Source organism: Haliotis rufescens, unplaced genomic scaffold (assembly GCF_023055435.1).
Source record: "Haliotis rufescens isolate VD_foot unplaced genomic scaffold, xgHalRufe1.0.p SCAF_24, whole genome shotgun sequence".
NCBI lineage: Eukaryota > Metazoa > Mollusca > Gastropoda > Lepetellida > Haliotidae > Haliotis > Haliotis rufescens.
Genome location: NW_025963935.1, coordinates 10,446,386 through 10,590,564, shown reverse-complemented (window position 1 = coordinate 10,590,564; position 144,179 = coordinate 10,446,386). Strand labels below are relative to the sequence as shown.

The window sequence follows — 144,179 nt, the reverse complement described above, 5'->3', positions numbered from 1 at the left end:
ATTATCCTGTAAACCCGCTTATTAGCGTGACTGGCTCGTGTCTGCCTTCGACGCAGTCGCAAAGAACAAAGACACCGTGTTGGTGGCGTCTGTCTGGACTTGCAGGTGTGATCAGTGACCCCGGCAGTGACAATTCACAGGATGTAATTAGTGTTTGAATGACATTTTTTATATACTTGTTACAAGTGCTGCTCAATGAACAGTGATATATTGTATGATGACAAAAATTATCTAGAACTCTATGGTTACACTACAAGTTACTAATCTTCGCATTTCTTTCTGACTATGCACCCATTCCTTCTGATTTTTCATATTTTTTTAATAAAGATATTACTTAATTCAACTTCAGTGTATGAATGACCAGATTGTTTAATATGTGTATCTAAATACGTTTTACCAGGGCAATGCTAAAAATGTTCCCAATCAGACATTCTAAGACATCTCCTGAGACCTACAGTGGGACCCGGGTAGGGTCGGGTAACAGGGGGGTGGGTACCCGGGTAGGGTCGGGTAATAGGGGGGTGGGTACCCAGGTAGGGTCGGGTAACAGGGGGGTGGGTACCCGGGTAGGGTCGGGTAATAGGGGGGTGGGTACCCAGGTAGGGTCGGGTAACAGGGGGGTGGGTACCTGGGTAGGGTCGGGTAACAGGGGGCTGGGTACCTGGGTAGGGTCGGGTAATAGGAGGGTGGGTACCTGGGTAGGGTCGGGTAACAGGGGGCTGGGTACCTGGGTAGGGTCGGGTAACAGGGGGGTGGGTACCTGGGTAGGGTCGGGTAACAGGGGGGTGGGTACCTGGGTAGGGCCGGGTAATAGGGGGGTGGGTACCTGGGTAGGGCCGGGTAATAGGGGGGTGGGTACCCGGGTAGGGTCGGGTAACAGGGGGGTGGGTACCTGGGTAGGGCCGGGTAATAGGGGGTGGGTACCTGGGTAGGGCTGGGTAATAGGGGGGTGGGTACCTGGGTAGGGTTGGGTAATAGGAGGGTGGGTACCTGGGTAGGGCCGGGTAATAGGGGGGTGGGTACCCGCGGGTAGGGTCGGGTAACAGTGGGGTGGGTACCCAGGTAGTAAATTTGGACTCTTCCAGCCCTAGTATCACACATGGCAATAATCACTGCTAATTACCTGAGATATGTCTATCTTTAAAAAGGTATGCTGAAACGTATGTGCCTAAAGCAATGATATTACTAACCTGCAATGTTTAACTGTCATCAGGACAGATAATTGTAGCGCCAATCCAACAGAGAAATATAACAAGGAGATACGATTCAATGTTACACACATGGATTGTTGATACGGACTAGTACCTGGCACAGTTGAAAAGTCATTCCCATTCCATAAACGACCACATACAATCTTATATTCTTAGCTACTAACTTCTGGAAGCAATGGTCATTGGCCCTTTCGATGAAACAAGTGTTTTCATTAGCTAATTCATCATGATTGACAGAAGGAGGAATGAACAATACCTGGGCCCACGTGCACAAAGCGATCTTAGCGCTACGACTATTGTAAGCCTATGTTAAAGTATGGGCATTACAATCATCTTAGCGCTAAGATCGCTTTGTGCAAGTGGGCCCAGATCAGTGACCGTAAAACCCTGGTACCGAGGATTGCATAATGTTGCATCCTACATACATCAACCGGTAACTTCTCAGTCTGCCAACATCTCAATCCGCCTACACTTTTTTTTGTAGGCAGACTGAGTATAAATTAGTAAAAAGTGTAGGCAGACTGAGAGTACATTCGTCACCACTCGCCCCTTTCCGTAACCTGCAAGAAGACTCGTCCCTCTATCGATGAAGGTTATGTGCGAAAATACGACAAACCAATCAGAATGCGCGTTTGATTTCAAGTTCTCCATCAAAGAATCCCTCAGAAATAAGTTTTGATTTTACATATGTCTTGCATCTAAAAATATAAATGTTAAATGTGTTCAATCATACTGTATAATTCCGCATGTCCAGATGTGCTTTAAATTGCATCTGAAATATATATAATATATGGGGAAATGTATGTGAACCATTACGCAACGAGTTGACAATTGTTTTAGGTATGCCCGTTTGCGTTAAGACGGAACCCGGTCGCAAAAATACCCATGAGAGGGGCACGAGTCGCCTTTCGGCTTGTCCCTGAATAACACGAGTTGGTCACGAATGACTGAGAGAAGTGAAATGCTATCTTACCTGGTGAAAAATGGAATGGTCCACAATGTAACAGTGAGGGAAAAGGAAGATGTTGCTTTACATACATGTGTCAAGAGTAGATTAAAAAACAACATCGGCCGCACGACCTTTCAGACACAAAATAATTTAAAGGTTAATGTGAGACATCCCAATGTTTCTTTTTTTGTTTTGGTTAGTTATCAAAACACTTTATTAAGTTTCAATGCCTTCTCAGTTAGAAGGATTAACCAATTAACTCAAAGATCAAACACTTACTGAAAAGAAGACGAAGAAGTCCTCGGCAGTTATTCAGACCATTTAATGGCAGTTTGTTCATCCTCATAGTCATAGGCAAGGCATGGCAGTTTGTCAACACACGCACACGGACAGCACGTGGTTTCATAAAAAAGTATGAACCGGGTGCATACAACTGTCGAACCGGAACGGAATGGCAGACAAACGAAATCACATCCGTCGACATGTACACAGCATCAGCAATAGACAAACAGCTTTACTGTTCTTACTTTTATCAACAGCATTCATTCATTACTTTATGACACTTACCATCCAAATTTGAACTATTGATAGATCTGGGCCCAATTTCTCAACACAAAGTTTTTGCTATTAAATAACATGAAATATTACACATTTTTTTTTTTTTTTTTTGTCTAAGAGTCTGGACACTGTTATTATAGAAATAGGGGTGTTCTCACTGTGCCTACACTTTAATGTACAGTGTAGGCAGACTGAGAGTGAGCCTATCATGCCAGCTCCCTGTATTAATGAGATCAATAGCATGTTGTGTATTGAATGGAAGAACACATTGCCCCTATGTTTGTTTCGTTGTTTGTTTTACACCGCACTCAGCAATATTCCAGCTATATGACGGCGGTCTGTAAATAATCGAGTCTGGACCAGATAATCCAGTGATTGATATCATGAGCATCGATCCACGCAATTGAGATCGATGACATGCATCAACCAAGTCAGTGAGCCTGACCACCTGATCCCGTTGGTCGCCTTTTACGACAAGCGTAGTCGCCTTTTACGGCAAGCATGGGTTGCTGAAGACCTATTCTACCCCGGAATCTTCACCCCTATGTGAGAGCACCATACAAACATAAAGGGGTGGAAATATACAGGTATCTGTGGGAGAGGGAGGTAGAGGACCTGCATTATCAACCTTAGTGATGGGTAATTTATAATGGGGGAGCGTGGGATTGAGGTTAGGACCATATTTAGATGACCCCCGCACCCCACCCTCCCACCCACACTTTAAGTACATTTATTATGTCCCCACTAAATACAGAATGCATTTTCAATGACATGCCATAACTTATAACAAATGAAATTTATAACCTTTTTATTCAAAATAATACAGAACCATGTCATTTATCTTGTACCCACTCTCCAAAATATATTTGTGATAAATTTTGGTGACCCCCAACATGTTGTCATTGATCATGCCCCTCCCCCACCCCATCCTTATTTGCTGTGTAATTTCTTCATGATCACCCCCCTATAATAAATTACCAGTCCTTTATTATGATATTCTACAATGGCGTGCAAGATATAAAGTTGTGTTTTTAATTCCATTTTGAAATCTAAATATGTTTGAACCAAGTCTAATGTCAGGATTGGACAAAATAGGTATGTAGTGAAAAGGAAGTAACACTTTCATATGTCATATTCATAAATGCATTTATAATGGTATTTATTTATTTTTTTCAAATTTAAAGTTTATTTCTATTTATACATTTACCCTGTAGTTTTGAATATAAGAATTTAGAGACGCCAAATGAAATAAGGCATAATATATTCATGTGAGTGAGTGAGTGTGTATGGTTTTACGCCGCTTTTAGCAATATTCCAGCAATATCATGGTAGGGGACACCAGAAATGGGCTTCACACATTGTACCCATGTCGGGAAACGAACCCGGGTCTTCAGCGTGACGATCGAACGCTCTAACCGCTAGGCTACCCAACGGCCCCCCTTTCAAAACATGGTAAAGATAAAAAGATACGTTCCACAATAATTAACAGGAAAAAGTTATTCCCTAATTCCTAGGTCTGAGAGAGTGGTTAGCATGTAATGTTCTAAGGTTAACTGCCTCACAATTAAGTTCTCAATTAGGAAGTCATTCTTGGTGCAGGAACTTAGCATACTACTACACCATGTTTTTCACCCAATACTGACAGAACATCACAGGGGCGGTCGGGTAGCCTAGTGGTTAAAGAGTTCGCTCATCACGCTGAGGACCCGGGTTCGATTCCCAACATGGGTACAATATGTGAAGCCCATTTCTGGTGTCCCCCGCCGTGATATTGCTGGAATATTGCTGAAAGCGGCAAAAAAACATACTCAGTCAGTCAGTCAGTCAGTCAGTCAGTCAGTCATACTCAGTCAGTCAGTCAGTCAGTCATACTCAGTCAGTCAGTCAGTCAGTCAGTCAGTCAGTCATACTCAGTCAGTCAGTCAGTCATACTCAGTCAGTCAGTCAGTCCGTCAGTCAGTCAGTCAGTCAGTCAGTCATACTCAGTCAGTCAGTCAGTCAGTCATACTCAGTCAGTCAGTCAGTCTTCACACACTGGACTTCAGTCATGCCTACACTGTTTAAACAGATTCACTGACCATCCTTTATATGTTTTAACAGTTGCATCTCAAGTGTTTTCACGATCATTCCGGACCTGGTTTGAGAAGCAAGGGTTGAAAGAATTTTTGTTTTACTTACTTCAAGGGGCACGAGTGGCCCAGTCGTCTAAGGTGCCACGATTCGCTGTGCAGAGTTGTGTCCCTTGGGCATGCCAGAAACCTATGATTGTGGGTTTGAATCCCTTCGCCTCAATTATGTTTCTAGGTTTGTCAGTACCATAACAGTGCTCGTGGGTTTCACCGAAGTGGTAAACGTCTGAGACCTGCATCACTTCGGGCTTTCCTCCCACATTAGCTGACACGCTATTATAACTGTAATACTGTTAAAAGCGGTGTTAAACCCAACTCACTCACTCACTCACTTACTTCAGTCAAAGTTAAGAAGGTAATGAAAAGCTTTATAGAAAATTTATATCATGGACAATTCAAAGAAGGTTATTGAGTGAGTTGTGTTTAACGCCGCTTTTAACATTATTCCAGTTATATCGCGGCGGGTCAGTTTAATGTGGGAGGAAAGCCCGAAGTGATGCAGGTCCCCATAAAAACCATAAAGTTCCAAATAACCCAAATATATTTTTACAGTTTGTTTTAAAAAAATTAACTTATTTAACTTAAGTACCACAAGAACAGAATGTCACTTAAATCAATGATTTAACATTAGAATGTGAAGATCTCCCCAAACTAGTTACGTTGTATAAAAGATATATATAATACCACAATAACACTTGGCTACAATGGAATTCTTACATTAACCCTTTAATTTTGCAAGTTGTAATAGCTTTTTTGCAATGACCATATTTTTTTGTTCTATGTGCTTATAAAGGAATAATGACTCAGCAGAACATCTTCACTTGTTTATGATCATTGTGGAGTATAAAATTAATGATAAAGTACGAAAGAATGAAAATATAAAAACTCTGCAATATTTTTCACCAAACTACATGCATAAAAGATGTATTCGACGCAATAAGCGCCCAGGGCGCTCTCAAAATTAGAAATAAGGGGCTCTTATTAGAATATTATTTTGGTGAAAAATAAGTTCAAAGATCGTAAAATTCGTGATTTATGCTGACAGCCTGAAATGTTTATATACGACAGATATATTTTTCCAGAATTTAATTGCCCATTATTAAGGGTGTATATAACACACGAGTGCGTATTAAACATGAATAAATAAGTCTTGTGTACATTGATCAATCGGAAGTGGTGCTGATTGGGATTGTTCACTACCAATATTTTAGCAAATATCGCTGTGGGCGCATATTAGAGCGGGGCACTTAATACGTCGAATACGGTACATGCACAATTCATAAAAAAATCAATCTGTCGGAGAAATTGGGACATAAGTCCAAGTTACTAAGTGAACAAAGAAACATCATACACAAGAGAAATGAACCCCCCTCTGTCTAAACATTCTAATATGTGTTGATGTCAGCATCTGCTACAAACCATCAAGTTGACACTAAATAAACATACAATTTTGATATTGATTTATATTTAAATTTTAATTAATTCAATTAATTTAATATTAATTAATTAAGTCATTTTTACTGAAAAGGTTCCTGTAGGAGCCCTTAAAACTGCTGAAGGTCTTAAGTCCTTTAAAGAAAGACAGAGAAGCTTGAGGAAAATTATTATTGCTGAAATGGGAGAGAGAGAGAGTCAGTTCCTATAGCAGCCCTTAAACCTGCTGGGGTACCTCCAGGAAGGGGCCACCCCATCATTGTAGACTTAAGACCTTCAGTAGGTTTAAGGGTTCCTATAGCAGTCTCAAGTCTACACAAGTCCTTTTAACAAAGACAGAGAGAAAAAGAAGGTGGACTTGATTTTTTACCAGTACCCTAGGGTGCAAGGGTCTGTTTGAAGCTCACCTGGCAGAACCTCTGAGGTGTACACTGACTGTCGCCTTGATGCGCTGAGGAAGCCGCCCATTTTTGCTGAAATGGGAGAGAGAGTGAATGAAATTTGTTTTCAGTTAAAAAATGGGGTTGTGCATGGTCAAAGGGATCAGGTGGGGCCTATGCACCAGCCCAGGGTTCCTATATCAGTCCTTTAACCTACTGAAGGTCTTAAGTCTACACAAGTCCTTTAAACAAAGACAGAGAGAAAAAGAAGGTGGATTTGATTTTGACCAGTCCCCTAGGGTGCTTGGGGCTGTTTGAAGCTCACCTGGCAAACTGGCAGAACCTCTGAGGTGTACCCTGACTGTCATCTTGACGCGCAGAGGAAGCTGCCCATTTTTGCTGAAATGGGAGAGAGAGTGAATGAAAAAATTTCAGTCTAGATGGGGTTGTGCATGGTCAAAGGGATCAGGAGGGGCCTTTGCACCAGCCCATGACTGCCTGGGGGGTACAGGAAGGGGCCACTCCATCATTGTAGACTTAAGACCTTCTGTAGCTTTAAGGGTTCCCTTTGACATGCCGAGGAAGCCGCCAACGTTTGTTGAAATGGGGGAGAGAGTGTCATAATCACAACTCAGATGGAAAAATTGCACCTTTACAAGAAATAGTAATCTTGACTGGGACCAAATTTATGTCTACAGGTTCTACTACACCAAATCAGAACCAGTTTGGACAGTGCGGTTTTCGTAGGGAGCCTTCAGTGTAGATTGAGAGATATCTGCAGGCTGTGATTGGAGGATATTCTGTAAGATTTTTATGTCTTTTAAATGTACATCCATCCAATTATTAAAACTGACCATGTTTTTCTATATTAAGTACTGTCTTTTTCAACATGATGACTTATGCTGAATGTGACCACAGCTATTTTCAAGTAGGTGACATTTGGTGCGAAACTGGGGACGGTGTGTTTAGCTTCCTGTACTCGGAAAAGGAGCTGGCTAAGCTAGTCATTTTTTATGTTTTTATTGCTGCTCTAAGGCCAAACTGTGCACACACGTACAGGTAATAGCTGTTGAATGCTTAGTTATTTTTAAAAAAAATATAACGTTACTATAGAAGTCTATGGAAGTTTTATTTCTGATGAAAATGTCAGGACATGATCATTGCAGTTTATGTCTTGTTATGAATTGCACATACCTGAAACCTCTCTCAGAAAACATAAGAATAAATGGAGAAAGGAAGCCAACTCAAGTCTAGAATTGCCTGAGCCCTGGGCCTGATTACTAAACATTGTTCTAGGTGCTATTTGGATTATATTTTACATATTTATGTTACAAGCATGATAACTCTTTTTCTGGGACAACATGTTAAACTATTCCCTGGAATCTTATCAGCGTTTCTGAAATAAAAAAAAGGGATTGCTTTGCTCTTGCATACAACAAGTAGAGAAAGATGTATTGTATAAGTATGGATCTTGGTGACAAGAGGTTTTTACTGTGTTGTGAGTGAGAGTAATATACGGAAGCCTTTTAGGGCCATTTGGTTTTTTTAATTTTTTTCGATACTATGTTGAAATTTCAAGATACTAAGTTGAAATTTCAAGATACTACCTTAAAATTTCAAGATACAAAGTTGAAATTTCAAGATACTATCTTCAAATTTCAAGATACAGAAGTTGATACTACATGTATCTTGAAATTACAACATAGTATCTTTAGTATCTTGAAATTTCAACTTATCATTTTGAAATTTCAACTTATTATCTTGAATTTTCAACTTTATATCTTGAAATTTCAACTTCTGTATCTTGAAATTTCAACTTCTGTATCTAGAAATTGCAACTTAGTATCTTGAAATTTCAAGATAGTATATAGAAATTTCAACTTAGTTTCTTGAAAATTCAAGATAGTATCTTGAAATTTCAACTTAGTATATTGAAATTTCAAGATAGTATCGAAAAAAATAAAAAAAACAAATGGCCCTAAAAGGCTTCCGTAGTAATAGCAAAGACATGTCAATGGTTCGAGCAGGGCTACTGTGCAACACTGAATGTTTCGCAGAGAGGCGAGTTGGGTTGACTCTTTCGATCTGTCCGAAGTCGAGGCTCTCAAATACAGTACAGCACAAACGTCAAAGACACATAAACTACATGTTATATACCTGATGTGCAGATTGTGAGGGAAACATCGTATCATGCAATGACAGCCGAGACAGCGATGCGATCGTTAGACATCAACTAGCTTTGCGGGAGATAGTGTCACGTGCATACATAAGCCACGCCCACTCATGAATATTGTAGACTTAAGTGTATTGTGCCCTTAAACCTACAATCCAGCATGCACAGGTTTCAAATCAGTCACGCTTGTCTCAAATCACACACGATGTGCATCAAAGTTGTTGTCCGAATTAAACTGTAACGCCGGTTCTGTTGTCATTTCCAGTTTCGGCTGTCTCATATCTGGGTCAAGTCGGGTCATTCATTCCGACACTGTGACAGCAATCGTACTTTTCAGTCAGTCAGTCAGTGAGTTGGGTTTAACGCTGCCTTTAACAGTATTCCAGTTATATCGCGGCGTGTCAGCTTAATGTGGGAGGAAAGCCCGAAGTGATGCAGGTCTCAGACGTTTACCACTTCGGTGAAACCCACAAGCACGACCGCGGGTATGGTACTGACAAACCAAGAAACGTAATCGAGGCGAACCGGGATTCGAACCCACAATCATAGGTTTCAGGCGTGCCAAAGGGACGCAACTCTGCACAGCGAATCGCGGCGCCTTAGACGACAGGGCCACCCGTGCCCCCTCGTATTTTCAAAGTTTACCCACTTTTCGTTACTTATCTATAACAAGCCTTCTGTACATTTCGTCTATGTTGTTGTTAAAGGTTTTGGCATTTTTTCTCAAATGACATAAAAAAAATTGACAGGTTTTCCGTGTTTTCTCTTCTCAATGTGAAATGCATGTATCTGCCGATACACGACGGGGGCTGTCTGTCAGCGACGAGATCTTGTCAATACACGCCTTGATGAAAAAAACTGATGAACATTTTTGGAAACTTGTCTTCTTTACCAATGGTAGAGAGTGTAGGCTGTGTAACTGAGACAGATATAACTGCAATAATTTTTTCACGCGTAACAACACGTTAAGTGAGTTATGCGACTGGAGTGAGTGGACAGTGGGTTTTTTACACGCGGATGGATAAAAAAATAGCTGATTCTTGATCGGCGACAGGTTTTTCTCCCTTGAAACGTCTTTAATATGATTATGGGTAATCGGTAGAATAACCCACGAGGTACGAGTGATGAGGGAAATATGTCACTCGTGAAATTAATGTTCTAAGTTCCTCGCTAAAGTTCGGAACTAAAAACATTTATTTCACTCGTGACATATTTCCCGTAATCCCTCGTACCTCGTGGATTATTCTATAAGTGTCTTATTTGTAAAAAGAACTGCTAACAACTTCAGTAGCAGAGCCATTAGTGATGCCATTTGATGATGACGTCATGGGAACAATGACGTCACAATGATCTGCAAAGCATTGTGATGCAATTTCATTGCAGCGATATATACATGTAGAATACTAAACGAGCTCCCGTGTAATACCAATTTTATAAAACGAGTGAATAGTTCTGGTATCTGACGAGCGAAAGCGAGAACTATTCACGAGTTGCATTATATTAGTAATACACGGGGGCGAGTTTAGTATTTTATTTTATTTATTACTTGCCGTTTAAAACTTCTTTTTAGAATTTCAATGTCGCGCGTGAATATAGGCAGACATCTACGTGATCAACAGCAAAATCCAGTTGAGTTTTACAAAACAATACTTCAAACGCGTCCAAAGTTGACACGGGGCGGTCGGGTAGCCTAGTGGTTAAAGCGTTCGCTCGTCAGATATTGCTGGAATACTGCTAAAACCGGCGTAAAACCATACTCACTCACTCATAAGTAGTCACGCATTAATTTAATACCATCCAACGGCCCACCTTCCAGAAACTTGTCGTGCAGTTCGTTGTCTATGGTCGAAATGACAGGATTTGTAGGCCACACCGAACGCTGTCTGCAGATCAGTATATTCTTACCCCCACACACACACACACACTTAGGAAATTTTAAAAGTAGTTGGTTTGGTTGGTTGGTTTGTTGTTTAACGCCGCACTCAGCAATATTCCAGCTATATGACGGCGGTCTGTAAAATAATCCAGTGATTGACATCATGAGCATCGATCCACGCAATTGGGATCGATAACATGCATCAACCAAGTCCGCGAGCCTGACCACCCGATCCCGTTAGTCGCCTTTTACGACAAGCATTAGTCGCCTTTTACGGCAAGCATGGGTTGCTGATGACCTATTCTACCCCGGAATCTTAAACGGGTCTCAATTTTAAAAGTAAAGTACGGGGGGTAAATCGCTTTCATGGACGCATATGAATATTCATACATTCATAATTGTACGCCTTTTAACTCCGAAGTATCGTGTTCTTTGTTTGTTTATTAATGCAAAAATCAGTAATATTCAATATACGTTTAATTGCTGTATATATACAGTTTATACCCTCCCACATACACATTGTTATGATTGTATACTCCTGTGTATTTTACTCCTGAATATCAGAATATTTCTCTGTAATCTATAAACATGCAAACGACATATATCTTACTTTTATTAACTCTCGCAAAAAGCTAGACTAACATCTAGTCTCTGAAATGAACATATCGTACAGAAAAAAACAGTTGTTCAGTTATCTTAATAAAAATATAATAAGAGGGAGCCCAGTGACTCTCTTCATTTTCAGATACTGCAGTAATCTAGACTTGCCAAACATTATATACTTGCATGGGCCATATTTGATATATATTTGTATCAGCAAAAGCATAACATAAACATCCTAAGCTTGTATATAGACTATACGAATCTTTACGAATTAATACAATATATCCCCTTCCAGAAGTGGCATAACATTTTTAAGAAGTATTGGTTAGAGAATAATTTGATTTCCTTTATTTCTTGCTATTTTTTACAGAAGATTTACTTTATCAAAACATGTACCACTGTGTCCAGAAGTGGCTAAGAGAAAAGTTTCAATATTATGTACACATATCACATCCTCTATATCGCCAGGGATCTCATGTCAGGATACACGTATACCGAACTGCGAGCGCTGGATATCTCGAGGAGACATATATCACCACCTCGTGCATTTTTGACAGGTTTTCCAGAATATCGTGTAACAGCTTTATAGTTAAACTAGAAACTGTTCCCATATGCTGCTATATATTGTATGTCATTCACATATTATATATTTTCTTCTTCTATTTCATGGGAGGGCACGGGAAGCCCAGTCGTCAAAGACGCCGCAATTCGCTGAGCAAAGTAGCGTCCCTTTGGCACACCAGCGTTGCAGGACTCAGACGTTTACCACTTTGGTGAAACCCACGAGTATGGAGTTGACAAACCAAGGAACATAATCGGGGCGAACCGAGATTTGAACACACGATAATAGGTTTCTAGGTACCCAATTGACGCAATTGCGGCGCCTAAGATTTGTTTGTTTGTTGGGTTTTTTCCGCACTCAGCAATATTCCAGCTATATGACGGCGGTCGGTAAATGATCGAGTCTGGACCAGACAATCCAGTGATTGACATCATGAGCATCGATCCACGCAATTGGGATCGATGACATGCATCAACCAAGTCAGCGAGCCTGACCACCCGATCCCGTTAGTCGCCTCCTACGACAAGCACAGTCGCCTTTTACGTCAATTCAAGGGCTGTACCCATATGGGAATCGAACCCGGGCATTCGGCGTGACGACCAAACAAACGACCCTACCCTAGTCTTCATCGAACCAATATATTTTTACACAAAATTATTCAGTCACAGATTACTTTTCACAAACTGTTGCAGGAATGCGTGATGGTTAAAAAGACATAATCAAATTTAACAACAGTTCTTTCAATAATTTTCCATTACATAAAAAAATCAAACACGGTATACTCTCCTTTGACCGTCAGCTAATACGTTTGTGCTCGTGTGATAATTCTTTATTTTTATAATCATCATTATGATTGAAATAGGGGCGGTCGGGTAGCCTTGTGGTTAAAGCGTTCGCTCGTCACGCCGAAGACCCGGGTTCGATTCATGGGTACAATGTGTGAAGCCCATTACTGGTGTCCAGCGCCGTGATATTGCTGGAATATTGCTAAAAGCGGCGTAAAACCATACTCACTCACTCACTCACTATGATTGAAATGCATGAAGATGTTAAGGCGCTTAGCAACTCATGGTCGACCGTCCACTGTATTACAACTCCATTCTATTATGATGAATACCGCTAAGAAATACCATTTATTATTTCAAAATTACGAAATTTGGAACAAAATGCAAGCCATATTACGGAGAGAGGCATCAAAATCGGCTCTATATGGTGTACCAAATTGGTGAATTGTTGCGATAAAACTGGAAACTGGGCGCTATAATAACCTTCCGGTCAGTGAGAGAGTATGTTTTAATTGTACAGATTGTGTGGAAGATGAGCTGCGTGTTCTACTTCAATGTCCAGTTTATAATGATGTCCGTAAAGAGCTTTTAACAAAATGTATTGATGTGTGTAATCTTCAAAATGATTATGTTGAATTGTGTTTTATTCTCGCCAGTCCTATTGTTGTATATGTTGCTGCCAAAACCTGCAAGGCTATTTTAAACATACGGAAAGATATTTGATATACTGTATAGTGTGTTTAACTTTTGTGTGTACATTTACCTTTTATTTATTTGTATTTTAGTAAACTTTATTTGTATATTTTAACGTTTTCGTCTCTCATAACTCCAATAGGAGTGTCTCTTTTAAATATTATATATATATAAAAAATATATATATATTTATTTTTTTCATGTAATATTTGAGGTGAGACGTAAATAAAATATCTGTCTGTCTGTCTGTCTGTCTGTCTGTCTGTGAGGAGTCAACGCTTTAACCTCGCTAGACAAACCCTACCGCCAGTGGCTTTGTCGGTTAAGATTATCTATATAAACAAATGTCAAATCAGGTTTGAAGTGTTGTATATTTCATGCAGGTGTTCACCAGAATAGTCACGTGATGTCATGGTGACGAGTTTAGCCAATCGGGAAACACTTCCGTTGCAGCGCGTGATCCAGACTCTCTTGATCGAAGCAGACGACGCTTACTTTATCAAATGCACCGGTGCGCGTTAAATTAATTTAAATAAGCTGTTTAGAATTCATTTAAAATCGAGATTACAATGGGCTTAGACCTCTATTTCTCATGTTTATATTATTCACGCGCTACTTTGAACGCTGCGTTTAAAACTTTGGTGTGTCATGTGCATTTTGAAGACTTTTCACGAAGAAAGATTTTTCAGCTTGATTTCCTGCCCTGCCGTATGTTTTCACTCTGGAAAGAACGTTGAACAAAACGTCAAGGTAAGTGCAGCAATATGTAATTAAACAATCTGTTGGTGAACATATAATTATGTAAACGAATAATCGCTGTGGCTGTAACGATTCGCATATGATGTGATGTTATATTCGATACAAAACAGCACCAGGGCACCAGCCGGCAAGAGCGTTTCTCTGTCACTTTGTGTACGTGCGTGTGTAGGGGGGTAGCGTGTACAGCATGTATTCAAAACATATTGATTCTAAATTCTGTTTATGTTCTTACACCTATGTCGTTGGTGTTTTCAACTTGACCAATTACAAAATTATAATTATATTTAAACCGCATTACGACGGGAAGACCAAGGATGGTATTTGGGTACAAGACCCGGATTTTCGTCAGAGGAGCGAACGTTGAATGAATGAGTATAATTTTTCACGCCGCTTTTAGCAATAGTCGAGCAATATCACGGCGAGGGACACCAGAAATCAGCTTCAGACATTGTACCCATGTCGGGATTTGAACCCGCGCATGCACACTATACAAACACCGAATTATTTTTTTCAATAAATTTTCACAAGGAGACTTTGTCCAATGCCTCCACACATTGGCCAACAACATATGAACACATACAGAGTAATTGCTGCGAAATGACCGTTTTAACCATTCATTGCAGCTCTATCTTGTCCAGCTCCGCCATTAAAGGTGTAGTAACATCAATACATGTTGTTTTCTTTGTAAAACCTGCAAACTGTTGGGTTAATATATAAAAAAAACTTAATTGCAATGAAAACAAGTTTAGCTTCGTCGATTCAGCAGTCTTAGTCCGACGAGGGTAGTTGTTTGGTCCTCTGTGAGCAACCGCAAACCTAGTACCAGTGTCTAAATAGGAAGAGGTGAGGTTAGGTGTCACGTTTCCTTCGGATTTTTTATCAACAAATCTTCACAAGGTGAGATTTTGCTAAACCCCTGCACCCATTGACCGACATCTACATGCATACAAAGATTAAAAACCGAATTTAGATTCAATATAAATGGCAATTGGTTTGTTTGGAATTTTGTTTTGTCAAAGATTAATCTAAAATATTTGCTGTATATTATAATGAGATTTGAAATTGCCGAAAATACTGTTGATGCATTAAATGGCCTGAAGAGTAATGCTAGATTGTTTTTTTATATTTTGGTGTATAGAGCTCGAACAGAAGTTTGTTACTGATCGTGATATAAAGATCAGTTGTCAAGGTCATCAGTTGTCAAGGTCATCGGTTGTTTTGCATTTTGTGCATTGATCACTGTGGTGTTTAGTTGCAGGGTTTAGATCTGTAATGGACCTGTGAATTCTTGAACTTATTTTGTTTAAATGGGTCGAGTAAGAAAAAAATGTGCCATTTAGTAATATTTTTATTGTGAAGTAATTTATGTCCATATTGATTTACAATTTGGAATATAAATTTTGAAATTAGATTTTATGAGTTTTAGAGTTGGCGGGGGTAGATAATAGTTCAGATAATGTAAGTAATGTGTTGAGGGAGGTTCCAGTTCTTGCCCCCAGGGCTACCTTCACGGATTACTTAAGAATGGACTTTCACTTTGTCATTGAAGAATGAACCTTCATAGAGTGTGGTCAAAACTGAATGAACGTCGGGGCTCGACTGGTTCCAGCAATTGCGACGGTTATGGAGGATACGCTCACCTTTTCGCGAACACCTGGTATCATCACTATTTTCGAGTGATTCATAAACACATGCTCATGACATAGTCGGAAGCTTACAATCGACTCTGCTTTTAGCAGAAATTTCTTTTGAAGGTGGTAAGGGTATTGTCGCTTTTATCTGTTTGAAGAATAATTGGGGCCGGACTTTGTTGGATTGTGGTAGGTTCGGAAGCTTTAGATGGAGACTTTAGTGGTGGAGCTTGAAAGCTGTTGACGAGTCGGACGTTGTGCATGATGTTGATGACGGGATGTTGCTGTCACTGTCGCTGATAGTACTTGCTACGGCCGATTATACTATGAAATAATGTGAATGAATGAATGAATGAATCATAATGAGTGCGTCTTTTAATCTTTTGGTTCCAGCTCAGATGCGTGTAACCCTATCATGATCAGTTCGTCTCGTATGTTTTAGCTTCAGTTGTGATATCCCATTTCCTACAATACCGAGTTAGTTCCATTTAAGACACGCCACTTCCTATTAAAATGAGTTATACTTTAATGTTTTAGCTCAAGTTGAGATCCATCTTGATCTATGCGGATACAGACATTATCGTTTTCAATTTTATGGTTATTGAAATGACTTGGTCTTTTAATGTGTCAGTATCAGTTGAGTTGTTATTAAGATGAATGTTTCTTTTTTAGCTCCAGCTAAAACGCATTTCTTCTATAATAATGAGCTAGATATTTTTGCGAAACGATCGTAGCCCCAAAATTATCGTAAAAGTGTCGTAAGGAAATAGAAGGCTATCGTAGCCTATTTTCGAAACTACCGAAGCCCTCAGATATCGTTAGATTGTCATAAATCTAAGATAGCCCCATACCTGTCGTTAGTTTATGTTACCTTCATTCAAGATGACAGCATACTTTGCTAAAGATATATTTCAAATGTTCAAACAAATAATCTGCTTTACGTTCAAAGATTGACATTTCATTTTGTTTAAATGTGTGATTCAAATTGACACTTCGAAAAAACACAAAGAACGCATCGAATATATCACGTTAGAAATGTTCTTAATCGCGACAGCGATCCACATAACTATGGAGTCGATAGCTTACAATATATTTCTATCCGAGTCAATGCTGAAGAAGTGTGAAACAACATACCTTTTCGATAATTTGGGAAAGATTTAAACGGAAGGTGTCGGCAGGCTCTATAGTAATGACCGTGACGTTATTGGTAACTCAGGGGCAGCTAATCTTATTTTTTTTTAATGAAATATATGCGTATAGTATATTTGTATAAAGAGTATATTTAATGTTTTTTCTAGCAAAAGTAGTTGTGTCTGGTTTCGTTTTCAAAACAACACCTCGGTTATCTATATTACTGAAAGACAAATACTTGACAAGTGATTAAATATTGTCTATTGAATAATTGCATTCTTTAAAAACAGGTTATTAATGACATTGTTTTCCATTAAATAAAGCAATTTATTGATGTTTTGAGAGCAAAATTTAAGCACATATTTTCGTATTGTATTTTCGAGAATGACGATTTGAAAAATCAAGTAGAAAAATGGGTTCCCATGCTCGTTTGGGTTTAAAATGTCGTAAAGAAGTAACACATTTTTAACATTGTCAGAAATTCACTTTCCAATATATTTTTGCAGAAAATGTTCTATGAATGAAATTTACTGATCAATATGAAATAGACATTTGCACCACAATAATCTGTGAATTTTACATTCAAAGGATCGATTTTAACATAATTGAGGTTGGTCTTTTTAAAATTAAGGTGTACATTTACCCGTTTTATATTCACAAAATATAGATACTTGAGACCATTCAAACAATAATATCATTCTAAAGGATAGGGTCACCGGACAAATACTATTAACTGACCCTCAGCAATGCTGTCAGACAAGCCAAGCGTCATCGAACTACGTTCTGGAATAGATTTTACAAATTGTAAATATTTAGCTCCTCAGCCAGATTTAAATCAAATCAGACATATCAGTTTTTTAGCTCTATTTAATTTAAAAGAATAGAAAAGGACTACATTATATGTGTGTTTACGTTAACTTGTGGCGGAATCAACTTGACCATTCCTAAATCATCACCCTTTGTGAACGAAAGTGTCACTTTCAAATTTTGAAAAGAATTATGGATCTAGATAGGTTTTTTTAAAAATACATCATCTAAATACAAATAGCTTGATATTGTATTTGAGTCCTTGGTTTATTCGTGAAATATATTGGATATGTAAATAACAAAATAAACTTACATTGTCATTGTAACTCGCTCGTGGGTGCGCTGCTTCTTGAACAATTTCTGTTCTGAGTGTTTCCAGGTATAATGGAAGTGATTTCTCTATAAACTTGACTTTTGACATAAACACAAATACAAGCAGTATTGTGAAACTGACCCAGCATACATCACGTTACATCAGACCTGAACACGCATCTTAAATGCTGAACGCCTGCTATTCGATCATAGGTCTCGTCATCGTCATTTAGAATAGCGCCCCTTAATGACTTTCGTCCTTGACTTTGTACGTGATGTGTTTACATTAAGCTCTGCTCTCTCGCGAGAGGATCATTAGGAGGGAAAATAGTGAAGTATCTTCTTTGCACATTATTTCAATTCTAACAAGGGTTTACCCCCCGCCCCTTTTGTAGAATTTATGACATAATTAAATCTAAACAAACCCTAACCTTATTTTACCGAGGTGGAACTTGTCATGGAAATTGTAAAAAAAGAAGAGTTTGGAACGTAAGTCCATCTTGTTGCCATGGAAACGTAAAAAATAAAATTTCTAAATAGCAAAAGGCACCAGTTCAGCATGTACCTGACAAGCCTGCAAAATTTCATGAAAAAATATAGAACGGTTTATGAATTATGCTCCGGAAACGAAACGTGACGTACGAATGTACAGACGGAGCCCGTTTCTTTATCCCCCACAAACTTTTTTGGGCGGGGGATAATAATTATTATGTGGTAACACTACACTTATTGATTATAACATTTATTGGGTTTGAAAAATGCCTTTGCATAGCACAGCTTTCGCTCGTCACGCCGAAGACCCGGGTTCGATTCACGACATGGGTACAATGTGTGACGCCCATTTCTGGTGTTCCCTCCGTTACATTGCTGGAATATTGCTAAAAGCGGCGTAAAACTATACTCACTCATGTAAATGTATCTGATCTTAAACTTGAGTTACAATCATAATATATTTAAAAACTGTGTGACTCTGTAATACTTTAACACCCTTTATAATACGCAACAAACACAGGTATAACACGTGTATATAACACGTGGCCTTGTTGTGAAACAACCTCTTTCGCTTGTTATCGTCTTTGTTTTGTTTATCAAGTGACGTCATATAGTATGTTACGTCATTTCAAAGACACTCACTTCGCCATCTTATAACTGCTACGGTAGACGATTATACTTTCATAATAATTAGGCCTAGTAGTCAGTCGTAGATCAGTACTAGATCTAACAAAGTAACAATGCCAACAAAAAGGAAAGCATCGTCAGCTCAAAAGTTAGTTAGACAGCTGCTGCAGCCAAGAAAACCGCAACGGCAGCGACAACGGCAGCGGGGGAAAATGCAGCAGTAGCTTCAACAAATAACAACTCGGTATGGGTATGTTGTCGATAGGAGCAGGTGTAGATGCAACAGACTTACTTGTATCAAGCTAACCACCAATCAACCGGTACGCAGCCTACTTCAGATAATGAGGTACAGCGCGCGTTAGCTGTTTTGTCACAGTTCGCGGCTCGCATTCAAGGAGCAATCAACACCAAATCCCTTAGCGCCTTGTTCCTTGCTTACTCACAGCACTTCTGCACAATTTGACAATAGCCCACTGCAATCAGCGCATAATGCAGTTTTGGTGCAGCCACCGCGCGACCCGCTCGGTCTCACAACGTTGTAGAGTCTCATGGTGCCTGGCGACCCGTGAAGATTCCGGGGTAGAATAGGTCTTCAGCAACCCATGCTTGCCGTAAAAGGCGACTATGCTTGTCGTAAAAGGCGACTAACGGGATCGGGTGGTCAGGCTCGCTGACTTGGTTGATACATGTCATCGATCCCAATTGCACGGATCGATGCTCATGATATCAATGACTGGATTGTCTTGTCCAGACTCGATTATTTACAGACCGCCGTCATATAGCTGGAATATTGCTGAGTGCGGCGTTAAACAACAAACCAACCAACCAACCAACTCATGGTGCCTGGCAAGATATCAGTAATTCCATAATAAATGTGAAAACGGCTTGCCATACGGCCAGGCACCATCCTCGTCTCAGCATGTATTTCGAACTTGGCTGCCTCACTAAGACCTTTGCTCAAAATAAACTTGGTGGTCAGTCCTTGATATACAACTTTTTCTTTCATATTGTTTTATAAATACGACTTTAGAAGTGTATTTTACACCTAGGTATGTACATGCACATTCAAAGACATTCGTGATAGTTTATTTCCAGTACAGTTTTCCATTTCATCCCATTCTACAAAAGGACAAGTTTGAAATAGATAATGATCGTTGGTGACTGAAAGTAATGGAATTATTTGTCATATATTCTTGGTATTGAACTTCGAAAATATAACTAACACAATGTTTAATATTAATGTTTTTCAGTTATTATGTCTTTCCTGTTTTCTTTTGGCCTAGCTAAACTTCAGCTGGGAGGGAACATATACAATTTAACATTGTGACAAAAGAACCAAAAGAAGGCATTCATTTTGCTCTTAGACAAGATTTTTCTTTTACAAATTCTCTCTCTTACTAAGAATTCCAAACAAAGTAATTATTACTAAATACGTATGTCACTGATCGAAGTATTAGATAATGTATATAACGCACAGTGAAAAAACAAAATGAAAACTATTTAAAACATCAAAACGAAATCACTGTTAGTCTACACTGAAATAATTTTGTCATTCAGAAATCGATTATGAATTTACCTATATATTGCGTGTAGATCTTATGTTATATTAACTGTTTATGTTATAAATTAAACCATGCAGGATTCTAATATATGCGGCTAAAAAATTAAAAAGCTTTGTTTAATAGTGGGTCAATTTTGACAGCTTTCTCACTGTAAAAGATTCCATTCCCTTACTCAACAAAATGCACATTATTTTCTTGGAATATCAAACCTTTAAACAGCTATAAAAGCACACTCGTCGACATACCAAAAAAAGAAAACGGCCCCAAATATTCTAACATTGTTATCTAGTGATAAACTGTCTCATTCACTCGTCCGTCGCCGTGGTAATCTTCCCATTCGTGATGTATTAGTGTACTTTCTAGTTCTGTCAAAGAGAATATATTATTATTTGGAAACTGAAACCACGTGTACTACGACCACAACATTAGACGTGACGTCATCCACCTCACAACACGCGACGTCAAATCACGTGCACCTGTCCAGACGACAAAATGACAGCAGCGGGAAATCTCCGACCGTCTATTTAGCCTACACAAGTAAAATTGAAGACTGTAACGTCATTGAACGAAAAAAAAATGAAGCGAATACTCACTGCTGACTTTTCAGATAACATATCAATAAGAGTTTAAGACTTGCAATAGATTATCAAACGTTAATCGAGAGTACAGTCTACATCAATAATTTGTAAATTTAATATTAATTGGATCTAATATCCATGGCAGAATGTTGGAAATACGAGCAGTCGTCCTATGATAATATATTCCATTTTCTGAGGAGATTTATAATGTGTATTTGATGATGTATATACATACATAATTGATTATCAATTATCTTGTACAATCAGAGTATGTACCATGACTCGCGGAAAATTCTATTTCAGCAAACCAATCATAGCGCCATTGTCACAGTTTCAATAAAAGGAAAACAAATCGAACCTTACAGCACATCGTATCCAAATGCAAAAAAAGGAATTGCTGTAATCATTTTAGAACCCGTGAACATCTGGGGTAGAATAGGTCTTCAGCAACCCCTGCTTGCCGTAAAAGGTAACTATGCTTGTCGTAAGAGGAAACTGACGGGATCGGGTGGTCAGGATCGCTGACTTGGTTGAAGCCTGTCATCAATCCCAATTTTGTGGATCGATGCTCATGATATTAATCACTGGATTGTCTGGTCCAGACTCGATTATTTACAGACCACGGTCAAACAGCTGGAATTTTGCTAAGTGCGGCGTTAAACAACAAAAAAACTAAGAAAAAATCAGTTGGTCTCCAATGTTTCAGCTCCAGTTGTGAGCACCACTTCATATTAGTTGGTCTCCAATGTTTCAGCTCCAGTTGAGACGCACCACTTCATGTTAGTTGGTCTCTAATGTTTCAGGTCCAGTTATGAGCACCATTTCATATTATTTGGTCTCCAATGTTTCAGCTCCAGTTGTGACGCACAACTTCATATAATGAGTTGGTCTCCAATGTTTCAGCTCCAGTTGTGATGCGCCACTTCATATCAGTTGGGCTCCAATGTTTCAGCTCCAGTTGTGACGCACCACTTCATATAATGAGTTGGTCTCTAATGTTTCAGCTCCATTTGTGAGCACCACTTCATATTAGTTGGTCTCCAATGTTTCAGCTCCAGTTGTGACGCACCACTTCATATAATGAGTTGGTCTCTAATGTTTCAGATCCAGTTGTGACGCACCACTTCATATAATGAGTTGGTCTCCAATTTTTCAGCTCCAGTTGTGTTACGCCACTTCATATCAGTTGGTCTCCAATGTTTCAGCTCCAGTTGTGACGCACCACTTCATATAATGAGTTGGTCTCCAATGTTTCAGCTCCAGTTGTGATGCGCCACTTCATATCAGTTGGTCTCCAATGTTTCAGCTCCAGTTGTGACGCACCACTTCATATAATGAGTTGGTCTCCAATGTTTCAGCTCCAGTTGTGACGCACTTTTATGTATGAAAGAATGAGTTGGTCTCTAGTAATGTAGCTGCAGTTTTGACGAACCATTTCATATTATTAGTTGGTCTCTACCTTTTCAGCTCCAGTTGTGATGCGCCACTTCCTACTAGTATGAGCTGATTTTTTATGATTCATATCCAGCTGAGACGTATCACATAGCAGACTATTTTTCCAGACAGAATATTTTTTTCAATGTTATGGTGTAAACTCGGCGCTACGTTAACTCCAAATAGTTTCTATAGTCACAGTGAATTTTACTGAATGTAAGCTTGTCCTTCTACAATTGTACATTATACCTAGACGACCAAGGTGCCTGGACATGGGTTTCACATTACAACTGTCCGTGGTCATGTGGGCTCCATTCTGAGAAAGCCATGCTATGCTGGACTTTCCCTGTGAAGAATGTGGTCAGTAGATATAGGGGTGTATTTTGCTGGTCCGAATGTTCCGAGTAGTAGGGAAAGTATAACCTTCCGCATTCATGGTGAAGTGTAAGAATGAGTTGCGGGTGCTGTCCACACCCAATGATACCCCAGTTACCGTAGAAAGGCAGTTGTAGTGTCAGCTGAGGTCGTCTGGAAGTCTGATCTCTAGAGCACACATACTGATAGATATTAAAAAGCTCTAAGCTTCAGGTTAAAATGAATAGATACGCTGTCTCCATTTGACCAATAATTTATCACAATAGTCAGTGCAAAGATTTGGAGTTTTGCACATCTGTGGTGTGTACCCGTTCCGGCAAGTAACTTTTGTAGAGGTTTATAACGATTTGCGTATCACTACCAAAGGCTCATTGTGAAAACAAAATCAAGACTCTATAGCCTATATTGAAATTTAGTCTTTTAATGTTTTAGATCCACTTCAGACATGCAAAATCCTATTTTAATGAGTTGGTCTTTCAATGTTTCAGATCAGTTTGAGAAGCGCCACTTCTTGGAAAATGAGTTGTCTCTTATGTTTCAACTCCAGTTGTGACGCGCCACTTCATATGATGACTTGTTGTCATATTTCAGCTCCAGTTGTGACGAGCCACTTCATATAATGACTTGTTGTCATATTTCAGCTCTGGTTGTGACGCGCCACTTCATATAATGACTTGTTGACATATTTCAGCTCCAGTTGTGACGCGCCACTTCATATAATGACTTGTCATATTTCAGCTCCTGTTGTGACACGCCTCATATAATGACTTGTTGTCATATTTCAGCTCCAGTTGTGACACGCCACTTCATATAATGACTTGTTGTCATATTTCAGCTCCAGTTGTGATGCACCACTTCATATAATGGCTTGTTGTTGTCATATTTCAGCTCAAGTTGTGATGCACCACTTCATATAATGACTTGTTGTCATATTTCAGCTCCAGTTGTGACACGCCACTTTATATAATGACTTGTTGTCATATTTTAGCTCCAGTTTTGATGCACCACTTCATATAATGACTTGTTGTCATATTTCAGCTCCAGTTGTGATGCACCACTTCATATAATGGCTTGTTGTTGTCATATTTCAGCTCAAGTTGTGATGCACCACTTCATATAATGATTTGTTGTCATGTTTCAGCTCCGGTTGTGACGCGCCACTTCATATAATGATTTGGTCTCTTGTTGTGCAGCTGCAGTTGTGATGCACCACTTCATTTAATTAGTTGCTCTCTAATGTTTCATCTCAAGTTGTGAAGATCCGGGGTAGAATAGGTCTTCAGCAACCCATACTTGCCGTAAAAGGCGACTATGCTTGCAGTAAGAGGCGACTAACGAAATCTAGTGGTTGATGCATGTCATCGTATCCCATTTGCGTGGATCGATGCTCATGATGTCAATCACCGTATTGTCTGGTCCAGACTCGATTATTTACAGATCGCCGTCATATAGCTGGAAATTTGGAGCAAGTGGACAGTGTTGACACAAAATAGCTGATTCCTGATCGGCGAGAGGTTTTGTCCCCTTGAAACACGTCTTTAATTTGAATATGGGTAATAAATAGAATAACCCACTCGGTACGAGTGATAACGGAAAAATGTCAATCGTGAAATGAATGTTTTAAGTTCCTCGTTAAAGCAACATTAATTTCACCTCGTGCGTTATTCTATAAGTTTTTCATTTCTCCATAGGGTCGATGGGGTAGCCCAGTGGTTAAAACGTTTGCTCGTCACGCTGAAGGCCCGGGTTCGATTCCTTACATGGACACATGGACATGTCATTTTCTTGTTGTTTTTTTATTGTGCAAATGTAGCAGCAATCCAAGGGCGAACATGTAGCTTCCGGGCGACATCGCATCTAGCAAGTAGCTGTCGCGGTTCACATCTCAGTCTAATGGTTTCTTCAACTGCCGAATTACTGTATCAATTGCACTTTTAGATGTATTGCTCATTCCCAAGTGATCTTGTGTCATTAACAGGTGTTTCTGCTGGTGTATAGTATTCATTTCAGGAAGTGACTCATGTTCCATTTCCTTGTCACAGGTAAACCTAGGAACTGCAACACAGTGAGTGTCACTAACCAAAGGATGACTGTCACTATAATCCATCGGGCGTTTTGTTTACCAAAACCAGTACTTTGTCTGCTGCTATGTTCATTTTCAGTATCATACTCATCTAGTACCTTCCATCTTGCATCAGAAATAGCCATCTCCGTTTTTATGTCCAGCTCTTCTTCCTCCATTTTCAACCTCACTTTTTCCACCTCTAACTCACGCTTCTTTTTTAATGCAGCAGCTTTGACAAATAACGCAGCCTTCTTCTGCTCTTCTTTCAGGGGTACAGAAGACACATGTGAAATGGAAGATGATGATCTGCGAGATCTGATACTACCCTTTGACAATTCCTATGCAAAGTCATCCATTTTTTATTGCTGTCATCGTTCAAGTTCTTTATTCTCCATCCATCCAGAAATATTTATCCTAAAATTCTGAAAACCATCAATTTCAGAGTCAAGCATAGACAAGTCATCGAAATATTCCTGTGGAACATCCAAACGTGGCAGTACAGGTGCAGAATAACTATCTCTTTCTGTCAGAATATCCTCAAAAATAGTTAACCAGTTCTCATAAGTCTTGCGAACCATTTCACATGCAACCGGTTCATCTGATTTCAAGATGCTGTCAACAGTGTTTCCAACTACAAACAACTGTTTGCACAGAGAACGAATTAATTTCTTCTTAATGTCTAGTGAATACATAAATCCTTTCGATGTTATTGTTATTTTCCGTTTTTCTGCCTCAGTTTTCAAATGCCATTCTGAATCTGTTTGTGCGAAATCTGACAAGTCCAAACGATCAACGGAGTTTTGTCAGTCTGTACATTCAGCTGATCGCGCGAGATGCACGTTGTCTGCTTATGGCGGGCGTGGCGAGGTCGAACTATAGATAACCACATGGGTAGAACGTCAATTTGTGTGGGTCTCGAGAATTGAGGACGTCAAATCATTCTTCAGCTTCATCATTTATTCTAATTCGTAGTTTCATATTCTAATAGATTCGTGTTCTAGTTGCCACAAAATACTGAGGTAGCGCTGTCGGCTTGACTGACTGCAATATAATGCAGAAACGTCCATAAATATACTAATATTTAGAAACAAATAATGGTTTTGTATTTAATTGCATAATTGCCGTTTTATAACCTCTACGGTCCCCCGCTCACAACACTTGCACATAGTGATACAAACAACAAACATGAGTTACTTCCCTTTACAACTTAAATGAAGCCCGCTTAACTATAAAATTAACCCAAACAATTAATCAGAATCCAACATTTATTGTAGATAAGAAAAGCAAATTTTGGGCGACATATATATATTAAATAAGCAACCATTGAAATACACAAACACACAAACATGTATATATAATGTATCAGAAAAGCAACCTTGGGGCGACAGGAGCCTAATGGTCTAAAGGTATGGTTGTTTATTGATTGTTTATAACTGTAAACAACAGTGTGGTTATGTGTGCTTGTAATTTATGGTAATGTCGCCCAAAGGTAGCATTATACCACAGTGTTGCCCAACGGTAGCATTTGTCCCGTTTGATTTAATATGACGCCTTTTGACAGTATTAAAAACGTGCTTCAATTTTTTCTCTGACTTTACTGCATCAATACATTTAATAATTTGGCATCAATAAACTTGGTAATTTTATGACTTCATACAGACTTGAGGTTAACATATAATCATACACAGCATGTTAAGACTGATGCTATCCCTTTATCTTTTTCACTTAGTTTTCTTTAAAAGCTCTTCTTTTTTTTATCCCTGAAACAAACTCAATGCATGTAATTTAACCACAGTTCACAATGTTCTCACAAGTGACACTACATGATGTGGAGTGGGTGAGTGAGTTGGGTTTAACGCCGCTTTTAACAGTATTCCAGTTATATCACGGCGTGTCAGCTTAATGTGGGAGGAAAGCCCGAAGTGATGCAGGTCTCAGACGTTTACCACTTCGGTGAAACCCACGAGCACGGGTATGGTGCTGACAAACCTAGAAATATAATCGGGGCGAACCGGGATTCAAACTCACAATCATAGGTTTTTGGCGTGCCCAAGGGACGAAACTCTGCACAGCGAATCGCGGCGCCTTAGACGACTTGGCCACCCGTGCCCCCTCAATGCATGCAATTTAACCACAGTTCACAATGTTGTCACAAGTGACACTACATGTTGTGGAGATAATGCTAATTGTTGTACATAGCGGTAATGATTAGATTGTTTGAAATATTCATCGACCTGAACATACAAGTCTGAGGGACGGTCGGGTAGCCTAGTGGTTAAAGCGTTCGCTCGTCACGCCGAAGACCCGGGTTCGATTCCCGACATGGGTACAATGTGTGAAGCCCATTTCTGATATTGCTGGAATATTGCTAAAAGCGGCGTAAAACCATACTCACTCACTCACTTTAACATAGGCTTGTGATAGTCTTAGCGCTAAGATCGCTTTGTGCAAGTGGGCCCGGCATGACCAAAGATGGCTTCTAGGCCATGGCGCCGAGCCTGCTATTAAAGGAGATCTAGATTATGAATGTCGGCATGTCATGCCATCTCCAAACACTGTAACTGATTACAGTGAAGTACGGTTATAACGAACTCAAAGGGACTACTAATTTTAGTTCGTTATAACCGTAGTTCGTTATAAGCATATATACAGCATAACTAACACAAATAGTCGGGACCAAAAAAGTAAGTTCGTTATATCCGTAAGTTCGTTATAAGCGTGTTCGTTATAACCGTAGTTTACTGTACTGTATTAAAAGAGATACATGATGCCTGGATGTCTTACTGACTACAACGCTACAGACCAGACATGGCACCAGACGATCGAGCAATATTTCTTTTTAACCACAAGCATGTGCAGGGGTGTGAATTTGTCCCTCGTAATTTCCCAACCTCACCCGTCTGTGGGAACTGTAGAGGAATCGGACTGATTGATTCAGGTGTCGGGACGAGGAGTTATACCCAGTGTTCGAAATACCTGCCTGCCCGACCGTCCGAGACGGGTTGATTTCAACTCGGGCTGCCAGATTTTCAAATCCCCCTGCCCGACGGTCGGGTTATATTTCATATGTGAAAATATTCAAAATATTTCCCGATGATAAGCATTAATTCACATGTAAAGATGAATGATAAAATGTAACCAAAAAGAAACCCCGTTAGCTTATCCTGAGAAACATATGATTATAGTGGGCAGGCAGGTTTTGGTCAGGGCTGGCAAGTATTTCAGCCAGCCAGTCCTGTGGTCTGGCTGAAATGTTTGGGAGTTTCATACCCTGTTATACCTGGATTTCACACAAGAACCAAAATTTACTCGAGCAGTGTGCATTGTCCATCTTCGCCTGTGGCCTTTGCAAGTGTACACATCCGTCATACTTTGTCCTGAAGTTGCTGTCTACCTGCGATGCTTCATGGATGTAGGTGGATCCGTCGACCCAGGTGGACGAGGAGGTGGACCCAGCGGTGATTTCCATACCAATCCAAAGGTCTTCAAAAGTCACAGATGAACGTGCTGTACACACGGGGCTGACCAGGTGCTATTTTTGGCAGGGCTGTTGTGGGGATAGGTGTTGGGTAGGGTGCGGGTGGATGTGGTGCTGATGGTGGAACTTGTGGTTTGGTCGTGCTGGTAGTTATGCAGGGCTTGGGGTTGTTGAGGTACTTGTAGTTGGTGAGTTGTATGGTTGTGGGCGGGGGCGGGAGTTGTGGTGGATCTTGTGGCTGGGTGGTGGGAGTTGTGGTGGATCTTGTGGGCGGGTGGTGGGAGTTGTGGTGGATCTTGTGGTTGGGTGGATGGAAGTTGTGGTGGATCTTGTGGGCGGGGCGGGAGTTGTGGTGGATCTTGACGCTGGGTGGTGGGAGTAGTGGTGGATCTTGTGGCTGGGTGGTGGGAGTTGTGGTGGATCTTGTGGCTGGGTGGTGGGAGTTGTGATAGATCTTGTGGTTGGGTGGTGGGTGGGGTCAGAGTTGAAGTGGATCTTGTTGTTGGGTGGTGGGAGTTGTGGTGGATCTTGTTGTTGGGTGGTTGGCGGGGGTGACAAAGAGACGAACAAAATATGTCTATGACTTGAAGCTGTGACCGAATTGAATATTCTGCCTCTAAACCAAATCCCAGATCCCCGCAATAATATTAAATGGTCGTTCCCTTCATGTGCGTGTAACAAAAGGTTCACTTAGTCGGAGATATAGCGAATTGTTGGTGATTAAATGTTGTTTAACGTCGAAGTAAGAATAATTGCCGCTACATAAGGATAACCTTTTCATAACTGAATCTGGACATGACAAACCAGAGACTAAAAACAGAAGCAAAGAATCTCAATGTATAGCATTCATTGTGTCGTGGCGCGGTCCAATTGTATAAATGTACCACGTGTAGAGTCGTACTGGGGTCAGATGAAGACGTAACATGAGTTGAGTCGTACCGGGGTCAGGTGTATACATGTACCACGTGTAGAGTCGTACCGAGGTCAGTTGTATACATGTACCACATGCAGAGGCGTACCAGGAGACAGGTGTATACATGTACCACGTGTAGAGTCGTACCGGGGTACAGTTGTATACATGTACCACGTGTAGAGTCGTACCGAGGTCAGTTGTATACATGTACCACATGCAGAGTCGTACCAGGAGACAGGTGTATACATGTACCACGTGTAGAGTCGTACCGGGGTACAGTTGTATACATGTACCACGTGTAGAGTCGTACCGGGGTCAGTTGTGTACATGTACCACGTGTAAAATCGTACCAGGAGACAGGTGTATACATGTACCACGTGTAGTGTCGTACCGGGAACAGATGTATACATGTACCACGTGTAGAGTCGTACCGGGGTCAGGTGTATACATGTACCACGTGTAGAGTCGTACCAGGAGACAGGTGTATACATGTACCACGTGTAGAGTCGTACCGTGGTCAGGTGTATACATGTAACACGTGTAGAGTCGTACCGGGGTCAGATGTATACATCTACCGCGTGTAGAGTCGTACCAGGAGACAGGTGTATACATGTACCACGTGTAGAGTCGTACCAGGGGGCATGTGTATACATGTACCACGTGTAGAGTCGTACTGAGGTCAGGTGTATACATGTACCACGTGTAGAGTCGTACTGGGGTCAGGTGTATATATGTACCACGTGTAGAGTCGTACTGAGGTCAGGTGTATACATGTACCACGTGTAGAGTCGTACTGAGGTCAGGTGTATACATGTACCACGTGTAGAGTCGTACTGAGGTCAGGTGTATACATGTACCACGTGTAGAGTCGTACTGAGGTCAGGTGTATATATGTACCACGTGTAGAGTCGTACTGGGGTCAGGTGTATACATGTACCATGAGTAGAGTCGTACTGAGGTCAGGTGTATACATGTACCACGTGTAGAGTCGTACTGAGGTCAGGTGTATACATGTACCACGTGTAGAGTCGTACTGGGGTCAGGTGTATACATGTACCATGAGTAGAGTCGTACTGAGGTCAGGTGTATACATGTACCACGTGTAGAGTCGTACCAGGGTCAGTTGTATACATGTACCACGTGTAGAGTCGTACCGGGGTCAGGTGTATACATGTACCACGTGTAGAGTCGTATCGGGGGACAGTCGTATACATGTACCACGTGTAGAGTCGTACCGGGGTCAGCTGTATACATGTACCACGTGTAGAGTAGTACCGGCGGACAGTTGTATCCATGTGTCACATGTAGAGTCGTACCGGGGTCAGTTTTATACATGTACCACGTGTAGAATCGTACAAGGGACACTTGTATATACATGTATCACGAGTAGAGTCGTATCGAGGTCAGGTGTATACATGTACCACGTGTAGAGTTGTACAGGTGTCAGGTGTATACATGTACCACGTGTAGAGTCGTATCGGGGGACAGTCGTATACATGTACCACGTGTAGAGTCGTACCGGGGTCAGCTGTATACATGTACCACGTGTAGAGTAGTACCGGCGGACAGTTGTATCCATGTGTCACATGTAGAGTCGTACCGGGGTCAGTTGTATACATGTACCACGTGTAGAATCGTACCAGGGACACTTGTATATATGTACCACGTGTAGAGTCGTACCGGGGTCAGTTGTATACATGTACCACGTATAGAGTCGTACCGAGGTCAGGTGTATACATGTACCACGTGTAGAGTCGTACTTGGGTCAGTTGTACACATGTACCACGTATAGAGTCGTACCGGGGTCAGTTGTATACATGTACCACGTGTAGAGTCGTACTGAGGTCAGGTGTATACATGTACCACGTGTAGAGTCGTACTTGGGTCAGTTGTACACATGTACCACGTGTAGAGTCGTACCGGGGTCAGCTGTATACATGTACCCCTCGTAGAGTAGTACCGGCGGACAGTTGTATCCATGTATCACATGTAGAGTCGTACCGGGGTCAGTTGTATACATGTACCACGTGTAGAGTCGTACCGGGGTCTGGTGTTTACATGTACCACGTGTAGAGTCGTATCGGGGGACAGTCGTATATATGTACCACGTGTAGAGTCGTACCGGGGTCAGCTGTATACATGTACCACGTGTAGAGTAGTACCGGCGGACAGTTGTATCCATGTGTCACATGTAGAGTCGTACCGGGGTCAGTTGTATACATGTACCACATGTAGAGTCGTACCGGGGTCAGTTGTATACATGTACCACGTGTAGAGTCGTATCGGGGGACAGTCGTATATATGTACCACGTGTAGAGTCGTACCGGGGTCAGCTGTATACATGTACCACGTGTAGAGTAGTACCGGCGGACAGTTGTATCCATGTGTCACATGTAGAGTCGTACCGGGGTCAGCTGTATACATGTACCACGTGTAGAGTCGTACTAGGATCGGTTGTATACATGGACCATGTGTAGAGTCGTACCGAGGTCAGGTGTATACATGTACCACGTGTAGAGTCGTACCGAGGTCAGGTGTATACATGTACCACGTGTAGAGTCGTACCGAGGTCAGGTGTATACATGTACCACGTGTAGAGTCGTACCGGGGTCAGATGTATACATGTACCACGTGTAGAGTCGTACCGGGGTCAGTTGTATACATGTATCACGTGTAGAGTCGTACTGGGGTCAGTTGTATCCATGTGTCACATGTAGAGTCGTACCGGGGTCAGTTGTATACATGTACCACGTGTAGAGTCGTACCGGGGTCTGGTGTTTACATGTACCACGTGTAGAGTCGTATCGGGGGACAGTCGTATATATTTACCACGTGTAGAGTCGTACCGGGGTCAGCTGTATACATGTACCACGTGTAGAGTAGTACCGGCGGACAGTTGTATCCATGTGTCACATGTAGAGTCGTACCGGGGTCAGCTGTATACATGTACCACGTGTAGAGTCGTATTAGGATCGGTTGTATACATGGACCATGTGTAGAGTCGTACCGAGGTCAGGTGTATACATGTACCACGTGTAGAGTCGTACCGAGGTCAGGTGTATACATGTACCACGTATAGAGTCGTACCGAGGTCAGGTGTATACATGTACCACGTGTAGAGTCGTACCGGGGTCAGATGTATACATGTACCACGTGTAGAGTCGTACCGGGGTCAGTTGTATACATGTATCACGTGTAGAGTCGTACTGGGGTCAGTTGTATACATGTACCACGTGTAGAGTCGTACCGAGGTCAGGTGTATACATGTACTACGTGTAGAGTCGTACCGAGGTCAGGTGTATACATGTACCACGTGTAGAGTCGTACCGAGGTCAGGTGTAAACATGTACTACGTGTAGAGTCGTACCGGGGTCAGTTGTATACATGTATCACGTGTAGAGTCGTACCGGGGTCAGGTGTATACATGTACCACGTATAGAGTCGTACCGTGGTCAGTTGTATACCTGTACCACGTGTAGAGTCGTATCGAGGTCAGGTGTACGCATGTACCACGTTTAGAGTCGGACAGGGGTCAGGTGTATACATGTACCACGTGTAGTGTCGTACATGTACCTGGGTCAGTTGTATACATGTGCCACGTGTAGAGTCGTACCGGGAGATAGTTGTATATACATGTGCCACGTGTAGAGTCGTACCAGGGTCAGTTGTATACATGTACCACATGCAGAGTCGTACCAGGGTCAGCTGTAGACAAGTACCACGAGTAGAGTCGTACCAGTGTCAGATGTATAGATGTACCACGTATAGAGTCGTACCGGGGGACAGCTGTATACATGTACCACGTGTAGAGTCGTACCAGGAGACAGGTGTATACATGTACCAGGTGTAGAGTCGTACCAGGGTCAGTTGTAGACATGTACCACGAGTAGAGTAGTACTGAGGTTCAGCATTAGGCCGGACCAGTAGAAGCAGCCTCACACACACACTGTAAAGGTTCTCGCAACGTTACACCCCATTTCACCTCACTTAGCCTCTGGCATGTGTAAATATACGTGTACACGACATTTTTAGCACATGTTAATATGTTTAAGCATGTCATCCCTATCAACTAAGGATTGACTGTGCGGATTCTTACGAAAGTTCTCACCTCAATGAACCGAAATACACATTCAATATTTATCATTAAAATCGACAATGAAAACATACAATAGTTTAACCAAAAACAGTTGTTTACATCAAAGCAGACAAAAATGACGAGATGATAAACATTCCAGATGTAGGAATACATACTGTGGCTTGACATGAATCAGGTGATCGTTTAATGTATGCACGTAACTTGACACGCCTACAAAGTCAGTAGCCAATCAACAAAGATAAGGATCAAAACAATGTTCATAGGATCTGTCAATCAAGGGAAGAGGCAAGAAGAACTGCAACAGTCAGACTGTAACGAACCGGAACAAGGTGAGGTGAAATTTGGTTTAACGTCGCGTTCAAGATCATTGCACTTATATAGCGACGTGCATGTGTGTGCGTGCGTGCGTGCGTGCGTGCGTGCGTGTGTGTGTGGCTGCTTGTACTATTCCGGACTGATGCCGATGTATAGTGCTCATTTTTAAACAGCCACGGACATATTTGTGCCGGTTCTCCCACGCCGCGCCATACCAAAAGACGTTAAAAGATGTTAAAACTTGTTGTTACCCTGTCTGGTCGGCTCGGAGTCAGTGTACTGAGTCTGAGACTAGTCTCGCAAAGTGCCATTTTTGTTACTTGACCAGCGTGTATTCTTTCGCTGACAAAAGCGGTCTTCTAGATTCAAAAATATTGTTTGTTAAGTTGACGGTTGACATTTACAGTTTATAACGAAAAACCTTCGAGAAAATAACAAACGGAGAGAAGTGATACTAACTCCATAAATAACAATCTGTAATTATTTTGCCTTGTCAGTGTGATATTAACGTAAAAGGACGTCAATAGGTTGTGTACTGGCGAAACACTTACGATGAAGGGAGACAATTTAAGGGGAAGATATCTCTTGTATGACAATAGTTCTGACAAGGTGAGGTGAAATTGGGTTTAACGTCGCGTCCAAGATTATTGCACTTATATAGCGACGTGCATGCACGTGTGTGTGTTTGTGTGGCTGCTTGTACTAGTCCGGACTGATGCCGATTTATAGTGCTAGCCAACTGAGATACCATGCCGCAGTTTAACATGAATACCCAACTCAGACACAGTATACTGACTCCGAGCCGACCAGTCCTTGTTTTAGCCCCTTAATGCCGAGCGCCAGACAGGGTAACAACAAGTACCATCTTTTAACGTCTTTTGGTATGACGCGGCCGGGGATCGACCCCGGAACCTTCCATTCTCCGGGCGGACGCTCTACCACTAGACCACGGAGGCGGTAGTTCTGAAAAAGTGTAATGTTCACTGCAGTGAAATATCAAGTGTCATGTTCACTCCAGTGAAATATCAAGTGTTATCACTTTTCTCGACTTCATAAAACTCTGTCTTTCACACTAAAGTATATAATAAACGTGTTCATGTCACCCTGCCCTGTGTAATAATATGTGTATATCCTGTCATCCTGTCGTATGAAATATACTTTAGCATATCTTCTCCAGCATACACAAATGTTAAATCCTGTCAGTTGACACTAGATGTTGAGCAAATGAGTAAATAGTATCACAGCAATGTGAATACTCACGGGTAATATAGATTTCTGAAATAAAAGAAAAAGGACAATTACCACAACTTCTGACAACGAAGCCATGAAAGGTTGAAATCTCTGAATAACAAAGACAATGTTTCATCAATGTGACCTCATCTGTAAATATTGTATGTGATATTCTGATGGTGTTCGGCAATTCGATGGCCATTGTTAATAAGATAATATAACAATAATCATCTTTCAGAAAACTATATGATTTACCAAGGGGAACGGCTGGCAAAGTCATCTAAGTGTGTGAGTGAGTGAGTGAGTGAGTGAGTGGGTGAGTGAGTAAGTATGATTGGTACACCGCTTTTAGAATAGTCAAGCAATGCCTGGGGACACCAGAAATGGTATTCACACATTGTACCTATGTGTTATCCAACCGTCCTCAACACACAGTTATCGGGGCCCACGGGTGGCCCAGTCGTCTAAGGCGCCGCGATTCGCTGTGCAGAGTTGCGTCCCTTAGGCACGCCAGGAACCTATGATTGTGGGTTCGAATCCCGGTTCGCCCCGATTATGTTTCTAGGTTTGTCAGCACCATACCCGTGCTCGTGGGTTTCACCGAAGTGGTAAACGTCTAAGACCTGCATCACTTCGGGCTTTCCTCCCACATTAAGCTGACACGGAATAATTGGAATACTGTTAAAAGCGGCATTAAACCCAACTCACTCACTCACTCACACACAGTTATCCAAGGCGCCGCAACATGCCGTGAAGAGTCATGTCCTTTGGACGTGCCATGAGCTTTGGTGGAAGGTTCAAATCCCACACTTGTCTAGGTCATATTTCTAGTCTCTTCTGCTTCGTAGCCTTCCTCGTGGCTTTTTAAACCATTGAGGTCCAGCATAACTTCGTGCTCTCCTCGTGAAATCACGATGGTCATAAAACTTACTACCGCTCCCAAAGGCTTTTATCCAAACTTACTCACTCATTCACTCACTTACTTACCACGAATAGCCACCTCCATGCCAAAAGCAGCCATGTAGTCAAAATTATCGGGTTCTTTCAGCATGATGAGATCTCCACCTTCGCTCTGACATACGTTCCTCCTTTCTGCCTCATTCGTGAACAACTCGTGTTATTCCGGGACAAGCCGAATAGCGACTCGTGCCCCTCTCATGGCCATATTTGCGACCGGGTTCCGTCTTAGCGCAAACGGGCATACCTAAAACAATTGTCAATTCGTTGTGAAATGGTTCACATACATTTCCCCATATATTACATATATTTCAGATGCAATTTAAAGCACATCGGGACGTACGGAATTATACAGTATGATTGAACACATTTAACTGTATCTTGGGTATATCATACGCGCATTCTGATTGGTGTGTCGTATTTTCGCACATACCATTCATCGACAGGGGGGACGAGTCTTCTTTCTGGTTACGGATAGGGGGGAGTGGTGACGAATGCTTTCTGTCTGTGGCAACCTGTTCTCGTGTAGCTTGTACCATATCCGAGGAGACAGAACAGTTGTGTAGCCTTGGGACAAGGGGCATGGTCCTGTTGACAAAATCGTTATAGAAACTGATTTCATTGTATGCCTAAAAATAGATATTCAGGTGTGATTGAACATGTAGACATGGAGAGCGGAAGGTCCGGGGTTCGATACCCGGCCGCGTCATACCAAAAGACGGTAAAAGATGGTACTTATTGTTACCCTGTCTGGCGCTCGGCATTAAGGGGCTAAAACAAGGACTGGTCGGCTCGGAGTCAGTATACTGTGTCTGAGTTGGGTATTCATGTTAAACTGCGGCATGGTATCTCAGTGAGCTAGCACTATAAATCGGCATTAGTCCGGACTAGTACAAGCAGCCACACAAACACACACATGTGCATGCACGTCGCTATATAAGTGCAATAATCTTGGACGCGACGTTAAAACCAATTTCACCTCACCTGTTAAGATCAGGGTGAGAAGCTACCCTTGCTTGTTGTAAGAGGCGACTCTGCCAAATTTGTTTTCATGCATTTGAAAATTGAACTGTGTTAAATGTGATTATGCCTATCTAACCATCGCTCCTGCAAGAGTTTGTAAAAAGTAATTTGAGGCTGGCTAATTTTGTGTGAAAATAAGTTGGTTCAATGAAGACTCGGGTAAGGAATGAATTTGCAACCACGTTACCCCTACCACTTTTGAAATGATTTTCAAAGGTATCTGAGAAACCAATGAGCAGTTGTGTATTATGCGATTATATTTTAATTTTGAAAAGATTTGAATCCAATTATTTTAAAAAAACAAAAACATGAGAAACGTTTTTTGAGTGATGACCTAGCGCCAGTAAAGTTCATTTTATATGGAACGCCTCACTCGTGTATTAAATTATGTGATATGAGAGCTATCACACTGAGGACCCAGGAAACCACGTCACAGAATTGTGATATATGAAATAATGAATGTGTGGTGCTTAACCTTTTCCCAGGTGTATAGTAAACTGTTTATTACACTCATATAATTCAAGCTACCAGATTAATATGTATTTCTTAATAAAAAGGTGACTGTGAAAGAACACTTAAACTAATGTATGCATTCTTTGAGTAATTAATACAAATTGTTCTTCAAAACTGTGACGGAAATAGACGGGGGAGTGATTAAGAAACTCACTCACCTAACATCAATCACTGCATGTTAGAATTTAATTTAGAGTCATTGGAGCTTTATCGAAGATAATGATTTAAGTGTTAGGGGTCCTTAGATTAGGATAGAGCCTGATTGATGATATAGACTCCTGTATTTAGGACCTCTGTTTATTGAAGCCACATGACAACCATTGTTGAGACATAATAAAAAATAATAAGTGCATATATAATGCGCCAGATTACATTCACCGAGTGGATGCTCACTATTATTACCCCGGTCAATTGATCAGTGAGCACTCGATTTTCATTCTCAGCTCCCTGGGGAGAACCACTTATAAAACCCGGGATCTTTAATAGTCGCGAGTGCACTGGGCTAGGAAGAGAACCTTGTAGTACACAACTAAGGCCGACTTTCTTGGGTAATTATAAAACCCGAACTAAACGAAACTGCCGGGCGAACGAAAGTATACCCTCATGTTTGATGGTGGCTAAAAGTGAAACAAACAAATGTGGTCTAGTGGTAGAGAGTCCGCCCGGAGAGGGGAAGGTCCAGGGTTCGATCCCCGGCCGCGTCATACCAAAAGACGTTTAAAGATGGTACTTGTTGTTACCCTGTCTGGCGCTCGGCATGAAGGGGCTAAACAAGGACTGGTCGACTCAGAGTCAGTACACTGTGTCTGAGTGGGGTATTCATGATATCTCAGTGAGCTAGCACTATAAATCGGCATTAGTCCGGACTTGTACAAGCAGCCACACAAACACACACACGTACATGCACGTCGCTACAGAAGTGCAATAATCTTGGACGCGACGTTAAACCCCAATTCACCTCACTTATCATGGTTGTGTTTTGGACCTTCTGTTTGCAGTGATTCTCTGGCTGTTTTCAGCCCAGTAACGTTTGTCAAATCCACTTTCAACCAAGAGCGGACCCGTGAAGATCCGGGATAGAATAGGTGTTCTGGCACTTGAACATGATAAAGTCTTTTACCTGAGCCGTTTTCTGAGGATATGACAAAAAAGATATGGTACAAATTCAGTTTGGATGACGCATCTTATTGTTGTAAGATTTTCCTTTGAAGTTTGAAAAAATCTTTAGCCATATAATTATATTATCTTTCAGAAGCGTACGCTATTGGTCACCCATTTGGAGATGCGTTATATATCAACTTTTCAAAATCATTTCATTTCATCGACTTGGCCACACAACTTTCCATGCATTAAACATACGCAGCTCATGCAGAAGATTATCGAATCACTCCACACGTCAATATTGCCAAACCAATCATCGACAAGGTGTAACTTATTGGAGCATATTGTATTTCCTCTCAGAAAGGTAACTTTATTTTCCGTCGTGTTGTTCAACGTCGCACTCAGCAATACTCCAGCTACACCACCAGGCAAAAGAAAGTATACATTTGAAAATTGGATTTGACCAAAACAATTACACACACTTCAGAACGTTACCAGGCTGAAAACGGTCGCCGAAACACTGCAAACTTAAAGGGGAAGTGTACACGCAAAAATCACTTTCTTTCTTTTTCTAAACAAAACGCAATTTTAGAATTAGTTAGTATCTGTGTTTGAAAATATACACTCATTTTGTTTCACAGTGAAAGTAGGAAGCTCACAATAGTGTGAAAATGATATGCCGTTATGAAGCCTTCGTTTTACGAGCGAAATAGGCCTGAGTTATCCCCCTTAGATTATGACGTAATTGGTGCCAATTCAACTGGGTCCCTGTCTATTCTCAACGCAAAAGATATCAAGGACCAGTTTGCGGTAAAACAACATGGTCTACGACACACTCCGGCGCAGTGGTGACTCAGCATAACACAATTCTGGCTGGCATCTGAGACGCTAGAATCACAAAACTGTACCTACACCACGTGAAGCGGCTCTAACAAAGCATGATGACGTCATAATGTTTATCAATTGGCACCAATGACGTCATATTGCAAGGGGCATAATCCATGGTGTTTTTGTTATGGAAATAGAACACTTGGTAAAAGTGAAAAATATAAATCGTTTTAATGCAAAAAATATGTTAATTAAATTTGATGTTTTTATATTTTTGTCTATGACACTTCTATGTTAACACTTTTAATGTGGAAAAAGTACAAGAAAAATTGGTTCATTTCCGTGTGAACTTGCCCTTTAAGGTCCAAAACGCAACTATGATACCCGTATCAAATACATCCCCATCTAAAAACCATTTTGTGTTTGTTTCATTGTAGCCGACGTCAAACTTGTATACTTGCTTTTGTCCAGCAGTTTATATAAAGGTAGCTAAACAAATATTTATAATATATAGTGTCAGAAATGAAAATATTTAATAATAATTTCAAAGATTGTTTTTAATATAAACTGACGTCCAAAAGAAACTTTACCAACTGAAAATATACATTTCAGACAAAGTATAAATTTGTTTTCGATGAAGTCTATCTAAAACACATAACCTAAATACAACAATAGTGTATGCAGAAAATATTATCGTCTGTTGCATGTTTGCGAGATAACACGCAAAAAAGTGAAAAACACGTGCACCACGGACAACTGCAAATGCACGTGCGGGTAAGGGTATAAAACGATTGCAACGGCAAGTCAGACATCCATCATTACGTTTGTGATGTTTTGGTCAAATCCACTTTCAACCAAGAGCGGACCCGTGAAGATCCGGGGTAGAATAGGTGTTCAGCAACCCATACTTGCCGTAAAAGGCGACTATGCTTGTCGTAAAAGGCGACTTAAGGGATCGGGTGATGCATGTCATCGATCCCAATTGCATTGATCGATGCTCATGATATTAATCACTGGATTGTCTGGTCCAGACTCGATTATTTACAGACCGCCGTCATATAGCTGGAATATTGCTGAGTGCGGCGTTAAACAACAAACCAACCAACCAACCACAGTGATAAAAAAAACACAAAAGAAATGCCACGACTCACAGTCGAAAAACGTGAACGAGTCTTGGGTATGGTACAAATGGGAGCCACCCACGCCCATATTGCACGAACCTTCGGTTGCTCCCGTGTTGCCGTTGCCAACTTGATGCAACGTTACAGACAGACAGGGCGGACCGCTGACAGGCCAAGAACAGGCAGATCCAGGGTGACCACGCCCAATGATGATGCGTACCTTGCACCTCCGAAATCGCTTCCTGACAGTGACGTCATCGGCGACAAATGCCTTAGGTCACAGGGTTAGTCGACAGACAGTGGCCAGGAGGCTCAGGGCTCATGGAATCAGGGCTTTTAGTCCATACAGAGGACAGCTATTGACAGCGCAACATCGTCGTCTGCGATTGAGATGGGCCCGAAATGTACGACGTTGGCAACGACGTGCCTGGCAGAGGGTTGTCTTCACTGACGAGAGTCGATTCTGTATGTTTAGGGCTGATGGAAGACCACGTGTTTACCGCCGAAGGGGTGAACGAACGGCGGCGTGTTGCGTTCAGGGGGTCGTACCATATGGTGGAGGGAGTGTCATGGTGTGGGGAGGGATCTGTGGGCAGGAGAGGACACCGCTGGTCATCGTTGACGGAAACTTGACAGCTCAGCGTTACATGGATAACATTCTTCATCCAGTTGTCCTACCATTTCTCCAACAGCAGCCACGTGGTGTCATTTATCAGCATGACAATGCTAGAGCCCATACAGCCAGAATTGTCACTAACTTCCTCGCAGCCAACAACGTCAACGGCCTGCTGTGGCCTGCACGCTCACCCGACATGTCCCCCATAAAACACCCCTGGGACTTGATGGATCGTCGTGTTCGACAACGACCACTCTCCAGCCAACCGGCAAGAACTGATCTTGGCCCTCCAAGGAGAATGGCGTCAAATCCCACGTGACCTCATCAGACGAAGGGGCGGTCGGGTAGCCTAGTTTTTAAAGCGTTAAATCGTCACGCCAAAGACCCGGGTTCGATTTCCGACATGGGTACATTGTGTGAAGCCCATTCCTTGTGTCCCCCGCCGTGATATTGCTGGAATATTGCTAAAAGCGGCGTAAAACCTCACTCACTCATCAGACGACTGACCTTTTCTGTGCGTCGAAGAGTTTTTGCGTGTATTGAGGCATTTGGTGGTCACACACGCTACTAATGACTTGTTATTGAACGTGAGCGATTGTTTATGTAGTCTGCCTATTGTCCATGATTCTGAAAGCTCGAGTTTTGTACCACACCGAACTTTGGGGGACTCTGAAGTCATTCTCGGTCGCGGTATGATTGTCATTTTCAGTGTTGATCATGTTGATATATTGATCTTCTCAATACACTTTACTTCATGCATGTATGTTGTGTTGTTTTTGAGCAACACTGATTTCAAACTCTGGTAAAGTTTCTTTTGGACGTCAGTTTATAATAGTAAGGAATCAGACTGTAGGAGACTGAAGAAAGTATATTGACACACCAGTCATTATATAGTGAGAGCAGCCTTTCACGCCGTGAATGGGTGAGTGAGTGAGTGAGTGAGTGAGTGAGTGAGTTGGCTTTAACACCGCTTTTAACAGCAGTCCAGGTATATCACTGTGTGTCAACCTAAAGTGGGAGGAAAGCCCGAAGTGATGCAGGTCTCAGACGTTTACCACTTCAGTGAAACCCACGAGCACGAGTATGGTGCTGACAAACCTAGAAACAGAATTGGGGCAAACCGGGATTTGAACCCACAATCATAGGTTTCAGGCGTGTCCATGGGACGCAACTCTGCACAGTGAATTGCTGCGCCTCAGACAACTGGGCCACCCGTGACCCCTATATTTTTTTAATGCTCAGTACATCGAGTCTGATCAACTTTTACACATGCCAAATACCTTTGGAATGTTTCCTTCATTCCAAAATGCAAGTTCGCCATCTGGAATTCGACAGTGGCAGTGGTGTAATGCCAAGTCATCACTGTCCCTTGGCATGCATCCATGCATATTTATAAAATGAGTAAACATTTTGTTGTACCACTGGCGTTTCAAATCTCTTGTGAATTAGTGAGTGATTGAGTGAGTTGGGTTTTAACGCCGCTTTTAACAGTATTCCAGTTACATCACGGCGTGTCAGCTTAATGTGGGAGGAAAGCCCGAAGTGAGGCAGGTCTCAGACGTTCACCACTTCGGTGAAACCCTACGAGCACGGGTATGGTGCTGACAAACCTAGAAACATAATCGGGACGAACCTGGATTCGAACCCACAATCATAGGTTTCTGGCGTGCCCAAGGGACGCAGCTCTGCACAGCGAATCGCGGCGCCTTAGACAACTGGGCCTCATGCCCGCTCGCTTGTGAATTAAAACTTTAGAATTACAGTATATCGTGATGTGTATTGCACTTTATGTATGTGATACACTTTAAACAACCAATACTCATCCTAGCAGCTACCCACGTCATAAGGTGAAATGGGGTGTAACATCGCGTCCAAGATCGTTGCACTTATATAGTGACGTGCATCCACGTGCGTCTGTGTGGCTGCTTGTTCTAGTCCGGACTGATGCCGATTTATAGTGCTAGCTCACTGAGACACATGCCGCATGAATACCCCACTCAGACACAGTATACTGACTCCGCGACGACCAGTCCTTGTTTTAGCCCCTGAATATCAAACGCCAGACAGGGCAACAACAAGTACCATCTTTTAACGTCTTTTGGTATGACGCGGCCGGGGTTAGAACCGTCATAAGAGGCGTCTAACAGTTCGGTAACTTCGCTGATGCATGTCATCATATCCCTAATGCATAGATTGATGATTATGATGACCCAATCACTGGATTGTGTGGTCCAAACTCGATTATTTACAGTCTGCTGTCATATAGCTGGAATATTGCTGAGTGCAGCGTTAAACAACCAGGAAACAAACACACTGCCTGATTCCCCAACCCCCCATCTGGAACTGAATCAAACACTACAAGATAAACATAGTTCACTGATGAGGCTGCCTCTCGCTAAGTATTTAATTTTATCGTATTTATAGAATAAAGTCTAAAAAGTGTTAACAGTCAATGTATCAATTTTATTCTGACATGTATAAAACAACTGTATTACTAATGCCTTGAACAAGTGAAAAACAATATGAAAACGTGACAGTTGCCTTGAACAAGTGACAAGTACCTTGAACAAATGACAATTTCTTCGAACAAGTAACAAATACCTTGAACAAATGAGAATTTCTTTGAACAAGTTACAAATACCTAAAACAAATGACAATTTCTTTGAACAAGTTACAAATACCTAAAACAAGTGACAATTTCCCTAAACAAGTGACAAATACCTTGAACAAGTGGCAAATGCCTTGAACAAGTGGCAAATGCCTTGAACAAGTGACAAATGCCTTGAACAAGTGACAAATGACATGAACACTTGAAATCAATGAGTAATCTTGGAAACTGAATCAGATGGTTTCTTTTCTTTGCAATACACACTTGGAAAAAAGTTAAGCATCAGTCTTACTTTTTTTATACATCTCTAAATTCTTTTGGAAATATCTACTCATGACTTGATCTTCATTTGAAGAATGGTTGAGATACTGCGGATACCTATAGGAATGTTAATACAAGAACCTTCTAGACCAATTCCTAAGTATTCCTTAAAAAATAAACATCCTTAACATCAATAGGCACCAGTTCACCACCAGTTACAACACATTTCAAAAAGAAATATTCAACAGTTTAGTTCTGCTCAGGAAATGGAAAACAGACACCTCAGAGACGGACGGACATGCTGATAGCTATATTACCCCGGTTTGCAAACAGGGGGCTTCATACAGCGTTAACATCCTCCAAATTATTTTGTTTGTTTTGTTTTTTTATTTAATGCCACACTCAGCAATATTCCAGCTATATGACGTCGGTCTGTAAATAATCAGGTCTGGACCAGACAATCCAGTGATTGACATCATGAGCATCGATCAACGCAATTGGGATTGATGACATGTCTCAACCAACTCAGCGAGCCTGACCTACCGATCCCGTTTCTTTGCCTCTTACGACCAGCATGGTCGCCTTTCACGGCAAGCATGGGTCAAACACATGAACTTAAAACAAATCCCAATTTTGACCAATTTAACAATTAAAAATATGAATGTGCGAAAGGCATTTCGGTTGGAGTACTAGATCTATATCCCTTCATCTAGACAAACAACTTGTACTACTTTTTATCAATGGTTCTTTAATCAGGATTTTGCAAATCCAGACAAACTGAATGAAATCGCTACTCTGGATTACCTTGTCTGTTGTTCATCAATCACAACACTTCACCTAAATAATAACATGAGATACCAATAAGACTCAAAGACAGACGAGTTACTAAACAAAACATCACTGTTCATCTGGAATCCCATCCGTGATACTAAATTTGCTTCGTTGTTTGTTCTTTCATGTCGCACTCAGCAATATTCCAGCTGTAGACGGTCTGTAAATAATCAAGTCCAGACCAGACAATCCAGTGATTGATACTATGAGCATCGATCCACGCAATTGGGATTGATGACATGTATCAACCAAGTCCCGTTGGTCACCTTTTACAACAAGCATTGTCGCCTTTTACGGCAAGTATGGCTTGCTGAAGACCTATTCTACCCCGGAATCTCATAAGCAATGACCCACTCACATTCCACAAAGTCGTTGATTTTGATCAACTCTATGGGGGTGTGGGGGTGGGGGTGGGGGTGGGGGTGTGTGGTGATTGAGGTGAGGTGAAATGGGGTTTAACGTCGCATCCAAGAATTATTGCAGTCATATAGCGACGTGTATGTCTGTCTGTTCGTCTGTCTGCACTGGTCCAGACCTATACTAATCTAATAGTGCTGGCACACTGAGATACCATGCCGCAGTTTAACATGAATACTCCACTCAGACACAGTGTACTGACTCCGAGCCAACCAGTCCTTGTTTTAGCCCCTGAATGTCAAACGCCAGACAGGGCAACAACAAGGACTCAGCTCGGAGTCCGTACACTGTGTCTTGAGTGGGAGATTCACGTAAACCGCTGAATGGTATCTAAGTCGCTGGATGTGACCAACCACGGCCATTAAGCCTGTCACTAACATGGTATGGTTGATGAGGACCAATTCCAACCCCCAATCCCCACTGATACTTAAACACAGACAGCAAGTTTCCAACCAACAAACAAAACATCACAATCCGTGCTTATGTATGCCTAATTGGCATATGTGCATTAACCTATGTACCAAACAATGTCACAGGATCTGTAAATCAAAACTAAAACATTTCATTTCCATTGCAACAATTCTCTTTTGAGCACCTAATCAAATTGACAGGGGTTAAATGAGCAAAATTACAGCTGATCAATTGGTTGAGTCAATTTCATTAAGGATATCTGCTATTCCATAAAAAAGGTTTGATTTTTTCAAAGGCTTTAGACATAGCATATTTGTAAAAAGGAAAAAGAAGGGGGTTTGTGTAAATTTTATTGTGCATGGCGCTCTTGAGTGAGTAATTTTAAATTTGACATGGCATCAGGAATATTGAAGCCACATGTAAACTGTGACTACCAATCAAAATGCACACTTTTCTATAAAAAGGGATCTGTGTTGAACGCTGCTTTGAACAGTATTCAAGTTATATCGCGGCGTGTCAGCTTAATGTGGGAGGAAAGCCCGAAGTGATGCAGGTCTCAGACGTTTACCACTTCGGTGAAACCCACGAGCACGGGTATGGTGCTGACAAACCTAGAAATATAATCGGGGCGAACCGGGATTCGAACCCACAACCATAGGTTTCTGGCGCGCCCAAGTGACGCAACTCTGCACAGCAAACTGTGGCGCCTTAGATGACTCGGCAATCCGTGCCCAATTCACTTTTCTTTTGAGACATGACGGAATGTCATCAATCCTTCACCGTGTTTCTGGAATATATGTATTTTATGAAACCAAACCCAATCTAGATTATGAGAAAGCAAGTCTAGCCACCTCTATTCCACATCAGAGGTAACATCACAAACAATAATTTTGAGCAGAGAATTGTATTTTTGTAACAATACATGAATTCTTACAATTGGTTGGTTGGTTTGTTGTTTAACGCCGCACTCAGCAATATTCCAGCTATATGACGACGGTCTGTAAATAATCGAGTCTGAACCAGACAATCCAGTGATCGATATCATGAGCATCGATCCACCCAATTGGGATACGATGACATGCATCAACCAAGTCAGCGAGCCTGACCACCCGATCCCGTTAGTCGCCTTTTACGACAAGCATAGTTGCCTTTTATGAATTCTTACAAGAGTTTCGTAAAATCAGTATGACACACATGCGAGGATAATCATTTTTTTATTACCAATTCATTTATCACTGTGGTCTTAGAACACTACATTTGTGTAATGACGTCAACAATCGTTTCTAGTGTGACGTCATTTCGACCTTACATCACAATAAGATTCGATTGATCCCAACAATGCCGCTCGGATGACATAATCAATACATTGGTGAACATGATTTGTTTGTTTGTTTGTTGTTTAACGCCGCACTCAGCAATAATACAGCTATATGACGGCGGTCAGTGTAAATAATCGAGTCTGGACCAGACAGTCCAGTGATTGACATCATGAGCATCGATCCACGCAAATGGGATACGATGACATGCATCAACAAAATCAGCAAGCCTGACCACCCGATCTCGTCAGCCGCCTCTTACAACAAGCATAGTCGCCTTTTACAGCAAGCATGGGTTGCGGAAGACCTATTTTAAGCCGGATCTTCTTATGCGCATGAAGTGATATCTGCAATAGTGCACATATGATTTTACGAACTCGGTTATTTTTAACCTTATCGGTAATAAAAGATTTTTAATCGACTATATGTTAGCCCAGTAATGACTTGAATTTCTGGGTTCCATCGTAGCGCCACTAGTGGCTATTATGAGTTATGTCCCTTCTATGTCCCTCCTATTGACCAATCAGTTTCCACCTCTCATATCACTTACATTTGCTTCAAACAAAATGGCGGCGCCCAGTCATGACTATCTGATCAATAATCAAGAACTACATTGTGATAAAACGGCTCTTGCTTCGCGAAGTGCATTAAATCTCTTGATTAAAATCATGAAAAGATTTGAAAAATATCTGTTGAAGTTTACGAACCGGATGTCTTTCGAAACATGATTTTGATTGTACTATGCATAGACCCGTTAGTCCAGCCAAAACATAACTCGGCAAGGGTGGAAACTGGACTTTTATAGTCAGTTACCTCCCTTGACTCAGGAAGATGGGTTACACTGTAGTGAGGCCACACACACACTGCTTCCAGTGACACATCATACTATGGGAATTCATTCCTTTTTGGTTGATATCTGTGTCTTTGACTGACTCCAGATCTCAGATCTATGTCAGAATCATGGACTAGATAGACCAAGGAACTGGCCATTTATTATAAGGGGAGGGGGGACATTGACCTCAGGGCGGTGTCATATATTTCCTACCACACCCCCATATTTTCATGTATCCCCTACCCCAAATACATGAAACACGACCTCCTCTCCCACTGACAAATGAGCAGTCCCTAAATAAAACAAATTTTATCAATAATCTTTGGGTTCCTAGGCAATCTGGTTCACGACTGTATCAACACTAGGATTTATTTTTTGGTTTGGTTTGTTGTTTAACGCGACAATCAGCAATATTACAGCTATATGACAGCGACTGCAACCAACTGAATCTGAAGTCTTCACGAGGCAAGCGTGTCCACTAGCATATACCAAAGCCTAGATTCTACCCTTTCCCCATCAAGTCTACCTTTCTTGGCTCAATCCTGGTGCCACCTCACTATTTGTGATTTCATTCATTATTTCATAAAACATGGGCAATCGTAAGTGAGGTGAAATTGGGTTTAACGTTGCGTCCAAGATTATTGCACTTATATAGCGACGTGCATGCACGTGTGTGTGTGTGTGGCTGCTTGTACTAGTACAGGGTAACAAGTACCATCTTTTAACGTCTTTTGATATGACGCGGCCGGGGATCGAAACCCTGGACCTTCTGCTCAACCTCTAGACCACATAGGCGGTTTGGGCAATCGTAAACCGATGGGACGGGTGGGGGGTTGGGGTAAAAAGATGAATAAGACATATTTGTGTCAGCACGTGGTAAATCACTTTCATAAGAAGGTGCACCAGTCGTGGATGTTGATTTTGTGAAATATTCTCTGATTGGACTATCAATGTGTGTGATAGTCCAATTGTATCGAGCACAGGAAAGTGGGCTTGATGTGGTAATGGTTGAAAAAGGCTGGTGGACGCCTTTGTCTGGGTAAGATGCCTTATTCTGAGGGGGAAATCATCTAGCTAAAAATATTATGATAGTCTTCCCATTCAACTAACACAAGATAAATTCTTGTTTGAATGGAGACATAATATCCTTGATAATCGGGGCACAGGTTATGGTGACATGGGGATTAACGTGTTCAAGATAACTGCTTACATTGTGATGTACATGCATATGTGTGTGTGTGTGTGTGTGTGTGTGTGTGTGTGTGCTTGTGTCTGTGTGTGTGTGTGTGTGTGTGTGTGTGTGCGTGCGTGTGTGCGTGCATGTTTGCACATCTTCTCGTACGAGTTGATTAAAGCCTGTGCTAGCTCACTTAAATACCATGACACAGTTTAACAGAATACCCCACTCAGACACAGTATACTGACCAGTCATTTCATCCCCTTAATGACTAGCCCCAGGCAAGTGCCATCTTTTAAGGTCTTTGGGTATGACACGGCTGGGGATATATAATCAGTTGGTGGGAGGTGGGTGTTTGGTGAAAATCTGATAACATTTATTATGTCATTAACCAACTTCATGATGTCAGCCCTTTGTTCCTGAGCTTGAGATTCCTTCATTGGCCATGGAGCTGCTGAGGTAGGAAGCAAGTAGGTTACAGATAGTTCCTGTATATATATACAACTTCAGTTTCAACATGTCGCTCTTCAATACCAATTTTCCCAACACCAACAAATCCAAGAGTCTTTGTCTTCATGCCGGTTTGGTTGGAAACATCCATGTTTCTTCCATGTCACCACAGCAACACTGACTGATCTTACCATAGCAACACACATTGTCTCTTCTCTTCAATGTTACCATAGCAACACACATTGTCTCTTCTCTTCAATGTTATCATAGCAACACACATTGTGTCTTCTCTTCAATGTTAGCATGGCAACACACATTGTCTCTTCTCTTCAATGTTGGCATAGCAACACACATTGTCTCTTCTCTTCAATGTTATCATAGCAACACACATTGTCTCTTCTCTTCAATGTTATCATAGCAACACACATTGTCTCTTCTCTTCAATGTTATCATAGCAACACACATTGTCTCTTCTATTCAATGTTAACATAGCAACACACATTGTGTCTTCTCTTGAATGTTATCATAGCAACACACATTGTCTCTTCTCTTGAATGTTACCATAGCAACACACATTGTCTCTTCTCTTGAATGTTACCATAGCAACACACATTGTCTCTTCTCTTCAATGTTACCATAGCAACATATGTTCTCTTGCATGTCAGGTTACCATTGTTTCTTTTTATGTTCACATAGTAACATGCAGTGTGTCGCTTCCATGTCCTGTTGCCATTGTAACATCCTGTGCATCGCTTCCATGTCTTGTTACCATAGCAACATGCAGTGTGTCACTTCCATGTCCTGTTGCCATTGTAACATCCTGTGCATCGCTTCCATGTCTTGTTACCATAGCAACATGCAGTGTGTCACTTCCATGTCCTGCTGCCATTGTAACATCCTGTGCATCGCATCCATGTCTTGTTACCATAGCAACATGCAGAATGTCACTTCCATGTCCTGTTGCCATTGTAACATCCTGTGCATCGCATCCATGTCTTGTTACCATAGCAACATGCAGTGTGTCACTTCCATGTCCTGTTTCCATTGTAACATCATGTGCATCTCTTCCATGTCGTGTTACCATAGCAACATGCAGTGTGTCACTTCCATGTCCTGTTTCCATAGCACAATCTCTCCCATCATTGATAATAGGAACATCATGTGTGTCTTTTCCATGTCATGTAACCATAGCAACGCCTAAATCTTCAAACTGGGCCATCTTCAATCCTTAGTTACCATAGCAACATCTATCCATATGAATATCTTCAATGCCAGGTAACCACCTCCACACAATGTCTGCTGTGTTCGTTATGCAAATCATAGAATACAATATCAGCATTATGAAGTCAGGTGGCCATAGGAACACCTGCTTGTTTCTCTTATATTTCCAGTTACCATAGAAACCATATTAGTTAACATTATCATCCACATGGGTCAGCGCAGAAAATGTAAATGCGGTAATCCACTTTCAATAATATCCATGCGTAAGTAACTGTTGCTTGAATTACAATTGTTGCCATGACACTTAGGCCATGGGGTACAATAGAAACAGCGTAGATGGGGGATGAAGCAATATTTGAGCCACTTGTAGTTTGTTGTGCACAATCAGGCAGCTTTTGGCCACTGACTGCCACTTAATTGATCATTTCCAGGACAAGTTCGTTCAGCTGGATGCTCCCATCCAACGTGAGTGAGAGGAACCGCTCAGCTGCCTTGGCGCTGACTGTACGTAAAGCTGGTAGCCGTAGCAACATCTTGCCATGTCTGCGGGTGTCTGTCGGGTAGTGGAACTTCATGTAGCGCAACATGGCTTCCAGGATCTCGATCTGTAGTGTGATCACACTATCCTTGTTCTGTATACCCACAGCATCTGGAATAGAGAGTATGTGATCTGTTCAGAGGCTGACCTTCACACGGGCTCAGAGGCTGACACTCACACGGGCTCAGAGGCTGACACTCACATGGCTGCTCAGAGGCTGACACTCACACGGGCTCAGAGGCTGACACTCACACGGGCTCAGAGGCTGACACAAGGGCTCAGAGGCTGACACTCAGAGGGGCTCAGAGGCTGACATTCAGACGGGCTCAGAGGCTGCCACTCACACGGGCTCAGAGGCTGACACTCACACGGGCTCAGAGGCTGACACTCAGACAGGCTCAGGGGCTGACACTCACACGGGTTCAGAGGCTGACACTCACATGGCTGCTCAGAGGCTGACACTCACACGGGCTCAGAGGCTGACACTCACACGGGCTCAGAGGCTGACACTCACACGGGCTCAGAGGCTGACACTCAGACAGGCCTGGAGGCTGACAGGCTCGGAGGTGAGGATGGGGAGGGAAGGAGGGAGGGTTGAGGATGGGGAGGGAAGGAGGGAGGGATTGAGGATGGGGAGGGAAGGAGGGAGGGTTGAGGATGGGGAGGGAAGGAGGGAGGGTTGAGGATGGGGAGGGAAGGAGGGAGGGATTGAGGAGGGGGAAGGAAGGAAGGAGGGAGGGAGGGGTGAGAGAACTTTCATTGAGAAAATATGCTAAAACATTTACGTATTTCTCTACCACTTACTGTCATCGAAGCCCTACAGAGAGATGGCAATATGGTCACTTTGATGTGTACAGCTGCATTGTCATGCACCTCAATGTTGCCGTTTGCAATATGTAAAGCGCACAGACAGGCTTGCAATAGGCCCTCTATTCTTATTTCAAAGTGGGTTTGTTTACAAACAGGTGAAAAGTCTACACCTGCAGCATGTAACTTGAGCAGAAAATTCTGTTGTGGAATAAGCTGAGTGAATCTGGGTAAGCTATTGTTTACAAACAAAGCTTAAGAACGGTCAACGTCCTGTCCCTTTAACGCCACTTTCAACAGTATTTCAGTTACATCACCTAAATGTGGGCGGAAAGCTAGAAACAGTACTCCCTCAGACACCAGGCAACTTTACACAATGATTTCACATCTTACCAGGGTAAGTGAGGACCAAAGCGTTGAGGATACAGAATTCACTGTGATCCAAGTGGACTTCCTTCAGCCGGACGGCAAACTCCAGCGTGGCATTGATCAACTCCTTCCCCCAACCCATCGTCTGGGCGATCTCCGAGGGAACCAACAGCCCGTCAGCAAACTTGATAGTGTTGTCCAGACCCATGGATCTGCAATACATAGCAGACATCTTAATACCAGGACGAACTTCAGGTGTGCACCTCTTGACTGTTTGACATGCTAGTGTTGTCCAGACCCATGGATCTGCAATACATAGCAGACATCTTAATACCAGGACGAACTTCAGGTGTGCACCTCTTGACTGTTTGACATGCTATTTCCAGTGTTATGTGCAAACGTTGACATGTTTGTCTTGGAAACTCATTTAATGTGTGTATTACGTGCACTCTCTCTAAACGGCTGTATTTGGGAGTAAAAAGGTGCACACTACAAACTGGATATGTTGTATTTTGGTGTTGCAGAGAATTACTGAAAAACAAACACATCATATTTCATTTTTACCTTATGCGATGTAATAAGCCCCCCGCTCTAATATGCATCCACGGCAATATTTGCTAATACAGTCAAGTCCCGTTAATCCGACATCGTTGGTTGCATATGATTATGTCAGATTAACAAGAATGACGGATAAACGAAATTAAGTAGTATCAACGTTTGTGATCGAAAAACTACACGATAGGTAACGATACAAACACGTAATAAAAAAAGAAAAATGAAATATTCATATTGTTTTATTTCATTGTTAGCGGGATATGTTTTCTAATCATGCAACCTTTAAAGCTTAGCACAAAACAACTGTTACGGACTGTATGACTTATTCAAAATACTTTAAAGAGGATAGTCTGGAATGGAAGTCGCAAGTTTGAAACTGGTACCGCAAAGCTTGAGAAAGCTGCTTTCTTAGTGGCTAACGTTGATTTTCTGTTAGGCATTTCATTGGTCGGTCATAGTTTGCGAAAGGTTGTTCTGTTGTGACCTGTAACGGGATGTCCTCAGCGATAGCAAGAACTTGTATCTGATTTTAATGCGAATGAGGTAATCTAAGCATGTGATTAATCCTGTATTTAAAGCATTAATTGTTTATTGTTAAGCAAGTTTATCTCTGCATCCGTTGTAATATACAGCTACTCGTTGACTCGTCTCGCATCAAAACACTGGCTGTGTACTCGGGGGCAGATGACCACGGAGTACGCTGATCACTGTGTCGGATTAACGAGACTGATTAATGAGTGATTTCGTTAATTCGTTGCAAATTTTGTGTGTCAGAGTCGGAGTGCGAGACTGTCGGATTAACGGGTGTAAATAGCACTGATTTAATCGGTTCCCATCATTAGTGTCGGATAAAGCCGATTGTCGGATTAACGAGTGTCGGATTAACGAGACTTGACTGTATATTGGGCCATGGCTAGTGAACAATTCCAATTAGCACCCCTTCCGATTGATCAATGTACACAAGACGTATTTATTCGTGTATAATAGGCCGTCGTGTGTTATATGCACCCTTAATTACGGGCAATTAAATTCTGGAAAAATATATCTGTCGTATATAAACATTTCAGGCTGTCAGCATAAACCACGAAATTCACGATCTTTCAACTCCTAAATTTTCATGAAAATAATATTTGAATAAGAGCCCCCTATTTCTATTTTGAGATTGCCCTGGGTGCTTATTACGTCAAATACAGTTTTTCTGAAATTTCAGTTTGGTGGATCCATAATACAAGACAAGATATTGGTCTGGCCTAACTTGGACACTGGAGTGAGTGGGTTGGCATTGAAAAGTATTTCAGTCAGATCATCAGAGAAGTAATCCAGGAGGACAAACCACAGGTTGACATCATGAGCATGCTGCCAGGGTAGGATGACATGCAATCCTGAAGATCCAGGGTAAAATAGGTCTTCAGCAACCCATGCTTGCCTTAAGAGACAACTATGCTTGTCGTGAGAGGCGACTAACGGGATCGGGTGGTCAGGCTTGCTGACTTGGTTGATGCATGTCCTCGTATTCCATTTGCATGGATTGATGCTCATGATGTCAATCACTGGATTGTCTGGTCCAGCCTCGATTATTTACAGACCGCCTTCATATAGCTGGAATATTGCTGAGTGCGGCGTTAAACAACAAACAAAACATGCAATCAACCAATCACTGAGTTTTGATGGAGAAGTCGTCCATTCAACACCAAATCAGGCAGTCAATGTGACCATCCGATCAATGCGACACTGTTTCATTCTTACCTGTATGCCAACCTCAGCACATTCAGTTCCATGAATGAAGATTTTAACAAGGCCATCTGATCCTCCATGTCTAAATTACTGAAACCTGAAAACACAACATGATACACAATATATAGCATTTGACCTGTTGAAGACAGAAGTCATATCTCTATAAAAACAATGCTAGTCAAAGTGAGACAACTGTACTGCAGAGATTAGTCAAAGAATGTGAACCTCAAGTGACTCATCCTTTTGTTATTAGAGCTTCTGCTGCTCTACAGAAAGTCCCTCTGTCCCAGTGATGTTCTACAGAAAGTCCCTCTGTCCCAGTGATGTTCTACAGAAAGTCCCTCTGTCCCAGTGATGTCTACAGAAAGTCCCTCTGACCCAGTGAAGATCTACATAAAGTCCCTCTGTCAAAGTGATGTTCTACAGAAACCCTCCATCCCAGGAATATTCTACAGAAATGTTGTTTCAAATTTTTCTTTCAGTTTAAAGACATTATTTCTGACTAATAAACATAAATGGACCCAAACTGTAATACCATATTTGATGTAATATGTGCCCAGTTCGCTCTCAAAATTAGAAATAAGGTGCTCTTATTAGAATATTATTTTATTGGGGAAAAAAACAGAATTGAAAATGTCTGAAATGTTTATATACGACCGATATATTTTTTCAGAATTTAATTGCCCGTAATTAAGGATGCATATAACACACGAGTGCATATTACACACGAATAAATACTTCTTGTGTACATTGATCAATTTGAAGGGGTTCTAATTGGGATTGTTCACTAGCCAATATATTAGCAAATATTGTGTTTATTAGATTCGGGGGCAGTCGGGTAGCCTAGTGGTTAAAGCGTTCGCTCATCACGCCGAAGACCCGGGTTCGATTCCCGACACGGGTACAATGTGTGAAGCCCATTTCTGGTGTCCTCCGCCGTGATATTGCTGGAATATTGCTAAAAGTGGCGTAAAACCATACTCACTCACTTATTAGAGCGGGGCGTCAAATACGGTAGCTTAGAAGGTTAAGTGTAGTGAAATGAAGTTAGTTTCACAATCTGCACAGACATCTGGACATTATTTACACATGTTCATGGTCATTCATGTATGGTTTACAAACAAACTCACACATACAAAGAAATATGAAATAATAAACATCTGTAATATTTTGTCCTGGATGACAACGTTTGAGAGCTTCACTGACCTGGCACCTTCTTGGCCCACTCGATGATGTATTTGAGTTCCGAGTACCCACACTGCATCAGCTCGTTCACACTGATACCCGAGCTCAGGCCTCCTGAAACAGAGGTCACACATGATAGACTGATGCCTGAAGTCAGCCTCCTGAAACAGAGGTCACACATGATAGACTGATGTCAGAAGTCAGCCTCCTGAAACAGAGGTCACACATGATAGACTGATGCCAGAAGTCAGCCTCCTGAAACAGAGGTCACACATGATAGACTGATGTCAGAAGTCAGCCTCCTGAAACAGAGGTCACACATGATAGACTGATGTCAGAAGTGAGGCCTCCTGAAACAGAGGTCACACATGATAGACTGGTGCCTGAAGTCAGCCTACTGAAACAGAGGTCACACATGATAGACTGATGTCAGAAGTCAGCCTCCTGAAACAGAGGTCACACATGATAGACTGATGCCTGAAGTCAGCCTACTAAAACAGAGGTCACACATGATAGACTGATGCCAGAAGTCAGCCTCCTGAAACAGAGGTCACACATGATAGACTGATGACAGAAGTCAGCCTCCTGAAACAGAGGTCACACATGACACACTGATGCCTGAAGTCAGCCTCCTGAAACAGAGGTCACACATGATAGACTGATGTCAGAAGTCAGGCCTCCTGAAACAGAGGTCACACATGATAGACTGATGTCAGAAGTCAGCCTCCTGAAACAGAGGTCACACATGATAGACTGATGCCAGAAGTCAGCCTCCTGAAACAGAGGTCACACATGATAGACTGATGTCAGAAGTCAGGCCTCCTGAAACAGAGGTCACACATGATAGACTGATGTCAGAAGTCAGCCTCCTGAAACAGAGGTCACACATGATAGACTGATGCCAGAAGTCAGCCTCCTGAAACAGAGGTCACACATGAAAGACTGATGCCAGAAGTCAGCCTCCTGAAACAGAGGTCACACATGTTAGACTGATGTCAGAAGTCAGCCTCCTGAAACAGAGGTCACACATGATAGACTGATGACAGAAGTCAGCCTCCTGAAACAGAGGTCACACATGATAGACTGATGTCAGAAGTCAGCCTCCTGAAACAGAGGTCACACCTGATAGACTGATGTCAGAAGTCAGGCCTCCTGAAACAGAGGTCACACATGATAGACTGATGTCAGAAGTCAGCCTCCTGAAACAGAGGTCACACATGATAGACTGATGCCAGAAGTCAGCCTCCTGAAACAGAGGTCACACATGATAGACTGATGTCAGAAGTCAGCCTCCTGAAACAGAGGTCACACATGATAGACTGATGCCAGAAGTCAGCCTGCTGAAACAGAGGTCACACATGATAGACTGATGTCAGAAGTCAGCCTCCTGAAACAGAGGTCACACATGATAGACTGATGTCAGAAGTCAGCCTCCTGAAACAGAGGTCACACATGATAGACTGATGTCAGAAGTCAGCCTCCTGAAACAGAGGTCACACATGATAGACTGATGCCAGAAGTCAGCCTCCTGAAACAGAGGTCACACATGATAGACTGATGCCAGAAGTCAGCCTCCTGAAACAGAGGTCACACATGATAGACTGATGCCTGAAGTCAGCCTCCTGAAACAGAGGTCACACATGATAGACTGATGCCAGAAGTCAGCCTCCTGAAACAGAGGTCACACATGATAGACTGATGTCAGAAGTCAGCCTCCTGAAACAGAGATCACACATGATAGACTGATGTCAGAAGTCAGCCTGCTGAAGCAGAGGTCACACATGATATACTGATGCTGGAGGTCGAGCCTGATCAAACAGAGGTCACACATGACTTTTGGATCTGGAGGTCAGGCCAACCATGATTCACTGAGGCTTCGTGCACTCACCTTCATTGGTTTGGTTTGTTTGTTGTGATTGACATCATGAGCATCGATCCACGCATTTCGGATTGATGACATGCATCAACCAAGTCAGCGAGCCTGACCACCCGATCCCGTTAATTGTCTCTTACGACAAGCATAGTCATCTTTTACGGCAAGCATGGGTTGCTGAAGACCTATTCTACCCCGGAATCTTCACGGGTCGCACTCACCTTCATACTTTGGCACTGTATCCGGCCCTGCGTCAACCAGGCTGTCCACCAGGGGGTCAGTAAACTCTTTTTTCGGCACCTGCGGGTATCCGATGAGCCCGTCAGACATTACAAGGGGAGACGACTCATCCATTCGTTGCCGCTTTAATCTATGCTTTCCTCCGGGAGCTCGGTCTTCTCGCACAGCTGAACAAAATACACAAATATGTTCAAGATATTAATCATAATAGAATATGTGTCTCTCGTTCCAAGCCAAACATGAAAGTCAAGGGGTCCTTGTCATAACTCTTTGGGGGAAATCTAGATTCACATTCTAAAAGAGAAAACATTTTGACCACAAGACCCTCCAGACATTCAAACTGTGTGTCTAGTTTGAAGTGAGATTATATTTTCGAAACAATTATGCCTTCAGGCTATTGAAAAATAAGAAATTGTCTGAAACAAAATCATATACTTTTGCAAAAACCTGGTTTTCATATGACCGATATAAAATGTCCAGTCTCCATACAAAATCCCAGATGCCGAAAACCATGGATTGCATCCCAATAGACATACAATGTTCATTGTCCCAAATTGTTAACAGGAAATCACCATGGTAAAGGTCGTGTAGCTAAAGTAATTATCAAATCTACAGGGGTTCCATTTCATTTTTGTAAAGCCACTTGCCCAGAGACAAGTTTCATTTGTTTGTTTGTCTGTTGTTTAATGCCACGCTCACCAATATTCCAACTTTCTGTGAATAGTCAATTCTGGACTAGACAATCCAGTGATTGATATATCATGAGCGTTGATACAGGCAATTGGGATTGATGACATGCATCAACCAAGTCAGTGAGACAGACCACATCCCATTAGTAGCCTCTTAAGACAAGCAAGTCACCTTTAAGACAAGCATGGTTTGCTGAAGACCTATTCTACCCCGGATCTTCACGTGTCCTCAGAGACTGGTGGTGGTCTCCTGCACTCCTAGTTTTGCTGGTCAAGGTAATCCTGCTGAACAATTCCGAAAAAGCTAACACACAGCAAAATATATTTCTTGGGACATTTTTTAAACCTTGTACAATTCACTAGAAAAGTGTGAATATTGTGTTCAGTTACCAGCTTTGTGTTACCATGTTACATACAGAGTGTCTTTTTCAAGACAAACTGTAGAACACACAACATGTACAGCAAACGATTTGCTTCTTCTAACACCTCAAGGGGGCACGGGTGGCCCAGTCGTCTAAAGCGCCGCGATTCGCTGTGCAGAGTTGCGTCCCTTGGGCACGCCAGAAACCTATGATTGTGGGTTCGAATCCCGGTTCGCCCCGATTATGTTTCTAGGTTTGTCAGCACCATACCCGTGCCCGTGGGTTTCGCCGAAGTGGTAAACGTCACTTTGGGCTTTCCTCCCACATTAAGCTGACACGCCATGATATAACTGGAATACGGTTAAAAGCGGCGATAAGCCCAACTCACTCACTTACTCTAACACCTCAAACCTACTTTTTGTTAAATATCATCATTATCTGGACCAAAAAATTTTCAAAATAAAATCCAAAACCTGTGTGTTGTCCCTAAACAATGTCATGTTATGTTTATGACTCTCTCATTTTCTCCTCTCCCATCAAGCCAGTACCAAAGATGTGTCTCTAACCAAAACCCACACAACAAGAATGAATCAGTTCCTGCTGTTTTCTGCGATTCCATGGTCGGAATTTTGCAGACATGCCCACTTAATGCAGAAATGTATCTATCTTGCAGAAAATCACTTTTTGTGCAGAGCTCATACAGCATTTTGCCTTTGTCTGCCACAGAATTTGTCAAATACACTGAAGAATTTTAACATGTGAGTCGCTATTGTTAAACATATAAAAGTTGCAAAGCTTTACTGAAACGAACAGTTATTATTTGAACCGTGCATTGTATTAATAAAATCATTTCAAATAATTATTAAATATTTGACATTTTGAGAAATGGTTAAATGAATCAAATTGGAATGAAGTGAGGTTTTGCATTATTGCGTCCCCAAAGTGCACAAGTTAAACAGGGGCAAAACTACAAAATTCACATTGATTAAGCTTAAAACCTTTCAGAATTGTGTGTTGCATAATAAAAATTTGGTTGCAGAATTTACAACATTTACCACCCAATTTTTTGTTTTTTGATAGGCATTACTTAGAAGTTGACGGATGACAAGATAGACACATTTTTTTATGGATAACAACTTCTTTAATACTGTGAAAAGCGACGTTTCGGTATAGATCCTTATACCGTTGTCAGTCTTGCTTGACAACGGTATAAGGATTTAACCGAAACGTCGCTTTTCACAGTATTAAAGAAGTTGTTATCCATAAAAAAATGTGTCTATCTTGTCACAATTTTTACTTTTTTGGCAGCGGAATACAGCAGGAGCTGACTTATTTTTCCAGAGCAGTCACAAACCTTCTCTCTTCATCCCCATCTGCAGGCACTTATTAAAGCGACACGCTTGACAGCTGTTCCTGGTGTACTTATTAATTTCACAGCTCCCACCTTCTTTGCAGCAGTAGGTCAGACTCTTTTGTACTGTCCTCTTGAAGAATCCCTTGCACCCCTCGCACGAGAACACGGAGTAGTGGTACCCGGACGCCCGGTCCCCACACACCAGACAGGACGTGTAGGCCATGTCTCCGGGGAAGTTGCTGTTCGGGTGTATCTCTACCTCGTTACCGGCAACCGTTTCCATGGAAACAACTTCCATTGGTTTGGAGGATGACAAACTTGTATGGCTGCTTGTCTGTGTTTCGATTGTGTTGCTGTGAAAGTGATGTAAAGCTTGGCTTGTAATCAAGGACTCGGTTGTGAGGCTTCCGCTGTCTATTGTGGTTTCGCAGCCGTTTTCATCTTGCATGATGATGAGGATGTTGCCCGCACTGTTCAGGCTGGTGTCTGCGTGGCTCCCCATCTCCATCCTGCTTCACCTCGTAAAACAACGGAAACGTATCATCAAGCATGACAACAATGACAACAAAGGTTGGTTGGTTGGTTTCTTGTTTGGCGCTGCACTCAGCAATATTCCAGCTTCATGACGGCGGTCTGTAAATAATCAAGTCTGGACCAGACAATCCAGTGATTGACATCATGAGCATCAATCCATGCAAATGCGATCGATGACATCCTATTGACTGAATTACTTTTGATTGGTTCACAAAACTGTCAACTTTAAAAAAATGAAATCATTAAAAAAATGTATATTGGGCTTAAAAAAATAAAAGAATTGGTTCTCAGGCAATGGTTTTTGAATATATAGTGCAGGCGAGGGGTGTCTTTTTTTTGGGGGGGGGGAAATTATTAATATGCTCATTATTATTATGATTATTATTATGATTATTAATACTTCAGTCCTTCACATTAAGCTGACTTCTGATATAACTGGAATACTGTTTAATGCGACATTACACCCAACTCACCCACAAAAAGGCAAGTACGGCAAGTACGGCGACGGTACTGGGTGTTTGGAAAGCATGCAAGAAATAATCATTAAATCATTCAAAATTTGGATTTTTAAAAGTTCATTTTTATTCTTAAATTTAGAGGTATTTTGAGATTTGCTTTTAATGCAATACTACAGAACCAAGTATCAATACCTATTCCTATCTATTGGTACTGTTTCAAATGAATACATAGAGAATACTACAGTCTCATTCTCTTCAGATACTATTTTTACTAAAGTGGATTTTCTATGGTATCTGACGAAGTGAAAGCCATGTTAAATATGCATTTAAGTGTATACATAATATCTATTGTTGGTTAACAGACCAAACTGAAATCTGTTTGCGTATGAACATTGATATATGCCCAAATATGGGCATTGTTGACATTTCTCTGCATACACATTAATTACATATTCCTGCTGTTTATGTGCAAACATGACACTACCAACGCTTATGATCCTTTTTTAAGAACTTCGTCAACTTATGGTAATTCAAGAGCATCACTGTTCGCACTCAGGACAACTGTAAATAAATGATTTTTGTTTGTTTGTTGGTTAACGCCGCATTCCGCAATATTCCAGCTATGTGACGGCGGTCTGTAAATAATCAAGTCTGGACCGGACAATCCAGTGATTGACATCATGAGCATCGATCGGCGCAATTGGGATGGATGACATGCATCAACCAAGTCAGCAAGCCTGACCACCCGATCCCGTTAGTCGCCTTTTACGGCAAGCATAGTTGTCTTTTACGGCAAGCATGGGTTGCTGAATACCTATTCTACCCTGGAATCTTCACGGGTCTGTAAGAAAATGAAAAACGTCAATTAACGCTGCGCTTTGAATCTCGGACCAACGGTGGGTAGCTTGCACCGCCAGGATCCCAGCAATGAGATCAAGGAAACCAAACCATTTGGATCAATCTTTCAGCTGAATGTATATCCTGTCTGAACCATTTTGGAAGAGGGAAATCAGAGTGCTTGCCAAAGACGTTCATGTCAACTGTCGACCCTACACTGAAGACGTGAAAATCAACAAACTCAAGTCTGCTTGCAGCATTGAACGAAGGGCAAGGTCACCATTGGTATAAGAAAAGACAACTGTGATCTACTCTCAGCATTTTACGCAAGAGAGCAATAGAGAACGTTATTGTTCACATTTGGGATGTTTGGGGTCACAATATATGACTTCCACAGAGTTTTTGAATGATTCGTATCGGAACTGTTCACTTTTAGTGTCAACTTTTAACAAACACTTCCCGAAACAGATGTGCTTTGAAGGAGTGAGTGAGTGAGTTGGGGTTAACGCCGTTTTAACAGTATTCCAGTTATATCACGGCGTGTCAGCTTAATGTGGGAGGAAAGCCCGAAGTGATGCAGGTCCCAGATGTTTACCACTTCGGTGAAACCCACGAGCACGGGTATGGTGCTGACAAACCTAGAAACATAATCGGGGCGAACCGGGATTCGAACCCACAATCATAGGTTTCTGGCATGACCAAGGGATGCAACTCTGCACAGCGAATCGCGGCGCCTTAGACGACTGGGCCAACCGTGCCCCAGTGCTTTGAAGGAGACACTCTTGACACAACTAGAGCATCTAATGTAAGTCTAAATGTCTGTTCAGATTGTTAAACTAACTTCATTTCACTACACTTAACCTTCTAGGCCCTGCTCTAATAAGCGCCCCCGATGATATTTACTAATATAATGGCTAGTGAACAATTCCAATTAGCCCCCCTTCCGAATGATCAATGTACACAAGACTTATTTATTTCGTGTATAATACGCACTTGTGTGTTATCATGGTTATATGCACCCTTAATTACAGGTAATTAAATTCTGGAAAAATATATCTGTCGTGTATAATACGCACAGACTTTTCTTTTGTATCATTTCAGGCTGTAAGCATAAACCACGAAATTTACGATCTTTCAACTCTTTGACCAAAATTATATTCTGAAAAGAGCCTCCTATTTCTAATTTTGAAAGCCCCCTGGGCGCTTATTATGTCGAATATGGTAAATCAAATTGACAGTCGATAAAGTATAGGGAGCCTAGATATATAGATCGGTAGTCATACATTGCAAATGGAAACAGCTCAATTATATAATGTCTGTAGTAGCTCTATGCTTTACTAGTAAAGTATCCAAAGCAAAATTGACGTGTGTGACTATCTTGTTTGGTGTCATAGTGTTTGTAAATGTTTCTCACAGAGCTCCAGATATGCTGCGTATCTGCGTAAAATACGCATCAGAAATGCAGAAATATGCAGTAAAATAAAATCCAAGCGTATCAAATACACAACGAACATTACTGATACGCTACAAAAATAAAACTTGTGCGTATCAGCAAAATATTGTGAAGTAACCCTGCGTATTCGATTAGCAAATCGGCAACTTATTTTGAAATTATAAACGGGCATTCTGTCAAGCTTGCCAAACTCCACGATGACACTTACATCATGATCATTTGCCATCACACTTTCTTGTGGAAGTATCGTGGTATTTTTGAGTCCTATAAAGCTCTCGAACCCACACGTCACCAGTTTGCAGGGACAAGATGAATAGTGTTTTTAAATATGTAACTTTAATACTCACATGTGTAAAAACTATTGGGTAACAGAAGTTTGAATACCCAGATAGAATTACTGATACCCAATGATTTTAAAATGCATGGGTAAAATACCCACAACACCAAAAGCTTATCTGGAGCTTTGTCTCGCTTTCATGAGATTCCTTCAGTCCTCCCTCGTTGTTGTTGAACATTTTGTAAAAGTGAATAACGTCTCGTGATTTTTTTTATGAATGAAAAAAGAAGTTCTGGTGTGACAGAGGTCATGGTTACACAAAAAAAACAAATAAAACGAGGTCAACCTTGTACGACACACGTGTGACATACCGATTTAGCATCTTACCAGACTGACTGACTGAGTATGGTTTTACGCCGCTTTTAGCAATATACCAGCAATATCACGGCGGGGGACACCGGAAATGGGCTTCACACATTGTACCCATGTCGGGAATCGAACCCGGGTCTTCGGCATGGCGAGCGAACGCTTTAACCACTGGGCTACCCGACCGCCCCGCATCTTACCAGAGCTATAGATAAGCAGCGTATTTGCGTAAAATACCCCCAAAATATTCAAAACCCAATTACTTTCAATTAACTAGCGTACAGCAACGCATGCATTAAATGAAAAACTCAAATGTATAAAAACAGCACCAGTAAATACCCAATGAAGCTTTTTCAGCATGCGCACAAAGGCGTTAATTTCCAAAACACAATTACAAGCTTATTTACTTTCCGAGTCAAGCATATATATTTAGAACAGTATATACATCGAAAACATTATTTCATTTTTTTTAATCTTAAAATGTTCACTAATGTGGGGAAAAACCAAATAGAGTGATAATTAGACGAGTGAAAAAATATTGGTTACCCAATATTGACAGTAGGGGGTGACTTCGCCTAGGAGAACACTACCAAGCTGAGTGCCGTTCATTTCCCGAGGAACGTCAGTATGTCACGTGATAACGTTCGAGCGGAGACATACAGAACTACGTAAGGGGAATTCCTCAATGTCTAAAAATAATATTAAAAATCATTAGGGTAAACTGAGAGCCACATCAATTCAGTCGATAAATGATGCAGGCGTTGAAGCCAGACAGATCATGTGTATGTCAGGTCACCGTACATCATGGAATTTGCTCACGCGAGGCAGTGCCTTCATCAGCTGATGAATGTCAACAAATAAAACTTCAATCTTTAAATGAACAAGCGTATAATTGACAAAGTCATCTATATCATATATCCCCCGCCCATTTTAACACGTTATGGTCCCAAACCAGGTAACTGACCCAACATTTCTCTTAGCATGCTTAGCCCATGTCAAAAAAGCTGCAATGGAAATTCTAAAATAAACATTTCTAAAACTTCTTAATATCAAATGGCACTAGTTCAGTGTGCGCTTTATATATAGACATGCAATATTTGGCAAGGAAATATTTAACAGTTTATTTGTTATACTACTCAAGTAAACCAATCCTATATTAAAACTTAAATCCAACTTGTTGTCATGGAAACATAAACAATAAAAAATTCTAAAAGTGCTATATATCAAAACGCACCAGTTCAGTATGTGCCTGGTAGACATGCAAAGTTTTGTAAGAAAGAATTTAACGTTTTTTGAGTTACACTCTGGAAACGAACACCACCCCTGTAGAACCTAAGTCCAACTTATTGCCATGGAAACATGAAAAAAATTTTTTCTAAAATTCCTAAATAGCAAGAGGCACCACTCAGTATGTGTCTGGTAAACATGCACAGTTTTTGTTAGAAAGTATTTAACGGTTTTTGAGTTACGCTCCGGAAACGAACCGCACCCTTATAGAACCTAAGTCCAACTTGTTGCCATGGAAACGTAAAAATAAAAATTTATAAAATTCCTAAATAGCAAAAGGCACCAGTTCAGCATGAGTCTCATAGACATGCAAAGTTTCGTAGAGAAATATTTAACGGTTCCTGAGTTATGCTCCGGAAACAATTTCAAGACGCACACACCCACACACGCACACACACACACACACACACCATGCACACACACACGGACGGAACCCATTTCTCTATCCCCCGCCAACTTCGTTATGGCCAACTTCGTTATGGCCAACTTCGTTATGGCGGGGGACAAAAATGTAATAACCCAAATAAAATCGAAACCCTAGAGTAAAAACTCAATTGGTCAAAAAGTTATCTGGAGCTCTGCTTACCACCTGCATCTTCACCACATGGGTAGGTAGTAAAGGTTACTTCTACAAAAGCCATAAGATTAGCTAGTAGATAGTAGTACACAATAATACACTGTACAAAATATGAATTGGAAATTTTTAATAACATTTGCTGTGGACTTTGAGCAGGTGTAGATAAATTCCTGAATTATCAGCTTGATGAGATCAGAGGCCAGTGATTATCCAAGTTTAGATAACAAAATACATTCCTCAGTATGAACCAATCTCCTTGTAGATACAAGGCAGGGTTATTCCCCTTAAAGAATCGCTTCCTGACCTGCTAAAGAGCCTACTCCAGTGGTGGTTACTAGGGCTGTTACGATTCACTCTCGTATTCGGTGAATTGAACCGTATCCATTCATGAATTGAATTCGTTATTCGTGGCCACTAGAATCAAATATTTATGAATATGCAGTCCTGTGCATTTACATACCCTGTACCTAAAAATATCCATAAGTACATATTATATGCATAGATGTCTTCAAAGACAACACTCTCATAATATTTAATTTGACAGTATTGTGGTCACTGGTCATTGTCGCATTTGTGCAGATACTAGTTCCTGGATAAGTGCAGTATATAAATGTATAATATATTAATAATTAACAAACCATGTCAAATAATTTATGTTATTGTTTCACTGATTACAACAAATAATACATCAACTGCTCACTTGTTATTGTATTTGTGAATTGCTATTCGTATTCGTTACCCTATATTCGTGATTCGAATCGTATTCGTTGCAGCCCTAGTGGTCACTGGAGCAGAAACTTCTCTCACTGAACATGCTGAATAAGGCCAGCAGAGCCAAGTAGGCTCTGGGGTTATCGGTCAATGTTTGCAAACAATGCTTCAGAACGGTCAACGTACTGGCCCCTTAAACTTTTGCAACCTTCAGAGTCACATCTCCTCACAGTGCTATATTCCCTTCCAGCTCAAAACTTGTAAACAAATGTTTTTTTCATATCCTGTACCAAAACATCCCATGGGGAAAATAAACAATAGTCCCAAATGCATGCTTCACATGATCTTGTTGATCTGAAGAGCCATCAACAAATACTGTATTTGACGTAATAAGCGTCCCGCTCTAATAAGCGCCCACGGCGATATTTGCTAATATATTGGCTAGTGAACAATCCCAATTAGCACCCCTTCCAATTAATCAATGAACACAAGACTTATTTATTTGCACATAATACGCACTCACGTGTTATGTGCATACTTTATTATGGGCAATTAAATTCTGGAAAAATATGTCTGTCGTACATAACATTTCAGGCTGTCAGCATAAACCACGATATATATCTTTTAACTCTGTTTTTTTTCACTAAAATAATATTCCAACAAGAGCCCCCTATTTCTTATTTTTAGAGCGCCCTGGGCGCTTATTACATCGAATACGGTATTTATTTAATGTGAAGTTTACATGCTTTTTCCATTGGACGAAAGGTTGGTCACATGACTGCGAAACTGAAGTTTACAACTGTATGAACGACACATTCTCACATTCATATGTTGGTCCTGAGTCTGTATTATTGAAATGATGTAAACGCTGATGGAGTACTTCCACATTCCCGGGGAAACCCCTGGGAATTCCCAAGCATGAATAAATATGGAAGCGTTGTTTCTGATGATTTCGATCCTTTATCTTGAACTTAGCATTTTAGCATACATGGTTGGTTGGTTTGTTGTTTACCACACTCAGCAATATTCCAGCTGTACGACGGCAGTCTGTAAATTATCGAGTCTGGATCATACAATCCAGTGATTAATATCATGAGCATCGATCCACGCAATTGGGACCTATGACATGCATCAACCAAGTCAGCAAGAGCATACATAGGATAAGTCAGAGAGTTTAACATGTTTAACTCCATGCCCATTCAATAATCATCCTCGCTACAACCAATCCTAGTTACCAAACAAAGAAATGCACAGCCATACTATTGCATCTTCCCGAGGCAAGAGAGTTAACTGAGTTTATAAGTCCAGTTTCCAACCTTGCCATACTAGGCTGGAATTCCTGGGCTCAATCGCAGTGCCACCAGTGGCTATTACGAGTTATGTCCTTTCTAAGCCTCTCCTATTGACCAATCAGATTCAACCTCTCGTATCACTTGCATTTGTTTCAAACAAAACGGCGGCGCCCAGTCAAGACTATCTGATCGATAATCAAGATCTATATTGTGATAAAACGAGTCTTACATCGCGAAGTGCATCAAATCACGTCAGCACCTAGATTAAAAACATGAAAAGATTTAGAAAATATCTGTTGACAACAAGTTAGCGGTGCACATGCTTTGTAAATCCTGCAGTCGACCGAAATCTGCATGACACTCTACGAACCGGATTTCGATTTCGGTGCGCGATTTTGATTGGACTATGCATAGACTCATTAGTCCAGCCAAAATCTAACTCCATAATACCAGCCTAGTTCGGCAAGGGTGGAAACTGGACTTTTATAGTCAGTTAACTCCCTTGCCTCGGGAAGATGTACTATTGTAGTATAGACTCCATCTGTGTCTTGACTGACAGTGACAGTCTGCAGCATCTATGAATTTACCTTAGTACAGTCAAGTCCCGTTAATCCGACACTGTTGGTTGCATATGATTATGTCGGATTAATGAGTATGTCGGATAAACAAAATTAGGTAGTATCAACGTTCGTGATCGAAAATCGGACAACGACACGATAGACAACGATTCAAATACGTTATAATAAATAAAGAGGGAAAAGGCAATATTCATATTTTTATGTTACATTGTTAGCGGTATATGTTCTCTAATCATATGTTTCTAATGTTTGACTGATTCAACATACTTTTTAAAGCATATGGAATGGAAGTCATCAATTTGAAACTAGTGCCGCAATGCTTAAGAAAGCTGCTTTCTTAGTGGCTAATGTTGACTTCCTGTTTGTAATTTCATTGGTCGGTCAAAGTTTGCGAAAGGTTGATCTGACGTGATCTGTAATGGGATGTCCTCAGTGGTAGCGAGAACTTGTATCCGGTTTAATGAGGTTGAGGTAATCAAGGCATGGGATTAATCCTGTTTTGTTTAATTAAAGCAGTAATTGTTTATTGTTAAGCAAATTTATCTCTGCAGCCGTTGAAATATGCAGCTACTCGCCGACTCGTCTCACATCAAAACATGGGGCTGTGTACTTGCGGGCAGATGACCACGGAGTACGCTGATCACTGTGTCGGATTAACGAGACTGATTAATGAGTGATTTTGGTAATTCGTTGCAAATTATGTGTGTCGGAGTGCGAGACTGTCCGATTAACGGGACTAAATAGCACTGATTTAATCGGTTCCCATCATTAGTGTCGGATAAAGCCGATTGTCGGATTAACGAGTGTCGAATTAACGAGACTTGACTGTATCTATTTGACACATCTCTACAATCACCTTTCAAATGATCGACCAACTCATCAATGATGACAAACAAATTGCCACGGGCTCATTTACAACTTCAGAAATCTCTCCCGTCACGTTTATCGTGGTGGACATTTTGACGTCTACAACATGATGTAAATGCATGACGACGTGCTGTCATTGTGAGTGATTTACTGAGGTAATTCTTAACAGACCTATCTCATGTTACAATGATATTTTCATTATTTGAACATATTTGTCCTAAACAAACAAACACAGAAGTCACTGCAGAACAATGTTTGCAAACATACATTCATGTCAGCTCTCCTTCTGATGAAATACTAGGTCTCAAGCTCCGACATTCATACAGTTTGGACCTCACTCTGTGAAGGTTCATTTAAGAATTGACTATGGATTTTTTTTCGGTTCATTGAGGTATGAATCGAAAAACCGATGTGCAAACTGTATGAATCAGGAGATTGTTCGTGCATCATTGAATTTGCTCACGTGAGACACTGTCTTCATCAGCTGATGAATGTCAACAAATACAACTTCAATCCTCAAGTGAACTCACACAAACAGCGGTAGAAACTAACAGTTTCAGTCTACTAGTCCTTATAATGATAGCATATAGCAAAACCTTTAAAAATGGCAAAATTCTACTAGTCCTTAGGATACCTTTACTATTGGGCACTTTGTCAAGGACTATAGGACTAGTGCCAATTTCTAACCCTGACAAAGTGACAGTCAATTCTTAATATATTGTTATAATTCAATTCTAAATTGTCTACGAATTAGCTTGTGCTTTTTCCAAGAATTCACTGTAAATTGTGTCTAGGCGATGTCCATTAATATCAGTAATATTCCCAATCAAAAGCAGGAACTCGTCTGCGTGTTTGTTATTATTATTAGTTACATGGTCCTGTGAATGACAACATGCCAACCTCTAGCCAACCGGTTCATGTGACAAGTTTAGGATTCAATAGCACAAAAAGAGAAATGTAACCACAAACATTTTAAAACAACAACATAAAAAAAGTCTAAAAATAAGTAAGGCCTACTCACCTTGTTGATTCAAACGTTTCGAAAACAAAATTATTCGTAAGCACGAAACACAATTCAATTCATTTTGAAATGACCCATCTGTTCGTGTTTACTGTGAACGAAACATGCTGTGGGTCTATCTCTGTCAAAATGTTGTCTGTTTAGGTTATCCTTCGCATGTTTTCGTTAGGGACTGTAGTAGATAGCTATCCGTTCTACAAATAACTAGCCAAATTCTCCTCTTTCTCCAGCGTCAGGACAGCATCTGGATCCAAGTTAGATAACTCTTCGAGAATCGTTCTCCTTTCTGACATCTTTCCGTAGCTTGCCGAAGCAGGGGTTTCCGAAAAATCGCTTTACACAGCCTTCCTGTCCTCTCTTGAATCGGATAACCGAGGGCAATGTCGTAAATATCCGATATTTCCCGAGTGCACAGTTGTTGCGAATAAAATTAGTTGTGTCTAAAAATAATAAAGAACTAGGAACGAACAACAAATTAGCACAGATTATCAAAACAAAAGAGCTATGGCATTAAATAGGAATATATTTTCCAGCACAAATACTCTGAAGATTCAACATCGAAACTGTCTAATCTCTTACAGATGAAATGAAACGGCCTGAAATGAACACTCCCCGGTCGTAACATGGTAGCCGGATAAAACTGTATATTGCAAAATGGTGAAAGATCTCTGACCCTAAACGGTAAATAAAACCAAAAATTATTCATAAACACTAATAAACACTAATAATGATATACCATATTATATATGATGATCGAAGTGATAATAAATCCATCATGTATTGTTTCAGCGTGTGGTCTGTGGTTTTAAGTTTTAGTTAATTTCCTTTGTAAATAAATAAAGGAATTATTATTATGTCATCATTATTTTAAAGGGAGGCGATGCTCCATGCTCTAGTTTCCACATGAAGACCCACATGGGTACATTGTGTGAAGTCTGGTGTCCTTGATATTGCTGGAATATTGCTCAAAGCGGCGTAAAACAATACTCACTTACTCGTTCATTGTACCGGTACAAGTATCTATACCGATACGTCGCTATATCAGTATAATAAAGAAGTTATTATTCATAAACTTTGTCTACTTTTTCATCCGCAAACTTCTTAGAAATGCCTATCAAACAGTTTATATGACTGGGTCTGTAAATAATCAAGTATGGACGAGACAGTGATTGATATTGAGAGAATCGATCCCATTCATGGTTGTGTTGTTTTTTGGATGTTTTATTTTTATTTTATTTTTGCAGCCTTTGCGCTTTAGACAAAATGGTTTCGTCTGTATGTCGGTTTAACACGTTGTACTTGCTACTCACACAATAATAAATTCACGAAATGTAGCCGCTCTGAATAGTTAAAAAAATACGAACTTGTTCCAATCATTTTTGAAATTCCAATTTGTACATGGGCTGGTTTTAGCTAGGGTATATGAAAATATGTGCCCATTACGCATGCGTCGTTTCAATTTACTTCCTACTTCCGCCAATAACAAGTTGAGAGTAGAAATCGTTGAGCTCCCACCTTTCCACTGCACGTGATTATACATCATCACATTTCCAACAAGGAGCGACGGTGCTTGTTTAAATGTATCGGAGGCCATGGTTGGTTCAGTTTTTGGAGTCTTATATCTAATTTTCATCAGCGGCATAGCTTCCCAAGGGAGGAAGGCAAACGACCACCTCGATGAAGATACAGACTATGGCCGTGTCGGCTCTGTTGTCAGTCCTCACGGAGACCTGAAGAATGATTTTCAAACGCTTGTTGTTGACGCTGAGTTTGGAACGACTTACAAAGAAATCGTCGACTTGAAGTCTCAGATATTGTTTGTTTACAACTTCAATGTGACTGAAGGGCTCAATCAGGTAAGAGTGAGTGAGTGAGTTTGATTTTACGCCGCTTTTAGCAATATTTCAGCAATATCACGGCGGGGGACACCAGAAATGGGCTTCACACATTGTACCCATGTCGGGAATCGAACCCGGGTCTTCGGCGTGACGAGTGAACGCTTTAACCACTAGGCTACCCGACCGTCCCAATCAGGTAGGAGCAGCCTCCGTAGCACATTTACATCCGGGATGAGGTGAATAGTTATCACAGGGTATAATGCTATAAACACCGCCTACTCGTAAGACAACTTACCATGATACGCTATGTTGTTGCGGTAGTTAATTTATAATGGTTTGTAATTGCGAATGCTTACATTGGCAAAATGTTTCCTGTTCTTTATTCAGCTTTTATGACACATCGATTAGGATTAACTATTCTGATTTTCTTTACCAAGTTGGGTAAACAAAGTATACTCGAACCCTGTGGTACCCCAGCATTCATTGTATCATGGCATTTGTGATTTCTGGCTGGCTATTAGGGCAAATCGAACCAGGAAGTGCTCGCTTTGTAAACAATTTCAATTTCCTCTTAATGTTTCGTCTGCTTTATTAATGCGTTGATACTTACTGCTGGCATCTTTTTAATATTACCTTACCCCTAGTATCTATCAGTGGACAACGATAAACCCTCAGTTTCAGTAAACTTTCTCTATTGACCTGAACTGTAGCGTCTGCATAGACACATTAGACTAATAAATTAACGGAAGTCACGTAGTCTGCACATTTCTTCCTCTGTGTGGCAAGTATCTAGTAGGAGATCATAGGGTGACGGCTAAAACAGCACCGATTTCTCTGGCGAAAACGGCTACTATGTGACGGGCGAAAACGGCACCTCTATTTTCAATAAGTATAACGCTAAGAACGATTTATGTAGTTGTATGTATGATTTATTTTCACAATAATTGGTGTTTGCAAGTGACCATGTAAGTTTAGTTTCATTTATTTTACCAAGGTATAAAAAAGGAAGGTGCCGATTTCGCCAGGCAATAGTAGCCGTTTTCACCAGGTGCCGTTTTGCTGAGGTGCCGTTTTAGCTATAACCCAGATCATAAGGGCCATAATGCCATACTTAGAAATTACATTCTTCAATAGAAGCCAAATGATAAATACATACTTTTGGCATGCTAGGTGTGCTTTTTATATATTTATTGTTAACTTTTAACATTTTTTAACATTTTTTTACAAATTATTTTCATCCATTTTTTTTAAACAAAAATCTTAAAACATATTTTCTGATATTTTGCTGTTGATATTTTAAAATATTTTTTTCTTACTTTTCAGTAAGTATGCATTGAATACCTATTACTTATAACACATTCAGAATTTTATTTGTGCTGTCTTTGCACTTGTCCGGACAAATCACTGAAGTCTGGCATCATCATACATAGTGGTAGGTAGAATTATGTCCTGTTTTTCTCAAATTTGGACCTCCATACACAATTTGTCCCTATACCACGATATGATGTAGTTTTTTCCCTTGTCAAATTGATCACCAGGCCTGGCCTTTACTCGGCGCGACTAATGTACGTACTGTATTAGATGTAATAAGTGCCCTGGGCCCTCTCAAAATTAGAAATGGGGGGCTATTATTAGAATATTATTTTGGTGAAAAAGTTGAAAGATAAATTTTGTGGTTTATGCTGACAGTCTGAAATGTTTATGTACACATGATGTACGACAGACATATTTTTCCAGAATTTCATTCCCCATAATTAAGGGTGCATATAACACACGAGTGCATCTTATACGCAAATAAATAATTCTTGTGTACATTGATCAATCGGAAGGAGCGCTAATTGGGATTAATCACTTGCAAATATCTTAGAATATATTGCTGTTGGCACTTATTAGAGCGGGGCGCTTATTACGTCGTATACGGTATATGCTTACTCCTTCTTCAGAACAACAAAAGTAATAAGATAACAAAAGGTGAAAACAACAAGGGAAGTCAACAGATGATTGGCGCTGATAGGTGATTGTTTGTTTATTTGTTGTTTAGTGCCACACTCAGCAATATTCCAGCTATATGGCGGCGGTCTGTAAATAATCGAGTCTTGACCAGGCAATCCAGTGATTGACATAATGAGCCTCGATCCACGCAATTGGAATACGATCTTATGCATCAACCAAGTCAATGCGCCGGACTAGTACAAGCAACCACACACATACGCACCCACACCCACTCACACACTATATATATACCGGTAAGTCAATAATCTTGGACGTGACATTAAACCTCATTTCACCCTACCCTCACCTGATCTGTGATTTCTGTGATCTCTGATTGTACTCTCAACAGACCAGCAGCTTATTTGAAGCACTCCATGATGATTTTAATTTAATTTTTACTGTTAGAACTTTAATATATTTAGGAACTTTCGAAGCTGGAAATATTTGTACTGTCTGCAGCCACTTGTGTTACCTGTTCCTTCATCTGTTTCAGACGACTGCTGTCCGTGTGTCGGTCAGCAGCATCAACAGCACAAGCTCCTCCCCCGTGATGGTGGTTGTACGACAGAGACAGGGGATCATGTCATGGGCTGTGCCGCTCTTCATCGACTACATGTAATACTCCAGCATTCTACCCTTGTGCAGGGGCATTGTTAGTCCATTTGTGTAAGGCGCTGTGATTCGCTGTGCAGAGTTGCATCCCGTGGACACGCCAGAAACCTATGGTCTTGGGTTCGAATCCCAGTTCGGCCCGATTATGATTCTAGGTTTGTCAGCACCATATCTGTGCTCGTGGGTTTCACTGAAGTGGTAAACGTCTGAGACCTGCATCACTTCGGTCTTTCCTCCCACATTAAGCTGACACGCAGTAATATAACTGGAATACTTTTAAACCCAACTCACTCACTCAAATCAACTACATGTAATACTCCAGCCTCCGCAAAGTTCTGGGGTAGAAAAGGTCTTCAGCAACCCATGCTTGCCGTAAAAGGCGACTATGCTTGTCGTAAGAGGCGAGTAACTTGGTTGAAGCATGTCATCGATCCCAATTGCGTGGATCGATGCTCATGAAATCAATCACTGGATTGTCTGGTCCAGACTCAATTATTTACAGACTGCCGTCATAAAGCTGGAATATTGCTGTGTGCGGCGTTAAACAACAAACAAACAAACTCCAGCATTCTACCCTTGTTCAGGGGCATCGTTGGCCCACTTGTCTAAGGTACTGCAAATCGCTGTACAGAATTGAGTCCCTTTGGCACGCCAGAAACCTATGATTGTGGGTTCGAATCCTGGTTCGCCCCGATTATGTTTCTGGGTCTGTCAGCACCATACCCGTGCTCGTGCGATTAATCAAAGTGGTAAACGTCTGAGACCTGGATCACTTTGGGCTTTCCTCCCACATTAAGCTGATACGCCGCGATATAACTGGAATACTGTTAAAAGCGGCGTTAAACCCGACGCACTCACTCACTCACCTTTGTCAAATATTGAGCATCTCTCGGCATGTTGGTTTGGAAGGGTGATGTTGGAAGCGTTTCCTTGGCATCAACCCAGATGGTGGGGAGAGTTTGGGGATTTATGTCTGAGAGTGTGCTCTGTCTGTCAGTAGAGGTGTAACGATACGGGAGGGTCGAGATACGATACGTATCACTCACTCACTCACTCACTCACTCACTCACTCACTCACTCACTCACTCACTCACTCACTCACTCACTCACTCACTCACTCACTCACTCACTCACTCACTCACTCACTCACTCACTCACTCACTCACTCACTCACTCACTCACTCACTCACTCACTCACTCACTCACTCACTCACTCACTCACTCACTCACTCACTCACTCACTCACTCACTCACTCACTCACTCACTCACTCACTCACTCACTCACTCACTCACTCACTCACTCACTCACTCACTCACTCACTCACTCACTCACTCACTCACTCACTCACTCACTCACTCACTCACTCACTCACTCACTCACTCACTCACTCACTCACTCACTCACTCACTCACTCACTCACTCACTCACTCACTCACTCACTCACTCACTCACTCACTCACTCACTCACTCACTCACTCACTCACTCACTCACTCACTCACTCACTCACTCACTCACTCACTCACTCACTCACTCACTCACTCACTCACTCACTCACTCACTCACTCACTCACTCACTCACTCACTCACTCACTCACTCACTCACTCACTCACTCACTCACTCACTCACTCACTCACTCACTCACTCACTCACTCACTCACTCACTCACTCACTCACCAGATGTCAGACAGTGGTGTTTCTATCTTGTGCCCCAACTTCCCTACTTTCTGTTTCCTTGTGACAAGTGTTTGAGAGGTGACCTGGTGCATCGTGTGGTCAGACTTGATGACTTGGTTGATGACGCAGAGCTCCAGATAAGCTTTTGGTGTTGTGGGTATTTTACCCATACATTTTAAAATCATTGGGTATCAGTAATTCTATCTGGGTATTCAAATTTCTGTTACCCACTAGTTTTTACACATGTGGGTATTTAACTTAAATATTTAAAAACACTATTCATCTAGCCCCTGCAAACTGGTGTGGTGTGGGTTCGAGAGCTTTATAGGACTCAAAAATACCACGATGCTTCCACAAGAAAGTGTGATGGCAAATGATCATGATGTAACTGTCATCGTGGAGTTTGGCAAGGTTGACGGAATGCGTCTATAATTTCAGCATAAGTTGCTGATTTGCTAATCGAATATGCAGGGTTACTTCACAATATTTTGATGATACGCACAAGTTTTATTTTTGTAGCGTATCTGTAATGTTCGTTGCATATTTGATACGCTTGGATTTTATTTTACTACGTATTCCTGCATTTTTTATATATTTTACGCATGTACGCAGCTTATCTGGAGCTCTGTGACGTTTCATCGTACCCGACGGCGTGGATCGTTGCGTACAATGTCAGTTACTGGTCAGTCTGGTCAATGCTTGATTATTTACAGGCCGTCGTCATATGGCTGGAATATTTCTAAATGTGGCATTACCCAACAAACATTAATAAACAAACGCCAGTTGAAATACCAATACAGAGAATTTGTTGGAGAGACGTGGACATCTTTACGGAAGTCTTTTAGGGTCATTTGTTTTTTTCGTTTTTTTCTTGAAATTTTAAAGATAGTAAGTTGAAATTTGATGATGCTATGTTGAAATTTCAAGATACATACATTGGCTGCCGTACATCTTTGTGATTTTTCTACTCCAAGCATTGTTCGATACCATTTGAATCTAATGTTAATAGAGGAGTGAGTGAGTGAGTTGGGTTTAACGCCGCTTTTAACAGTATTCCAGTTATATCGCGGCGTGTCAGCTTAATGTGGGAGGAAAGCCCGAAGTGATGCAGGTCTCAGACGTTTACCACTTCGGTGAAACCCACGAGCACGGGTATGGTGCTGACAAACCTAGAAACATAATCGGGGCGAACTGGGATTCGAACCCACAAACATAGGTTTCTGGCGTGCCCAAAGGACGCAACTCTGCACAGCAAATCGCGGCGCCTTAGACGACTGGGCCACCCGTGCCCCCGTTAATAGAGAAAGATATATGTGGTCCCTAGATTAAAATACAATAGCAGGAGACCTCAAGGACCCCAGAACCTCCCCTTAATTTCCAACACTGATGACCATTTTAGAAACATTTTGCATCACAAGTCATCAGTCAGTGTCCCAGGAAATGATTTGATATAGAAGCCTGCAGTCACGGCCATGTTGTTGTTTCAGCTATGCCTACTCCTCCGTGAGCCGCACCCTGTGCCCCATCTTCCATCTCTCGGGTTCAGATACAGAGGAGGACCCTCAACAGCAAATCTTTGTGGAAGTATCCTCCATGGCTGTCAACGCCACCCCCTTCACATTTTCTGCTGAGCGTCTACCCGACTTTGAGCTGAGGTAATCGTCTACTTATTGTTTACTGGCTTCTACCCGACTTTGAGCTGGGGGAATAGTCTGCTTATAGTTTACTGACTTCTGCTGACTTTGAGCTGAAGGATTAGTCTTCTTATTGTTTACTGACTTCTACCCGACTTTAAGCAGGGGGAATAGTCTTCTTATTGTTTACTGACTTCTGCCCGACTTTGAGCTGAAGGAATAGTCTTCTTATTGTTTACTGACTTCTACCCGACTTTGAGCTGGGGGAATAGTCTGCTTATAGTTTACTGACTTCTGCTGACTTTGAGCTGAAGGATTAGTCTTCTTATTGTTTACTGACTTCTGCCCGACTTTGAGCTGAAGGATTAGTCTTCTTATTGTTTACTGACTTCTGCCCGACTTTGAGCTGAAGGAATAGTCTGCTTATTGTTTACTGACTTCTGCCCGACTTTGAGCTGGGGGAATAGTCTTCTTATTGTTTACTGACTTCTGCCCGACTTTGAGCTGAGGGAATAGTCTTCTTATTGTTTACTGACTTCTGCCCAACTTTGAGCTGAGGGAATAGTCTGCTTATTGTTTACTGACTTCTGCCCATCTTTGAGCTGAAGGATTAGTCTTCTTGTTGTTTACTGACTTCTACCCGACTTTGAGCTGGGGGAATAGTCTGCTTATAGTTTACTGACTTCTGCCCGACTTTGAGCTGAAGGATTAGTCTTCTTATTGTTTACTGACTTCTGCCCGACTTTGAGCTGAGGGAATAGTCTGCTTATTGTTTACTGACTTCTGCCCGACTTTGAGCTGAGGGAATAGTCTTCTTATTGTTTACTGACTTCTGCCCGACTTTGAGCTGAAGGATTAGTCTTCTTATTGTTTACTGACTTCTGCCCGACTTTGAGCTGAAGGATTAGTCTTCTTATTGTTTACTGACTTCTGCCCGACTTTGAGCTGAGGTAATAGTCTGCTTATTGTTTACTGACTTCTGCCCGACTTTGAGCTGGGGGAATAGTCTGCTTATTGTTTACTGACTTCTGCCCGACTTTGAGCTGGGGGAATAGTCTGCTTATTGTTTACTGACTTCTGCCCGACTTTGAGCTGAAGGAATAGTCTGCTTATTGTTTACTGACTTCTGCCCACCTTCATTTACCCAGCAATAACACTGGCGACCAAAACATCAATTTGGTACCACAAGCATACTTACACCGGCGACCCACCGGTCTATAAACACTTTATACAGTTACAAAGCCACATACAAGCACCGGCGACCACTACTCGCGGGAGCACACTTTAATCGCCAATACCGGCGACTACATTTTACGCCACACCACCGGCGACCCATTAACGGCGTGTCACTATAACACACCGCTTATCCGTCATAACAACCAATGACAGGCTTACACATCATGGAATAAACGACCTCGCCGGTATATTTAGGTATTTAAGGACGCACACGCCCCTAAGCAATCTGTCTGATAAGCGCAAGCCGCGCGAAACTAGTTACTATTACTATTGCTACCAATAGCTACATATCTACTGGTGAAGCCCCCACAAGTCAGTTTATGACTTCTGCCCATCTTTGAGCTGAAGGATTAGTCTTCTTGTTGTTTACTGACTTCTACCCGACTTTGAGCTGGGGGAATAGTCTGCTTATAGTTTACTGACTTCTGCCCGACTTTGAGCTGGGGGAATAGCCTTCTTATTGTTTACTGACTTCTACCCGACTTTAAGCAGGGGGAATAGTCTTCTTATTGTTTACTGACTTCTGCCCGACTTTGAGCTGAGGGAATAGTCTTCTTATTGTTTACTGACTTCTACCCGACTTTGAGCTGGGGGAATAGTCTGCTTATAGTTTACTGACTTCTGCTGACTTTGAGCTGAAGGATTAGTCTTCTTATTGTTTACTGACTTCTGCCCGACTTTGAGCTGAAGGATTAGTCTTCTTATTGTTTACTGACTTCTGCCCGACTTTGAGCTGAAGGAATAGTCTGCTTATTGTTTACTGACTTCTACCCGACTTTGAGCTGGGGGAATAGTCTTCTTATTGTTTACTGACTTCTGCCCGACTTTGAGCTGAGGGAATAGTCTTCTTATTGTTTACTGACTTCTGCCCAACTTTGAGCTGAGGGAATAGTCTGCTTATTGTTTACTGACTTCTGCCCATCTTTGAGCTGAAGGATTAGTCTTCTTGTTGTTTACTGACTTCTACCCGACTTTGAGCTGGGGGAACAGTCTGCTTATAGTTTACTGACTTCTGCCCGACTTTGAGCTGAAGGATTAGTCTTCTTATTGTTTACTGACTTCTGCCCGACTTTGAGCTGAGGGAATAGTCTGCTTATTGTTTACTGACTTCTGCCCGACTTTGAGCTGAGGGAATAGTCTGCTTATTGTTTACTGACTTCTGCCCGACTTTGAGCTGGGGGAATAGTCTGCTTATTGTTTACTGACTTCTACCCGACTTTGAGCTGGGGGAATAGTCTGCTTATTGTTTACTGACTTCTGCCCGACTTTGAGCTGAAGGAATAGTCTGCTTATTGTTTACTGACTTCTGCCCACCTTCATTTACCCAGCAATAACACCGGCGACCAAAACATCAATTTGGTACCACAAGCATACTTACACCGGCGACCCACCGGTCTATAAACACTTTATACAGTTACAAAGCCACATACAAGCACCGGCGACCACTACTCGCGGGAGCACACTTTAATCGCCAATACCGGCGACTACATTTTACGCCACACCACCGGCGACCCACTAACGGCGTGTCACTATAACACACCGCTTATCCGTCATAACAACCAATGACAGGCTTACACATCATGGAATAAACGACCTCGCCGGTATATTTAGGTATTTAAGGACGCACACGCCCCTAAGCAATCTGTCTGATAAGCGCAAGCCGCACGAAACTAGTTACTATTACTATTGCTACCAATAGCTACATATCTACTGGTGAAGCCCCCACAAGTCAGTTTATGACTTCTGCCCATCTTTGAGCTGAAGGATTAGTCTTCTTGTTGTTTACTGACTTCTACCCGACTTTGAGCTGGGGGAATAGTCTGCTTATAGTTTACTGACTTCTGCCCGACTTTGAGCTGGGGGAATAGCCTTCTTATTGTTTACTGACTTCTACCCGACTTTAAGCAGGGGGAATAGTCTTCTTATTGTTTACTGACTTCTGCCCGACTTTGAGCTGAAGGAATAGTCTTCTTATTGTTAACTGACTTCTACCCGACTTTGAGCTGGGGGAATAGTCTGCTTATAGTTTACTGACTTCTGCTGACTTTGAGCTGAAGGATTAGTCTTCTTATTGTTTACTGACTTCTGCCCGACTTTGAGCTGAAGGATTAGTCTTCTTATTGTTTACTGACTTCTGCCCATCTTTGAGCTGAAGGATTAGTCTTCTTGTTGTTTACTGACTTCTACCCGACTTTGAGCTGGGGGAATAGTCTGCTTATAGTTTACTGACTTCTGCCCATCTTTGAGCTGGGGGAATAGCCTTCTTATTGTTTACTGACTTCTACCCGACTTTAAGCAGGGGGAATAGTCTTCTTATTGTTTACTGACTTCTGCCCGACTTTGAGCTGAAGGAATAGTCTTCTTATTGTTTACTGACTTCTACCCGACTTTGAGCTGGGGGAATAGTCTGCTTATAGTTTACTGACTTCTGCTGACTTTGAGCTGAAGGATTAGTCTTCTTATTGTTTACTGACTTCTGCCCGACTTTGAGCTGAAGGATTAGTCTTCTTATTGTTTACTGACTTCTGCCCGACTTTGAGCTGGGGGAATAGCCTGCTTATTGTTTACTGACTTCTGCCCGACTTTGAGCTGAGGGAATAGTCTGCTTATTGTTTACTGACTTCTGCCCGACTTTGAGCTGGGGGAATAGTCTTCTTATTGTTTACTGACTTCTGCCCGACTTTGAGCTGAGGGAATAGTCTTCTTATTGTTTACTGACTTCTGCCCAACTTTGAGCTGAGGGAATAGTCTGCTTATTGTTTACTGACTTCTGCCCATCTTTGAGCTGAAGGATTAGTCTTCTTGTTGTTTACTGACTTCTACCCGACTTTGAGCTGGGGGAATAGTCTGCTTATAGTTTACTGACTTCTGCCCGACTTTGAGCTGAAGGATTAGTCTTCTTATTGTTTACTGACTTCTGCCCGACTTTGAGCTGAGGGAATAGTCTGCTTATTGTTTACTGACTTCTGCCCGACTTTGAGCTGAGGGAATAGTCTGCTTATTGTTTACTGACTTCTGCCCGACTTTGAGCTGGGGGAATAGTCTGCTTATTGTTTACTGACTTCTGCCCACCTTCATTCACCCAGCAATAACACCGGCGACCAAAACATCAATTTGGTACCACAAGCATACTTACACCGGCGACCCACCGGTCTATAAACACTTTATACAGTTACAAAGCCACATACAAGCACCGGCGACCACTACTCGCGGGAGCACACTTTAATCGCCAATACCGGCGACTACATTTTACGCCACACCACCGGCGACCCACTAACGGCGTGTCACTATAACACACCGCTTATCCGTCATAACAACCAATGACAGGCTTACACATCATGGAATAAACGACCTCGCCGGTATATTTAGGTATTTAAGGACGCACACGCCCCTAAGCAATCTGTCTGATAAGCGCAAGCCGCGCGAAACTAGTTACTATTACTATTGCTACCAATAGCTACATATCTACTGGTGAAGCCCCCACAAGTCAGTTTATGACTTCTGCCCATCTTTGAGCTGAAGGATTAGTCTTCTTGTTGTTTACTGACTTCTACCCGACTTTGAGCTGGGGGAATAGTCTGCTTATAGTTTACTGACTTCTGCCCGACTTTGAGCTGGGGGAATAGCCTTCTTATTGTTTACTGACTTCTACCCGACTTTAAGCAGGGGGAATAGTCTTCTTATTGTTTACTGACTTCTGCCCGACTTTGAGCTGAAGGAATAGTCTTCTTATTGTTTACTGACTTCTACCCGACTTTGAGCTGGGGGAATAGTCTGCTTATAGTTTACTGACTTCTGCTGACTTTGAGCTGAAGGATTAGTCTTCTTATTGTTTACTGACTTCTGCCCGACTTTGAGCTGAAGGATTAGTCTTCTTATTGTTTACTGACTTCTGCCCGACTTTGAGCTGAAGGAATAGTCTGCTTATTGTTTACTGACTTCTGCCCGACTTTGAGCTGGGGGAATAGTCTTCTTATTGTTTACTGACTTCTGCCCGACTTTGAGCTGAGGGAATAGTCTTCTTATTGTTTACTGACTTCTGCCCAACTTTGAGCTGAGGGAATAGTCTGCTTATTGTTTACTGACTTCTGCCCATCTTTGAGCTGAAGGATTAGTCTTCTTGTTGTTTACTGACTTCTACCCGACTTTGAGCTGGGGGAATAGTCTGCTTATAGTTTACTGACTTCTGCCCGACTTTGAGCTGAAGGATTAGTCTTCTTATTGTTTACTGACTTCTGCCCGACTTTGAGCTGAGGGAATAGTCTGCTTATTGTTTACTGACTTCTGCCCGACTTTGAGCTGAGGGAATAGTCTGCTTATTGTTTACTGACTTCTGCCCGACTTTGAGCTGAGGGAATAGTCTGCTTATTGTTTACTGACTTCTACCCGACTTTGAGCTGGGGGAATAGTCTGCTTATTGTTTACTGACTTCTGCCCGACTTTGAGCTGAAGGAATAGTCTGCTTATTGTTTACTGACTTCTGCCCACCTTCATTTACCCAGCAATAACACCGGCGACCAAAACATCAATTTGGTACCACAAGCATACTTACACCGGCGACCCACCGGTCTATAAACACTTTATACAGTTACAAAGCCACATACAAGCACCGGCGACCACTACTCGCGGGAGCACACTTTAATCGCCAATACCGGCGACTACATTTTACGCCACACCACCGGCGACCCACTAACGGCGTGTCACTATAACACACCGCTTATCCGTCATAACAACCAATGACAGGCTTACACATCATGGAATAAACGACCTCGCCGGTATATTTAGGTATTTAAGGACGCACACGCCCCTAAGCAATCTGTCTGATAAGCGCAAGCCGCGCGAAACTAGTTACTATTACTATTGCTACCAATAGCTACATATCTACTGGTGAAGCCCCCACAAGTCAGTTTATGACTTCTGTCCGACTTTGAGCTGAGGGAATAGTCTGCTTATTGTTTACTGACTTCTGCCCGACTTTGAGCTGAGGGAATAGTCTGCTTATTGTTTACTGACTTCTGCCCGACTTTGAGCTGAGGGAATAGTCTGCTTATTGTTTACTGACTTCAGCCCAACTTTGAGCTGAGGGAATAGTCTGCTTATCGTTTAGTGACTTCTACCCGACTTTGAGCTGGGGGAATAGTCTTCTTATTGTTTACTGACTTCTGCCCAACTTTGAGCTGAGGTAATCGTCTTCTTATTGTTTACTGACTTCTGCCCATCTTTGAGCTGGGGGAATAGTCTGCTTATTGTTTACTGACTTCTGCCCATCTTTGAGCTGGGGGAATAGCCTGCTTATTGTTTACTGACTTCTGCCCATCTTTGAGCTGGGGGAATAGTCTGCTTATTGTTTACTGACTTCTGCCCATCTTTGAGCTGAGGTAATCGTCTGCTTATTGTTTACTGACTTCTGCCCATCTTTGAGCTGGGGGAATAGTCTGCTTATTGTTTACTGACTTCTGCCCATCTTTGAGCTGAGGTAATCGTCTGCTTATTGTTTACTGACTTCTGCCCATCTTGGAGCTGGATGCTACAGTTAAGACTGATTCCGTCCCAATCATCGCCTATCTCTCACTTCAGTGAGATTAATGTTGAATAGGATGAAACTTTCCATAGCTGGTAGTAAGTTTTGCACACAAGCTTTGCCATCTATTAGACATTCTAGAATTTTCTTTTGTTCAGCTTACAGTTTTTGAATAGAGAACTTTGTCAAAAGATCATCAATGTGTTGTCTGGAATGGAAATAGTCTTATATCCTTACGCTCCTAGTTCAGATTACTGTATCTGAGACGTGATGTTTTTGTGTTCAGTGCTCCAATCAAACTTTCCCTGAAAGAGTGAGTGAGTGAGTTTGGTTTTACGCCGCTTTTAGCAATGTTCCAGCAATATCACGGCAAGGGACACCAGAAATGGGCTTCAGACATTGTACCCATGTCGGGAATCGAACCCGGGTCTTCGGCGTGACGAGCAAACGCTTTAACCACTCGGCTACCTGACCGCCCCCCCCCCCCCCCCCCCCCCCCCCTGAAAGAACAACCCTGACACATGATTCAGCCCATCCATCTATTGATAATAATAATGTGCCTATTTATTATGTGCCAAATCCGCGGCCTAAAGCGTGCTCAAAGTGCTACATTATTGACCCAGTCAATGGATCAGTGCCCTGGTCTTGGCCCCCAGGGGAGGGTACTATGCAGTGCACCTTTGAGGGGCTAGAAGGTTAACATTTCCATCTCATCCTACCGGGTACCCATTAACTGCTGGGTGTACAGAGGCACATTTCGAACAAAGTCACTTGCCTCAAGAATACATCATGTGTTTGTCCTCATGTTCACATCATCCGCTGTGAGGGGTCACGGGTGGCCCAGTCGTCTAAGTCGAGTTGCGTCCCTTGGGCACGCCAGAAACCTATGATTGTGGCTTCCAATCCCGATCCGCCACAGTTATGTTTCTAGGTTTGTTAGCACCATACCCGTGCTCGTGGATTTAACCAAAGTGGTAAACGTCTGAGACCTGCATCACTTTTGGCTTTCCTCCCACGTTAAGTTGATATAACTGGAATACTGTTAAAAGCGGCGTTAAACCCAACTCACTCACTGACTGACTCACTCACTCATCCGCTGTGAAGCCTTATTATCCCCGGCCCAACAAAGTTGGCGGGGATATAGAAACGGGCTCCGTACGTCTGTCTGTCATGTTTCATTTCCGGAGCATAACTCATATAAACCGTTCAATATTTTTTCATGAAACTTTGCAGGTTTGTCAGGTACATGCTGAACTGGTGCCTTTTGCTATTTAGAAATTTTAGAAATTTTTATTTTTTTACGTTTCCATGGCAGCAAGATTGACTTAGGTTCCAAACTCTTCTCTTTTTCACAATTTCCATGACAAGTTCCACCTCGGTTAAAAAAGGTTAGGGTTTGTTTAGATTTAATTATGTCATAAATTCTGCAACTGGGGTGGGGGATATAGCCACGTTAGTGGCAAACTCTTGTTGTTTATGTTGTCTGTACATAGACTTCATACTGTCCTCTGTGTTTTAGACATAGTGAAATGAAGAACACGACTGTCTCTCCCTCGGAGCCCCAGTACTTCCTGTACAAGTTTCCAGAGAAGGTCACATCCGTTCTTATCAAGGTCAAGTCCGACTCCATCACCTGCATGGTTGTCTCCATCCAGGACGTCAGGGTAACACACCTGTTTATTAGGGTAACCCCTGTCTATTAGGGTAACACACCTGTCTATTAGGGTAACCCCTGTCTATTAGGGTAACCCACCTGTCTATTAGGGTAACCCCTGTCTATTAGGGTAACCCCTGTCTATTAGGGTAAAACAGGGTAACACACCTGTTTATTAGGGTAACCCCTGTCTATTAGGGTAACCCCTGTCTATTAGGGTAACCCCTGTCTATTAGGGTAACACCTGTCTATTAGGGTAACACACCTGTCTATGAGGGTAACCCCTGTCTATTAGGGTAACCCCTGTCTATTAGGGTAACACCTGTCTATTAGGGTAAAACAGGGTAACACACCTGTTTATTAGGGTAACCCCTGTCTATTAGGGTAACCCCTGTCTATTAGGGTAACACCTGTCTATTAGGGTAACACACCTGTCTATTAGGGTAACACACCTGTCTATTAGGGTAACACACCTGTCTATTAGGGTAACACCTGTCTATCAGGGTAACACCTGTCTATTAGCGTAACACACCTGTCTATTAGGGTAACACACCTGTCTATTAGGGTAACACCTGTCTATCAGGGTAACCCCTGTCTATTAGGGTAACACACCCGTCTATTAGGGTAACACCTGTCTATTAGGGTAACACACCTGTCTATTAGGGTAACATCTGTCTATCAGGGTAACACACCTGTCTATTAGGGTAACACCTGTCTGTCTGGGTAACACACCTGTCTGTCTGGGTAACACACCTGTCTATCAGTGTAACACCTGTCTGTCTGGGTAACACACCTATCTATTAGGGTAACACCTGTCTGTCTGGGTAACACACCTGTCTATTAGGGTAACACACCTGTCTATTAGGGTAACACACCTGTCTATTAGGGTAACACACCTGTCTATTAGGGTTACATCTGTCTATCAGGGGTAACACACCTGTCTTTTAGGGTAACACCTGTCTGTCTGGGTAACACACCTGTCTGTCTGGGTAACACACCTGTCTATCAGTGTAACACCTGTCTATTAGGGTAACACACCTGTCTATTAGGGTAACACCTGTCTATTAGCGTAACACACCTGTCTATTAGGGTAACACACCTGTCTATTAGGGTAACACACCTGTCTATTAGGGTAACACCTGTCTATTAGGGTAACGCATTCTGTCTATCAAGGTAACACCTGTCTATTAGGGTAACAACTGTCCATCAGGGTAACACACCTGTCTATCAAGGTAACACCTGTCCATCAGGGTAACACCTGTCTATCAGGGTAACACACCTGTCTATCAGGGTAACACACCTGTCTATCAGGGTAACACACCTGTCTATCAAGGTAACACCTGTCCATCAGGGTAACACACCTGTCTGTCTGGGTAACACACATGTCTATCAGGGTAACACACCTGTCTATCAGGGTAACACACCTGTCTATTAGGGTAACACCTATCTATCAGGGTAACACACCTGTCTATCAGGGAAACACACCTGTCTATTAGGGAAACACAGGTAACTTCATTTTCGTGGTCAGGTGACTGCCCTCTCGTCCAATGGAAAAGCTGTATGTCGTGTAAGCTTAACGTTCAACATTTATTGCAACTGTTGCTTATGGGTACAATATTCAATGAAACTCCCCCGTGAAGATTCCGGGGTAGAATAGGTCTTCAGCAACCCATACTTGCCGTAAAAGGTGACTATGCTTGTCGTACGAGGAGACTAACGGGATTGGGTGGTCAGGCTCGCTGACTTGGTTGATACATTGATCCAAATTGCGGGGATTGATGCTCATGATATCAATCACTGGATTGTCTGGTCCAGACTCGATTATTTACAGACCGCCGTCACATAGCTGGAATATTGCTGAGTGCGGCGTTAAACAACAAACCAACCAAGCAACCAACCAATCCAATGAAACTCTTGAATATCCTGTTTGCATGATCCGTCTCTGTTGTACCCAGTGTCCTGTATACGACCTTGACCGGAATGTGGAGTTTGCTGGCAAGTACCAGACGATGAGCACTCAGGCGGCCATGTTGCTTCAGGTACGTGGAGTGAGTGAGTGAGTTTGGTTTTACGCCGCTTTTAGCAATATTCCAGCAATATCATGGCGGGGGACACCAGAAATGGGCTTCACACATTGTACCCATGTCGGGAATCGAACCCGGGTCTTCGGCGTGACGAGCGAACGCTTTAACCACTAGGCTACCCGACCGCCCTTCAGGTACGTGGAACCTTGTGGGAGGGGAAGCCGGGTCAGAATAAGTCTCCCAGATCGCGGAGTGAAGCTCGGCAGCTTGGTTGATTGCATGTCGTCATAAGACGCGTGAAGATCCGGGGTAGAATAGGTCTTCAGCAACCCATGCTTGCCGTAAAAAGGCGACTATGCTTGTTGAGGCGACTAACGGGATCGGGTGGTCAGGCTCACTGACTTGGTTGATGCATGTCATCGATCCCAATTGCGTTGATCGATGCTCATATTAATCACTGGATTGTCTGGTCCAGACTTGATTATTTACAGACCACTGTCATATAGCTGGAATATTGCTGAGTGCGGCGTTAAACAACAAACCAACCAACATCTTCCTGAGGCAAGATAGTTAACCGACTATAAAAGTCCAGTTTCCACCCTTGCCGAACTAGGCTGGTATTATAGAGTTACATTTTAGCTGGACTAACGAGAGTATGCATAGTCCAATCACAATCACGCAACAACATCGAAATCCGGTTTCTAAAATGTGATGCCGTTTTTGTTCGATTGCAATATTTGCATGTACACCGCCAACTCGTCAACAGTTATTTTCCAAAACTGTTCTTGTTTTTAATCAAGGTGCTGACGTGATTTGATGCACTTCGCGATGTAAGACCCGTTTCATCACAATGTAGATCTTGATTATCGATCAGATCCTCTTGACTGGGCGCCACCATTTTGTTTGAAGAAGCAAATGCATGTGATACGAGAGGTGGAATCTGATTGGTCCATAGGAGAGGCATAGAAGGGACATAACTCGTAATAGCCACTGGTGGCGCTACGGTCGGGCCCAGAAATTCCAGCCTAGTTCGGCAAGGGTGGAAACTGGACTTTTAAAGTCAGTTAACTCTCTTGCCTCGGGGAATGACCAACCAACTGTTCCATTGTGTCGAATGGGACGCATTTTGTATGCAGAGTTATGTCCCTTAGGCGTGCCAGAAACCATTCATCAAATGCCAGATTTGTCTAAGACCTGCATCACTTCAGGCTTTCCTCCTAGATGAAGCTGACATGCCGTGATGTAACTGGAATGCCATTGAAAGCTCCTTTTATCTCAACTTGCTTGTGTGTTGTAGGCATCTGACTATGAACACAAGCAGTTCTATGTGGTACTGATTGTGAAGCCCCTCGACCTTGACTGCCTTGGAATTGAACAGATACAGACTACAGGAGCCAGCACTGCTCGAGGCAAGAATGTCACCATCCTTGTCGAGGACACAATACCAAGTAAGAAGGATAGTTTGTTTGTGTGTTTGTTTGTCTGTTGTTTTATGCCACACTCCAAAATATTCCAGGCATACATTGCTCGACAGCGTCTCCCTGTGGCTTGTCTCTCCATGGGAATTCCAAGGCAGCATTGCTTGACAGTGTCTCCTTGTTGCTTGTCTCTCCATGGGAATTCCAAGGCAGCATTGCTCGACAGTGTCTCCTTGTGGCTTGTGTCTCTATGGGAATTCCACGGCAGCATTGCTTGACAGTGTATCCTTGTGACTTGTCACTCCATGGGAATTCCAAGGCAGCATGGCTTGACAGTGTAACCTTGTGACTTGTCTCCCCATGGGAATTCCAAGGCAGCATTGCTTGACAGTGTCTCCTTGTGGCTTGTCTCCCCATGGGAATTCCAAGGCAGCATTGCTTGACAGTGTCTCCTTGTGACTTGTGTCTCCATGGGAATTCCAAGGCAGCATTGCTTGACAGTGTCTCCTTGTGGCTTGTCTCTCCATGGGAATTCCAAGGCAGCATTGCTTTACAGTGTCTCCTTGTGACTTGTCTCCTCATGGGAATTCCAAGGCAGCATTGCTTGACAGTGTCTCCTTGTGGCTTGTCTCTCCATGGGAATTCCACGGCAGCATTGCTTTACAGTGTCTCCTTGTGGCTTGTCTCCCCATGGGAATTCCAAGGCAGCATTGCTTGACAGTGTCTCCTTGTGACTTATCTCTCTGTGGGAATTCCAAGGCAGCATTGCTTGACAGTGTCTCCTTGTGACTTGTCTCCCCATGGGAATTCCACGGCAGCATTGCTTGACAGTGTGTCCTTGTGGCTTGTCTCTCCATGGGAATTCCACGGCAGCATTGCTTGACAGTGTCTCCTTGTGACTTGTCTCCCCATGGGAATTCCAAGGCAGCATTGCTTGACAGCGTCTCCTTGTGACCTGTCTCCCCATGGGAATTCCAAGGCAGCATTGCTTGACAGTGTCTCCATGTGGCTTGTCTCCCCATGGGAATTCCAAGGCAGCATTGCTTGACAGTGTCTCCTTTTGGCTTGTCTCCCCATGGGAATTCCAAGGCAGCATTGCTCGACAGTGTCTCCTTGTGGCTTGTCTCTCCATGGGAATTCCAAGGCAGCATTGCTTGACAGTGTCTCCTTGTGGCTTCTCTCCCCATGGGAATTCCAAGGCAGCATTGCTTGACAGTGTCTCCTTGTGGCTTCTCTCCCCATGGGAATTCCAAGGCAGCATTGCTTGACAGTGTCTCCTTGTGGCTTGTCTACCCATGGGAATTCCAGGGCAGCATTGCTTGACAGTGTCTCCTTGTGACTTATCTCTCTGTGGGAATTCCAAGGCAGCATTGCTTGACAGTGTCTCCTTGTGACTTGTCTCCCCATGGGAATTCCACGGCAGCATTGCTTGACAGTGTGTCCTTGTGGCTTGTCTCTCCATGGGAATTCCACGGCAGCATTGCTTGACAGTGTCTCCTTGTGACTTGTCTCCCCATGGGAATTCCAAGGCAGCATTGCTTGACAGCGTCTCCTTGTGACCTGTCTCCCCATGGGAATTCCAAGGCAGCATTGCTTGACAGTGTCTCCATGTGGCTTGTCTCCCCATGGGAATTCTAAGGCAGCATTGCTTGACAGTGTCTCCTTTTGGCTTGTCTCCCCATGGGAATTCCAAGGCAGCATTGCTTGACAGTGTCTCCTTGTGACTTGTCTCTCCATGGGAATTCCAAGGCAGCATTGCTTGACAGTGTCTACTTGTGGCTTCTCTCCCCATGGGAATTCCAAGGCAGCATTGCTTGACAGTGTCTCCTTGTGGCTTGTCTCCCCATGGGAATTCCAAGGCAGCATTGCTTGACAGTGTCTCCTTGTGGCTTCTCTCCCCATGGGAATTCCAAGGCAGCATTGCTTGACAGTGTCTCCTTGTGGCTTGTCTCTCCATGGGAATTCCAAGGCAGCATTACTTGACAGTGTCTCCTTGTGGCTTCTCTCCCCATGGGAATTCCAATGCAGCATTGCTTGACAGTGTCTCCTTGTGGCTTGTCTCTCCATGGGAATTCCAAGGCAGCATTGCTTGACAGTGTCTCCTTGTGGCTTGTCTGACCATGGGAATTCCAAGGCAGCATTGCTTGACAGTGTCTCCTTGTGGCTTGTCTGACCATGGGAATTCCAAGGCAGCATTGCTTGACAGTGTCTCCTTGTGACTAGTCTCCCCATGGGAATTCCAAGGCAGCATTGCTTGACAGCGTCTCCTTGTGGCTTGTCTCTCCATGGGAATTCCAAGGCAGCATTGCTTGACAGTGTCTCCTTGTGGCTTGTCTGACCATGGGAATTCCAAGGCAGCATTGCTTGACAGTGTCTCCTTGTGACTTGTCTCTCCATGGGAATTCCAAGGCAGCATTGCTTGACAGTGTCTCCTTGTGGCTATTCTCCCCATGGGAATTCCAAGGCAGCATTGCTTTACAGTGTCTCCTTGTGGCTTGTGTCTCTATGGGAATTCCAAGGCAGCATTGCTTGACAGTATCTCCTTGTGACCTGCCTCTCCATGGGAATTCCAAGGCAGCATTGCTTGACAGTGTCTCCTTGTGGCTAGTCTCTCCATGGGAATTCCAAGGCAGCACTGCTTGACAGTGTCTCCTTGTGGCTTGTCTCTCCATGGGAATTCCAAGGCAGCACTGCTTGACAGTGTCTACTTGTGGCTATTCTCCCCATGGGAATTCCAAGGCAGCATTGCTTGACAGTGTCTCCTTGTGACTTGTCTCCCCATGGGAATTCCAAGGCAGCATTGCTTGACAGTGTCTCCTTGTGGCTAGTCTCCCCATGGGAATTCCAAGGCAGCATTGCTTGACAGTGTCTCCTTGTGACTTGTCTCCTCATGGGAATTCCAAGGCAGCATTGCTTGACAGTGTCTCCTTGTGGCTAGTCTCCCCATGGGAATTCCAAGGCAGCATTGCTTGACAGTGTCTCCTTGTGGCTAGTCTCCCCATGGGAATTCCAAGGCAGCATTGCTTGACAGTGTCTCCTTGTGGCTTGTCTCTCCATGGGAATTCCAAGGCAGCATTGCTTGACAGTGTCTCCTTGTGACTTGTCTCCCCATGGGAATTCCAAGTCAGCAATGTTGTGTTATGGGATTCGGGAATAAGTAGGACATTGCAGATGGTCTTAGTGGGATAGGTGTCTGACATCATCAATATTAGTTAAAAAATGTCACACACAAAACTGCTAAAAAAAAATAAAATAAATATTTCCTAACTCAAATATGCTTAATTGTTTTGTCAGTTATAAATGTTACTTTTTCCACAGAATTATGTCACTCTATATTTACCTTATTTATTTCAAGCTTTAATATTTTAATTTGGAAAGTGCATCTTAAGTTGGACTACTTTGGCCCAATCCAATGCCCTATGGCGTCAATACATTAAGCTGAGAACAAACATAACAAATTGAATTGAAGTATTTTGCTTATTTTGTGCAAATGCACATCTGAATGTAATATTACTATTCTTATCATTACATTAAAAAAGAAGGGAATACAATATGTAATGCAGGTTAAGTTTTAGATACTAATATTATTTTTCCTATTATTGCAGAGTCGCAGTACTACAAAGGAATCTTTGCTGCAGTTGGCTTCTTTTCCATATTCTATGTGATCGCTGGCGCCATGTTGTGCTGCTTTCACCGATGGTAAGGTGTTTTGTTACATCATGTATCAAAGGATGTGGTATGAAATGAAAATCAACTGTTAAAATTTATATTAACAAGACCGCCTCATCCTTGGTCTAGTGGGAGAGCATCCGCCCGGAGGGCAGAAGGACCAGGGTTCGGTCTCTGGCCGCGTCATATCAAAAGATGTTAAAAGATGGTACTTGTTGTTACCAAGTCTGGCGCTCGGCATTAAGCATGTTAAGGGGCTAAAACAAGGACTGGTCGGCTCGGAGTCAGTATTGGTCTGGGTGGGGTATTCATGTTAAACTGCGGCATGGTATCTCAGTGGGCTAGCACTATAATTCGGCATCAGTCCAGACTAGTACAAGCAGCCAAACACACACACACATGCATGTCGCTATATAAGCGAAATAATCATGGATGCAATGTTAAACCCTATTTCACGTTACCTCATATGAACAAAAAAAAATCATTTGATTTTTTCATTCTGTGATTTTTAGCCTCAGGTCTTTGTGTACAACCGTTATGGTTTGGGCGTAATTACAGTTAAACAGACATGTTATTGTTAAATATCAGGGCAGACCATTTCATATCTGGGGGTGGGGTATTTTGAGGGAGGCAGAATGGTGGAAATGATTGTCATAAGTTATTTCCTAAAAAATGAATTATTCATTGACGGCTGAGTTACATGTGTCATGAGTGGAGGTGATTTATACTTTGGAGGAGAATGAACGTTCAGTTTGCAAAATCATCTACACTCTTCTAGTGCTGCATGTAACATCATTTCATCTTCACGTTCCCATGAAGATCCTGGGTAAGATTTTACTTAAATCGGAACCCCATTCCACAAAAGGATCTTAGCGCTAAGACTATCATAACTCCCATACTCTAACATAGATTTACGGCAGTCGCAGCGCTAAGATCGCTTTGTGGAACGGGTCCCTGGTTTTCAGCAACTCATGCTTGTAGAAAGAGGCAACTATGCTTGTAAGAGGCGACTAACGGAAATCGTCATCATCATCATCATGTCATCGTATCCAAAATGCGTAGATCGATGCTCATGATGTCAATCACTGGCTTGTTTACAGACGGCTGTCAGAAAGCTGGAATATTGCTGAGTGCGACGTTAAACAACAAGCAAACAAACAAAATACATGTTCACAGATACAGAGATTTTCAGTGTAGTATGTTTGTGTGACAAAATCTGATCTACCCCCAGTGTGTTCTGTATGGTGTCTAACAGTGTGAACAGGGTCAAGTATGAAACATCCTCTGTATCTCCAGGATCCATTCCTGTAGTTCCCATGATCTGAATTACCCGCCCTTTAACCACTTGGCTACCTGACTGCCCCAAATGGGGTTTAACGTCGTGTCCAAGCTTATTGCACTTATATAGCGACGTGCATGCACGTGTATATGTGTGTGTGTGTGGCTGCTTGTACTAGTCCGGACTGATGCCGATTTATAGTGCTAGCTCACTGAGATACCATGCTGCAGTTTAACATGAATACCCCACTCAGACACAGTATACTGACTCCGAGCCGACCAGTCCTTGTTTTAGCCCCTTAATGCCGAGCGCCAGACAGGGTTACAACAAGTACCATCTTTTAACGTCTTTTGGTATGACGCGACAGGGGATCGAACCCCGAACCTTCTGCTCTCCGGGCAGACGCTCTACGATTAGACCACGGAGGCGGTCCCACCAGTTAAAGTGGACATGAAGACATCCTTTCCATCAAAAAGCTATTTGAGGCTTTCGTGTACATGTCAGTCTCCAGTTTATCTCTTGCCACCATGTTGTCGCTATCACCAACCCGACATTGAGGCTGGTTTGTAACTTGCATTCGGATTGGTCCATTAGACTGAGTACTGTAGCAAATCAAAATTCCTCTTGAAAATCAAGGGTGGGAAATTTGAGGTCCATCTTCCTGAGGCAAGAGAGTTAACTGACTATAAAAGTCCAGTTTCCACCCTTGCCGAACTAGGCTTGTATTATGGAGTTACATTTTGGCTGAACTAACGAGTCTATGCATAGTCCAATCAAAATCGCGCACCGAAATCGAAATCCGGTTCGTAAACTATCATGCAGATTTCGGTCGATTGCAGGATTTGCAAAGCATGTGCACCGCCAACTCGTTGTCAACAGATATTTTTCAAGTCTTTTCATGTTTTTAATCAAGGTGCTCACGTGATTTGATGCACTTCGCGATGTAAGACCCGTTTTATCACAATGTAGATCTTGATTATCGATCAGATCGTCCTGACTGGGCGCCACCATTTTGGGTGAAGCAAACGCAAGTGATACGAGAGGTGGAATCTTATTGGTCCATAGGAGAGGCTTAGAGGGGACATAAATTTTAATAGCCACTGGTGGCGCTACGATCGAGCCCAGTAATTCTTTTTTCAGGAAGATGTTTGAGGAGTTTTTTTGTGGGGTTTTTAGATATCATCCTGCACAGGGGCTGGGATAAAAGTACTTCTTGCTTGTATTACATCCATGCAGGTACTACAATCCTGACAACTATTGACAACTCAGTTGCCATGGTGAAGAGTTCATTTGAACATTGTTCTTTGTTCTTTCAGTGGCACCAGTAAGAGCCTTATGGAGATTTCGGACTCGGAGCGAGGTGAGCTTCCAACTATTCACTTCAGTAACTCATATCATAGACAAATGTATGGGGGCTCCGCCCTAATGTAGGGGTGAGAATCTTCCGCATATCCGCAAATTTGTTAAAATGTGATGGCTTCCCCCATTAACACCCCAAATTATGGACCACGTTCCATTGCAAAGACGTTTCAGCTGAAAAGGAAAATATCCGTTCTCATACCAGCTAATGATCAATATTAATAGTTCATTTTATTAAAAGGTTTTTACCTATTCAACAAAAGTGGTGAAAGTTGATCATGTTAATCGACCCATCATCCGCTAACAACACATGACGCAGCTAATAAAAAAAATGATCTGAAACTGGAGATACTCATGACCATCCTCTCTACAACCCATCCCTGTGAACAAGGGGGCATGGGTGGGCCATTCGTCTAAGGCGCCGCAATTCGCTGTACAGAGTTGCGTCCCTTGGGCATAGAAACATATGATTATGGGTTCGAATCCAAGTTCGCCCCATTATGTTTCTAGGTTTGTCAGCACCATACCCGTGCTCGTGGGTTTCACCGAAGTGGTAAACGTCTAAGACCTGCATCACTTCAGGCTTTCCTCCCACATTAAGCTGACACGCCGTGATATAACTGGATTACTGTTAAAAGCGGTGTTAAACCCAACTCACTAACTCACTCACCAACTCACTCACTCACTCCTTGGGAACAAAATCCACATCCAAAATTTTGACTCGTTTCGTTCTTCAGCCATTCATACATGAATATATTCAACACATCTTTTTGTTATACCTCGATTAAAATCTTGCAATTCCATTGGTTAATCTGTACCATGAGACGAAACAATACGTTTCAATTTAGACCCCGAGATCATGTGACTGATACTGACCTCGAATATTGACTCGTCACATGATCAGTATTGACCTGTCGAGTGATAAATATTGACTCGTCTGCTAGAAAACAAGATGGCGTCTGGTTTGAACTTTTTACAGTTCGCCCCTAAGTTACTGTAATGAAACAGAGGATGGTTTAAAGACTTCATAATCTTTAAGATGAATTTGGGATAACAAAATGAATGATTACTCTTAATGAGGTCAGTGTGGGAAACCAAGCACCTGAGGACCCGACCCCTTCGTCGGCCTAATCGGGGCATGGTCTGCGCCCTCAGGCCGGACAGACCACCTCGGGGCGGGTCCTTGTGTCTTTGTGTTTGCATTTTGAGTAATTATTTGTATAATAATCACCATAATAATGATTATGTATTGGAGCAGGCCACACAAGTCTCACAGCTCAGAGCTCCAGATAAGCTGCGTATCTGCGTATAATACGCATCAGAAATGCAGAAATACAAAGTAAAATAAAATCCAAACGTATCAAATATGCAACGAACATTACAGATACTCTACAAAAATAAAACTTGTGCGTATCATCAAAATATTGTGAAGCTACTCTGCATATTCGATTAGCAAATCAGTAACTTATTTTGAAATTATAAACGGGCATTCCGTCAACCTTGCCAAACTCCACGATGACAGTTATATCACGATCATTTGCCATCAAACTTTCTTGTGGAAGTATCGTGGTATTTTTGAGTCCTATAAATCTCTCTAACCCACAAGACACCAGTTTGCAGGGACTAGATGAATAGTGTTTTTAAATATCGAACTTAAATACCCACATGTGTAAAAACTAGTGGGTAACAGAAATTTGAATACCCAGATAGAATTACCGATACCCAATGATTTTAAAATGCATGGGTAAAATACCCACAACACCAAAAGCTTATCTGGAGCTCTGTTATGTATTGGAGCAGGTCACACAAGTCTCACAGCTTAATATAACAGGGCTTCATCTGTGTGCGTTTAACATGCATGTTTAATTCCAGGGGACTTGTGACAATTTTGGTGGGTCTCTTGTCTGTGTCTCATTTTGTCGTTATCATGTCATGTCGTGTCCTCCATTACATGAATACAGACTGCGTGAAGATTCCGGGGTAGAATAGGTCTTCAGCAACCCATGCTTGCCATAAAAGGCGACTATGCTTGTCGTAGGAGGCGACTAACGGGATCGGGTGGTTCATGCATGTCAATGTATCCCAATTGCTTGGATCGATGCTCATGATGTCAATCACTGGGTTGTCTAGTCCAGGCTGAATTATTTGCACACTGCCGTCATATAGCTGGAATATTGCTGAGTGCGGCAAACAAACAAAAAACGAATAAAAATGTATACCGTTCCAGACTGGTCCACATGCATGTATGCATGCATGCATGCATCTATCTTAGTGCAATAATCTTTAACGTAACGTTAACACCCATTTCAACTTGCCTTATTTTGGGGAATTTATCGAGAGAAATAAAATTGTCCCAGGAAAAAACAAACTTTTCTGCAACAAAAATTACATCATGGCAAGAAAGCTATGCATGCTCATAGTGTTGATGAAACAAATTTCTGGTTTTGTGGCTGTAACTGAAAAAAATATCTCCAGACAAAATCCCAGCCCCCACCCCCAGAATATCAAATGGTCGATGCCTGATGTTGTCTGGATTAATGAGGTTTCACTTTAGTGGATGATTCTCACATGGATAATCTGTGACTTTCTGTGAATGTTCGCCTTTCCTTCCTCTAGACAAACTTACAGGGTTCATCCAACCTGGATACCACACAACCAATCAGAATGCAGGGACGCCTAGCGGTAACCATGACGGTGCATGCTACTTGTTGTACTGTAGATTGTCGTAGTTGTCTCTGAGTGCAAAATGGAGTGGGCGTTGTTTTCCTGTTGCCTTTTGTCAACACATTAACTGTCTTGCTTAAACAAATGCCTGCTTGTGTTTAAATATTAATGAGGTTCATACAGGCATCAAAAGGCCTTTAATTTTAAGGTCTCTCTTGAAATGCCTTGGTTTTTAGTGTCAATAATTGAAAAGCCTTAAATTTTGGGGGCTGTCCACAAAATATGATCCCACCCTAAGACCGATCTCAATAAAATCAGATCTCAGTTCTCGCTACCGCTAAACAAACATCTGAGACATCCCATTATGGGTCACGTCAGAACAACCTTTCATCTGACCAATCAGAGCGTTGTTACCTGATCATGAAAGTGACCGTCAGAATGTGATATTTAATCATGCAACCTCGAAAACTTTAACACAGGGTATTCCGAATGATAGTTATGGGCTTAACGCCTGAATCCATACAATCTAGACCATCTATTAGCCATTCCAGAATGTTCTTTTGCTCAGGTTTCAAATTTTTAATCGAGAATTTGTCAAAATATGTTTCAAAGCATAGTCGCCAATTTGAAATTAGTTCCATAAAGCATGAGAAAGATGCCTTCTGATTGGCTAATGTCGACTTCTTGTCACTCATTCCACTGGTCGGTTAAATTTTGTGCAAGGTCATTCTGACGTGACCCGTAATGGGATGTTCTCAGATCTTTGTTTAGCAGTAGCGAGAACTAAGATCTGAGTTTAATGAGATTGTCCTAAGACCAATCTCACCGTCCACCCCAATAATAAATTACCAGTTTCTAATTTAGAATAGTTATTGACATCGCTTTTGGTGGTAAAATATAATCCAATGGCATATTTATTTTTGTCGTAACCATACAGTTAATCATGCTCATTGTGAATACTACAGTAAACTATGGTTAGGAAACACTAATTTTAGTTCGTTATAACCGTAGTTCGTTATAACCGTAGTTCGTTATAAGCATATATACAGCAAATGGACGGGATCAAAACACATTTCGTTATATCCGTCAGTTCGTTATATGTATATAGTTTACTGTATTTGTCTTTTTTAATACAAATTTTAGACAGCAGCTATCTCCGATAAGCCCATGACACACAAGGCAATTTCTATAGGTCAAGGCGACTATGCTTGTCGTTAGAGGCGACTAACGGGATCGGGTGGTCAGACTCGCTGACTTGGTTGATGCATGTCATCGATTCCAATTGCGTGGATCGATGCTCATGATGTCAATCACTGGATTGTCTGGTCCAGACTTGATTGTTTACAGACCGCCGTCATATAGCTGAAATATTGCTGAGTGCGGCATTAAACAACAAACAAACAATCAATCTATCAGCGACTGTCAACAAGTAAAAGAGACTGGCTCTTGTCCAAGCTGCCGTCTGAAGACAACATTTTGTTGACAACTTGTCTCTGTTAACTTTGAATCAGATTGCATACGTTGAAATTTGTCTTGCTTTCCTTTGTCTAAAGGGGGCACGGGTGGCCAAGTCGTCTAAGGCGCCGCGATTCGCTGTGCATTGTTGCGTCCTTTGGGCACGCCAGAAACCTATGATTGTGGGTTCGAATCCCGTTTCGCCCCGATTATGTTTCTAGCTTTTTCAGCACCATACCCGTGCTCGTGGGTTTCACTGAAGTGGTAAATGTCTGAGGCCTGCATCACTTTGGGCTTTCCTCCCACATTAAGCTGACACGCAGTGATATAACTGGAATACTGTTAAAAGCGGCGTTAAACCCAACTCACTCACTCACTCACCTTTGTCAAATATTGAGCATCTCTCGGCATGTTGGTTTGGAAGGGTGATGTTGGAAGCGTTTCCTTGGCATCAACCCAGATGGTGGGGAGAGTTTGGGGATTTATGTCTGAGAGTGTGCTCTGTCTGTCAGTAGAGGTGTAACGATACGGGAGGGTCGCGATACGATACGTATCAGGATACAGGGGTCGCGATACGATACGTATCACGATACAGTGTTTACTGGTACAAGCTAAGCCAAGTTGATGTCTTTCTGCTCTCTAAAAGATGTGACAAGTACAGTTGAAGAAGATATAAGGTGTTTATTTACTGTTATAGCAAATTGTCAGCAATACAGTATGTTTTACTGAAACAACAAACTGGCTTTGAAACTGTTAAATGTATTTCATGGGCGCACCCCCCCCCCCCCCCCCCCCCCTTTTTATTTCGAAAAAAATCTTTTATTTCTGTATAAATTACCACCAAAGACAATAAATAGAACTTAATTGTGCCCCCCCCCCCCCCCCCCCCTTTTCAAAAAAGCTGTATCCGCCCATGTATTTCATGTATTTTCTTGAGTATAGTGCGCACCAATGTATAATGCGCATGCCCCTCTAGCGGGTTCAATATTTTGGAAAAAAAAGAAATTTTAATATTATGCGCAGAAAGAAATTACACCGTACCCCTTCAGCGAAGTCCGGCAAACGAACGGGTGATGAGAAACTTCGTCAGTACAAATTCGAAATTTGAGATAAAAAATCACCAGACATGTTGATTTACCGTTTAAATTGTATTTTTTGTTCAGCCAGGCATTGTTTTATATCCAGGGATTAAGATTACCTTGTGTATTTTCTCGTAAACTAAGCCGGACACAGCAATCAGCTGTACATGTACACACGTTTTCTTGGAATCTACCGGTGATTCGGTCAAGACACACCCAATGATATAACTTTACAGTATTTTAATGCAAGGATCGGCAAAAGTTGTATCTGAAACTTTTTTTTTATCAGGAATAATATATTAGATGATATATTTAGATGCAGTTTTTACTAAACACATTTAAAATAATAATAACCCTAAGCGAAGCTGATCGCTATTGCCGGGTATTATTTTTTACATGGAACCAGTCTGACCAGTTACCGTCAAGGCTCCCGTGCACGTGATCGCGAGAATCGTCCAACAAAAACAAATATGACTTTTAATGAATCAAAGTATGGCATATATGATATATGTATCCATTCTCGGTCAACTAAAATTCCTTTCAAGGCATAAATAGCGGTAATCTGACCGTGGTTGCTGTTAATAATGGTGAGTTGTGCGATCTTCCGATCGCTTCATACACGATTTCGCCGAAATTAATAAAAACAATATTAAAAAGAATTTTGAATAAAATTAATGAAATAAGTTACAAACATGAGTCCAGATATACAAAGAACACTTTTTTTTTATAGCCAGACAGTGTAATTACATGAATAATTTGCGAACTTCAGTATGGATTTGTTGACATGGTATTTCCGGTGTTACGTGCTCACGGTAATGTCTTTCCATGGGGGAAAAACATCAAAACTCATTAATTCGTGTATAATGCGCAACCCCTTCTACACAGCTGTGTTTTTTGGAGAAAAAGTGTGCACTATACTCAAGAAAATACGGTAGGTAAAACTGTGTTATGAAAATATCGTATGTATCGCGATACATGCTTTCCAAATCGATGCATCGTATCGTGGGCTGTGCATCGGGATATAATACTGTATCGCCGTATCGTTACACCACTATCTGTCAGCAGACTTTATGGTGTCTCCCATCCTACGTGGCCAGACATTTTAATTGCTTTGTGTGTCATGGGGTTTATCATCTTCCCGAGGCAAGAGCGTCCACTAGCCTTTCTATCAAAGTCTTTTTTCCACCCTTGCCACGTCAAGCCCACTTTCCTGTGCTAAATATGATTGGACCATCGCACATATCGATAGTCCAATCAGAGAACATTTCACAAAATCAACATCCACGACTGGTAAACCTTCGTGTGAAAGTGATTTACTGCTGCCTGTCTTTGTTGACACGAATGTCATTCAGCCAGGGTAAAGTCAAGAAATGTGGCCTTGATGTGGCAAGGGTAGAAACTAGGCTTTGATATGGGCTGGTGGACACGCTTGCATCGGGAAGATGTAGAAACTAGGCTTTGATGTGGGCTAGTGGACACGCTTGCATCGGGAAGATGTAGAAACTAGGCTTTGATATGGGCTAGTGGACACGCTTGTATCGGGAAGATGTAGAAACTAGGCTTTGATATGGGCTGGTGGACACGCTTTTATCGGGAAGATGTAGAAACTAGGCTTTGATATGGGCTAGTGGACACGCTTGCATCGGGAAGATGTAGAAACTAGGCTTTGATATGGGCTGGTGGACATGCTTGCCTCGGGAAGATGTAGAAGCTAGGCTTTGATATGGGCTGGTGGACACGCTTGCCTCGGGAAGATGTAGAAACTAGGCTTTGATGTAGGCTCGTGGACACGCTTGCCTCGGGAAGATGTAGAAACTAGGCTTTGATATGGGCTAGTGGACACGCTTGCCTCTGGAAGATGTAGAAACTAGGCTTTGATATGGGCTAGTGGACATGCTTGCCTCGGGAAGATGTAGAAACTAGGCTTTGATATGGGCTAGTGGACACGCTTGCCTCGGGAAGATGTAGAAACTAGGCTTTGATATAGGCTAGTGGACACGCTTGCCTCGGGAAGATGTAGAAACTAGGCTTTGATGTAGGCTAGTGGACACGCTTGCCTCGGGAAGATGTAGAAACTAGGCCTTGATATGGGTTAGTGGACATGCTTGCCTCGGGAAGATGTAGAAACTAGGCCTTGATATGGGCTAGTGGACACGCTTGCCTCGGGAAGATGTAGAAACTAGGCTTTGATATAGGCTAGTGGACACGCTTGCATCGGGAAGATGTAGAAGCTAGGCTTTGATATGGGCTGGTGGACACGCTTTTATCGGGAAGATGTAGAAACTAGGCTTTGATATGGGCTAGTGGACACGCTTGCCTCGGGAAGATGTAGAAACTAGGCTTTGATATGGGCTAGTGGACACGCTTGCCTCTGGAAGATGTAGAAACTAGGCTTTGATATGGGCTAGTGGACACGCTTGCCTCGGGAAGATGTAGAAACTAGGCTTTGATATGGGCTGGTGGACACCATTGCCTCGGGAAGATGTAGAAACTAGGCTTTGATATGGGCTGGTGGACACGCTTGCCTCGGGAAGATGTAGAAACTAGGCTTTGATTTTGGCTAGTGGACATGCTTGCCTCAGGAAGATGTAGAAACTAGGCTTTGATATGGGCTGGTGGACACGCTTGCCTCGGGAAGATGTAGAAACTAGGCTTTGATATGGGCTAGTGGACACGCTTGCCTCTGGAAGATGTAGAAACTAGGCTTTGATATGGGCTGGTGGACACGCTTGCCTCTGGAAGATGTAGAAACTAGGCTTTGATATGGGCTAGTGGACATGCTTGCCTCGGGAAGATGTAGAAACTAGGCTTTGATATGGGCTAGTGGACACGCTTGCCTCGGGAAGATGTAGAAACTAGGCTTTGATATGGGCTTGTGGACATGCTTGCCTCGGGAAGATGTAGAAACTAGGCTTTGATATGGGCTGGTGGACATGCTTGCCTCGGGAAGATGTAGAAACTAGGCTTTGATATGGGCTAGTGGACGCGCTTGCCTCGGGAAGATGTAGAAACTAGGCTTTGATATGGGCTGGTGGACACGCTTGCCTCGGGAAGATGTAGAAACTAGGCTTTGATATGGGCTAGTGGACACGCTTGCCTCGGGAAGATGTAGAAACTAGGCTTTGATATGGGCTGGTGGACACCATTGCCTCGGGAAGATGTAGAAACTAGGCTTTGATATGGGCTGGTGGACATGCTTGCCTCGGGAAGATGTAGAAACTAGGCTTTGATTTTGGCTAGTGGACATGCTTGCCTCAGGAAGATGTAGAAACTAGGCTTTGATATGGGCTAGTGGACACGCTTGCCTCTGGAAGATGTAGAAACTAGGCTTTGATATGGGCTGGTGGACACGCTTGCCTCTGGAAGATGTAGAAACTAGGCTTTGATATGGGCTAGTGGACATGCTTGCCTCGGGAAGATGTAGAAACTAGGCTTTGATATGGGCTAGTGGACACGCTTGCCTCGGGAAGATGTAGAAACTAGGCTTTGATATGGGCTTGTGGACATGCTTGCCTCGGGAAGATGTAGAAACTAGGCTTTGATATGGGCTGGTGGACATGCTTGCCTCGGGAAGATGTAGAAACTAGGCTTTGATATGGGCTAGTGGACGCGCTTGCCTCGGGAAGATGTAGAAACTAGGCTTTGATATGGGCTGGTGGACACGCTTGCCTCGGGAAGATGTAGAAACTAGGCTTTGATATGGGCTAGTGGACACGCTTGCCTCGGGAAGATGTAGAAACTAGGCTTTGATATGGGCTGGTGGACACCATTGCCTCGGGAAGATGTAGAAACTAGGTTTTGATATGGGCTGGTGGACATGCTTGCCTCGGGAAGATGTAGAAACTAGGCTTTGATATGGGCTAGTGGACATGCTTGCCTCGGGAAGATGTAGAAACTAGGCTTTGATATGGGCTAGTTGACATGCTTGCCTCGGGAAGATGTAGAAACTAGGCTTTGATATGGGCTAGTGGACACGCTTGCCTCGGGAAGATGTAGAAACTAGGCTTTGATATGGGCTTGTGGACATGCTTGCCTCGGGAAGATGTAGAAACTAGGCTTTGATATGGGCTTGTGGACACGCTTGCCTCGGGAAGATGTAGAAACTAGGCTTTGATATGGGCTAGTGGACACGCTTGCCTCGGGAAGATGTAGAAACTAGGCTTTGATATGGGCTGGTGGACACGCTTGCCTCGGGAAGATGTAGAAACTAGGCTTTGATATGGGCTGGTGGACATGCTTGCCTCGGGAAGATGTAGAAACTAGGCTTTGATATGGGCTGGTGGACATGCTTGCCTCGGGAAGATGTAGAAACTAGGCTTTGATATGGGCTAGTGGACACGCTTGCCTCGGGAAGATGTAGAAACTAGGCTTTGATATGGGCTGGTGGACACGCTTGCCTCGGGAAGATGTAGAAACTAGACTTTGATATGGGCTGATGGACACGCTTGCCTCGGGAAGATGTAGAAACTAGGCTTTGATATGGGCTAGTGGACACGCTTGCCTCGGGAAGATGTAGAAACTAGGCTTTGATATGGGCTGGTGGACACGCTTGCCTCGGGAAGATGTAGAAACTAGGCTTTGATATGGGCTAGTGGACACGCTTGCCTCGGGAAGATGTAGAAACTAGGCTTTGATATGGGCTAGTGGACACGCTTGCATCGGGAAGATGTAGAAACTAGGCTTTGATATTGGCTAGTGGACACGCTTGCTTCGGGAAGATGTAGAGACTAGGCTTTGATATGGGCTAGTGGACACGCTTGCCTCGGGAAGATGTAGAAACTAGGCTTTGATATGGGCTAGTGGACATGCTTTCCTCGGGAAGAAGTAGAAACTAGGCTTTGATATGGGCTGGTGGACACGCTTGCATCGGGAAAATGTAGAAACTAGGCTTTGATATGGGCAAGTGGACACGCTTGCCTCGGGAAGATGTAGAAACTAGGCTTTGATATGGGCTGGTGGACATGCTTGCCTCGGGAAGATGTAGAAACTAGGCTTTGATATGGGCTGGTGGACACGCTTGCATCGGGAAGATGTAGAAACTAGGCTTTGATATGGGCTGGTGGACACGCTTGCCTCGGGAAGATGTAGAAACTAGGCTTTGATATGGGCTGGTGGACACGCTTGCCTCGGGAAGATGTAGAAACTAGGCTTTGATATGGGCTAGTGGACATGCTTGCCTCGGGAAGATGTAGAAACTAGGCTTTGATATGGGCTAGCGGACACGCTTGCCTCGGGAAGATGTAGAAACTAGGCTTTGATATGGGCTAGTGGACACGCTTGCTTCGGGAAGATAGGGCTTTATTACCTGTAGTTGGGGTTGTTGTTTCCTTGGAAACGTTTCCTCACGTGGGCTGCACATGTTTCTGGCTGTTCATGTTTCTTGGTTGAGTGTTTCATTGGGTTTTAGTTTAATTGCGCTTCTTCTTTTCCAATCGTTTTCTTTTAATTTTGTTTACGACCATCTGAATTAATTGTGTTTTCTTTATCCCACAATACTTTTTAGAGATTATATTTTTGAAATGTTATTTCATTTTCTTTGCTACCAACCAAATTGTGATTCTTTATATCAACCTTTCCGACAATACTTTTTACAGATCAGCAAAATATTTATGTCATTAAATAATATTTCAATTTGTATTTGCCATGTTTACTAACAATCAGATTGTTTTTTTCTTTCCTTCAACCCCCAACAATACTTTTTAAAGGCGAACTAGACCGCCTCTGTGGTCTTGTGGTAGAGCGTCCGCCCAGAGAGCGGAAGGTCCGGGGTTCGATCCCCGGCCGCGTCATACCAAAAGACGTTAAAAGATGGTACTTGTTGTTACCCTGTCTGGCGCTCGGCATTAAGGGGCAACATGGCAACAAGGACTGGTCGGCTCGGAGTCAGTATACTGTGTCTGAGTGGGGTATTCATGTTAAACTGCGGCAAGGTATCTCAGTGAGCTAGCACTATAAATCGGCATCAGTCCGGACTAGTACAAGCAGCCACACAAACACACACACGTACATGCACGTCGCTATATAAGTGCAATAATCTTGGACGCGACGTTAAACCCCATTTCACCTCACCTAAAGGCGACCTAGATCAGCTCCACTGTATAAATGCAAGCAAGGGATCATCACATGTCTCCCACATGTCTTTCACATATTTCAGAATGATAATTAAAAACATATGATGCTTTTTGTGTTTCTTTGAATGACAAGCCCGGAGTTATCTCCCCTCTCACATGACAGGATCAAAAGCAACCCAATAATACCTTGATGTTAGTTTTATATCTGATTGTGTTGTCTGATTCGCAAACAGGAATAATATTTAAAAATGCCTTATAGCTCTGTTTGTCCTAATGATGTGTTTGAACGGATTGTTTGCAGATATCGACAGCTCTCAATCCTTTGTGCAGAGTGGTGCCACCTATGGGTCCATGAGCTCAAATTTAGGTAAGAGTTGTGCCCCTTAGCTTGCCAGGATTTGAATCCCAGATTCGCCTCAATTGTGATTCTTGGTATGTTAAAACATGCTCATCGGTTTCCCCAAAATGGTCAGTGTCTTTGACTGCCCATGGCATGAGTTGGGTATCGTTCCCTCAGCCCATCATGAGACTGGCACACTGGTGTAACTGCAATCAGAGTTGCGTCCCTTTGGCACACCAGAACACTATGATCATGGGTTCAGATCCCACTTCGCCCCAATCATGGGTGGCGCAGTCGTCTAAGGCGCCGCGATTCGCTGTGCAGAGTTGCGTCCCTTGGGCACACCAGAACCCTATGATCATGGGTTCAGATCCCACTTCGACCTGATTATGTTTCTTAAGTTTGTAAGCACCATACCTGTGCTTGTGTGTTTCACTGAAGTGGTAAACGTCTGAGACCTGCATCACTTCAGGCTTTCCTCCCACATTAAGCTGACATGCCCCGATATAACCGGAATACTTTACAATGCTGTGTATAATCCAACCTCTGATGTGACAGAATTGTTCCAAACTGATACCCTGGTGTTCTGTTTTGCTAACTCAGCAAGTCTGAGACCAAAGTTGAATTGTTCGCCATATGTTTGTTGTATACTACTCACAAAAAGTTAAGGACCACACGATTCGTTCATATTACTATAACCCATGAAGATTCGGGGTAGAATAGGTCTTCAGCAACCCATGCTTGCCGTACGAGGCGACTGTGCTTGTCGTATGTGGTAACTGATGGGATCGGGTGGTAAGGCTCGCTGACTTGGTTGATGCATGTCATCGTATCCCAATTTGCGTAGATCATACTCATGATGTCAATCACTGGATTGTCTGGTCCAGACTCGATTGTTTACAGAGCACCGTCATATAGCTGGAATATTGCTGAGTGCGGCGTTAAACAACAAACAAACAAACAAAACATATTACTGTTGTTACTCTTTCATGGCATGATTAAATATGGTCATATGTAAGAATTGGGTGGTCCTTAACTTTTTTTGAGTTGTATATGACGAGACCACAACCAGGGTTGATTTGAGGTTTCATGAAAATAAACCTCTGAAATTAAACCTCTTACAGTATTTGAATGTGGTTGAACATGTATACAGCTTTAATCAACACTATTTACAGCTGGAATATTATTATTATGATATAGCTGGAATACTTTGACTGAAGCTTAAACAAAAGAAATAAAGCTGACATTTTATTCACATGCCATCAACATGCCACCAACATGCCATCAACATGCTATCAACATGCCATCAACGTGCCATCAACATGCTACCAACATGCCATCAACATGCCATCAACATGCCATCAACATGCTACCAACATGCCATCAACATGCCATCAACATGCTACCAACATGCCATCAACATGCCATCAACATGCTACCAACATGCCATCAACATGCTACCAACATGCCATCAACATCCTACCAACATGCCATCAACATGCCATCAACATGCTACCAACATGCCATCAACATGCCATCAACATGCCATCAACATGCTATCAACATGCCGCCAACATGCCATCAACATGCTACCAACATGCCATCAACATGCTACCAACATGCCATCAACATGCCATCAACATGCTACCAACATGCCATCAACATGCTACCAACATGCCATCAACATGCTACCAACATGCTATCAACATGCCATCACCATGCCATCAACATGCTACCAACATGCCATCAACATGCAATCAACATGCCATCAACATGCTATCAACATGCCACCAACATGCTATCAACATGCCATCAACATGCCATCAACATGCCATCACCATGCCATCACCATGCTATCAACATGCTACCAACATGCCATCAACATGCTACCAACATGCCATCAACATGCCATCAACATGCCATCAACATGCTACCAACATGCCATCAACATGCCATCAACATGCCATCAACATGCTACCAACATGCCATCAACATGCTACCAACATGCCATCAATAGGCTATCAACATGCTACCAACATGCCATCAACATGCTACCAACATGCCATCAACATGCCATCAACATGCCATCAACATGCTACCAACATGCCATCAACATGCCATCAACATGCCATCAACATGCCACCAACATGCCATCAACATGCTACCAACATGCCATCGATAGGCTATCAACATGCTACCAACATGCCATCAACATGCTACCAACATGCCATCAACATGCCATCAACATGCTACCAACATGCAATCAACATGCCATCAACATGCCCTCAACATGCCATCAACATGCTACCGACATGCCATCGATAGGCTATCAACATGCCATCAACATGCCATCAACATGCTACCAACATGCCATCAACATGCTATCAACATGCCACCAACATGCCATCAACATGCCATCAACATGCCACCAACATGCGATCAACATGCCATCAACATGCCATCAACATGCTACCAACATGCCATCAACATGCTACCAACATGCTACCAACATGCCATCAACATGCTACCAACATGCCATCAACATGCCATCAACATGCTATCAACATGCCATCAACATGCTACCAACATGCTACCAACATGCCATCACCATGCCACCAACATGCCATCAACATGCTACCAACATGCCATCAACATGCTACCGACATGCCATCGATAGGCTATCTAGCATGGTGTGCCTGGCCCAGATTGTTCAACATTCATCACAGTCACCTGACACCCTGTATGTTGCAGCGAAGGAGTTGGAGCCCGTTGTGCCAGGGCAGGCCACGCCGCCACAAACGCCACCTGGACATCATCGGGCTGATTCACTGGACGAGTCTGACGTTGACTTTCTACACGATGCTAATGAAGAGAAGGACATCTTTAGGACAAAGGTATGGTGGCCTCCTAGGACAGAGTCATGAGCTGCGTGCCTGTATTTCTGTCCTCCCATCCACGGTAGCAGTTAGATCCTTGGTACGACTCCCATCCATGGTAGCAGTTAGATCCTTGGTAGGACTTGCATCCATCGTAGCAGTTAGATCCTTGGTAGGACTCTCATCCATCGTAGCAGTTAGATCCTTGGTAGGACTTGCATCCATCGTAGTCGTTAGATCCTTGGTAGGACTCTCATCCATCGTAGCAGATAGATCCTTGGTAGGACTCCCATCCATCGTAGCAGTTAGATCCTTGGTAGGACTCCCATCCATCGTAGCAGTTAGATCCTTGGTAGGACTCCCATCCATGTTAATAGTTAGATCCTTGGTAGGACTCAAATCCATGTTAGTAGTTAGGTCCTTGGTAGGACTCGCATCCATGTTAGTCATTAGATCCTTGGTAGGACTCCCATCCATGGTAGCAGTTAGATCCTTGGTAGGACTCCCATCCATGGTAGCAGTTAGATCCTTGGTAGGACTCCCATCCATGGTAGCAGTTAGATCCTTGGTAGGACTCCTATCCATGGCAGCAGTTAGATCCTTGGTATGACTCCCATCCATGGCAGCAGTAAGATCCTTGTTACGACTCCCTTCCACGTTAGTAGTTAGATCCTTGGTAGGACTCCCATCCACATTAGCAGTTAGATATTTGGTACGACTCCCATCCATGGCAACAGTTAGATCCTTGGTAGGACTCCAATCCATCGTAGCAGTTAGATATTTGGTACGACTCCCATCCATGGCAACAGTTAGATCCTTGGTAAGACTCCAATCCATCGTAGCAGTTAGATCCTTGGTAAGACTCCCATCCATCGTAGCAGTTAGATCCTTGATATGACTCCCATCCATCGTAGTTGTTAGATCCTTGGTAGGACACCCATCCATCGTAGCAGTTAGATCCTTGGTATGACTCCCATCCATCGTAGCAGTTAGATCCTTGGTCGAACTCCCATCCATCGTAGTCGTTAGATCCTTGGTAGGACTCCCATCCATGGCAGCAGTTAGATCCTTGGTACGACTCCCATCCATGGCAGCAGTTAGATCCTTGGTACGACTCCCTTCCATGTTAGTAGTTAGATCCTTGGTAGGACTCCCATCCACGTTAGCAGTTAGATATTTGGTATGACTCCCATCCATGGCAACAGTTAGATCCTTGGTAGAACTCCCATCCATCGTAGCAGTTAGATCCTTGGTAGGACTCCCATCCATCGTAGTCGTTAGATCCTTGGTAGGACTCCCATCCATCGTAGCAGTTAGATCCTTGGTACGACTCCCATCCATCGTAGTCGTTAGGTCCTTGGTAGGACTCGCATCCATGTTAGTCATTAGATCCTTGGTAGGACTCCAATCCATGGTAGCAGTTAGATCCTTGGTAGGACTCCCATCCATGGCAGCAGTTAGATCCTTGGTACGACTCCCATCCATGGCAGCAGTTAGATCCTTGGTACGACTCCCTTCCATGTTAGTAGTTAGATCCTTGGTAGGACTCCCATCCACGTTAGCAGTTAGATATTTGGTACGACTCCCATCCATGGCAACAGTTAGATCCTTGGTAGAACTCCCATCCATCGTAGCAGTTAGATCCTTGGTAGGACTCCCATCCATCATAGCAGTTAGATCCTTGGTATGACTCCCATCCATCGTAGTCGTTAGATCCTTGGTACGACTCCCATCCATCGTAGCAGTTAGATCCTTGGTACGACTCCCATCCATCGTAGTCGTTAGATCCTTGGTAGGACTCTCATCCATCATCGTAACAGTTAGATCCTTGGTAGGATTCCCATCCATCGTAGCAGTTAGATCCTTGGTAGGACTCTCATCCATCATCGTAACAGTTTGATCCTTGGTAGGACTCGCGTCCATGTTAGTAGTTAGATCCTTGGTAGGACTCCCATCCATGTTAGTAGTTTGATCCTTAGAAGGACTCCCATCCATGGTAGCAGTTGGATCCTTGGTAGGACTCCCATCCATCGTAGCAGTTAGATCCTTGGTAGGACTCCCATCCATGGTAGCAGTTAGATCCTTGGTAGGACTCCTATCCATGGCAGCAGTTAGATCCTTGGTACGACTCCCATCCATGGCAGCAGTAAGATCCTTGGTACGACTCCCTTCCACGTTAGTAGTTAGATCCTTGGTAGGACTCCCATCCACGTTAGCAGTTAGATCCTTGGTACGGCTCCCATCCATGGCAACAGTTAGATCCTTGGTAGGACTCCCATCCATCGTAGCAGTTAGATCCTTGGTACGACTCCCATCCATCGTAGTCGTTAGATCCTTGGTAGGACTCCCATCCATCGTAGCAGTAAGATCCTTGGTATGACTCCCATCCATCGTAGTCGTTAGATCCTTGGTACGACTCCCATCCATCGTAGTCATTAGATCCTTGGTAGGACTCCCATCCATCGTAGCAGTTAGATCCTTGGTACGACTCCCATCCATCATAGTCGTTAGATCCTTGGTAGGACTCTCATCCATCGTAGTCGTGAGATCCTTGGTAGGACTCCCATCCATCGTAGCAGTTAGATCCTTGGTACGACTCCCATCCATCGTAGTCGTTAGATCCTTGGTAGGACTCTCATCCATCATCGTAACAGTTAGATCCTTGGTACGACTCCCATCCATCGTAGTCTTTAGATCCTTGGTAGGACTCGCCTCCATGCTGGTAGTTAGATCCTTGGTAGGACGTACAACCTCATTCGAACTCAGATCTTTGGTAGTATCTAGATCCTTGGTAGTACTCAAATCCATTTTAGGACTCAGATCCATTGTAATACTTAGTACTTAGATCCATGGTAGTACTTAGATCCATGGCAGTATCAGATCCTTAATAGGACACCCATCCATGGTAGTACTTAGATCCAAGGTAGTACTTAGATCTATGGTAGTACTTAGATCCATGGCAGTATTTAGATCCATTGTAATACTTAGATCCATGGCAGTATCAGATCCTTAATAGGACACCGATCCTTAATAGCACACCGATCCATGGTAGTACTTAGATCCATGGTAGTACTTACATCCATGGCAGTATCAGATCCTTAATAGGACACCGATCCATGGTAGTACTTAGATCCAAGGTAGTACTTAGATCCATGGTAGTACTTAGATCCATGGCAGTACTCAGATCCTTAATAGGACACCGATCCATGGTAGTACTTAGATCCATGGTAGTACTTAGATCCATGGTACTACTTCGATCCATGGCAGTACTCAGATCCTTAATAGGACACCGATCCATGGCAGTACTTAGATCCATGGTAGTACTTAGATCCATGGTAGTACTTCGATCCATGGCAGTACTCAGATCCTTAATAGGACACCGATCCATGGTAGTACTTAGATCCATGGTAGTACTTAGATCCATGGTAGTACTCAGATCCATGGTAGTACTTCGATCCATGGCAGTACTCAGATCCTTAATAGGACACCGATCCATGGTAGTACTAAGATCCATGGTAGTGCTTAGATCCATGGTAGTACTCAGATCCTTAGTAGGACACAGATCCTTAGTAGGACACAGATCCATGGTACGACTCAGATCCATGGTGGGTGATTATTTGTGTGGCTTAGTGCGTGGACCATTGCCTGTGTAAAACATCATTCACTGATTGCTTTCCAGACAGCCTTGTTTGTGTCCGACCTCGCACGGAAAAGTCGCAAGAAGTTGTCCAAGCTGTATAAGATCTACCACTGGTGAGTCCCTCTGTCATCCCCCTCTGTCATCCCCCTCCATCATCCCCCTCCGTCATCCCTCTCCGTCATCCCTCTCCATCATCCCCCTCTGTCATCCCCCTCCATCATCCCCCTCCATCATCCCCCTCCGTCATCCCCCTCCGTCATCCCCCTCCGTCATCCCTCTCCGTCATCCCTCTCCATCATCCCCCTCCATCATCCCCCTCCATCATCCCCCTCCGTCATCCCCCTCCGTCATCCCCCTCCATCATCCCCCTCCGTCATCCCCCTCCGTCATCCCTCTCCATCATCCCTCTCCATCATCCCCCTCCATCATCCCCCTCCGTCATCCCCCTCCGTCATCCCTCTCCATCATCCCCCTCCCCCTCCGTCATCCCTCTCCATCATCCTCCTCCATCATCCCCCTCCGTCATCCCCCTCCGTCATCCCCCTCCGTCATCCCCCTCCGTCATCCCTCTCCGTCATCCCCCTCCATCATCCCCCTCCATCATCCCCCTCCATCATCCCCCTCCATCATCCCTCTCCGTCATCCCTCTCCATCATCCCCCTCCGTCATCCCCCTCCGTCATCCCTCTCCATCATCCCCCTCCGTCATCCCTCTCCGGCATCCCTCTCCATCATGCCCCTCCATCATCCCCCTCCGTCATCACCCTCCGTCATCCCCCTCTGTCATCCCCCTCCGTCAGCTGTCTCCGTTAGCTCCAATGGGATGGTTTAATTTTTATTTCAACATGTGAGGCAAAATAAAAATAACAACACTTACTGTTATGGATGAAACTTGAAGTAGCAGATCCTGGTTAGAACAGGTCTTCAGCAACCCGACCGCCTCCGTGGTCTATTGGTAGAGCGTTTGCCCGGAGAGCGGAAGGTCCGGGGTTCGATCCCCAGCCGTGTCATACCAAAAGACGTTAAAAGATGGTACTTGTTGTTACCCTGTCTGGCGCTCGGCATTAAGGGGCTAAAACAAGGACTGGTCGGCTCGGAGTCAGTATACTGTGTCTGAGTGGGTTATTCATGTTAAACTGCGGCATGGTATCTCAGTGTGCTAGCACTATAAATCAGCATCAGTCCGGGCTAGTACAAGCAGCCACACACACACACACACGTGCATGCACATCGCTATATCAGTGCAATAATCTTGGACGCGACGTTAAACCCAATTTCACCTCACCTCACCTCACCTCACTTTGAAGGGTCACCTATGGATTCTACAGATGGCAAAATATCAGATCTCACCAGAAGATGGCTGCAGAATCGGTAGCTACTTTGCAAAGACCTACACTCCTTACCTAGCACACCACTGTTAAACAGGCCTTTTTGTCAATTTGTTGTCAATTCTTCAACTGTTCCAAGCTAGTTTAACATCTGCTGTAGCCACAATGGTCTCCATTCTGATTCCTGTAATATGGCCACAAGGTAGCCATCTTTGATTTTATAAAACAATTACCGTATTCGACGTAATAAGCGCCCAGGGCGCTCTCAAAATTAGAAATAGGGGGCTCTTATTAGAATATTATTTTGGTGGAAAAAACAGAGTTGAAAGATACATTTCGTGGTTTATGCTGACAGTCTGAACTGTTTATATACGACAGATATATTTTTCCAGATTAATTAAGGGGGCATATAACACACGAGTGGGTATTATACACGAATAAATAAGTCTTGTGTACATTGATCAATCGGAAGGGATGCTAATTTGGATTGTTCACTTGCCAATATATTAGCAAATATCGCCATGGGCGCTTATTAGAGCGGGGCGCTTATTACGTCGAATACGGTATCTATTATCAAAAGTATGGCTGCCTTCTGTCTCTCCCCTCCTACCTCCTTGGGTTGCTAGCTTAAATTTATCTCTGCTGTTTCCAGGAATCTGTTCACCATTGCTATCTTCTATGGACTGCCGGTAGCTCAACTGGTCATCACATACCAGAACGTAAGAGTAAAAAAAAAGGATGATTTTTAAATATTTTTTTCAGCAATTTATCTTCATCGGAACCTTAAATGACATAGAGACGTGTTCAATAGGTTTTCATTCTGCCTTTGGGGCGGTCGGGTAGCCTAGTGGTTAAAGCGTTGGCTCGTCACGCCGAAGACCTGGGTTCGATTCCCGACATGGGTACTATGTGTGAAGCCCATTTCTGGGGTCCCCCGCCGTGATATTGCTGGAATATTGCTAAAAGCGGCGTAAAACCATACTCACTCACTCACTCACTCACTCACTCACTCACTCACTCACTCACTCACTCATTCTGCCTTTGAAGAATGAACTCCGACATGATTGTGTTGTTGAAATTTGTGTCTGTACTCAGGGTGAACTAGTGAGCCAATATTAGATGGTATTCGGGATTCAGGGTGAACTAGTGAGCCAATATTAGATGGTATTCGGGATTCAGGGTGAACTAGTGAGCCAATATTAGATGGTATTTGGGATTCAGGGTGAACTAGTGAGCCAATATTAGATGGTATTTGGGATTCAGGGTGAACTAGTGAGCCAATATTAGATGGTATTTGGGATTCAGGGTGAACTAGTGAGCCAATATTAGATGGTATTCGGGATTCAGGGTGAACTAGTGAGCCAATATTAGATGGTATTTGGGATTCAGGGTGAACTAGTGAGTCCACATTAGATGGTATTTGGGATTCAGGGTGAACTAGTGAGCCAACATTAGTTGGTATTCGGGATTCAGGGTGAACTAGTGAGCCAACATTAGTTGGTATTTGGGATTCAGGGTGAACTAGTGAGCCAACATTAGTTGGTATTCGGGATTCAGGGTGAACTAGTGAGCCCACATTAGGTGGTATTCGGGATTCAGGGTGAACTAGTGAGCCAATATTAGATGGTATTCGGGATTCAGGGTGAACTAGTGAGCCCACATTAGGTGGTATTCGGGATTCAGGGTGAACTAGTGAGCCAACATTAGATGGTATTCGGGATTCAGGGTGAACTAGTGAGCCAACATTAGATGGTATTCGGGATTCAGGGTGAACTAGTGAGCCCACATTAGATGGTATTCGGGATTCAGGGTGAACTAGTGAGCCCACATTAGATGGTATTTGGGATTCAGGGTGAACTAGTGAGCCCTCATTATGATCTACAATGTAGATATATGGAATACTAAACAAGCTCCTGTGTAATACCAATTTTATGAAACGAGTTTCATAAAATTGGTATTACACTGTAGTGAGTTTAGTATTTTATTTATTACTTGCCATTTATCACTTTTTTTAGAATTTCACTGTCGTGTATGAATAGGCAGACACCTACACGATCCACAACGTAATCCAATTGAATTTAACAGAATAATACTTTTCCGTTCCACAAAGTTATCATAGCGCTAAGGTTATCATAACAGAAACTTACGACTGTCGTTGCGCTAAAATACGATCGCGTCACAATACTCTATGACGTGATTTGTGGAATTTTGTCGCAAGATCCATCGGCGAAACAATGCCATGTGCTCAGCCTAGCAACAGGGTTGCTGGGGTCATTGAGTGTGCATAAGCTCCTCTCAGTGGTCTATCATCTCCTCACGCAATGTCGCTGAATAAGCCAAGTGATGTTGAGAGCTCTCAATGTTTGTCAGTGGAACTTGTTCCCGCAGTACATAAGCACACGCTTTGGTATCACACAATGTATAATACAGCTGCATGTTTATTAAACGGGTGAACTCTTCACGGGCAAGTAATACATCGCTTGATCTCACCAAAGCTATATCTCCTGTGGCAGCCAGTTTCGGATGATAAATAGAGAATCTCACCCGAGTGTCTTTTGATATCAAATATATCAACACGAGTTGATAAAAGTGGGAAAACTCCGAGGCTTGCCGAGGATTTTTTTCCACTTTTATCAATGAATCATCCAAAAGAAATAGAAAGTAATAAGCAGTGTCTTAAGTGTAAAAAGTACTGCTAACAGCTTCAGTAGCAAAGCTGTTAGTGATGTCATTTGACCAATGACGTCACAATGGTCTGCAAAGCATTGTGATGCAATTTCATTGCAGCAATATCTACAGTATAGATATCAACCATATCTCCTGTGGGAGCAAGTTTCGGATGATAAACGTGGTTAAACAACTGCTGGCTTACACTTGTGCTCATAATATCAATCACCGGTTAGTGAAGTCATGTTGTGTTGTCGCAGGTTCTGGTTGCAACTGGGAATGAAGACCTGTGCTACTACAACTTTGACTGCGCCCACCCCCTCGGCGTCCTCAGCTGCTTCAACAACGTCTTCAGCAACATCGGCTATGTCCTGCTCGGGATACTCTTCATCCTCCTAGTCTGGCACAGGTAACGCATCCATCGTTTTTTTATGACCTGGAAATTCTTCAAAAAGAATATGCGCAACAGACCATCTTATGAGACAGTATTTACCTGTGTGAGATTTGTTTGTGAGATTTGATTTGTTTGTTGTTTAACGCCATAATATTCCAGCTATACAGTCTGTAAATAATCGAGTCTGGATCAGACAGTCCCGTGATTGACATCATGAGCATCATCTACCTGAAGCAAGGGAGTTAATTGATTGTCAAACTGTTCAAGGTTATGTCCCTTCTATGCCTCTCCTATTGACCAATCAGGTTCCACCTCTCATATCACTTCCATTTGCTTCAAAGAAAATGGCGGCGCCCAGTCATGACGATCTGATTGATAAGCAAGATCTACAGTCAAGTCTCGTTTATCCGACACTCGTTAATCCGACAATCAGCTTTATCCGACACAAATGATTGGAACCGATTAAATCGGTGCTATTTAGACCCGTTAATCCGACAGTCTCGCACTCCGACTCCGACACACCTAATGTGCAACGAATTGCTGAAATCACTCATTAATCAGTCTCGTTAATCCGACACAGTGATCAGAGTACTCCGCGGTCATCTGCGAGTACATAGCCCTGTGTTTTGTTGCGAGACGAGTCGGCGACTAGCTGCATATTTCAACAGCTGCAGAGATAAACGTGCTTAACAATAAATAATTACTGCTTTAAATACACAAAACAGGATTAATCACATGCCTAGATTACCTCAATCTCATAAAATTGGATACAAGTTCTCGCTACCACTGCGCACATCCCATTACCGGTCATGTCAGAATGACCTTTCGCGAACTTTGACCTACCAATGAAATTACTAACAGGAAGTCGACATTAGTCACTAAGAAAGCAGCTTTCATCAGCATTGCAGCACTAGTTTCAAATTGGCGACTTCCATTCCAGACTATGCTTTAAAAAGTATTTTGAATCAGTCATACAGTCCGTAACAGTAGTTTTGTGTTAAACTTAAGAGGTTGCATGATTAGAAAACATATTCTGCTAACAATGTAACACAACAGTATGAATATTTCCTTTTTCCTTTTTTTATTACTTGTTCATCTCGTTATCTATCGTGTAGTTGTCCAATTTTCGATCACAAACGTTGATACTACCTAAATTTGTTGAACCGACATACTCGTTAATCCGACATGTCGGATTAACGGGACTTCACTGTATATTGTAATAAAAGGGTCTGATGTCGCGAAGTGCTTTAAATCACGTGAGCACCTTGATTAAAAACATGAAGGGATTTGGAAAATATTGTTGACACTAAGTTGACGGCACACATGCTTTGCAAATCCTACAATCGACCGAAATCTGCACGGCAAGTTGACGAACCGGATTTTGATTTCGATACACAATTATGTCTCCATAATTGCAGCCTAGTTTGGCAAGGGTGGAAACTGGACTTTTATAGTCAGTTAACTCCCTTACTTTGGGAAGATGAATGAGCACTGATCCACGCAATGGGGATACGATGACATGCATCAACCAAGTCAGCAAGCCTGAACACCCGATTCGGTTAGACACCTCTTATGACGGGCATTGTCGCCTTTTACGGCAAGCATGGGTTGCTGAAGACCTATTTTACCCAGATCGTTATGGAGACCAAAGTGAGAAGACCAAATTTTATCATTCATTCACATCTGTGGTGCAGTAGATGGGGTGTCTGTCCAGACAGCGGAAGGTCGGTGGTTCGAAACCCAGACTGCTTCATACCAATATGATATAAAATGTCAATGCCTAATAGAATAACAAGTCTTTATTATGCTCTGAAACATTCCATACTGTCGTGTAGCTGGAATATTGCTAAATGTGGTTAAACAACAAACAAACAAGCCAGCAAATGCTGGCTTACACTTTGAGAATAAGCGCAAAATCGATGTGCTCATAACAGAGCTCCAGATAAGCTGCGTATCTGCGTGAAATACGCATCAGAAATACAGAAATACGCAGTAAAAAATAATCCAAGCGTATCAAATACGCAACGAACATTACAGATACGCTACAAAAACAGATTTTGTGCGTATCATCAAAATATTGTGAAGTAACCCTGCGTATTCGATTAGCAAATCAGCAACTTATTTTGAAATTATAAACGTGCATTCCGTCAACCTTGCCAAACTCCCCGATGACAGTCACATCATGATCATTTGCCATCACACTTTCTTGTGGAAGTATCGTGGTATTTTTGAGTCCTATAAAGCTCTCAAACCCACACCATACCAGTTTGCAGGGACTAGATGAATAGTGTTTTTAAATATTTAACTTAAATACCCACATGTGTAAAAACTAGTGGGTAACAGAAATTTGAATACGCAGATAGAATTACTGATACCCAGTGATTTTAAAATGCATGGGTAAAATACCCACAACACCAAAAGCTTATCTGGAGCTCTGCTCATAATATCAATCACATTTCATTCGACATGAAAAGCAAAATAACGGTGAATATTTTGTGAATGGATCACTGATAACTAAAAAAAGTACTCATGGAAATGAAAAAAACCTATTTTGCTGGATTTAATAATCGACACAAAGCATTACGTAGATGTAAATACGTAATAACAAAACAACTGGAAAAGTACTAGTCTGGATTTGCTAGTTTTATCTCAGTGCTCAATACAAAATGTACTTTACAGGAGGTAATTTGTAGGCACTTTCAACATTCAAAAATAAAACTAATTCCAAACTGACATGGCAGAAACAGGCTATAGGAATTGTGCAAATAAGCCTGGAAAAAGTTATCAAAACAACAATAAAAGTAACAGCTATGTTTATGTACATAATAATAATGGCATGTAAGTTGTTGTTTGAGAAGGTAATATGTTACTTTTACGTTCTGATATTTTGACAGTGATTCACTATCCCACAATGCCACTCACAAATCACTAACCACTGACAAATCACATGCACGTGGGTTTCAAGCACCAGTTTTCACCTGTCGTCAAGGTGTCATAGGTCATGGACATTCACCTTGATCTACTAACACCTGGTTATGCTCAGTTTCACGATAGTCTGTTTTGTTCATATTTTTACACACTTTTACGTGTAAAAAGACATAAAAACCTTTGATACGCTGTATTTGTGCCAAGGCCCAAATAGTACTACCGTATTCGACGTAATAAGCGCCCAGGGCGCTCTCAAAATTAGAAATAGGGCGCTCTTATTAGAATATTATTTTGGTGGGAAAAAACAGAGTGGAAAGATAAATTTCGTGGTTTATGCTGACGGCCTGAACTTTTTATATACTGTTTAATTGCCCATAATTAAGGGTGCATATAACACACGAGTGCGTATTATACACGAATAAATAAGTCTTGTGTACATTGATCAATCGGAAGGGGTGCTAATTGGGATTGTTCACTTGCCAATATATTAGCAAATATCGCCGTGGGCGCTTATTAGAGCGGGGCGCTTATTACGTCGAATACGGTAATTGAGTTGTTTGAATATTTATATATTTTGTATATTAACTACATTTATTTAAAATCTGAGATCGAAAAAACAGTTTTTTTTCATTTCCGTGAGTACTTAAGCCCTGCGTGAGTACTTTAGCCCTGCGTGAGTACTTTAGCCCTGCCCTGCCGATAGCACCCTCCATTCACAACAAGATATGTGTTTGTTGCATGCCTTGTTGACTGGCGCTCGGCATTAAGGGGCTAAAACAAGGACTGGTCGGCTCGGAGTCAGTATACTGTGTCTGAGTGGGGTATTCCTGTTGAACTGCGGCATGGTATCTCAGTGAGCTAGCACTATACAGGGATAGAACGAGGACTGGTCGGCTCGGAGTCAGTATACTGTGTCTGAGTGGGGTATTCATGTTAAACTGCGGCATGGTATCTCAGTGAGCTAGCACTATAAATCGGCATCAGTCCGGACTAGTACAAGCAGCCACAAACACGCACGTGCATGCACGTCGCTATATAAACGATGGTACTTGTTGTTACCCTGTCTGGCGCTCGGCATTAAGGGGCTAAAACAAGGACTGGTCGACTCGGAGTCAGTATACTGTGTCTGAGTGGGGTATTCATGTTAAACTGCGGCATGGTATCTCAGTGAGCTAGCACTATAAATCGGCATCAGTCCGGACTAGTACAAGCAGCCACACACACGCACGTGCATGCACGTCGCTATATAAACGATGGTACTTGTTGTTACCCTGTCTGGCGCTCGACATTAAGGGGCTAAAACAAGGACTGGTCAGCTCGGAGTCAGTATACTGTGTCTGAGTGGGGTATCCATGTTGAACTGTGGCATGGTATCTCAGTGGACTAGCACTATACGGGGATAGAACAAGGACTGGTCGGCTTGGAGTCAGTATACTGTGTCTGAGTGGGGTATTCATGTTGAACTGCGGCGTGGTATCTCAGTGGGCTAGCACTATACAGGGATAGAACAAGGACTGGTCGGCACGGAGTCAGTATACTGTGTCTGAATGGGGTATTCATGTTGAACTGCGGCATGGTATCTCAGTGGGCCTGTACTATAGGGGATAAAACAAGGACTGGTCGGCTCGGAGTCAGTATACTGTGTCTGAATGGGGTATTCCTGTTGAACTGTGTCATGGTATCTCAGTTGACTAGCACTATACGGGGATAGAACAAGGACTGGTCAGCTCGGAGTCAGTATACTGTGTCTGAGTGGGGTATTCATGTTGAACTGTGGCATGGTATCTCAGTTGACTAGCACTATACGGGGATAGAACAAGGACTGGTCAGCTCGGAGTCAGTATACTGTGTCTGAGTGGGGTATTCATGTTGAACTGTGGCATGGTATCTCATTTGACTAGCACTATACGGGGATAGAACAAGGACTGGTCAGCTCGGAGTCAGTATACTGTGTCTGAGTGGGGTATTCATGTTGAACTGCGGCATGGTATCTCAGTTGACTAGCACTATACGGGGATAGAACAAGGACTGGTCAGCTCGGAGTCAGTATACTGTGTCTGAGTGGGGTATTCATGTTGAACTGCGGCATGGTATCTCAGTGGGCTAGCACTATACAGGGATAGAACAAGGACTGGTCGGCTCGGAGTCAGTATACTGTGTCTGAGTGGGGTATTCATGTTGAACTGCGGCATGGTATCTCAGTGGGCTAGAACTATACAGGGATAGAACAAGGACTGGTCAGCTCGGAGTCAGTATACTGTGTCTGAGTGGGGTCTTCATGTCAAACTGCGGCATGGTATCTCAGTGGGCTGGCACTATACAGGGATAGAACAAGGACTGGTCGGCTCGGAGTCAGTATACTGTGTCTGAGTGGGGTATTCCTGTTGAACTGCGGCATGGTATCTCAGTGGGCTAGCACTATACAGGGATAGAACAAGGAGTGGTCAGCTCGGAGTCAGTATACTGTGTCTGAGTGGGGTATTCATGTTGAACTGCGGCATGGTATCTCAGCGGGCTAGCACTATAAGGGGCTAAAACAAGGACTGGTCGGCTCGGAGTCAGTATACTGTGTCTGAGTGGGGTATTCATGTTGAACTGCGGCATGGTATCTCAGTGAGCTAACACTATACGGGGCTAAAACAAGGACTGGTCGGCTCGGAGTCAGTATACTGTGTCTGAGTGGGGTATTCATGTTAAACTGCGGCATGGTATCTCAGCGGGCTAGCACTATACAGGGATAGAACAAGGACTGGTCAGCTCGGAGTCAGTGTACTGTGTCTGAGTAGGGTATTCATGTTAAACTGCGGCATGGTATCCAGTGGGTCAGCACTATACGGGGATAGAACGAGGACTACTTGGCTTGGAGTCAGTATACTGTGTCTGAGTGGGGTATTCCTGTTGAACTGTGGCATGGTATCTCAGTGGACTAGCACTATACAGGGATAGAACAAGGACTGGTCAGCTCGGAGTCAGTGTACTGTGTCTGAGTGGGGTATTCATGTTGAACTGCGGCATGGTATCTCAGTGGACCTGCACTATACAGGGATAGAACAAGGACTGGTCAGCTCGGAGTCAGTGTACTGTGTCTGAGTGGGGTATCCATGTTGAACTGCGGCATGGTATCTCAGTGGGCTAGCACTATACAGGGATAGAACAAAGACTGGTCGGCTCGGAGTCAGTATACTGTGTCTGAGTGGGGTATTCATGTTGAACTGCGGCATGGTATCTCAGCAGGCTAGCACTATACAGGGATAGAACAAGGACTGGCTGGCTCGGAGTCAGTATACTGTGTCTGAGTGGGGTATTCATGTTAAACTGCGGCATGGTATCTCAGTGGGCTAGCACTATACAGGGATAGAACGAGGACTGGTCAGCTCGGAGTCAGTATACTGTGTCTGAGTGGGGTATTCATGTTGAACTGCGGCATGGTATCTCAGCAGGCTAGCACTATACAGGGATAGAACAAGGACTGGCTGGCTCGGAGTCAGTATACTGTGTCTGAGTGGGGTATTCATGTTAAACTGCGGCATGGTATCTCAGTGGGCTAGCACTATACAGGGATAGAACGAGGACTGGTCGGCTCGGAGTCAGTATACTGTGTCTGAGTAGGGTATTCTGCGGTATGGTATCTCAGTGGGCTAGCACTATGACACTGGCATTAGTCCAGACCAGTCCAAGTCAGGAAACACGCAATTGCAAGCATGTGGCTATGTAAGTGAAATTATTTGATCGCAAAGTGAAAATGTCCTTTCAGCTCTCACCTCAAGACTTTAAGATGTCTATCTCGATGTTTCAGAGATTCTTCACACAAGAGGCTGGTGAGAGAGCACGGAGATGTGGAACAGGTATGAAGTACAGTGAATAGAAAGATATTTTCTTATGGTATGCTCAGTGAGAAGAGAAACAATGATCATGTACATATTAATGACTTACAGTTTAAGGTTTGAAGCAGGGTTTCCTCCCTCCATACCTCCCCTCTCTTCCAACACTCACTCACTCACTCACTCACTCAACCAGATCACTCACTCACTCACTCACTCACTCACTCACTCACTCACTCACTCACTCTGATAAAAAAATCACCACGATAAGAAAACTCACTCACTCACTCACTCTGATAAAAAAAACTCATCCGATAAGAAAACTCACTCACTCACTCACTCACTCACTCACTCACTCACTCACTCACTCACTCACTCACTCACTCTGATAAAAAAAACTCACCCGATAAGAAAACTCACTCACTCACTCACTCACTCTGATAAAAAAACTCACCCGATAAGAAAACTCACTCACTCACTCATTCACTCACTCTGATTAAAAAAACTCACCCGATAAGAAAACACACTCACTGATAAAAAACTCACCCTGATAAGAAAACTCACTCACTCACTCACTCTGATAAAAAAAACTCACCCGATAAGAAAACTCACTCACTCAATCTGATTAAAAAAAACTCACCCGATAAGAAAACACACTCACTGATAAAAAACTCACCCTGATAAGAAAACTCACTCACTCACTCACTCTGATTAAAAAAAACTCACCCGATAAGAACTCACGCACTCACGCACTCACTCACTCACTCTGATTAAAAAAAACTCACCCGATAAGAACTCACGCACTCACGCACTCACTCACTCACTCTGATAAAAAAACTCACCCCGATAAGAAAACTCACTCACTCACTCACTTACTCACTCACTCACTTACTCACTCACTCACTCACTCACTCACTCACTCACTCTGATTAAAAAAACTCACCCGATAAGAAAACTCACTCACTCACTCACTCACTCACTCACTCTGATAAAAAAAACTCTTCCCTGAGTGTGTTGTTTGTTGTTTCAGAGGTTTGGCATCCCACAGCACTTCGGCCTGTTCTATGCGATGGGTGTTGCCCTGGTGATGGAGGGCGTGATGAGCGCCTGCTACCACGTGTGCCCCAACTACTCCAACTTCCAGTTTGGTGAGGACCGACAGTATCCATAGAAACCGATGCTTCAAGTGTGCCTGGGGGCACGGGTGGCCCAGTCGTCTAAGGCGCCACAATTCGCTGTGCAGAGTTGCGTCTCTTGGGCACGCCAGAAACCTATGATTGTGGGTTCGAATCCCAGTTCGCCCCGATTATGTTTCTAGGTTTGTCAGCACCATACCTGTGCTTGTGGGTTTCACCAAAGTGGTAAACGTCTGAGACCTGCATCACTTCGGGTTTTCCTCCCACAATAAGCTGACACGCCGTGATATAACTGGAATACTGTTAAAAGGGGCACTAAACCCAACCCCGGCGTTAGAAATTGGCACTAGTCCTGTAGTCCTTGCCAAACTGCTAAATAGTAACGATATCATAAGGACTCGTAGAAATTTGCCCTTTTTAAGGGTTTTCATCATGTTATTATCATAAGGAGAGTGGATGAAACCTGTTAGTTTCTACAGCAGCAACCCACTCACTTAGGATGTAGAATTTCTGTCAGTAAAGTCCTATGAGTCCTGAAATATTCCTGTGTTTCAGACACGTCGTTCATGTACATCATAGCGTGTTTGTGTATGCTGAAGATCTACCAGTCCCGCCATCCTGACATCAACGCCAAGGCGTACCAGGCGTATCTGTGCATGGCACTCGTTATCTTCATGGCCGTAATCGGAGTGGTAAGGTTGTTTAATATGTACAGTTAATCCGATGAACTCAGTTTCATAATTATAATCTGATAAAGGATTCCAGTCTGTACACAATCTCATTATGATCAGATCTTAGATCTCGCTACCGCTAAACAGGGATCTGAGGACATCACATTACGGGGCACGTCAGACCGACCTTGCACGAACTTTGACCGACCAATAGAATGACCAATCAGAAGGCAGCTTTCTCGTGCTTTACGGCACTATTTTCAAATTGGCGACTACGATTCGAAACATATTTGGGCAAATTCACGATTACAAATTTGAAATCTGAACAAAAGAAAACTCTGGAGTGGCTAATAGATGGTCTAGATTGTATGGACTCAGTCGTTAAACCCGTAACCATCGTTCGGAATACCCCCTGTTGAAGTTCCATGATTAGAAATCACATTCTGACTTTCAATTTAATCTGGTAAGCGACTCTCTGATTAGTCGGATGAAAGGTCGTTCTGACGTGACCCGTAATGGGATGTCCTAAGATCTTTGTTTAGCGGTAGCGAGAACTAAGATCTGATTTTAATGAGATTGATATGTACAGTTAATCCAATGAACTCAGATTCATAATTCTAATCCGATAAATCTACAAAGGAGGTCATGTTTAGTTTGTTGTTTTAAAGTCGCACTCAGCCATATTCCAATCTGGACCAGATAATCCAGTGATTGACATCATGAGCATCGATCTACACAAATGGGATACGATGATGATGAAGTTCAGTGGGTTGATGAAGACCAATTCTAACTCGGATCTTCACAGGTCATGAGGCCAAATACCAGATGTTACCTGCATTTTTCTGATAAACTTACGTACAGCTGAAATAGCTTATTGAAATGAATTTAGAAATCACTTGTGTAAACTTACAGACATGCACTTTCGGGATGCAATAATATACCAATAACGACTGTTTGTGTCAGTAAACCTACGCAACTTATACACGTTTAAAACCAGTTTTTGATTTTGACTCACATGGTTACTGACACAAACAGTCGTTATTGGAATTCAGCATTTTATAAATTAAATCTTGCCAAATAATTTTTGGAGGTGTTTGGGTGATATGGAAGAAAGTAAAAAAAATTCAAACAATATTTTAAACATTTTACATTTTGACAAATGGTTAAATGAATCAATTTGTTTTGAAGTATTTGTATTTTGTATTATATGCAACTGGTCTGTTTACTTACAGGTATATGCAACTGGTCTGTTTACTTACAGGTATATGCAACACGTCTGTTTACTTACAGGTATATGCAACACGTCTGTTTACTTACAGGTATATGCAACACGTCTGTTTACTTACAGGTATATGCAACTGGTCTGTTTACTTACAGGTATATGCAACACGTCTGTTTACTTACAGGTATATGCAACACGTCTGTTTACTTACAGGTATATGCAACTCGTCTGTTTACTTACAGGTATATGCAACTGGTCTGTTTACTTACAGGTATATGCAACACGTCTGTTTACTTACAGGTATATGCAACACGTCTGTTTACTTACAGGTATATGCAACACGTCTGTTTACTTACAGGTATATGCAACACGTCTGTTTACTTACAGGTATATGCAACTCGTCTGTTTTGGATCATGTATGCCATCGTCCATATGCTGGTCAGCCTACTTCTCAGTGCACAGATCTACTACATGGGCCGGTGGCAGATAGGTGAGCTTTTGTTGGTTTGTTTGTTGTTTACGCAACACTCTACAATAATACAGCTATATGACGTCACCCACCCACCCACCCACCCACACTCTACAATAATACAGCTGTATGACGTCACCCACCCACCCACACTCTACAATAATACAGCTATATGACGTCACCCACCCACCCACACTCTACAATAATACAGCTATATGACGTCACCCACCCACCCACCCACACTCTACAATAATACAGCTATATGACGTCACCCACCCACCCACACTCTACAATAATACAGCTATATGACGTCACCCACCCACCCACACTCTACAATAATACAGCTATATGACGTCACCCACCCACCCACACTCTACAATAATACAGCTATATGACGTCACCCACCCACCCACACTCTACAATAATACAGCTATATGACGTCACCCACCCACCCACACTCTACAATAATACAGCTATATGACGTCACCCACCCACCCACACTCTACAATAATACAGCTATATGACGTCACCCACCCACCCACACTCTACAATAATACAGCTGTATGACGTCACCCACCCACCCACACTCTACAATAATACAGCTATATGACGTCACCCACCCACCCATACTCTACAATAATACAGCTATATGACGTCACCCACCCACCCACACTCTACAATAATACAGCTATATGACGTCACCCACCCACCCACCCACTACAATAATACAGCTATATGACGTCACCCACCCACCCACACTCTACAATAATACAGCTATATGACGTCACCCACCCACCCACACTCTACAATAATACAGCTGTATGACGTCACCCACCCACCCACACTCTACAATAATACAGCTATATGACGTCACCCACCCACCCACACTCTACAATAATACAGCTGTATGACGTCACCCACCCACCCACCCACACTCTACAATAATACAGCTATATGACGTCACCCACCCACCCACACTCTACAATAATACAGCTATATGACGTCACCCACCCACCCATACTCTACAATAATACAGCTATATGACGTCACCCACCCACCCATACTCTACAATAATACAGCTATATGACGTCACCCACCCACCCATACTCTACAATAATACAGCTATATGACGTCACCCACCCACCCATACTCTACAATAATACAGCTATATGACGTCACCCACCCACCCATACTCTACAATAATACAGCTATATGACGTCACCCACCCACCCATACTCTACAATAATACAGCTGTATGACGTCACCCACCCACCCACCCACACTCTACAATAATACAGCTATATGACGTCACCCACCCACCCACACTCTACAATAATACAGCTATATGACGTCACCCACCCACCCACACTCTACAATAATACAGCTATATGACGTCACCCACCCACCCATACTCTACAATAATACAGCTATATGACGTCACCAACCCACACTCTACAATAATACAGCTGTATGACGTCACCCACCAACCATCACTCTACAATAATACAGCTGTAGGACGTCACCCACCCACCCACGCTCTACAATAATACAGCTATATGACGTCACCCACCCACCCACACTCTACAATAATACAGCTATATGACGTCACCCACCCACCCACACTCTACAATAATACAGCTATATGACGTCACCCACCCACCCACACTCTACAATAATACAGCTATATGACGTCACCCACCCACCCACACTCTACAATAATACAGCTATATGACGTCACCCACCCACCCACACTCTACAATAATACAGCTATATGACGTCACCCACCCACCCACACTCTACAATAATACAGCTATATGTCGTCACCCACCCACCCACACTCTACAATAATACAGCTATATGACGTCACCCACCCACCCACACTCTACAATAATACAGCTATATGACGTCACCCACCCACCCACGCTCTACAATAATACAGCTATATGACGTCACCCACCCACCCACACTCTACAATAATACAGCTGTATGACGTCACCCACCCACCCACCCACACTCTACAATAATACAGCTATATGACGTCACCCACCCACCCACACTCTACAATAATACAGCTATATGACGTCACCCACCCACCCACACTCTACAATAATACAGCTATATGACGTCACCCACCCACCCATACTCTACAATAATACAGCTATATGACGTCACCAACCCACACTCTACAATAATACAGCTGTATGACGTCACCCACCAACCATCACTCTACAATAATACAGCTGTAGGACGTCACCCACCCACCCACGCTCTACAATAATACAGCTATATGACGTCACCCACCCACCCACACTCTACAATAATACAGCTATATGACGTCACCCACCCACCCACACTCTACAATAATACAGCTATATGACGTCACCCACCCACCCACCCACCCACACTCTACAATAATACAGCTGTATGACGTCACCCACCCACCCACACTCTACAATAATACAGCTATATGACGTCACCCACCCACCCACACTCTACATTAATACAGCTGTATGACGTCACCCACCCACACTCTACAATAATACAGCTATATGACATCACCCACCCACCCATACTCTACAATAATACAGCTATATGACGTCACCCACCCACCCACACTCTACAATAATACAGCTATATGACATCACCCACCCACCCATACTCTACAATAATACAGCTATATGACATCACCCACCCACCCACACTCTACAATAATACAGCTATATGACGTCACCCACCCACCCACACTCTACAATAATACAGCTGTATGACGTCACCCACCCACCCACCCACCCACCCACACTCTACAATAATACAGCTATATGACGTCACCCACCCACCCACACTCTACAATAATACAGCTGTATGACGTCACCCACCCACCCACCCACCCACACTCTACAATAATACAGCTATATGACGTCACCCACCCACCCACACTCTACAATAATACAGCTGTATGACGTCACCCACCCACACTCTACAATAATACAGCTGTATGACGTCACCCACCAACCATCACTCTACAATAATACAGCTATATGACGTCACCCACCCACCCACACTCTACAATAATACAGCTGTATGACGTCACCCACCCACACTCTACAATAATACAGCTGTATGACGTCACCCACCAACCATCACTCTACAATAATACAGCTGTATGACGTCACCCACCCACCCACCCACCCACACTCTACAATAATACAGCTATATGACGTCACCCACCCACCCACACTCTACAATAATACAGCTGTATGACGTCACCCACCCACACTCTACAATAATACGGCTATATGACGTCACCCACCCACCCACCCACCCACACTCTACATTAATACAGCTATATGACGTCACCCACCCACCCACCCACACTCTACAATAATACAGCTGTATGACGTCACCCACCCACCCACCCACACTCTACAATAATACAGCTGTATGACGTCACCCACGCACCCACCCATACTCTACAATAATACAGCTGTATGACGTCACCCACCCACCCACCCACTACAATAATACAGCTGTATGACGTCACCCACCCACCCACCCACACTCTACAATAATACAGCTATATGACGTCACCCACCCACCCACACTCTACAATAATACAGCTGTATGACGTCACCCACCCACCCACCCACTACAATAATACAGCTATATGACGTCACCCACCCACCCACACTCTACAATAATACAGCTGTATGACGTCACCCACCCACCCACCCACTACAATAATACAGCTATATGACGTCACCCACCCACCCACCCACACTCTACAATAATACAGCTGTATGACGTCACCCACGCACCCACCCATACTCTACAATAATACAGCTGTATGACGTCACCCACCCACCCACCCACTACAATAATACAGCTGTATGACGTCACCCACCCACCCACCCACACTCTACAATAATACAGCTATATGACGTCACCCACCCACCCACACTCTACAATAATACAGCTGTATGACGTCACCCACCCACCCACCCACTACAATAATACAGCTATATGACGGCAAGCTGTAACTAATCAAGGCAAGTATTTCTCACTGACCATTACGACAATTGTTCCGTTGTCTTCATTGTTTGTGAACCGGTCCAAAAAAATATGACGTCATTGGTGTAGATGATTGAAGATAACACAATCCCATCATTCCACCAACAGAGCGAATCCGGGTTCGCCCTGATTATGTTTCTAGGTTTGTCAGCACCATACCCGTGCTCGTGGGTTTCACCGAAGTGGTAAACGTCTGAGACCTGCATCACTTCGGGCTTTCCTCCCACATTAAGCTGACACGCCGCGATATAACTGAAATAGTGTTAAAAGCGTCATTAAACCCGACTCGCTCGCTCGCTCGCTCACTCACTCACTCACTCACTCACTCACTCACTCACCCACCCACCCACCCACTCACCCACTCACTCACTCACTCACTCACTCACTCACTCACTCACCCAGTCACTCACTCACTAACAACAGAGTAAAACAACTTATATCTCCTCTTGAGATTGGGAAACCAATATTTTCTACATTTTCTGAGAGAAAAAAAGACTAGTAAAGAATAACCGACTGACAACTCGGAAGAATGGAATTGTGTTATCCGTAATTCCTTGGAGGCTCTTCCCTGCATATAACTGATGTTGAGTCTGCTGAGGACATCATTGTGGGTAGTCGTTACAAAATTAATGTACTTTTCCTGTGTTACAGATCGGTACATATTCAAGCGGCTGTGGTACGTGTTTGTGACTGATTGCCTGAAATGTGCGCGGCCAACGTACAGGGTGAGTCTCTCACACAGGAACTCGGCTAAATTGAATTTGAAACCAAATCTACACGTAACCTAGCTCTACACATTCAATTTTTTCGAGAGGCATTTAGAAGAGTTATAAGTAAGGATCTATATATTTTTCCAGAATTTAATTGCCCATTATTAAGGGTGCATATCACACACGAGTGCGTATTATACACGAATAAATAAGTCTTGTGTACATTGATCAATCGGAAGGGGTGCTAATTGGGATTGTTCACTAGCCAATATATTAACAAATATTGCCGTGGGCGCTTATTAGAGCTGGGCGCTTATTACGTCGAATACGGTAAATCGATTGTTAATTCAGTTTCTGATCAGTAGTATTGATTTCAGTTAGGAATATCGATAGTTTCGATTGTATTTACCATAGCAATAAAATACATGCAATGCTGTTCAAATTTGTTTTTCTTTTGATCATGAGTGGTAGTAATTTACACATGGTAATGTGGAAGTTTCTTTTTCTTAAATTATTTGGGTTAAGAAAAAACAAATCAGTCATATCTCAAGCTTTACTTTTTATTTGTTCTTATGGTTATCACATTCAAAGGAAACTTCAGTTCCAAGGTTTAATTCAACTAAAAAATCCATCTAAAATGATTCACTGAAAACTATCGATATTTATCGTAATAGTTGCTTGCAATATCAAAAGTTATCGTAATAGTTTCTTTCAATATCAATAGTTATTGCAATATTGATTTCCAGACCTATAGACACCCTAAGGTTTACCGTATTCAACGTAATAAGTGCCCTAGTTCATATATACATGTATATCGAAATCACAAGAAGTTTTCCAGACTAATTTTTATCTGAATATTTTAAAAAATAAATTCCTGTTTCATACATATTTTCTTTTTGTTTATATTTTATAAGACTTTTATTTTCGAAAATTTAGTCGCTAATGTAGATCCACTCATTCCCTCTCAGACTTTTACATGACCTGGATTGAAAAATTTCTTGAGATTGATTTCCCGTGTCTTCTTTCCAGGATCGTTTCACACTCTTGCTGATTGGCAACGCCATCAACTGGTCATTGTAAGTACCACTCTCCTACCCAGAGTTCCTTGCGGCCGGCAGCCAGCCAGCATAGTACCTCTGCCACAGGCCAGCGCCATGTGACGATTCGTCACATCTTTCACAGTTCATTCAAGATATTGCATATGCTTTTCATCCGTTTCATGTTTGACAAGTCTACACATTTTCATGAACAAATGTCAAAGAACGGTTACGGTTCATTAAGAAAGTATCCTAATACGTGAAAATCTACTTGTTTCTGCGTAATTATCCTTTTTTTACATTGTTTGTACGGCTCCAAGTGCTGTCATCGAAGTCCAAAGGAGAGCTAGCGATACGGTCACTTTGATGTATAAATATATTTTGTCATGCAACTAACTGTCGCAGCTGTTGTTGCATATTTATATAATAATGCAAAACATATGTAAAGTGCCCCCAAATACTTGCATTAGTCCATTCTATACTGATTTCTGAAAAAGCGCGTTGGTTTACAAACAAGAGAAAAGTCCGGTCACGTGATATGTAAATTAGCCTGTGGCAGTGACGTTATGCTGAGTCACCACTGCACCGGAGTGTGTGTAAGAACTTGTGGTTACTTTAATGGAAGAACGTAGAAAAACTGGTTGATTGTAAACACTGATTGAGAATTCGGGGAAACCCGGAAAGTAGTTCCGGCAAAAGTTCACACGATCAATTTCACAAAAAATTGTTCATAGGTTGGTGAACTCCAAATATCAGATCACGTGACTATCCATTCAGCTATTCAGCATGAAAGGAACAGTGTAAACTTCAAAGTATGAAATTATTTTAATGTAATTTTGTATACATGCTCCAGAGTTAGATAATTTAAAGAAAAGAAATCCCAGGAAATTGACAATCTGTATGTGAGCTCATAGATGAACACAGATGAACATGTACAGTAAACTACGGTTATAACAAACTCAAAGGGGCCACTAATTTTAGTACGTTATAACCATAGTTTGTTATAAACATATATATAGCATATAAAGAGCAAATGGCCCAAAAATAGGTTTGTTATATCTGTCAGTTCATTATAAGTGTGTTCATTATGAACGTGGTTAACTGTATTTGTACACAAGGTTGAACACAGAGATGGACATGTGGATGACCACATTTGCCAGATTTCACTTCTTTGGGATTAACAATACTCTTTTCAGTTGTTTTAATCCATGTCATTGACACTCTAATACAAAGAATTTCAAACCCTGGTAAGACTTTTTGCTTGTTTCAGTGCAATCTACGGAGCTATCAAGCAGCCGGCAGACTTCGCAAGCTACCTCCTTGCCATCTTCATCGGCAACCTCCTCCTGTACTGCCTCTTCTACATCCTCATGAAGGTAGGACAGCCTCCGAGGGCAAGCGAAATGTCTGGGTTCCACACCCTGTCGTAAGAGATGGTACTTGTTGTTACCCTGCCTGGCGCTTCGCATTAAGGGGATAGAACAAGGCAGTATCGGCTCGGAGTCAGTATACTGTGTCTGAATAGGGTATCCATGTTAAACTGCGGCATGGTGTGTCAGTGGGCCTGTACTATACGGGGATAGAACAAGGACTGGTCAGCTCAGAGTCAGTATACTGTGTCTGAGTGGGGTATCCATGTTAAACTGCGGCATGGTATCTCAGTGGACCTGCACTATACAGGGATAGAACAAGGACTGGTCGGCTGGGAGTCAGTGTACTGTGTCTGGTTGGGGTATCCATGTTAAACTGCGGCATGGTATCTTAGTGGGCTAGCACTATACAGGGATAGAACAAGGACTGGTCGGCTTGGAGTCAGTATACTGTGTCTGGGTGGGGTATCCATGTTAAACTGCGGCATGGTATCTCGCACACATGAAGGTATGTAAGAGTGTCTGGAGGCTATCGACACTGATCGGGACCAACAGGAAGAAAGGTTCACACCTTGTCAAGAACAAATATACAAAGATTATTAGCCAAGTGGGTTTTTGTGTATCAAAAATATCATATATTTGGAAAACAAATTGTATAATATGAGACTTTGACAAGCAAAGTACACAATATTTGTTTATATTATTTGATGTTTTCGATATGGAAACATGCAAGGGTAAAGATCTCTTTATAATGTAATGTCATTCTTAAAGTCCACCGCACGTTTCATTATTATTTTAATTTTTTTAAAAGAAAAAAAACAACTCCTTAAATATTCCAAGTCCAATGGTAGATAGTGTACTAATAGGACTAACTTGTGTACTTCAGTACGGATTTGTTGACATGCCTCTTCCAGTGTTGTGTGCTGACGATAATGTCTTTGCATTGTGAAATAAGATCAAAGCTCATTGTATTATGCACACACTGGTGGTCCAACAGTAGTCAAATACTATATTCCAGTATTTTACTCATCAAGGAATACATTTATGTCAGGAGGCCCTTTCCATCGTTGATTGTACACAACTGTTTATTTGGTTACACATCTATTTATTTGGTTACAAACTAGTTTGAACAACAACGAAAAAACAACAACAAAAACATTAAAAAAACACTGCCTGCCCACACTATATTTTCAAAAGCCATTGCCTGAGAACCAATTCTTTTATTTTTTTAAGCCTACGTTTCGAAACAGCACAGGTGCATAATGTCTGAGTGAGCTGCCCTGTGTGTAATAGGGGGCACGGGTGGCCCAGTCGTTCAAGGCGCCGCGATTTGCTGTGCAGAGTTGTGTCCCTTGGGCACGCCAGGAACCTATGATTGTGGGTTCGAATCCTGGTTCGCCCTGATTATGTTTCTAGGTTTGTCAGCCCTATACCTGAACAAGGGGTTTCACTGTAGTGGTAAACGTCTGAGACCTGCATCACTTCGGGCTTTCCTCCCACATTAAGCTGACACGCTGTGATATAACTGGAAATACTGTTAAAAGCGGTGTTAAACCCAAATCACTCACTGACTTTAGGTAATGACAGACCTTGAGATTCTGCAAATGGCAATGAGTTATACCATTGCAGCAACAGTCAAGCAGAACACAAGCTGTTGAATGTTTTTTGTATTTGTTCAGCTTCTGACCGGAGAGAAGATCAAGATGGTGGCCATATTCATAATCCTGCTGTCGATGGTTACGTGGGGCTCTGCACTCTATTTCTTCTTCTCCCACCTGACATCCTGGCACGTAAGTATGGTCAGCCCTGACCCAACATAGAATAGGTCCCTAGCTGTCTGTTGCTGGTCACTGTGTGTCTTAGAATAGGTCCCTAGCTGTCTGTTGCTTGTCACCATGTGTCTTAGAATAGATCCCTAGCTGTCTGTTGCTGGTCACTCTGTGTCTTTGAATAGGTCCCTAGCCGTCTGTGGCTTGTCACTCTGTGTCTTTGAATAGGTCCCTAGCTGTCTGTGGCTTGTCACTCTGTGTCTTAGAATAGGTCCCTAGCTGTCTGTGGCTTGTCATACTGTGTCTTTGAATAGGTCCCTAGCTGTCTGTGGCTTGTCACTCTGTGTCTTTGAATAGGTCCCTAGCTGTCTGTGGCTTGTCACTCTGTGTCTTAGAATAGGTCCCTAGCTGTCTGTGGCTTGTCACTCTGTGTCTTAGAATAGGTCCCTAGCCGTCTGTGGCTTGTCACTCTGTGTCTTAGAATAGGTCCCTAGCTGTCTGTGGCTTGTCACTCTGTGTCTTAGAACAGGTCCCTAGCCGTCTGTGGCTTGTCACTCTGTGTCTTTGAATAGGTCCCTAGCTGTCTGTGGCTTGTCACTCTGTGTCTTTGAATAGGTCCCTAGCTGTCTGTGGCTTGTCACTCTGTGTCTTTGAATAGGTCCCTAGCTGTCTGTGGCTTGTCACTCTGTGTCTTTGAATAGGTCCCTAGCCGTCTGTGGCTTGTCACTCTGTGTCTTTGAATAGGTCCCTAGCTGTCTGTGGCTTGTGTCCCTGTGGAGACCCAACATAGAACAGGTCCCTAGCCCTCTGTTGCTTGTCACTGTGTTGGGACCCGCCTTAGAACTGTCCCCCAGCACTCCATGGGCTGGGAGTCTGTAGGGACCCAGGTTAAAATTGGTCACCAGGACCTGAAATAGACTTACGACAATCATAGTGCTGAGACGTCCGTAACCCCCATACGTTAACATACACTTACGACAATCGTAGCGCTAAGATGATCGTTACTCCTATACCTTAACATAGACTTACAACAATCATTCTGCTAAGATGATCATAACTCCTATACTTTAACATAGACTTACGACAATCGTTCTGCTAAGATGATCTGAACTCCCATACCTTAACATAGCCTTACGACAATCGTTCTGCTAAGATGATCGTAACTCCCATACCTTAACATAGACTTACGACAATCGTTGTGCTAAGATATCCGTTACTCCCATACCTTAACATAGCCTTACGACAATAGTAGTGCTGAAACGATCTTAACCCCCATACCTTAACATAGCCTTACGACAATAGTAGTGCTGAAACGATCTTAACTCCCATACCTTAACATAGTCTTACGACAATCGTTGTGCTAAGATGTCTGTTACTCCCATACCTTAACATAGACTTACGACAATCTTTCTGCTAAGATGATCTTAACTCCCATACCTTAACATAGCCTTATGACAATCGTTCTGCTAAGATGATCCTAACTCCTATACCTTAACATAGACTGACGACAATCGTTCTGCTAAGATGATCATAACTCCTATACCTTAACATCGACTGACGACAATCGTTCTGCTAAGATGATCATAACTCCTATACCTTAACATCGACTGACGACAATCGTTCTGCTAAGATGATCATAACTCCTATACCTTAACATAGACTTACGACAATTGTTCTGCTAAGATGATCCTAACTCCTATACCTTAACATCGACTTACGACAGTCGTTCTGCTAAGATGATCGTAACTCCTATACCTTAACATAGACTAACAACAATCGTTCTGCTAAGATGATCGTAACTCCTATACCTTAACATAGACTAACAACAATCGTTCTGCTAAGATGATCCTAACTCCTATACCTTAACATAGACTTACGACAATCAGTCTGCTAAGATGATCGTAACTCCTATACCTTAACATAGACTAACAACAATCGTTCTGCTAAGATGATCCTAACTCCTATACCTTAACATAGACTAACAACAATCGTTCTGCTAAGATGATCGTAACTCCTATACCTTAACATAGACTAACAACAATCGTTCTGCTAAGATGATCCTAACTCCTATACCTTAACATAGACTTACGACAATCGTTCTGCTAAGATGATCATAACTCCTATATCTTAACATAGACTTACGACAATCGTTCTGCTAAGATGATCCTAACTCCTATACCTTAACATCGACTTACGACAATCGTAGCAGTGAGATTAACTTGTGGAACGGGGCCAGGTCCAGACTTGTAGCTTAGGGATGCCGACATATAGCTGGAATATTATTGAGTGCATCATTTGACAACAAACTAGTGATCTTATATCAGTAGCCATGTTTTTCTGTCATTGTAATAAACATGGTTCCTATGATTAACAGAAAACACCAGCAGGCTCGAGAGAGAGTAACCGTGACTGCATTCTACTGGAGTTTTATGACGCCCATGATGTGTGGCACTTTATGTCTGCTGTCAGCCTCTTCCTTTCATTCCTGGTGAGTAATTCTGATGCTTCTGAACGTATCGACAAGGTTTCACCACTGATAATACCTCAAAGACCCGTGAAGATCAGTTAACTCTCTTGCCATGGGAGGATGGGGTAGGAAAGATCTTCAGCAACCCATGCTTGCTGTCTAAGGCAACTATGCTTGTCGTTAGAGGCGACTAACGGGATTGGGTGGTCAGGCTCGCTGACTTGGTTGATGCATGTCATCGTATCCCAATTGTGTGGATCGATGCTCATGATGTCAATCACTGGATTGTGTGGTCCAGATTGGAATATAGCTGAGTGGGGCATTAAACAACATGGAGGTTGGTTACAAATTAGATGTCTTCATGAAAAATCAGTAGTACCAAATTCAGCACCAGCTGAACAGCAATACTCCAGATACTCCAACATCCATCGTCATGAAGCAAGTAAAGGGCTTTCTGAGTTAAATACTGTGTTTGTATTTCAGATCCTGCTGTTGCTGGACGATGACCTGTCTCTGAAGCGAAGGGACAGAATCCCAGTGTTTTAACAGGAAGTAATGACAGAGTTATCTACCCATGGATCTTTCATCAACTGTAATGTGCTTCAAGCTGATTCCAAGAACTATTTTCTCCTTTGTGAAATGCTTCACCCGTAAAAACATTGCAAAGCAGATCCTGTGTTGATATTTCCAATATTTACTGATATCAAGCAATGTTCCTGTTTACATCAGCATTCAAGTCTGTCTCAAATCTTGCCCGCTACCTACTTAATACCTCGGACAGAACAGGAAGTGATGTCACATCAGTTCACTGTAAATCACCTTGGGTCAGTCCCAAAGAGTCGGGGGCACAGTCGTCTAAGGCGCCACGATTTGCTGTGCAGAGTTATGTCCCTTGGGCACGCCAGAAACCTATGATTATGGGTTTGAATCCCAGTTCGCCCCGATTATGTTTCTAGGTTTGTCAGCACCATACCCGTGCTCGTGGGTTTCTCCGAAGTGGTAAACGTCTGAGACCTGCATCACTTCGGGCTTTCCTCCCACATTAAGGTGACATGCGGTGATATAACTGGAATATTGTTTAAAGCGGCGTTAAACCCAACTCACTCACTCACTCCAAAGAGTCAATGACAATGTCCATTATTATGATGACTTTGAGGGCATGTTGTCGTTCCAGATGCACTTCTTTTCAAGTCTTCATGGTGTAACTGATATTGCTGATTCCAAAGTTAAACCAGACGTCTTTGATAGGCATTTAGAAGTTTGGAGAACATGAATACATGACACTTTTTATGGATAGCAACTTCTTTTATTCTTTGTACGACGTTTCAGGGTTATTTTTTGCTTCTTCATCAGGTGAATGCTTAATAAGTGCATAGAGTACTATAGAGAACTAAAAATACTATATATATTTATTACTTGCCCGTGAAGAGATCACCCGTTTAATAAACATACAGTTGTATTACACATTGTGTAATTCCAAAACGCGTGCTTATGTACTCTCGGAACAAGTTTCCAAACAAATATTGAAAGCTCTCAACATCCCTTGGCTTATTCAACGACATTGCGTGTGGAGATGATAGATCACTGAGAGGAGCTTATGCACACTCGATGACCCCAGCAACCTTGTTGCAAGGCTGGCGTCACATGACATTGTTTCGCCGATGGATCTTGCATCAAAATTCCACAAATTACGTCATCGGGTATTGTGACGTGATTGTAAACTTTGAGGTGCAAGGCCCCGTTCTACAAGGCGATCGTATTGTAGCGCAACGACAGTCGCAAGTCTATGTTAAAGTATGCGAGTTGCGATAACCTTAACGCTACGATAATTTTGTGGAACGGATGCCTGAATTCTAAACCTGGACCGTTGTATGGTATTAAATTCATAAGTTTCAACTTTTGACGTGTTTGAAGTATAATTCTGTTAAACTCAATTGGATTATGCCGTGGATTGTGTAGGTGTCAGCCTATTCACTTAATCCACTGTTGCTACTCATAACAAAGTGTCATGTATTAAACTTAAACCACATGAACTTATGTGCCATGAAGCTTTTTTTTATGCTTTACCATGCTAAAGATAGACTACGCAACACAATCTGGTGTCGAATTTTGTAAAGTCGCTTATAGCAACTCACCCTACAACACCTAAAATATGTTTTTTTGCCTAATCAATATGTTTATCATTAACAAAACCAACAGTCGCGAATGCTGTGATAAGGGCGATAGGGTAATGAAGTGAACAGCAGCCCGGTGATGAGAAACATGTTTTTTCATGCAGCCTTTTACATGAACACAAGATTTCGTGCTGGGAGAGTTTGAGAAAATCCGGATGAGGATGTTACTATGTTGTTAAAAGATGGTGAAGGTTTGTGAGAGTATGATGACAAGTTATGTTCACGGTGCCAAGTAGGTTTAAGTATTTGTATGGTAAATATGTTGTATATGAAGAATATTTTCATGACATTACCAATAGTTTTTCACACTGGTTGTCTTCGATGTCATTTAAATGCTTTTTCTGACATTGTGATGAATATGTTTCTGAGTGTGTTTGTTAAGGTGTACATAGTCTTGTCAAAATAAATAATGTGAGAAGCTTGAATTTGTTGAGTCTTTGTAGGCATCGAGAAGGGGAACACTCACTTCACTGTATGTATTTGTATGTATTTGTATGTATATGTATTTGTATGTGCAGCTGCCCCACCCTGTCATTCACACAATCACCTGTGAAGATCCGGGGTAGAATATCGTATTCGACATAATAAGCGCCCAGGGCTCCCTCAAAATTAGCAATAGGGGGCTCTTATTAGAATATTATTTTAGTGAAAAACAACAGCCTGAAATGTTTATATACAACAGATATATTTTTCCAAAATTTAATTTCCCATGATTAAGGATGCATATAACACACATATTATACACGAATAAATAAGTCTTGTTTACATTGATCAATCGGAAGGTGTGCTAATTGGGATTGTTCACTAGCCAATATATTGGCAAATATCGCCGTGGGCACTTATTAGAGCGGGGGCGCTTATTACGTCGAATACGGTAGGTCTTCAGCAACCCATGCTTGCAGTAAAAGGCGACTATGCTTGTCGTGAGTATCGACCAACGGGATCGGGTGGTCAAGCTCACTGACCTGGTTAATGCATGTCATCGTATCCCAATTGCGTGGGTCGATGCTTATTATGTCAATCACTGGATTGTCTGGTCCAGACTCGATTATTTACAGACCAACAAGTATCCAACAAACAAACAAACCCTTGTACAGCAGGTATA

The 144,179-nt window shown here is 42.6% G+C and overlaps 2 protein-coding genes across 4 annotated transcripts; one reads left to right on the top strand and one right to left on the bottom strand.

Annotated features, from left to right (window-relative positions):
- Positions 1 to 50,383: 50,383 nt before the first annotated feature.
- On the bottom strand, positions 50,384 to 71,281 carry LOC124111677 (retinoic acid receptor RXR-alpha-B-like). The gene is made up of 7 exons (XM_046471434.2): positions 70,806 to 71,281; positions 60,548 to 61,065; positions 58,124 to 58,309; positions 56,051 to 56,143; positions 54,857 to 54,941; positions 52,580 to 52,767; positions 50,384 to 51,490 (listed from the first exon to the last, which is right to left on the bottom strand). The coding sequence occupies exons 2-7, from the start codon at positions 61,053 to 61,055 to the stop codon at positions 51,255 to 51,257; spliced, it is 1,296 nt and encodes a 431-aa protein (XP_046327390.1). The 5' UTR covers positions 61,056 to 61,065; positions 70,806 to 71,281; the 3' UTR covers positions 50,384 to 51,254.
- A 1,004-nt stretch (positions 71,282 to 72,285) lies between these two features.
- Positions 72,286 to 141,865, top strand: LOC124111678 (SID1 transmembrane family member 1-like). 3 transcript variants are annotated; one of them, XM_048402156.1, is made up of 24 exons: positions 72,286 to 72,661; positions 75,129 to 75,250; positions 78,413 to 78,580; positions 86,836 to 86,980; positions 88,926 to 89,009; positions 90,292 to 90,442; positions 94,018 to 94,111; positions 96,677 to 96,720; positions 99,336 to 99,401; positions 108,290 to 108,355; positions 111,080 to 111,222; positions 114,884 to 114,957; positions 116,824 to 116,890; positions 119,099 to 119,247; positions 125,957 to 126,005; positions 127,012 to 127,129; positions 127,673 to 127,809; positions 129,398 to 129,500; positions 134,199 to 134,272; positions 135,287 to 135,333; positions 136,565 to 136,670; positions 138,344 to 138,454; positions 140,808 to 140,921; positions 141,384 to 141,865. In XM_048402156.1, the coding sequence occupies exons 1-24, from the start codon at positions 72,398 to 72,400 to the stop codon at positions 141,444 to 141,446; spliced, it is 2,559 nt and encodes an 852-aa protein (XP_048258113.1). In that variant the 5' UTR covers positions 72,286 to 72,397; the 3' UTR covers positions 141,447 to 141,865. The 3 variants fall into 3 exon arrangements, with proteins under 3 accessions (XP_048258113.1, XP_048258112.1, XP_048258114.1); XM_048402155.1 differs by having other exon boundaries at positions 99,336 to 99,413; XM_048402157.1 differs by lacking the exon at positions 99,336 to 99,401.
- Positions 141,866 to 144,179: the final 2,314 nt, after the last annotated feature.

What these genes read in the sequence shown, in the direction of transcription:
- LOC124111677 (XM_046471434.2), bottom strand. Translation starts at nt 61,055, where the DNA reads ATGGAGATGGGGAGCCACGCAGACACCAGCCTGAACAGTGCGGGCAAC. An exon ending in TACAGTGCCAAAGTATGAAG is followed by an intron (nt 56,144 to 58,123) that starts GTGAGTGCGACC and finishes CCTCTGTTTCAG; the next exon opens with GAGGCCTGAGCTCGGGTATC. An exon ending in GTGGGCCAAGAAGGTGCCAG is followed by an intron (nt 54,942 to 56,050) that starts GTCAGTGAAGCT and finishes TTGTGTTTTCAG; the next exon opens with GTTTCAGTAATTTAGACATG.
- LOC124111678 (XM_048402155.1), top strand. Translation starts at nt 72,398, where the DNA reads ATGGTTGGTTCAGTTTTTGGAGTCTTATATCTAATTTTCATCAGCGGC. An exon ending in CTGTATAAGATCTACCACTG is followed by an intron (nt 114,958 to 116,823) that starts GTGAGTCCCTCT and finishes TGCTGTTTCCAG; the next exon opens with GAATCTGTTCACCATTGCTA. An exon ending in CTACTCCAACTTCCAGTTTG is followed by an intron (nt 127,130 to 127,672) that starts GTGAGGACCGAC and finishes CCTGTGTTTCAG; the next exon opens with ACACGTCGTTCATGTACATC.